This window comes from Pleurodeles waltl, chromosome 1_1, assembly GCF_031143425.1.
Source record: "Pleurodeles waltl isolate 20211129_DDA chromosome 1_1, aPleWal1.hap1.20221129, whole genome shotgun sequence".
In the NCBI taxonomy this organism is placed as follows: domain Eukaryota; kingdom Metazoa; phylum Chordata; class Amphibia; order Caudata; family Salamandridae; genus Pleurodeles; species Pleurodeles waltl.
Genome location: NC_090436.1, coordinates 531,411,876 through 531,556,054, shown reverse-complemented (window position 1 = coordinate 531,556,054; position 144,179 = coordinate 531,411,876). Strand labels below are relative to the sequence as shown.

At 44.2% G+C, this 144,179-nt stretch overlaps 1 protein-coding gene across 2 annotated transcripts; it reads left to right on the top strand.

Moving 5' to 3' along the window:
• The first annotated feature begins 77,184 nt into the window (after nt 1-77,184).
• GLRX (glutaredoxin) lies at nt 77,185-136,335 on the top strand. Of its 2 annotated transcripts, XM_069225670.1 has the most exons (3): nt 77,187-77,518; nt 125,698-125,817; nt 136,086-136,335. In XM_069225670.1, the coding sequence occupies exons 1-2, from the start codon at nt 77,312-77,314 to the stop codon at nt 125,809-125,811; spliced, it is 321 nt and encodes a 106-aa protein (XP_069081771.1). In that variant the 5' UTR covers nt 77,187-77,311; the 3' UTR covers nt 125,812-125,817; nt 136,086-136,335. The 2 variants fall into 2 exon arrangements, with proteins under 2 accessions (XP_069081782.1, XP_069081771.1); XM_069225681.1 differs by lacking the exon at nt 136,086-136,335 and having other exon boundaries at nt 77,185-77,518; nt 125,698-125,818.
• The last annotated feature ends 7,844 nt before the right edge of the window (nt 136,336-144,179 follow it).

The window sequence follows — 144,179 nt, the reverse complement described above, 5'->3', positions numbered from 1 at the left end:
TGCTGCACATGGTACGGATCCACTTTTATTAAATCACGCCCTAAGTTTTTTTGGGCAAGGAATCATTGGTTGGCTCCAGTCTGGGGCACACTAAAAGCTTACATTTAGGGACAGTTGATAGCTAGAGATGTGGCTAATACTAGAAATGGTAAAGAGCGAAAGCTGGTCCTGGAGAAGCATGTACAAGTGAACAACAAATGTTTGTGCCATCCCTTGGAGGGGAACAGAAGGGAGTATGAGAAGGCTAAATGAGCATTGAGTGACTACTACTATGTTAAGTGCTATGCATCAAATCAGGCTGTATGCATTAGATTTACAAGGAGAGTTACTATTCTGGGAGGTTTCTCGCATGGCATGCTTGGGAACAAGTCTCCAGAAATACTATTCATGTTTTGAAGTGTCCAGTCTATGGAGTATGTGTAAGGAACAGGGTGAACTGATAAAAATTTGCATGAGCACCATAAGCGAATCTACAGCCACAAGCAAGTGATTGACAAGGGAGCTTTGGGGGTATTTTTGAAGGGGCTCGATATTCCCACGCTTTCATACGAAGATGTGCAAAATATAGCCTGCCCCTTTTGGAAAGAAGAGAGAGCTGAGGTAGATAGCAGTTTGCTAAACTGAAAAGTCTGCAACCCAAGGGTTTTCTTTCAGAATTTTACAAGACATTCTTGGACATTTAATTGGAGTATTTGTTGTTGATTGCTAACTCTATGCTGGCGAGCAGCCCTATACCCTCTTCTTTCAGTTTAGGGAATGTGGCCAGCTTTTTAAAAAAAAGGTAAATATGGGGAAGATCCCAACTCCTATCACCCGATAACATTATTAAATTCAGATTACAAGACTATTATGAAACTGTTGGCAAACAAATTTAACAGACAAGTTGCGAAATTGATACCTCAGGACCAGAACAGCTTTATTGCTGGGCATCAGTTAGGGACAAATATGCATTATTTAATAGAGGTGCTGGATGACCTTTCTGTTAACAATATACCTGCTGCAGTTTTTCTATTAGATGCAGAGAAGGTCTACGACCTCATGTTTTGTGAGACTCTTATTGGTATTTTGGAGGAGTTTAATATACCCTCCCAGATCATAAGTTTGATGTATAAGATGTATGAGGGTGTTGAAGCAAAGATTATTATTAATGCAGCAGAGCCCGATAAAGTGCAAGTTCGACGTGGCACCCGGCAGGGTTGCCCCCTGTCCCCAGAATTATTTGCTTTCTTTATTGAGCCATTGGCCAATGCAATATGAAAAGATAAGGAAATTTTCCCTCATATACCGCAGATCGGTAAAATAAAACTCTATGCAGATAACATAATGATGCTGCTTGACACAAGTAGAAGTTCACAAAAAAACATATTTGAGTTTTTTTTCTCTGTATCAGGAGCTAGGGGGTTACCGAATTAATAAGAAGTAAACTGAAGTTATTCGATGTAATTGTGAGGCTGATAGTTTGCTGCAAAATATTGCTACTTGCATAAATGAGCAACTGAACCAGTACCTGGGTATTAGATATACATCAAAGATTGAAGAGTTGTACAACCTTTATTTTGTCCCATTACTTTTAAAAGTGAAAGCAATGCTTGCACAATAGTATTTGCTTCTCCTCACCATTTTTGGGAGGGTGGCACTGATAAAAATGGTGATCCTTCCCCTAATTAATTTTCTTTTTTATGCTATACAGTGTGTGCTAGCAACAGGTGGCTTACCTCTCCCCAATTTGCGGAAATATTACCTTGCCTACTGTGCATAATATATGTTCAAATTTAATGTGAAACACAAGTTAGTTGGAATTTTAAGGAATTACCTAATGTGTTTGATTTTAAAGGAATATATCAGGGATGTTTTAAAAGTGGCAAAAACTCCCAAAAATGTGTGATTTAAGATTTTTCAGTGGTTCTTTGAAAAATGCAGGGTTCTCTATAGGTATTATGCAACCTCTACATTATTGTTGCTACATCGCTGATGGAACTGAATTGAGATTCCAGGGATAGGTGGAAGAATGGGGGCAATGGGTTTTACAAGGTGGCCGATTTCATGGTAGGGGATAGGTGGAAGAATTGGTCGGAAATTAAAGAATTGGTCTTTGGTCATTTTTGGTAGTTGGGCACAGTTCTGGCCTCTAAGCTCAAGACTTTGGACATTAGTCAAATTTGTGGCAGTCAAAATATGGTTATGAGCTTGATTGAGCCCCCAGGTTTAAAACAATCAGGTGAATGGAAAAAATTGCTTGCATCATACAGTGGCTTGGATATGTGTCAAATGGCTATTAGTAAGTGGGGGACTTATGAAGGGCTTACATTAACAAGGAAGAAATGTGGGGAAAAATTAAAAACAATCACAATGTTGAGAGGGGCCAATTGTCATAGAATGCGATTCTACACGAAATGATTGCTGCACAGAACCCCCCACAATTCTTGAGTAAAATGAACTCTGCATGGTCAAGTTGCTGCTTTAGATGTGAATCAAGTGCAGTTGCGAATTGGTCCAATGTCATTGGGCAGGGGGCCGCAATTCAAGAATTTTGGAAAGTGATATTTTGGTGTCTGGAATCAGCTTGGCAGATACAACTGGTACCTAGTCTCCGGTTGTTGATCATAGGCTATGTTCCTGCCGTACGATTTAGTTCCAGATATAAAAAACGATTTTATGTTATGATGATGGTGGCCAGATCTTTGCTGCTTCAAAGGTGGAAAACCAAGTTGATTCCCTTCGTCCGTGAATGAGTGGTGGAAATGAAGCAAGTAAACTAGTTGATGTATGTTCTTTGATGTGGAGATGTTATGAGATTTAATAAAATATGGGGTCACCTTATGGTGGAAATCCCTGGTTATAGTGAAAATGATTGAATCATTCTTTCTGTATTTCATAAGCAAAGAATTGGGTTGAGTATTTCTGCTGGTCATTTTATAGTAATAAGACATTATATGATTTGTATTGAAATTGAATTTGAATGGTATGAACTTTTCTTCTGACCTGTCCTTAGGTGCTGGCGTATGGTAAATATCTACTTTTGTATTCTTCTTTATTCTGTATCTCAAATATTAAAAGAAAAAAGAAAAGAAAACAACGTATATTGTGAGCCCCTCTAAGTGTTGGGTTGGCCAATTACACCCCATGCATCTATTTTGTGTTTTTTGAGTTCCTGGGAGTGATGCGTAGTGGGTCTTTAAACGCTCCTTAGTGGCCCTCCTTGTGTGTGTAGTAAATATATTAGCTTCCCATCAAGGATCCGGGCAATGCTCTCCAGTCCACTAGGTCCTCTGTCAAGAGGGGCACTCTGGATAGATTTTGTGTTCTATGGATATAATTAAATTGATTTAGCCTTAAACTACCATTGCTTGATACTGCTTTAAACCTGCCGGCAGGTTGCATCCCTCTCCTTATCATTAGGGCTTTCAGACAATCTCTGTTCTTTTTTTCTTGTCAGGTAACTTCTTAATTTTGTCCACTTGTAGATCCTAATATAGATCTGAGACTAGTTTTCCTCTGGATACTAGACCCAGTATTCACGCCAGAGTGGCTGCTTCCTTTGGTGCGTCTGGGAATGTAGTTCATATTTGCCTGGCAGTTTTTTCTAATTTTGCATACTGTAAGAACTGATCTGGGTGTCCTCCAAAGTGACTCTGTGACTCTCTGCCTCCCATATGTTAATGTGCCATTGCCGTGCAAGTACTCTCTAGTCATCTACTTCTACCCAGCTATTAATAGTCATGTCTTGTTAAATGCGTTTGAAGATTCTGAGGCACTATAGCGACAGCTTTTTGGTGAAGGCTTTTTTGTAGTTATTGTTTTGATTACGCGCTCCCAGATTTTACCAAATTGCTTAATCAAATATAGGTGTTTTTCTATTATATACCTGCACACCATGGATAGGTTTGTCAGGGTTATCCCGGCTTCTGTCCCTTGGAGTAAATTTGGTTCCTAATTTGAGTCCAGTTCTTGCAGTTTAACTGTATACTGTAAGTATATTGTCAAATAGTATAATTCTGCATCATGTTTGCTCATGCCATCTACTTCATTGGGTCTTTTCATAATCACTAGTTTCATTGTGCTTCATTTCGTTGACCATATCAGTGACAGAAGGAGCTGATCAATATCTTTGAAAATGTTAGGTGGTGCTAGACACATCATGTCACACAGAAGGTAGAGGCATCTCTGTAATAGCACCATTTTTGAAGGAGCAACCCTTCTCATCACCAACAGAGGCACTAGAATCCAAAATGCTATGGACTTCGGAATTGTCACTACTATGCCCACAGTATATTCCATATGCTGACTTTCATCGCAAGCCACCTGATGCTTTGGTACCAGGTTTTCTCCAATTCCCACCTGATCACTATTTGGAGGAATGTGGAATTCTCTGTGTCAGCTAGTCATCACATTGGGAAAAGATTTTCCCAAGTTATATGTAATCAAAAGATTTCTCAAATGTAACCAGTTCTTGGAGAAGAATTGGTACATATATTTCTGGGTTCTTTAAATAAACTACTATGTCGTTGGCATACATCGACACCACATTGACTGTATCTACTCTTTTGGTTTTCTGAACAATGGGGGAAAAGGGGAAGCCCCTGTTACAAAGGCGGCTGGTGGAATTTAAAAGTGGTGGGGAGCAAGACGATTTAATCAATTTTGGCGCGTAAGTTAAGTGGTTGAGCCCGAGGTTCGTCAAGGGGTGGGATGGTCACCTGAGAAAAGTACTAAAAATTTGTGTAATTAGCTCCAATATTCAGTACTATTTCTGTGATAAATGTACCAAAATACACTTCTTATAGGCATTTGTGAAGGAAAGCTCATAAAATATTTCATAGAATTTCTGGTATGCTAAGCAAGCTGGCCTGCGAAGTAAGATATGGTAAGAGGCAAAACTGCTTGGGATCTCCACTTTTCAACATAAAACACATAACACAGGATCATAAATGTCCTCAAATAGAAATACTTGCAATTATTTTACTCGGTTTTTACAGAACAGAGCTGGGTGAAGCCTGATGTCTTTCTCAGGCTCAGCTTGTTGTCCTCTTGGACCCTCAAACCTAAAGTAAGCCATGTGGCTTCTCATTACCACCCACGCTGTAATGTCATGCTCCAAGCATGAAAAATAATTCATTAATCTTTTTTGTAATACAGTAAAACATGGTAAACATCCAATGACTACCCCGTGTGACACTAGAAAAGCTTGAATCAACCCTGGCTTCCCTGCATCACCATTGTGCGACTGTAAATAAATATATTATTTCACCAAACTTCCTTTTTTGCATTATTACATAAAAAACCTTTTAAATATGCGCGTTAAGAATCTGCGGTGAAGAAAAACTCTTGTGTTTGACTTAACAGACTCTAATGTTGCAATTCGGCCACCTAAAAATATGAGTCCAGGCCAGATATGGGGGTGCATGTGACAGCAAGTTTGCTTTTTAGGTCACTAATGGCATTTTTGGCAGGGCAGGTGGTGGCATTAACATTTGTAGGTTCATGTTTAAAAAAGATCATATCATCACTTTCAGTATAGATTCATAGTAATTTAGTATACATTCTCAGTTTTAGTATAAATACTCTCTAAGCAGTGATATTATCTTATGTGCTACAGGAGAATGCTTGGCATATTAAAGAAACACACTTCTTTGACTATTGAAGACAGTTCGCCTTTTGTGTATATCCTGAGTTCAGGTATTTCTAGGTGATACCATATTTGCTAAAGAAGCCTATGACACATATGAGAATGACTTGAAATACAAAGTCATTAGTAAACTAAAAAACGGTTGCGACCTACAAGGTCTGTAATTGTGTCAGAAGCAAGCACACACTTTTTACTCCCGGAGACCCGGCATTTACTTCCAGAGACCCAGCATTCTTAATGTTCCTAGACTCCTGTGTTTTAAGATAAAAGTACTCCCAAGGGACCCAGAGCTTTACTTAAGCTTAGTAGCATTAACTCCTGGGGATGTAGTTTCGTGCTCTGGCCCATTCGCGTCTCCCTTTTCCCCTAGCCAGGTACTTCCACCAATTGCACAATCGGTGGTGAGCATACTCGGTGAGGGGATTGGTCAGATCCGCATCGCTCCTGCAACTCCAGAGGTTCTTTGTATGAGAAACAAGTTTAGTGCTTTTTACGAAAGTACGTTTTTCCAGAGTGGGGGGTGCTGCCATCGATGTTATATCATTGAAGTCGTAGGGGAGTGTAGCAAACGTATTCAGCAGGCAATCACTAAGGGCAGATTTATGGAAAGCTGCGCTGCACCGAGTGCAGTGCTACTTTCCCTGCGCCCCTTAGCACCCCCTTACCTCCACCATGTGTGCACCAAATTTAAAATATGGCGCACCATGGTGCAGGGTAAGGGACAATAGCATCATTTTTCATGATGCTTTTGATGTACTCTGATCAATGATCTTGATCAATGTTATCTGCGCTACTCCTGCAGAGTACATAGGGCCCCATTCTAAAGAATGGAAGCCCCCTTTTAATGCCTGCTCTCAAGCAGGCGTTAAAAGTGACATAATAAATGGTGCAAAGAAATCTCATAGATTTCCTTATGCTATTTTTCTGGCTCCCCTAACGGGGGAACGCTCCCTTTGGATACATTATGCCTGGCGCAGGCATAATGTAGAGCAAAGGGTTACAGAGTGGCGCAATGCATGCATTGCGCCACCCTGTAAATAAGGTGTGGGGATTTGGGCATTGTTGGGCCACATTAATGTCAAAAACAATTACGTTAATGTGGCACAAGGTGGGGCTAGGGCACTATAAATATGTCCCTTTGAGTGTAGTATGTAGCTGGTTGTGTATTTCAGAGAACACTGTCACAAGCATATTTCTAAAGCATCATGTGGTGCATGGGAGCTCCCAACCCTTCAGTGGCCCCTGATCCTTCAAGGGCCCCATTCAGTCCAACATCAATAAATATCTGTCTGATATGCGAGGCTCAGGGGCCCCTATTCACAATCTGCAGGGGGGAATGTTAGACCTGACAGCCTTAGGGTGGTCTTCCCCAGACTTTTTACGTTTTACCTCTTTTTGTGCTGTATCTTTTTGTTGGTCTCTGGACTCTGAATGCTTTACCACTGCTGATCATTGCTAAAGTACACGTGCTTCTCCCCTAGAACATGGTAACATTGGTGTATCCACAATTGCCATATTTAATTTACTTGTAAGTCCCTTGTAAAGTGATATACCATAAGCCCAGGGCCTGTACATTGAATGCTAATAGAGGGCCTGCAGCACTGATTGTGCCTCCCACACAAGTAGCCTTCAAACCTATCTCAGACCTGCCATTGCAGGGCCTGTGAGTGCAGTTTCACTGCCAATTTGACTTGGCATTTAAAACCTTTCACCAAGCCGTAAACTCCCCTTTTATTACAAATAAGTCACCACTTAGGTAGGATCTAGATAGCCTGTAGGGCAGGGTACCATGTAAGTAAAAGGCAGGACTTGTACTTTTACGTTTTACATGTCCTGGTAATGAAAAACTCCCAGTCATTTTTCACTACTGTGAGGCCTACTCCTTTCATAGGCCAGCATTGGCAAATCCTTAACCTCAATGGGTGCCCTGGACGTAACAGTTACGTCCTCGGCAACACCGCTCAGGTGCCGAGAATGTAACCATTATGTCCAGCACCCTGCCCCCATCAGCCGCGCACCCCCCTCCCCTAGGCAGAGATGGAAAGGGAATAGCTTCCCTTTCCACACCGACCCCCGTGACATCTAATGACAGCAAGCGATCGTGCGCTGACCTCATCAGAGGTTGTCTCCATCGCGCTGGACTGAGGAGAAACTGATTAGTTTCTCCTCGGTACGGGTGCAGGGGAGGTCAGGGAGACATGAAAAGGAAAGGAAAGGCTTTTCTTTTCCTTTTCATGTCTCTCTTAACATTCCTGCAGCCCCATCGCATAGCGATGGGGCTGCAGGAATGCCCACTAGACACCAGGGTTTTATTTTTGGGGGAAATGGACATAAGGAGAGCGGCCCTTTGGACAAGGGTCACTCCCCAAGGGGCAATTATGTTTTAGGCCATTTCGGCTCCCCTTGGGGGCAGATTGGCCTATTTTTATTAGGCTAATCTACCCCCAAGGGGGACAGAAACAACTAGACACCAGGGATTTTTTTTGTGTGACAATTTCACAAAAGGGTAGCGACCCCTTAGGCAAATGTCGCTCCCCTGTGGGGCAAATTTATTTTAGGCCATTTCTGCTCCCCTTGGGGGCAGATTGGCCTATTTTTATTAGGCCGATCTGCCCCTAAGGATGGCTGAAACCACTAGGCACCATGGATATATATGTTTTTAAAGATGGGGAGCGGCCCCATAGGTTTTTCTGCCCACTGGTGGGCAGATGGGACAATTATCCCCGATCCACTCCTGGGGGGGGTAGAAAACCTACTAGATGCCGGGGAATAAAAAAAAAAGAGGGGGTGGTGGCTACCAAGCTGTATGGGCATGGTTATGCTCCCACCCCAACTGAAGGGGGTAACAGTCTTTCAGCTCTCTCCCGCACACTAAAAGATCTTATCCCAATGGCAAGCAAGAAGACATTTGATTACTTTGGATCTTGGTTTTACATTTGGGCCATGAGAGTTTGTCTAACTCTCAAAATCATCCCAATTGGAATGGTGAGGGCTGCACTTTTTGGACTTTGGGACGCTGCCATGTAGAAAAATTGATGAGACATAGACGCATCTGAAAACTAACCATCTGGGTGAGTCCAGGGTGGTGTGCTTCACATGAACCTTACACCATTTTCTTACCCACCATGCCCTGCAAACCTCCAACTTTGCTTGAAATCACACATTTTTCCCATATTTTTGTGATGGAACCTTCCTGAGTCTGCAGGAATCCACAAAATTCCTACCACCCAGCAGTGTCGCATCTATACCAATGAAAATTCTTCCCCACTTGTCAGCCTAAAAACTTTTTTTTTCAAACTGCCCTTTTGGACCCGCTTTGGTTCCCCCTCAATTTAGACATGTTTTTGGCTCTTCCCTGTCACAGTCACTTGGCCCACCTACTCCAAGTGAGGTATCATCATCATCATCATCATATATACTTTATTCGACCATGGGTCATAAAAGTTACATATTAAATTGTACAAAAAAGGTACGTTTGCTTCATTATGCTTTTACACTGGCTAAGAATAATAAGGTTTAGAATAAGAAAAGCTTCTATAGGAAATGGCCTACTATAATCCACCATTATTCCCGATACATAGCTTAACATTTAGATACCAGGGTTTCTGAAACGTTTACTTCATAACGTTAAAATAGTACAAATATTTAAAAGCTCTTAAAACAATATGAGGTGGTTTCAAATACAAATTTCCCAGGTGGTATCATCATCAAGATAAATACAAACTATCCAACCCAAGATATAAAGATTTAAAGTGCTAATTTGATGTTACATAGTAATACAATTCCTTAATAATTTAGATGGCATACTTTAACAAAGAGAGCCTACTACCGGCACAATCATTTGGCAAGTTTAAGCACTGTCAAGTCATTAAGACACAAGCACAGTGTGATAAAAAGCTTATATAATAACTTAAAATGGTTATCGGATTCATGTTAAAATGGCACGAGTACCAGACAGGTGCATAAAAAATAGCTCTTTGTGGCTAATACTAGTGTTAAAATGGCAGAAACACATGATGATTACCTACATAATGTCTAAAAGATCTATTCCAAGCCCTGTCCAAACCACATGGTCAATAGTTCGTCATCATCTTCATCATCAACTTAGTTCATCAATGACCATAAAAGCACATAAAACAAAATATAATAATTCTTAAGTGAATAAATAAATACATGTCTGTAAATAGGTGTAAAAACATTAAAACAATAACTTGAATTGCACATATGACTCTAAATCTTACCTATATAGGGATAAGACCTTAAATAACTTTTTGAAGATGGCAACATATGCGCCAAGCTGTTGCTAAATACTTGCTTACTGAAAGGATTACGTCAGCTGAATTATGGCTTTTTAGAACCCGTAGAGCCAAAGAGCAATTCTTAAATCCCATGTCCCTGCAAATCTTGCGGATCCATTTTGTTCGCGGAATCGCATAGGCTGGGCAGAAGAACATGAAATGCTCAATGGTTTCAAAAATACTGCCACAGGCAGGGCATATATCGGGAAGATAAATCGACCCCCACCTATGAATCAATGACATCAGGGGCAGAGAGCCAAAACGAAACCTTGCATATAAGCTCTTGCCTTGCAAATCCGGTATAACATCCAAATAGAGTTCAAACTTTGGGGACCATTTAATATCAGTAAAGGAATTAGTTAAGCGACCATGGGATTTATGGATTATGTAGTTGTCCTTAACGTAAGACCAATAGGTTAACTTTAAAACATTTTTGTGGCGTCTCTCTAATTTATGGGGATTTTCCCAATAGTCACCCAGACCCAAAAGCCGGAGCCAATGGGCCACATGGCGAATCCAGGGAAGAGTATTAGCATTTTGGCATTTCAATAAATCGAGTAATGCGGTCTTATATATATCTAGTTCGGGGGTTATCCATAACCTGATCCAATAAAGGAGAGGTCTTAGAGTAGCTAGATCTGCTACTCGGCTTAACCCCAGATCTAGAAATAATGGAAGCAAGGGTGTGGTGCGTGGACATGCAATTAAAGCCCTTGCAAAGTTGTTTTCCCCCACACTGATCTTATTGCAGTTAGCATAACCCCATACCTCCGCTCCGTACAGGGCTGCACTTTGAGCCTTAGCTGTGTAAATTTTTATTGCTGGGGAAACAACCTTTGTAAAGGAGCTTTGATTGAAACGCAATATGGATGAGGCTCTATGTTGAAGGAGCCCTGCACTTTTTGTAATCTGCTCTTCCCATAGTAGTTTATTGGTTAACCTAACTCCCAAGTAATCTATAGAGCTTACTTCCTTCAACGGTACTCCCTCAATATGAATGAAACATCTTTTCCTAGGTCCCTTGGATAACACCATCAATTTGGTTTTGTTAATGTTAACCTCCAACCCATGATCGCTACAGAATTGGTTAAACCGGTCAACAAGGGTTTGCAACCCCATTGGTGTCTTAGAAATGAGGAGTGAATCATCGGCAAAGAGCAAGATAGGGATTTTTTGTGTATTCAGGGAAGGGGCATCATTCTGGCCTATGGACACAGCCTTTACTACTTCGTTGATAAATATGGTAAACAGTAGGGGGGCTAACACGCCACCTTGGCGAACTCCTCTTCTGATTGGGATCCGTTCTGTCAGTTCGCCTTGTTCACCCCACCTCACTTGGGCATAAGTGTTCTCATGTAGTCGTTTTAACAGGAGTAATAGATCCTCTGGGATTCCCAATCTACCCAGCACTTCCCACAGTTTGGCTCTTGGGACCAAATCAAAAGCCGATCGCAGGTCTATAAATACCACATACAGGCATTGTTCGGCCACAAGTACATATTTCCAATGCAATATGGCCAATCGAAAGACCTGGTCTATCGTGCTTGTTTTTGCACGAAACCCTGCCTGTAAATGGGAAAGGATTTGGTACTCCTCAACCCAATTGATTAGCCTCTGCAAAATTTGTTTAGCAAAGATCTTTTGTAGGTTGTCTATAAGGCTAATTGGCCTATAGTTAGCTGGGAGATTAGCATTCCCTTTTTTATAAATGGGTATGATCTCTGCCCCCTTCCATGTACCTGGAATTTGCCCCCCTGCCGCTATACTATTTGAGATGGCATTTATATACCAGGACCAGATATGTGGTTCCGATCTATAAAGGTCTCCAGGAAGCTTATCTGGTCCAGGTGCTTTGCCAGGTTTTAGGCTATTTATAGCCTCAAGGGTCTCTTCTATTTTAAAGATGAGGCAACGCTCAGGGACACACTGAGACTCCACTTGGGGGGCCATGCGGGAATTTGATTTCAACAATTCTGTTGGAGAGTGGACCACATTGGTGTCCATTGGGCCCTCTGGTAGGGCATAGAGAGTAGTAAAATGCTCTACCCAGCTTTCTGGTTGGATATGGTTGCTGGGACAACTCCTACCTCCATTTTCTCTTTTAGACAGAAGCTCCCAGAAACGCTTGTTATTCTTCTCTCTGGAAGCATCTAATAATTCCTGCCACAGGGAATCCTCCCACTGCTTTTTTGCATTAGACAAAGTTACTTTGTATAGGGACCTGGCTTGTTTAATTTCCCCCTGGGAACCAGACATTACTGCAACTCTTAACCCAGACTTAGCCTTTGAGCACCTCTCATCAAACCATCCCTTGCGTGCCCCTTTCCCTTCATGTGGCTTTAACCGCCTTGTTTTATAAAAAAAAAACCGTAGTTGAGTATTCATGTTGTCATGTATTTTGAGAATCGGAATGTTCCCCACAGCCTGGTCTTCATACTCAGCCAAACTATTTAAAAAAATCTGATATATTGCTCTAATATGGTGAGGGTTGGACACCACTTTTGGCCATGTAATCTTGGTGAATTTATTATTCCAACAAGGTGGCGGAATGATTGTGACATGGTTATTAAGTGTTCTCCTGAACATATCTCCAGAAAGAGTAAGGAGCAAGGGGAAATGGTCACTATCACAACTTACTTCTACTTTCATATCTACCAATTGGGGCCACAACCTAACATCGACCAAGAAGTAATCAATAGTGCTTGTCGACATGCCCCTTTTAAAAGTAGGTGCGCTGTTCATATCGGATGGAGTTCTGCCATTACAGGCCCTAAGGCCATGATTTAAACATAATGTGGCTAATTGCATGGCCACCCGAGATTTTTTGCAAGGCTGGGTAATAGATAGTTGTGGGATCCCCCACTGCTCATCTTCTTCATCAGTTAAACCACTTATGAGAATAGAAGGCTCGAAGGTACAGTTAAAATCTCCAGCTATGATTAGAATAGTTGAGGGGTGGAGGCTGCCTACAAATTCGGACAGAATAGCCAGGGTATGGGACTCGGAGCCATTTGGGACCGATCGTATATAAGCATTAACAATAACAATTGATAATCTTCTGTTAAACGTAATACACATGGCTTTTAGATCTACAGAATCAATTCCCAAAAGCTTATAGTCACACTGCAAATTCTTGTTAACAAGTAATAAGAGCCCACCTTTTGCCCGGCCCCTCCCCTTCTCTGGAGGTATAGCAGGTGCACTAAATGAGAGAAATCCATCTATATTGGTGGCATCCTCCGCCCAAGTTTCCTGAAACAAACATATGTCTATTTTTTTAATAAAAGAGGCCCATTCACCATCATCTAATTTCTTTGCCAGGCCGGCAACATTCCATGACATAAGTTCTAACGTACATTTATCTTGGTTTGTCACCACGATTGTGCATCCAGCGTCTACCGCGCTCGGGTCATTACTACAAGTGTTTGATGATGATGCTTTGTCATCCCCCGTAAAATGTAAGGCCTTGGAGCAGGCCGTCGCATTAGTTACTAGTTCAGTAGTCAGTCATACAGGATTAGGCAACGGCCTGGGATTAACTTCCTTTCGTGCAGCACCTCCGCGGGAATTAATTAAACCATCAGATCCTGCCAGTCCTATGGCTGGTCCAGTATTTTGTGGGTGTAACATGAGTCTAATTCCCTCCCTGGTTGTTGCATTGTCCAAGTGGGTACGACAATCAAAGTGCATTAATTGTGTCACCATATACTTGTCTTCAAAATAGATAGTTATTATGTCAAGATTGGTCCCTGTGATACTGCTTCTCTTGGCCGATATTATGTCAGAACGAATAACAGAGAGACAACTTCGTCGGGAACGTATCCAATGTATGACTTTGTTGATCAAGGAAGCTTGATTCTCAGCTAACCCTGGCGATAGTTTTGGAACATTAGTCAAATAGATTTTATTTGTTCCCTGACTTATAGGCAGGTCCTGTTCTTTATTAACTATACTCTCAATATTGTATCGGGAGAGAGTGATGTTGTTAGAGGGAGTCTTATGTGACTTGTTAGGGGTTTGTGTAAAGCTGGAATCTTGGACAGTTTCCGGTGGGTCGGATTTACTAGTCCTACCTCTGGCCCTGTCACTAGTAAGATTACTTGACCAACTACCTTGACGGTCTCTGCGCATAGGTACATTTGTAGACCTCCTTCTGGGCCTCATATTGTCAATATTGGGATCACAGCGGTAGTCTTCCCTCCCTTGAAGAGCTGTCCCCCTTCTAATGGGGGGACAACAATTGTCCCTTAACTCCGTCCCCATTGATGGGGCAGATAATGGGAAGGCTTCTTCCCCCCTGACCTCCCCACAGACTTTACAAAACCCGGCACAAGCACGGTTGCTCTTCATAAGATCTATTAGTACTAAAACCAGTCCCTTAACTTCATCAACTCTCTGAAGAACTGTAGCCAGGTTGTCTCTACTAGCTGCTGGTTCTTTGCCTTCCGACTCGAGCTGGGGGATCGGTGAAATAACACTAGGGTTGGGTTTTCCAACTACTGGCTTGCACTTGGGCACACTCGTGGGCACGGGCGAATCCTCTATTACCAATAGAGGTTCAAAGCGATTAGTACAGAATAAGCTAGGGACCACCTTGATCACCGGAGTCAGTGGTAGAAGGGTTGGTGTATGTGGTACATGGGTGAGACCCAGCTGGGATACTGGAGGACTCGCTATGCTATAAGTGGGTATCGGGAAGGGGCCCCTACAATTATGCGGGCCCCTGTCTCCATCAACCCCTATTATAGTATCTGTTGGATCCCTTGACCCCTTCTTTTTAAATAACTCTGGGATTTTCCTATCCTTAGGGGGGCCTCTCTTTAAATTAGTTGCCCCTAGAGTTGTTTGTGTACCTAACATAGACTCAACTTCTTTAACTAGGAGATCTATTTCATCCAATGGGTTAGACCCATTGGGTATAACTGGATTCAAAGGTCTACTTGGGCGTTTTTTTGCGATTTTAGTACCCTTGGATTGCGCTGGTAAATCTATAGCCTTCCTTTTCCCCATATTGGGAAGATGCCCGCAATGGGATAGCTTAGAGGAGGAACTAATGAGGGAAGGGCTGAGTAAAGAATAGGCTTCTCAATTTAGGAATAGTAGGATGGTGCTATAATCTGTACACTCTTGAACAACTCTTAGATAACAAGTAATTCTCTTACTGCAGGTGAAAGAGATGGGACCCAGTGAGGTATCATTTTTATTGGGAGACTGAGGGGAACGTTGGGTGGTAGGAAGTTTGTGCCAGTGTGGTGATCCCACACAGAAATGAGGGGAAAATGGCATTTTGTAGCTAAATTGGAGGTTTGCTGAAGATTCTGGGTAAGAAAACACTGGGGAATCCACACAAGTCACACCTCCCTGGACTCCCTCGGGTGTCTAGTTTTCAGGTATGTCTGGGTTTGGTAAGTTTCCCTAGATGGCTGCTGAGCACAGGACCGAAAACACAGGTGCCCCCGGCAAAAACAGGTAGTTTTGAATTTGATTATTTTGATGTGTCCACGTAGTGTTTTGGGGAATTTCCTGTCAGTGCACTAGGCCTACCCAAACAAGTGAGGTACCATTTGTATCGGGAGATGTGGAGGATTGCAGGGTAGATGGAGGTTTGTGGCTCCTCTCAGATTCCAGAACTTTGCAGCACTGAAATGTGATGAAAAAGTTTTTTTTTTGCCAAATTTTGAGGTTTGCTAAGGATTCTGGGTAACAGAACCTGGTGAGAGCACCACAAGTTACCTCATCCTAAATTCCCCTAGGTGTCTAGATTTAAAAAACGCACAGGTTTGCTAGGTTTTCCTAGGTGCCCGCTGAGCTAGAGACCAAAATCCACAGTTAGGCACTTTCCAAAAAACGTCAGTTGTCAATGTAAAAATGTGATGTGTCCATGTTGTTTTTCCAGTCGTGGGCATTAGGCCTACCCACACAGGTTAGGTACTATTTTTATCGGGAGACTTGGAGGAACACAGAGTCCAGCAGGTGTAATGGTATATTGCTTTCAAGATTTGGCCATAGCTGGAAAATGTTATAGAAGAAAACCAGGACAGAAATGGCTCGTTTTTTTCACCTCAATTTCAATATCTTTTTATTTTAGCTAATACTTTCTGTAGGAAAACCTTAAAGGATCTACACAAATGACCCCTTACTGTATTCAAAATGTTGTCTACTTTTCAGAAATGTTTAGCTGTCCGGGATCCAGCATTGGTTTTGCACCCATTTCTGGCACTAAATGGAAAGAGGCTGAAAGCACAAAAAATAGTAAAATGGTGAATGTCCCAGTAAAATGACAAAATTGTGTTGCAAAGTGTGGTTTTCTGATTCAAGCCTACCTGTTCCTGAAAGCTGGGAAGATGGTTATTTAAGCACTGCAACCCCTTTGTTGATGCCATTTTCAGGGAAAAAACACAAGCTTTCTTTTGCAGCCCTTTTCCCCATTTTCTTTTTAATAACAAATTTCTAGCTGTATTTTGGCTAATTTCTTGGTCTCCTCCAGGGGACCCCACAAACTCTGGGTACCTCTAGACTCCCTACGATGTTGGAAAAAAAGGATGCAAATTTTGCATGGATAGCTTATGTGGACAAAAATTATGAGGGCCTAAGCGCAAACTACCTCAAATAGCCAAAAAAAGGCATGGCACCAGAGGGGGAAAAGGCCTGGCAGCGAAGGGGTTAATATACTTTTAAGCTGTAATTCCTGATCAGAAAAGAGTAGTTACATCATGTTTTGTATCATTGGAATGGCAATGATAAATTCTCTTTACTGGTAAAGTCAGATGTACCATTACTATTTTAGAAATGCCACTTTTAGAATGTGGGCATTTCTCTGCCCTTACTGCGCTGTGTACCTTGCAGACTGTCTCTAAAACATGTCTGGGCTAGGTGATAGCTACACTTTTTGCATTCCCTCTAGACAGCCACAAACACAAGAAGGGTAGGCATGACAAAGGGTTCATCTGCATTCATCTGCATTCTGATGGGCCTTCCTGGGCTGGAAGGGGCTGGAAGAGTGGAGGGGAGCTAATACTTACACTTAAATTGGGAAGTGCCTGTCCCCACACAAACGGCTGATTATCCTCTACCAGTAGTCTGGAGCCAGGGATAGGAAGACAGGATCTCTGTGCACTTCAAGGAGCTGCTTTGAAGTCACCCCCACATCTGTGTATATGTACTGAGTCTCTGACCCTACCAAATCAGTACACTTCTGGACTTGGGAAGAACTTTGCTGGTGTAAAGACTTCTGTGCTGTAAGGATTGCCACTTTGCCTGGTCTGACTGTTCCAAGGAACTGGTTCTCTGCTTTGCTGAGTTGTCCTGCTGCCTGCTGATATCTACCCTGATGAGTACAAGGACTGGACCCATCCTGCTGAACCGAGAGTGACTCCAAGGGCTTGGTGGCTTGCTCCTGCTCTTCTGAGGTCTCAGGGACATCAAAGACTGCCTGCAACTGTCCTGGTCCTGTTGCACTCTACCATCTGTGAGTCCTATGTTGTGAAGTGCTCCCTCCAGTCCTGGGCCTCGGAAGGGGGTTCTGCACTGGTTTCTGCCAAAAACTGAAGCACTGGTTCGATTTCGTTAGAAATTCCGCAACATCACTCTTTCAACACTGACAGAGGCTGTTCGATGACAGCAGATTCACAGCATGTGCAGCCCGACAATGACTGTCGCCTTGATGATAATGCATCACACTCACTTCAGTGGAGCCCAACAACGATGCAGTGACCGGACTGCATGGAAAATACCGAGGCATCGTGCCCTCGACGTCAAAGCTTTTCTCCATCAAAGGTACTGTTTCAGTGGACCCTGAGGGTTCTGTAGCCAGTCCACCGTCCATCGTGATCAGACTGAACTTTGGATTTCTCTCACGACCTAAAGTAACCTTTTGACCACTAGTGACATCTAAGCACTATTTTTAGTTTAATCTTTAAAAATGTATATCTCAACTTCTACTGATTGAACGTTTAATCAGATAAATATTCTCTATTTTCCCAAACTGTTGTGGAGTCCTTTTGTGGTGTTTTTATTGTGTTCTGTGTGTGTGTGTTTCTGCAAGGATTTTAGGCTTCTTGTAAAGAGCAGCACCAAGAAGATGGAGCTGCAAAAGGCACTGAGAGCCTATTCAGATGTCCATGCTGCATTAAATGAGACCTCAGAGGAGAATGAGGTTGAGGAAGAGCTGGATGTGGAAATTGAAATGGACCAGGGTCTAAGAGAAGGCCTTGGACTGCTGTCTGTGTAGAAGGAGAGCAACTTACTTCCAGCAATGAAGGCCCCTTCCAGTGCAGGGAGCAGCATGTCATCCAAAGGCCTGTCCCCAGAGGATCTGGAGGAAAGGGGGGAGGAGAGGAAATTAAAATGTTTGGAGGCTAGGCTCAAATTGGAGAAGGAACTAGCCTTGGAGGAGAAAAGGCTAGCCATGGAGATGGAGGAGAGAAAATTGGCTACGGAGGAAAAGAAAATGATGTTGGCTCAGGATCTGAGCCTGAGAGAGCTGGACATCAGAGCCAGGAGGGCTGAGTCCAGCAGTGATGGTGGTAGCATATCTACAGTGACCTCACCGGAGTCCATATTTCATATCCCAAATTATATGGTGCCCAGTCATGGAGTGGGGATGACATAGATAAATAGTTGGCAGCCTAAGAAGTGGCTTTAAAATTTCTGAGAGTCCCACAGTAGTTCTGGTAGGGGATAGTCTTTGTTGGTACATGCCCTCAGTGGGGAGGGACACACTTCTTACATTAGAGGTGGGAGACCAGACCAACTACACTGCCATGAAGACCATTTTAGTCAGTAGTTTTGGGTTGACATCTAAGAAGCATAGGGAACGGTTCAGGGCTAGTCACAAACTCTCTACACAAACATGAGTGGATTTCTTGGACTATGCTGGCAAGGCACTGAAGGGCTGGGTGAGGGGCAGCAAGGTTGATGATTTTTAAGGGTTATACAACTTATTTTAAATCAGCACATTCTTGATAATTGTTTTCCAGAGCTGCGCCAATACCTGGTGGATAGCAAGCTGACTCTAGGTAGCTTGCTAAAGAGGCGGGCATCTGGGTCAGTACCAGAGTATACAGGAAGGTATATGGGGAAACTCACAAAAGGGTGGTCAGGGTTCCCAACAGAAGAAAGAGGGGAGAGATAAAAAGGAGAATTTCTCCAAAGGCCTTCAAAACAACTCACAGCAGAAAGGGCCTGGTTTTCATTCCCAATCTGGTCACCAGAAGCAAAACTAGCCTGACAAAAGTCAGCAGCCCAAAAACCCCAGAAAGAGCACACTCTCCCACTGGAGGTAAGAACCCAGGGGTGGCTAGCATAGTGCTGGAGTTTAGTGGGATTACCGTGGGTGACAGTGAAATGGTTCTTAAGATCAGTGTGCCATCAAATACTGCAAAGTACAGGCAATGGGTCATTGTAGGAAGTTGGCTCTGTATGTGCTATTTCAAAGTAAGGAATAGCATGCACAGAGTCCAAGGGTTCCCCTTAGAGGTAAAATAGTGGTAAAAATAGATAATACTAATGCTCTATTTTGTGGTAGTGTGGTCGAGCAGTAGGCTTATCCAAGGAGTAGTGTTAAGCATTTGTTGTACATACACATAGACAATAAATGAGGTACACACACTCAGAGACAAATCCAGCCAATAGGTTTTGTTATAGAAAAATATCTTTTCTTAGTTTATTTTAAGAACCACAGGTTCAAATTCTACATGTAATATCTCATTCGAAAGGTATTGCAGGTAAGTACTTTAGGAACTTTAAATCATAAAAATTGCATGTATACTTTACAAGTTATTGACAAATAGCTGTTTTTAAAAGTGGACACAGTGCAATTTTCACAGTTCCTAGGGGAGGTAAGTATTGGTTAGGTTAACCAGGTAAGTAAGACACTTACAGGGCTTAGTTCTTGGTCCAAGGTAGCCCACCGTTGGGGGTTCAGAGCCACCCCAAAGTCACCACACCAGCAGCTCAGGGCCGGTCAGGTGCAGAGTTCAAAGTGGTGCCCAAAACACATAGGCTAGAATGGAGAGAAGGGGGTGCCCCGGTTCCGGTCTGCTTGCAGGTAAGTACCCGCGTCTTCGGAGGGCAGACCAGGGGGGTTTTGTAGGGCACCGGGGGGGACACAAGTCCACACAGAAATTTCACCCTCAGCGGCGCGGGGGCGGCCGGGTGCAGTGTAGAAACAAGCGTCGGGTTCGCAATGTTAGTCTATGAGGGATCTCGGGATCTCTTCAGCGCTGCAGGCAGGCAAGGGGGGGATTCCTCGGGGAAACCTCCACTTGGGCAAGGGAGAGGGACTCCTGGGGGTCACTTCTCCAGTGAAAGTCCGGTCCTTCAGGTCCTGGGGGCTGCGGGTGCAGGGTCTCTCCCGGGCGTCGGGACTTTAGGTTCAAAGAGTCGTGGTCAGGGGAAGCCTCGGGTTTCCCTCTGCAGGCGGCCCTGTGGGGGCTCAGGGGGGACAGGTTTTGGTACTCACAGTATCAGAGTAGTCCTGGGGTCCCTCCTGAGGTGTTGGATCGCCACCAGCCGAGTCGGGGTCGCCGGGTGCAGTGTTGCAAGTCTCACGCTTCTTGCGGGGAGCTTGCAGGGTTCTTTAAAGCTGCTGGAAACAAAGTTGCAGCTTTTCTTGGAGCAGGTCCGCTGTCCTCGGGAGTTTCTTGTCTTTTCGAAGCAGGGGCAGTCCTCAGAGGATGTCGAGGTCGCTGGTCCCTTTGGAAGGCGTCGCTGGAGCAGGATCTTTGGAAGGCAGGAGAAAGGCCGGTGAGTTTCTGGAGCCAAGGCAGTTGTCGTCTTCTGGTCTTCCGCTGCAGGGGTTTTCAGCTGGGCAGTCCTTCTTCTTGTAGTTGCAGGAATCTAATTTTCTAGGGTTCAGGGTAGCCCTTAAATACTAAATTTAAGGGCGTGTTTAGGTCTGGGGGGTTAGTAGCCAATGGCTACTAGCCCTGAGGGTGGGTACACCCTCTTTGTGCCTCCTCCCAAGGGGAGGGGGTCACAATCCTAACCCTATTGGGGGAATCCTCCATCTGCAAGATGGAGGATTTCTAAAAGTTAGAGTCACCTCAGCTCAGGACACCTTAGGGGCTGTCCTGACTGGCCAGTGACTCCTCCTTGTTATTCTCATTATTTTCTCCGGCCTTGCCGCCAAAAGTGGGGGCCGGGCCGGAGGGGGCGGGCAACTCCACTAGCTGGAGTGTCCTGCGGTTCTGTGACAAAGGGGTGAGCCTTTGAGGCTCACCGCCAGGTGTTACAGCTCCTGCCTGGGGGAGGTGTTAGCATCTCCACCCAGTGCAGGCTTTGTTACTGGCCTCAGAGTGACAAAGGCACTCTCCCCATGGGGCCAGCAACATGTCTCTAGTGTGGCAGGCTGCTGGAACTAGTCAGCCTACACAGATAGTCGGTTAAGTTTCAGGGGGCACCTCTAAGGTGCCCTCTGGGGTGTATTTTGCAATAAAATGTACACTGGCATCAGTGTGCATTTATTGTGCTGAGAAGTTTGATACCAAACTTCCCAGTTTTCAGTGTAGCCATTATGGTGCTGTGGAGTTCGTGTAAAACAGACTCCCAGACCATATACTCTTATGGCTACCCTGCACTTACAATGTCTAAGGTTTTGCTTAGACACTGTAGGGGCACAGTGCTCATGCACTGGTACCCTCACCTATGGTATAGTGCACCCTGCCTTAGGGCTGTAAGGCCTGCTAGAGGGGTGTCTTATCTATACTGCATAGGCAGTGAGAGGCTGGCATGGCACCCTGAGGGGAGTGCCATGTCGACTTACTCATTTTGTCCTCACTAGCACACACAAGCTGGCAAGCAGTGTGTCTGTGCTGAGTGAGAGGTCTCCAGGGTGGCATAAGACATGCTGCAGCCCTTAGAGATCTTCCTTGGCATCAGGGCCCTTGGTACTAGAAGTACCAGTTACAAGGGACTTATCTGGATGCCAGGGTGTGCCAATTGTGGATACAATGGTACATTTTAGGTGAAGGAACACTGGTGCTGGGGCCTGGTTAGCAGGGTCCCAGCACTCTTCTCAGTCAAGTCAGCATCAGTATCAGGCAAAAAGTGGGGGGTAACTGCAACAGGGAGCCATTTCTTTACAGTCATCAACTGTGGGCAAGGCTCTGAGTGAAACATGTGCTAGTATAACTATGGTAAGGAGTTAGCTGGTGTCTCCAGAGCAGGTGATTCCCAATGCATTCCACCAATGGTGGCTGACAACAGGGAGGGTCACTATGTGGTGGCCAGCGTTCCATTTGAGTGTGGAGGGGGGTTCAGGACTTCTGAAGGTTACTGTGAGCCCTGCCATGCCTGTGGACTGTTAGTTGGGTAATGATCCGGAGTCCACAATCTGGAAAGAAGTGGAACTCAAGACTCAGGTGGAGATGTTGGGGTTACCTGATTGGATCTGTGCTACGACACAGTCTATGGCTGCCAGAGAGAGGAGTTAGAAAGGGCTGGAGCCTGGAATAATGGCCCAGCCAGCTGCTAAGAAGGGGAAAGGCAGAGGGGGTGAAAAACCAGCCCCTGTGTGTATCCCCAGTGAGATGGATGGCCTCCTGTGCTGGCTGCCCCGGAGTCTACTGCAGAGGGCACTGCCTGTACTTTCTGGATGGCATGTAGAAGAAGGCCCCTCCAAGGAGGAGTGCTGTAGGGCCAAAGTGAGTGCCCAACCCTTGAGGGCATGAGGAAACAGGTTGAAGACCACAACAGGTGATGTCTCTGGGAGCTATTATTTTTACTGGGAGGACAACTTCCTTTATAGTGAGCCTAAGGTTCCTGTACATGGGACAACAAGGGGCCTGGTGGTTCCTCAATGCTACTAAGCCTCCCTACTGGAGCTGGCTCACGAGATTCCCCTGGCAGGACACTTGGATCAAGACAAGACCTTTGCAAGGCTTTCCCCTCACATTTATTGGCCTAAGATCAAGACTTTCTCAGATTCGTTCTGTAGGACCTGTGTGCCCTGCCAGACAAGTGGGAAGACAGGGAAGAAGCTGAAAGCCCCCTTACTCCTTTACCTGTGGTTAGCACCCCCTTTGAGAGGGTGGGAATCAACCTGGGCCTATGGATCCCCGACTCCTTCTAGTGGATCTGAGCAGGCATTAAAAGTGCCAGAAAAAAATGACGCAAAGAAATCTGGGGGATAAGAATAATGGGGGAATGCCATCTTTGCATACGTTATGCCTGGCACAGGCATAATGTAGCTCAAGGGATACAAAGTGGTGCAATGCATTCATTGTGCCACTTTGTAAATACGGCACGGGCTTTTGACCTTGTAACGTCCCATTAGCGTAAAAAAATGACACTAATGTAGAATTAAAATGGCGCTAGGGGCTGTTAAATATGCCCTTATATTTTATGTGGCTAGCTGAGTGCATTAGTAAAGCCAGTCTTTACAAGTGCTTTAAAACACATGAATGTATGTAAAAGGGGAGTGATGGAGAGATGAGGGGCACATTTGCAGGTGGTAGTGAGTAAAACCAAGGAGGAGGTCATGAGGTGGGGGGGTGCCACAATAAACTGTCGCACAGGGCGCCACCAGTCCTAAAGCCGGCCCTGCTTAAAAATATGATGCTGCTGGGTTTCACGGATGGGAAGTCTCTTCAGTACCCTGAAAAGTGCAGGCCAAGCTGGAGCTAGGAGCTTAGGGATTAAAAACAAAAGAAAATGTTATGGAGCACATGCTCACTAGAGCATGTGTGCCTCTGGGTAGTGCCTGGATGCCTGATTCTCATCTCAGCAAGGACGAGAGGCAGCCAGACACGGAGGGCGGCACCTGGCATGGACTTAAAACCCTTATTTAATTAAAAAACTACTTATGGTAATTGCTCTTGAGAATTACCATCCACATAAGCTGGAAATGTAGGTGTGCGGCACAATGGCATCCTCCACTTGCAGCTGCCTCTTCCCTATTACATCCTTTTTAGTTCCTCTCACCATTCAGAAAATATTCTGCTTGATCTTACTCTCCCTATGGATCCAGTTTATAGCAACTGTCTCGATTTTAAGAAATTGAGGGCCTCATTTACGAGGCGTGAGGCACATGGTGGCGCAAGTGCCTTGGTTTGCCACCATGTGCCACCAGAATACGTCAGATTCCTTCGGGTTCCATGAGTGTTGTGTGGGAACACCCTAAGCAAAACCCATGTAACGCCCTTTTCACGCAGTGTTATGCTTGAAAACGGTCCATGTTTACAAGGCCATGAAAAGCCATGCAAGGTGGCTTTGTTTGGCCTTGTAAATATAAATATGGTCTGGCACACTGCACCACAGCAGCTTAAAAAAATGGACACCCTGGGGTTGCAGTGTTCCGCTAGGCCCTCGTAAATGAGGCTCTGAGTTTAAAGCCTATCCTCACTAGTATGATGCATATGTGTTGCAATTCTGTGGTATCAAAGCCTTTTTCTACATTGAGCACTGTCAAGGTGACCTGGTCCTCCAAAACTTGATTTGATACATAATATGGACCAAGCAGTTTACGATATGGGTGGTGTTGCTTCACGGGATGCACCCACTTTGATTTGGGTACATCAGGTCCTTTACCATCCTACTCAATTATTTTGCAAGAATCATACTTGAGATTTTTACATTCATATTTGTCACCGATATTGGTTCATATGACTGTTACTTAGTGGGCCTTAAATTTGTGTTGGTATCATATAAACCATCGTATTGTGTATGAAATAGTAGTTAATGTCACTGCTTTTTGATGGACTTCGAGTACTTTTGTCTACTAGACTTTCTTCATATGGTTGCTAAAATTCTGAGGAAAGACAGTCACTTCCTGGGGCTCTACCGTTTCTGAGTCCTTTAATTGCCTCTAGTATCTCCTGTCTTTCTAATGGGCCCTCCAGGTGTTCTCTTTGCTTGTCATTAAGACTAGGCATCATTGTGTTAGCAAGCTTGTGTTCAATCTGTGCTGTTTCGGGTGGCACAGACAGCGACTATAGATCTGCAAGATATATCTGAAAAATTCGATTATGCCTAACTGTGTGTATAAGTGCGTGACATTATCTTCTGTGAAGGTATCTGTGTGCATGAGTGTTCTCTCTGGAGTAAGCAGGTGAGCAGTCGACCTGACCTATCTCCTTCTCTGTAAAATGAATGCCTGTATTGTGTATGGGTAAATTTATCTAACATGGCAAGTTTCTCATCTAGCTCCAATTCGCTTCTAGTAAGCCTTGCATTTTCTCTTGGTTGGGTATAGTTCCTTCTCTAACATTTTTAGCACATTCCCACGCTACAGACAAAGCTTTGTGATATATATTCTGTGCAATACTCTGAATTAGTGGGGCACTGGGTGTGTCTCTCTATTCAACACTAGTGAACCCTTATGACACTGTTTTGCCCAGATTTGTAAAGTTGTAACACAGCAAAGCGCAGCACTCAAAGTTGCTGTGCTGCATTTCGTGAGAGGGGAGAGTGCAGGAAAGCGCCATATTTACTAAGAAATGGCAGTTTCCTTCTCTGTCCCTAGTGCGGGCGCACAACGTGCTTCCTAGCACCACACACACCTTTGCATCATAGTGCAAAGGTGTCTGTGTCATGACTAGCATGGGGGTTGTAATGGAAGTGTATTCTTACAGTTCAAAATACTACTCTTAGGCAAACTTTAACATTTTCTGACTTTACACAGCTGTATAGTGCAGCGCTCATGCAAAGTTTGGAGAAACAAAAGCATCACTTCTTTTATGCCTACCTCAAAGAGTTGTTTTAGTGCAAAACCCTGTTTGCTATTGATAGTAGATAGGGTTTTGCATCACTAACAATGGGTGGTTGTATGAGAACACGCATGTACCACTCATGGAAAGCTTTCTTGCACAAAGTAATGCAAAGCAGTGCAAAACACGCCTTTCCATTACTTTTAGGCAACTTTCCAGCGCAAAACACTTTTTGTGCTGGAAAGAAAATGAAAACAAATGTATTTAATGCAACCTGGCGAAACATTTTGTAATTCTGCTCCTTCAATTCCCCAGCCTATACCTACGGTGTATCCAAACAAGGGAGCATTACATTCAGAATAGTTGTGAAAAAATATTGGCATAGATTTACAAAGGCTTTGCGCCTGTGCAAAGTCACACAAAGTCTTGGAAGTGTATTTACTTTCCAGCACAAAAGGTGTTTGCACTGGAAAGGTACAATTTTCTCAGTGCAAATAACTCTTTTCACTGCTTTGCACCACTGTGTAGCAAGAGAGATTTACTTGCAGATCTATACAAGCCCCCATGGTTTTTGATGCAAATCACAATCTACTAAGATAGCTAGACTGGGCTTTGTGTCAGCAACTAATGTCTCTTTGAAGGAGGTGCTAACAAGATGAAATGTTTTAATTTCTCCAAACATTCCACACATTGCTTGTGTGCTGCACTGTGCAGTACACATACAATGTGTTGAATGTTTCAGAACTTTTCTAGGCATAACATTTTGTACTGGAAGGATCCTATGCTAGAAGGCAATCAGATACCTCCGCACCATAGTGAAAATGCATGTGCTAGACAGCCTTTATAGAGTGTCAGTGCAGGTTATGTGGCAGGCCATTTTTAATAAATATGGTTCTGCGCTGCTTTCTCCCACTTGTATAATGCAAAGCAGCACAGCAACTCTGGGTGCTGCATTGCGTTGTGCTAAAAACAATAAATCTGCTCATGTGTGTCATATGTGCTAGGCGGGGTGTATAAGTAGAAAGCAAACATATTTTGCTGCCATCTAAGAGCCCATATATCACAAAATACCTATCCCCTACATCTTTGATCATCTTCTTATGCTGGAACATATGAGGTTGTCCATATTGTGACACACTTGGGTTAGGATGAATAGGTCACAGAGTAAGTATGACTTCACCATTTGTAAGTAATTTAGGCCCCCCAGTTCTAACAGGTGTGTCTTCTAGAGGAACGTTACACCTATAGGATGTTGTCTTGAATATGATTAGATTCTATAGCACTTAGGATAGTTGTTTAATCAATCAATCAATCAAAAAATTTATAGAGCGCGCTACTCACCCGTGAGGGTCTCAAGGCGCTGGGGGGGGGGGGAGAGTTACTGTTCGAACAGCCATATCTTGAGGTTTTTTCTGAAAAGCAGGAGGTCCTGGGTCTTGCGGAGGTTGGTGGGGAGAGAGTTCCAGGCCTTGGGGGTGAGGTAGGAGAAGGATCTGCCTCCGATGGTGGCACGTTGGATGCGGGGGACTGTTGCGAGTGCGAGGTCGGCGGAGTGTAGGTGGCGAGTGGGAGTGTGGAAGTTCACTCTCTCGTTGAGGTAGGTTGGTCCGGTGTTGTGGAGGGATTTGTGTGCGTGGATGAGGATTTTGAAGGTGATCCTCTTGTCAATAGGAAGCCAGTGAAGGGATCTGAGGTGTGACGAGATGTGTTCATGGCGAGGGAGGTCCAGGATGAGGCGGGCGGCTGCTTTCCGTATTCTCTGGAGTTTGCATTTGAGTTTGAGTGTGGTGCCGGCATAGAGGGCGTTCCCGTAGTCCAGCCTGCTGCTGATGAGTGCGTGGGTGACAGTCTTTCTGGTCTGTATGGGAATCCATTTGAAGGTTTTACGCAGCATGCGGAGTGTGTTGAAACAGGAGGAGGTGACAGCGTTGATTTGCTGGGTCATGGAGAGAGAGGGGTCCACGATGATGCCGAGGTTGCGTGCGTTGTTTGCGGGGGTAGGTGCGGGGCCTAAGGCGGTGGGCCACCAGGAGTCGTCCCATATGGTTTTGTTGGGGCCAAAAATGATGATTTTGGTTTTGTTGGAGTTGAGCTTGAGGTGGTTTGCTGCCATCCATTTGGTGGTGTCAAGGAGTGCAGCGTGGAGGTTGGTTTTGGCGGTGGTAGGGTTACAGGTGAGGGAGATGATGAGCTGGGTGTCGTCTGCGTAGGATATGATGGTGATGCCACGTGGTCGGAGGATGTTGGCGAGCGGGGTCATGTAAATGTTGAAAAGGGTAGGGCTGAGGGAGGTCCTTTGGGGGACTCTGCAGATGATTTTGGTGGCTGTGGAGTGGAAGGGATGGAGGCAGACTTTTTGGGTTCTTTCGGTGAGGAAGGAGGTGAGCCAGTCTATGGCTTTGTGTCGAATCCCTGTGTTGTGGAGGCGTGTGCGGAGTGTATGATGGCAGACAGTGTCAAAGGCAGCGGAGAGGTCCAGGAGGATGAGTGCGACGGTCTCGCCCTTGTCGACTCTGGTTCTGATGTTGTCAGTACATGCGATGAGGGCGGTCTCAGTACTGTGGTTCCTGTGGAACCCAGACTGGGAGGGGTCGAGTGTGTTGTTTTCCTCAAGGAAGTGGGACAGGCGGGTATTCACTAGTTTCTCAGCGACCTTGGTGGGGAAGGGGAGGAGAGAGATAGGGCAGTAGTTGGTGAGGTCGTCAGGGTCATCTTTGGCTTTTTCAAGAGTGCAGTGACTTCTGCGTGCTTCCAGGGGTCTGGGAAGGTGGCGGTGTCGAAAGAGCTGTTGATTATGTCGCGAAGCTTGGGGGCGATGGTTGGGCTGGCTTTGTTGTAAATGCGATGGGGCAGGGGTCAGGGGGAGCCTGATTGGATGGAATTCATTGTTTTTTCAGTTTCTTCGTCGGTGGTAGGGGCCCAGGTGATTAGTATGTTGGGGGTGTGTGTGGAGGGTCTATGTTGGTCGAGTCGGAGGTGTGTGTGGCGGGTGTGTGTGGTCTGAAACTATTGTGTATGTGTAAGATTTTGCGGTGGAAATGGTTTGAGAGGGAGTCGCAGAGGAGTTGTGTGTGCGTGGGGTTTATGTTGCTGGCTTTGGGTTTGGAGAGCTCTTTGATGATGGTAAAGAGTTCCTTGCTGTTGTGAGAGTTGCTGTCTATGCGTTCCTTGTAGTATGCTCTTTTGGTGGTGTGTATGAGTTGGTGGTGATTGCGAATGGAGGTTTTGAGGGTGGAGAAGTTGGTGGTTGAGGGTTCCTGTCACCAAGCATTCTCTGCTTTGCCGCATTTACGCTTGGAGTCTTGGAGTGGTATACCAGGGGGTGTTCTTGATGTTGCGGGTGGTGATGTTTCTTCTGAGGGGGGCGAGTGAGTCTGCGCAGGTTGTGATCCATTGTGCGAAGTTGTGAGCAGCAATGTTGGGGTCATTGGTGTGGGGGGGGTTCTGCGCAAGCTGGGAGTTCAGGTGTTCAGTGGGGATCTTGTCCCACATGCGGTAGGGTGTGGTGTGTTGGTGGTGGTGTGTAGGAGGTTTGGAGAAGGAGAAGTGGACGCAGTGGTGGTCAGTCCAATGGAGTTCGGTGGTGTGAGTGTAGGTTATGTGGTTGCTCGAGGTGAAGATTGCGTCTAGTGTGGGTCCTGCTGAGTGGGTGGGTGCTGTGACCAGTTGTTTGAGTCTGAGGTTCGTGAGGTTATCTAGAAGGGATGAGGAGTTGTGGTCGTGCGGGTTCTCCAGGTGAAAGTTAAAGTCACCGAGGAGGATGTAGTCTGTGGAGGTTAGGGCGTGAGGGCTGATGGTGTCAGCAATGGTGTCACAGAAGGGGGGGCGAGGCACTGGTGGTCTGTATATGAGTGTTCCTCTGAGGGTGGTGTTGTTGTTTATGTGAATTAGGAAGTGCATGCGTTCTGCGCTGTCAATGGTGTTGTGTGTGTTGGTGGTGACCTTAATGGTGTCTTTGTTCAACTTTTTTATATTACAGGTTATTAAGTTAGTGGCTCTACCCATCATGTTATAGGTCTACCCATAATCTTATAGGTCTCAACAGTGTGACTCTCTTATTAACAATGCAACTCGGGAATTGGGGCCTTGTGGTTTGTTCCTGCCTGCCACGTATGTGTCCTGTGCACTCCAAGACCACTGCTATTCTTCACAACTGAATCTACCATTATATCTGCATTACCACAATCTCTGATTTTGCTAAACATTGGAACCATTATTTTATATCCACAGCGTCTAATTGACCAACCTGGGAAGTGAACTGTCTTTATGGCACTTGCTGTTGTCAATATTGTGACCCATTGCTGGAGTTTGGCAGTGGTGAGTATTGTGGCTTTTTACTGCACAAGTTGGGCTCCTAAGCTGAAGCGAAGGGTTGAGTCCCCCTGACATCACATTTGTGTTGGAATTCTGATGCAAATGGACTCTCAGTGGGACTCAGCCCTTTGCAATTTTTGGGTTCCTTCATTTATCACAATATATGTCAGTTGCTTATTCATTTAGTGTTGATATATTACACACTGCTCTAAATTCAGGGCTAGTAATGTGCCTCATTCTGGAGTGCTCCCATAATTCAAATTGGATCTACCCTTTAACACTGCATAAGTGTGTTTTTTGTCCTGATGATAACTCCTTCATCATTCCATGAGTCAAAATGTCATCAACAGCAATTGGCATAAATGCAGTTCAATTCACAAGTTGGTTAATTAGGAGCTGTGGCTATACCATAATGGATCCAACCAATAACAAAATCAGACATTCTATCAGTCCTTTAATTGACCTGCTCATTGCCCTATCTACAATCACCTTATTGTTTCTATCACTGCACGCACGTGCACTGTGTGATTACTTTATTTCAGAGACCTCCACTGTTTGTATGGTAGGTCCTTGTATGAAATTTATAAATAAAGGAATACTACTCAGAATTTAGGTCTCCAGTTGCTGACATCCAAGAGTTTACTTGATTGGTTTTGTCAATAATGTACAATTGATTCTTGAACATCTTATTAAATTACACCGAGAGGGTCACTTGTTGTTTTTAATTTGACTTATTTGCAGAGCCACTGGTGTGGCGATTTTCACATAACTGTAGATTTGCCACCTAATCCGTCATCTGCTGCATAATTGTCAGATTTTAGCCCAAAAATGTTTACTTCCAACTCAAATGGTTCAAAAGTTACTAAAAATGCAGTGACATGTTTCTGGGCAGTGAAAGGCTTTTTGTAAAGGTTGTCTGTTCACCTTTCTGTAAATTATTGCTATGCTTAGATGATAAACTGGTACTAGTGAAGTGCAAGCAATGCTTAGACTGTGTTAACAAGTTTCAAAATGACAAAATAATGAGGTCATACTTACCCAAAATGTGCCACATAATGCTGCATAATTTCCCTTTTCTTGCTGCATAATTTATTTAACTCTGCTGCATAATTTGGCCCTCCCATGCTGCATAATTCCAGTAGCCTTGCTTATATGTAAAGCTGTACCCCAGGCTTTTGCTGTAGCACCGGCTCACTGAAGGGTGGTACCACAGGGACTAACTCCCTCTGAGGAACTGGGTAGTTGGTTGAGGGGGATGTGAGCCTTTCTCAAGCAACAGCCACAATCCTTGTCAGAGTGAACCACAAAAGTGACTAAATTAACATGTGCCTAACCCTTCGGTAGCTTGGAGCAAAAGCAGTCAGAATTAACTTAGAGGCACTGTGTCAGTTTTATGCAGCACACAAACAGTAATAAAGTGAAAACACAGCACAAGAAATATTCAATACCAATTTAGAAAAACAGAGTAATATTTTATTAATAAAATGAAAATAACAAAATTCTAATCAGTAGAATCAGAGGTATGTAATTTTAAAGTGTTAAATAACAATACCTCTAGAAGTAGAAAGCACTAACTGAGGTTAGCTGGTCGCACTACACCAGGACAAAGTCCCAAGTTCAAATTCACACGGTGAAGTGCGAGCCGGATACAGAGAGCAGGTTAGTCTAGCTGAGAAAGTTACCTTCTCAAAGTCTGGCATGCATGTTTCATAACTTCTGGATCTCACAGGAGGAGCCAAACTGATGCCAGACAAGGATCGACAACCTAACGAGGCACCTCTTAGGGACCAATAAAGCACTCCAGCAGAGGCCAGCAGGGTTCAGGCAGGGTCAGTTGCTGGGCCAGTCAGGGCCAGTTACAACAGGTCAGCTGGGCAGTTGCAGGGAGGCCTCCAGAGCATGTTGTGTCCCTGAAGCTCTGAACAGGAGGTAAGCCAACTAACCATTGGAGTCACTGGGGTAGTCCTGGGTTTGAGAAGATGATTCTCTCTCCTTCAAACAGCAAAGTATGCCTCTTGCAGCAGGGCAGTCCTCTGAAGAACGAGGCAGACCTCAAACAGCAGGGCAGTCCTCTGGTAGCAGCAGGACAGTCCTCTGAGAAGCAAGGCAAGCCTCAAGCAGCAGGGTAATCCTCTGAGAAACAAGGCAAGCCTCAGACAGCAGGGCAGTCTTCTTAAAACAAGGCAGACCTCAAGTAGCAGGGCCGTCCTCTGGTAGGTGAAGATGAAGCAAGTAACATAGTGGTATGTTCTTCGATATGGAGGGATTATGAGATTTAATGAAATATGCGGTCAACCTATGGTGGAAATTTCTGGGTAAGGTGAAAATGAGTAGATCATTCTTTCTGTATTTCATAAGCAATGAATTGTGTTGAGTTTTTTTGCTGGTCGTTTTATACTAATAAGAAATTATATGATTTGTTTAGAAATTGAAGATGAATAGTATGAAATTTGCTTCGAACCTGTCCTTAGGTGCATACATGTGGTACATGTCTACTTTTGTATTCTTCTTTATTCTGGATCTCAAATATCAATTGTTTATAAAACAAAGAAAACAACACATATTGTGAGCCCCTCTAAGTGCTGGGTTCACCAATTAGACCCCATGCATCTATTTTGTGTTTTTTGAGTTACTGGGAGTTTTGCATAATGGGTCTCTAAATGGTCCCTAATGGCCCTCTTGTGTGTGTAGTAAATATATTAGCTTCCCGTCGGAGATCCGGGCAGCGCCCTCCAGTCCACTAAGTCCTCTGTCAAGAGGGGCACTCCGGATAGATTTTGTGCTGTAGGGATATTATTAAATTGATTTAGCCTTAATCTAGCAGTGGTCGATACTGCTTTAAATCTGACGGCAGGTCGCATCCCACTCCTTATTGTTAGGGCTTCCAGGCAATCTCTATTCTACTTTTCTTTGAGGTAAGGTAACTTAATTTTGTCCACTTGCAGATCTTATGTAGACCTGAGACCAGTTTTCCTCTGGATACTAGACCCAGCATTCATGTCAGAGTGGCCATTTGCTTTCATGCATCTGGGAATGTAGTTCATATTTGCCTGGCATTTTGTTCTAATTTTGCATACTGTAAGGACTGATCTTAGTGGCCTCCAAAGTGACCCTGTGACCCTATACCTCCCATATGTTAATGTGCCATTGCCGTACACATTCTCTATAGTCATCTACTTCTACCCAGCCATTGATTGTCATGTCTTGCTAAATGCATTTGAAGATTCTGAGGCACTATAGCGACAGCTTTTTGGAGATGGATTTTTCAGAATTATTCTTTTTATGACGCTCTCCCAGATTTTACTAATTTGCGTAATCACATATAGGCATGTTTCTGTTATATACCTGCACATCATGGGTAGGTTTGGTAGGGGAATCCCTGCTTGTGTCCCTTGGAGTAAATTTGGTTCCTAATTTGAGTCCCATTCTTGCAATTTAACTGTGTGCTGTAAGTATATTGTCAAATGGTATAATTCTGCCTCATGCTGCTCATGCCATCTAGTTCACTGGGGCTTTTCATAATCTTTAGTTTCATTCTGTTTCATTTCACTGGCCAAATCAATGACACAAGGAGCTGATAAATATCTTTGAAAATGTTAAGTGGGGCTAGCCACATCATTTCTTACAGAAGGTAGAAGATCTCTGTAGTAGCACCATTTTTACAGGAGCAACCATTCTCGTCAGCAACAGAGGCAGTAGAATCCAAAATGCTAAGGACTTCGCAATTGTCACTGCTATGCCTACAGTATATTCTATATGCTGTCTTTCATCGCAAGCCAGCTGATCCTTTGGTACCAGGTTTTCTTCAATTCCCACCTGGTCCCCAGTTGGAGGAATGTGGAACTCTCCACCTCAGCTACTCGTCACATTGGGAAGTTTTGTTTTTTGCCAAATTTTATATTGTCTCTAGATTTCTCAAATGTAATCATTTTTCTTGGAGGAGAATTGGTACAGATATCTCTGGGTTCATTAAACAAACTACTATGTCGTTGGTCTACATTAACACCATATAGACGGTATCTCCTATTTTGATTCCCAGTGGCACAAAGTTTTTTGAACATGGGGGAAACGGGGAAGTCCCTGTTACAGTGGCAGCTGGTAGAATTTGAAAGTAGTGGGGAGTAAGACAAATTAATTCATTTTGGCACGTGAGGGGAGTGAGCGAGTCTGAGGTTTGTCAGGGAGGTGGGGGGGGGTCCCTGAAAAAAGTACTAAAAATGTGTGTATTTAGCTGCAATATTCAGCACTATTTCGTTGATAACTGTACCAAAGTGCAGTTCTTATAGGCATTTGTAAAGGCAAGCTCATAAAATATTTCACAGAATTTCTGGTATGCCAAGCAAGCTGACCTGATAGGGTGCATCACCACTATGTGGCTGTAGGCAAATATATTAATTCACCAAACCTCCTTTTTTTGCATTATTACATAAAAAACATTTCAAAGGTGTGAGTTAAGAATCTGCACTGAAGAAAAACTTGTGTTTGATTTAACAGACTATAAGATTGCCTTTTGGTACACCAATGCCATTTTTGGCAGGGCGGGTGGTGGCATTAAAGTTTTTAAGTTCGTGTTTAAAAAAGATCACAACATCACTTTCAGTATAGATTCTTAGGGGCATATTTATACTCTGTTTGCGCCGAATGTGCACCAAACATTTTGACGCACAATCGGCGCAAACCCTGCCCCATATTTATACTTTGACGTCCGACCCCGCGGGCGTCAAAATTCCACCATGTGCGTCATTTTTTGGAAGGGAGAACCAGCCTTGCGTTAATTATATGCAAGGTAGGCGTTCCCTTCCAAAAAATGACTTTAAGGCCTGTGCCCCATATTTATACTCTGACGTCATTTTGACGCACAGGAGGGGGTGGGCCTTAAAAAACGGCGCACAGCCTGATGGGCGCCGTTTTTTAACGCCTGGGTCAGGGCAGGCGTTAAGGGACCTGTGTGCTCGGAAGGAGCCCAGAGGTGCCCTCCCCTGCCCCCAGGGACACCCCCTGCCACCCTTGCCCACCCCAGGAGGACACCCAAGGATGGAGGGACCCATCCCAGGGAAGTTGAGGTAAGTTGGGGTAAGTATTTTTTTTCGTTTTTTTTAAGTGTCATAGGGGGGCCAGATTTGGGCCCCCCTACATGCCACTATGCCCAATGACCATGCCCAGGGGGCATAAGTCCCCTGGGCATGGCCATTGGGCAAGGGGGCGTAGCGTCTCCCGCTTCCCCTACTCAGGTACTTCCACCAATTGCACAATCGGTGGTGAGCATACTCGGTGAGGGGATTGGTCAGATCCACATCGCTCCTGCAACTCCAGAGGTTCTTTGTATGGGAAACAGGTTTAGTGCTAGTTACAAAAGTACGAGTGGGTGGTGCTGCCATCAATGTTACATCTTTGAAGTCGTAGGGGAGTGTAGCAAACGCATTCAGCAGGCAAGCACTGAGTGTAGTGTGTAGTTGGGTGTGTATTTCAGGGAAGACTGTCACTAACATATTTCTAAATCATCATGTGGTAGCGCACTGTTTTTTACAGACATTATATTTCCAGTGAAATGGCCTCTAAATTTGCAGAGCAATAACGTTTTTTTTTAAATAAAACTATATACCACCCAATTGATAATGCCGGAAAGTAGGGTTTCAGCTTATATTTAACATTTCCACATCTCCAAGTAAAGTGTCTTGATTAGTTTTAATCCTATAAAAAATCTTTGTTTCCATCACATATCAGATTTTCACCAAAATGTGTGTCATTTATGCTGTTTTTACAGCTGAAATATTCTGAAATGTTCGTTCAGTTTATCCAGCATTTAGGATGAAATAAAACTTCAAGGAGCTTGAAGCTTAATTCCTTTCAGCAGGCAGTTGAGCACATTATCAGCTCATGTATTTTAAAACACTCGCATATGTCCTTATGAGGTCATTAGCACATATGAGAACTCACTGAAATATGTTAGCTCGTGATGTGCGCTGTATGACTGTTGTAGGCTGTGCCACAATTGTGCTGTTTTGGAAAGGAATAGCGACTGTGACACATTTTCTTCTGTATATTGTTTGTTCAATTTGCCTTTAAATGAAGTTGCTACTATTAAAATAGCAGAGAATGCCTCATGTGGCACATAGTACTGGCGTAACACATGGTCCTGCAGCCACTGTGCTGCAGGGGAGCTTCCAACCCTTCAGGGCCACCCTGATCCTTTAAGGGGCCCCACTCAGCCCAACACCAATAAATAGCGGTCCGATATGCGAGGCTCAGCGGCCCCTATTCACAATCTCCAGGGGGGTCTGTTAGACCTGACAGCCTTAGGGTGGCCTTCCCCAGACTTTTTACCTTTACCTCCTGTTTTTGCTCTATTTTTGTGTTGGCCTTAGGACTCTGAGCACTTTACTGCTGCTGACCAGTGCTAAAGTGCATGTGCTTCTCCCCTAAAACATGGTAACATTGGTGTATCCACAATTGGCATATTTAATTTACTTGAAGTCCAATGTAAAGTGGTATACTTTATATACCCTGGGCCTGTAAATTAAATGCTACCAGTGGGCCTGCAGCACTGATTGTGCTGCCCACACAAGTAGCCTTCAAACCTATCTAAGACCTGCCATCGCAGGGCCTGTGAGTGCAGTTTTACTGCCAATTTGACATGGCATTTCAAAAGACTTGCCAAGCCATAAACCCCCATTGTATTACATATAGGTCACCCCAAGGTAGGCCCTAGAAAGCCCGTAGGGCAGGGTGCCATGTAAGTAACTAAAAGGCAGGACTTGAACTTTTAAGGTTTGCATGTCATAGTAATGAAAAACTCACAGAGTCATTTTCCACTAATGTGAGGTCTACTCCTCTTATAGGCCAACCCTGGGAATTTCTTAATATACTTTTAAGCTGTAATTCCTGATCAGAAAAGAAAAGTTACATCATGTTTTGTAGCATTTGAATTGTAATGGTAAATCCTCTTTACTGGTAAAGTCAGATTCAACATTACTGTTTTAGAAATGGCACTTTTAGAAAGTGGGCATTTCTGTGCTCTTACTGCTTTGTGTGCATTGCAGTCTGTCTCTAATACATGTCTGGGCTATGTGACAGCTACACTTTGTGCATTCCCTCTAGACAGCCACAAACACAAGAAGGGTGAGTGTGACAAAGGACTCATCTGCATTCATCTGCTTTCTGATGGGCCTTATTGGGCTGGAAGGGTGGAGGTGAGCCAACACTTACACTTCAATTGGGAAGTGCCTGTTCCCACACAAAGGGCTGATTACCCTCTACTGGTAGTCTGGAGCCAGGGATAGGAAAAAGAGATCTCTGTGTACTTTAAGGAGCTGCTTTGATGTCACCCCCACTTCAAACGCACATTTGTGTACACGTACTGGGTCTCTGACCCTACCAAATCAGTACACTTTTGGATTTGGTTAGGACTCTGCTGGAGTACGACTTCTGTGCTGTAAGGATTGCCACTTTGCCTGGACTGACTGTTTCAAGGAACAGCTTTTCTGCGCTGCTGAGCTGTTCTGCTGTGTGCTGATCTTTACCCTGATGAGGACAAGGACTTGACCCATCCTGCTGAACCCAGAGTGACTCCAAGGGCTTGCTGGCTTGCCCCTGCTCTTCTGCTGTGTCAGGGACATAAAAAACTGCGTGCACTTCTCCTGGTTCTACTGCACTCTACCATCTGTGAGTCCTGTGTTTACATGAGGAGCCCCTCCTGTCCTGGGCCTCAGAAGTAGGTTCTGCAGCTGATATCTGCCAAAAACTGATGCACTGCCTTAAGTGCGTGAGAAATTCCGCCACATCCCTCCTTCAACACCGACAGAGGCTGTTTGGCGACAGCGGATTTACAGTCTGCGCCGCCAGACAACGACGCTCTGCGTGGCTTGATGACGACGCATCGCACTCACTTCAGTGAAGCCTGACGACAATGCAGTGACCCGACTGTGTGGAAGATACTGACACATCGTGGCCTTGACGTCAAAGATTTGCTCCATCAAAGGTACTGTTTCAGTGGATCCTGTGTGCCTTCCGTAGCCAGTCCACCCTCCATCATGGTAAGTCTGAACTTTGGATTTGCACCGGTCCCTCACAACCTCAAGTAACCTTTTGACTGCTAGTGACTTCTAAGAACTATTTTTAGTTTAATTATTAAAACTTCACATCTCAGCTTCTACTGATTGTATTTTTGTCATTTTGGTCTTGTTTTACTCAGATACATTTTCCTTATTTTCCTAAGCTGTTGTGGGGTCCTTTTTGTGGTGTTTTCATTCTGTTACTGCGTGTGTGTGTTTCTGCAGGTATTTTAAGTTTCCTGTAAAGAGCAACACCAAGAAGGTGGGACTGCAAAAGGCAGTGAGAGCCTATTGAGACGTCCATGTTCAATTAAATGAGACCTCAGAGGAGAATGAGGCTGATGAAGAGCTGAATGTGGAAGATGATTTGGACCAGGGTCTAAGAGGAGGCCTTGGGCTGGTGTCTGTGGAGAAGGAGAGCAACTTACTTCCAGGTATGAGGACCCCTTCCATGGTGAACAGCAGCATGTCATGCAAAGGCCTGTCCCCAGAGGAACTGGAGGACAGGAGGGGGGAGAGGAAGTTGCAATTTGAGCTGGTTAAGCTCAAATTGGAGAAGGAACAAGCCTTGGAGGAGAAAAGGCTAGCCAGGGAGATAGAGGAGAGAAAACTGGATACAGGGAAAATAAAATGCTGTTATCTCAGGAGTTGAGCCTGAGAGAGATGGACATCAGGAGGGGTGAGTCCAGCAGTGATGGTGGTGGCATATCTACACTGGCCTCACAGGAGTCCAGATTTCATATCCCAAATGATATGGTGCCCAGTTATGGAGTGGGGGATGACATAGATAAATGGCTGGCAGCCTATGAAGTGGCTTTAAAAGTTCAGAGAGTCCAACAGGAGTTCTGGTGGGGGTAATCTTTGGTGGTATATGCCCTCAGTGGGGAGGGACATACTCCTTACATTAGAGGTGGGAGACCAGACCAACTACACTGCCATGAAGACCATTTTAGTCAGTAATTTTGGGTTGTCATATAAGAAATATAGGGAATGGTTCTGGGCTAGTCACAAACTCTCTACACAAACGTGAGTGGATTCCTTGGACTATGCTGGTAAGGCACTGAAAGGCTGGATGAGGGGCAGCAAGGCTGATGATTTTGAAGGGTTGTACAACTTATTTTAACAAAACACATTCTTGATAATTGTTTTCCAGAGCTGCGCCAACACCTGGTGGATTGCAAGCTGACACTAGGAAGCTTGCTGAAGAGGGGGACATCTGGGTCAGCACCAGAGTGTCCAAGAAGGTATCTGGGGAAACTCACAAAAGGATGGTCAGTGTTGCCAACAGAAGAAAGAGGGGAGAGATAAAAAGAAGAATTTCTCGAAAGGCCCCCAAAACAACTCACAGTGGAAAGGGCCTGGTTCTCATTCCCAATTTGGCCACCAGAAGCAAAACTAGCCTGACAAAAGTCAACAGCCCAAAACGGCCAAGTGCTATCAGTGCGGCGAGTATGGACACTACAATGGGGATCCCAAGTGTCCAAAAAGAACACACCCTCCCACTGGAGGTAAGAACCCAGGGGTGGCTAGGATAGTGCTGGAGGAGGAGTTTGTCCCAGTTAATGGGGGGGTTAGCTGGCTTACCCTAGTGTCACTAGGTGACGGTGAGATGGTTCTTAAGATCCATGTGCCTTGAAATACTGTAAAGCATAGGCAATGGGTCACCAACTGTGGGCAAGGTGTTGAGGCTTTGAGTGACACATGTGCTAGTATGACTATGGTAAGGAGTCAGCTGGTGTCCCCAGAGCTGGTGATTCTCAATACATTCCACCAAGTTATGTGGCTGACAACAGGGAGAGTCACTATAATGTGGCCAGCATTCCATGTGAGTGAGGGGGTGGGGTTCAGTACTTCTGAAGGTTGCTGTGCGCCCTGCCATGCCTGTGGCCTGTGGACTGTTTGTTGGGTAATGACATGGAGTCCACTATCTGGAAAGAAGTGGAACTCAAAGCTCAAGTGGAGATGTTGGGGTTACCTGATTAGATCTCTGCTCCGACAAGGTCTATGGCTGCCCCGGAGAGGAGTCAGAAATGGCTGGTATAATGGCCCAGCCAGCTGCTAAAAAGGGGAAAGGCAGAGGGTGTGGAAAACACGCCCCTGAGTGTATCCCCAGTGAGAGGGATCGGCCTCAGGGCCGGCTTTAGGACTGATGGCACCCTTTGCAACAGTTTATTTTGGCACGGCTCCCCATGACCTCCTCCTCAGTTTCACTCACTACCACCTGGAAAATGTGCCCCTCATCTCTCCATCGCTCCCCTTTCACAAACATTCATGTGTTTTAAAGCACTTGTAAAGCCTTGCTTTACTAATCCACTCAGCTATCCACATAAAATATAAGGGCATATTTACGAGCCCCTAGCGCCATTCTAACGCCACATTAGCGTCATTTTTTTTACGCTAATGTGGTGTTAGAAGGCCAAAAACGTTGTGCCATATTTACAAAGTGGCACAATGCATGCATTGGGCTACTTTGTAACCCTTTGCGCTACATTATGCCTGTGCCAAGCATAATGTATGCAAAGGTGGCATTTCCCCATTAGGGGTGCCAAAACAATGGCGCAAAAATATTTAACAGATTTCTTAGCATCATTTTTTTCCAACCCTTTTAATGCTTGCTCAGAGCAGGCATTAAAAGGAGGCTTCCATTGTTACAATGGGTCGCTGGATGCTTTGCAGGATTAGCGTCAACATTTGTGATGCTAATCCTCCTAAGAGCTGGGCTAGCATTAAAAATTCTGACACTAGTCCCCTAACTACTGCCATGGTGCGCTGTATTTTAAATACAGTGCACACATGGTGGCATTGGGGGGGCGCTAATGGGTGCAAGAAAAGTGGCACATCACTGTGTGCAGCGCCACCTTTTTCAAATATGCCCCAGAGGGACATATTTAAGAGCTCCTAGTGCCATTCTAATGTCACATTAGTATCTTTTTTGTTTTACGCTAATGTGACATTAGATCTTAGTAGGAGTCCTCCTCTATCTATCCACACCTTGATAGCAACTAGAGAGTTGACAGGTTGAATGAAGTGGTCCTGGTGATCTTGTGTTGACTGCACATGACTGGAAAGTCAGGTTAATATCCCTGAGGAGGTGTGTTATATGAAGCTTATAAACAGGGTGGGTTTACTGGAACTCTGCAAGGGGGTCTCAGGTGACCAGTGCAGGTTTCTAGATTAAATAATTCAATGCCAGGTTACCAAACTCTTATTTTGGCTAGAGAGGATGGCTTATATGAGATGGTGGAATGGGAACAAGGTGCAAACCAGCAATAAAGCTATGATGGTCTTTTTCAGGCCGCCTTCATTTGTGGAGTGCCTCCTTGTTTGTTGCCCTTATTTTGAAATAGGTTGATACTAGGGCCCCACATACCAAAAAGCCAAGGCATATGCACTACACTTTTATTTTGTTTTTCCCCTTTGCTTCAGCAGCAGTGTGTAATCATATTGGGCAGTAATGTTTGAAATGTCTGGTAGTGAGACTGCAGTTGCACCAAGTCCACATACCACAGCTCAATCACAGGTGCACATTATGCACTGGCAAGTGTCCTGCAATAAACTCCTTATATGGGTGTTCCCTCCTCCCCAACACCCCGTGTACCTGTTTGTTTAGTGCACTCTTCCGGGACTCCTATTTTCCCAGAGAAGAGTGGTTTTGTGGGATGACTGAAAAGGAGCCCCCTAAAAACCATATATAAAGCTGTAAATGGCTTCTTCACACTGCCTCCATGTTTTTGCCTGTGTTGTGACACGGGGAAACCCTGATGGATGCCCCCATCTGGGTAGTGCCCTATCTGCATATCTCCTCCACTTTTATTCTGTATTCCCTACAAGCAGCAGCAGTAGTGTGTTATCCTATAGAGCAGTGCTGGTGGAAATGTCCGGTGGTGGCTGTCAGAGTCAACAGTTAGTTCACATGACAGTTTTGAGCAAACATTTCTGTCTGTTGGATGATTCTAAGCTCTGTTGACAGCTTCCCGACACTGCACCACACTGCACTGCAGGGTTACAGCAAATCCTTGTAGTCTTATCAAGGTTAATTGACTTTCAAGGCACCAACTTATGTAGCAGGGTCAGATCAATTATGTGGCAAGAAAAGGCAAATTATGCAGCATTATGTGATGCATTTGGAGGTAGCTTTATTTCACTATTTTGTTTGTTGAATACAGATTAATGTTGTCTGAGGAACTGTTTCACCTCAATAGTGCCAGTTTAAATCTTGACAACAGCAAGCAGAATCTGAAAGGAGGCCAATTAAACTTTGAAAATGGTTTGACACTGTTTGCAACTAGGTGTAATGCCTTATAGCAACCTTTGCCCTGTTTCAGGGAGACATTATTTTTGTGACAAACCTGCCAATTATGCGCCAGGTGATGGATTAGGTGGCAAAGGAGAAAGGCAGAAAACACCACAGCCATAAAAGTTCCTCTTTGGAATGTCCTTAGAAATGAAAAATATGATGAAAGAAACAGCATGTGAAATACGTTTATTAGGTGTTGCTCTAACCCTAATGATGTCCCCTTAGTTGTTTTAGTTTAACATGGATGTAAAGCAACTTCATATCTATTCAGCTGATCGCTGCGCACAGCTCAGTCCATACACTGATGGGTTCGCTGTACATGACCTCACGGAGGCACAAACTGCCTTGTACAGTCATAGGCACGAAGGAATTAAAATACTGAAGGTGTCTTACACGTTTTAAAATTAAACGTGTGGTTGGAAGAAATATTACACCAATAGGTTAAAATGCCTATATGTATAAAGAATCCTCAAGACAAAGTGAAGGAAAAAGTAAAAACTGTGTGGGGTGTGTGCAGCTTCTGGGGCATGCATGACCACGAGTTATATATTACCGACCGAAGCGTATTTGCAGGACGCTACAAATACGTTGTTTATGGACTCACAAGAGTACCTTGTGCAGTGTTAGGAAAACGTATAATTCTGTGTTTTGATCTAGTTTCTTTGTACTTTCTTTTTCCGTCGCTGTAAATAGTATTTCGCTGCATGTAGCCTTTTCCAGGGAACAAATTGGAAAAATTACACTTTCCCGCGCTGCACTTACACCTGCGCCTTTCAGGAGTATGAAAGATGCTCTTTTTTTAGCCCGTGACGGATACATTGTATCAGCCTATGCATAGAATACAATGTCTTAGATAATTACATAACTATGAAGAAGGAGACGGAGACGGGGCTTTTGTTCGCGTGAGGCAAGTTACTTAATACATTTTGAGTTGAGCTTGTTGATTTAACTTTAGAGGATACAATGAATCCCCTAGAAGTATAGACATGTGGCTAGCGGCTGGTGACGGAGATCTTTGTTTTTACAAGAACAAAAGATAGAGCATTTGTAAAATGGGATGTATTTGCTTTACTTCAATGTGATACGATTTATTGGCTATGTGCAGGGCCACTGGGATTATGCGGCAGAGGAGGGACAAACTATGAGGCATCGTTGAGTAAATTATGCGGCGAGAAAAAGCAAATTATGCTATTTGATGCAGCACATCTTATGATGGTATTATTTCATTTTTTTGTCATTCTTAACCTTGTTAACAGTGTCTGGCCATTGGTTGCACTTCATTAGTACCAGATTACCACCCAAATATAGCAATAGACAACAGAAAGGTGACCAGTTAAACTTTGCAAACGACCTTCTGCTAGGCGGCAACACATGTTGCTGCGTTTTTAGTAACGTGTGAACCTTTTGAGCTAGAAACACAATTTTTGCAGTGGATGGTGCATTTAATGGCAAATGGGGCAAATCTATAATTATTTGAAAAACACAGCAGCCACACAATTGCATAATTGCAGTGTCCCTGGCTATGAGAGTAGCTGTGAGCCCCATATGACAGAGGATCTTGATACCATGAGGACGGCCTAGTTTGACCTTTGTCCCTGGAACTCAGTCCACAATATGTTAACTATTCATGTGACACCAGTAGGTAGAGGGTCGCTGGGACTGTAAGAAAACAGTCAGGGTGTCCAAGATACCCCACCCCAAGACTCTGAAAAGTAGGAGTAAAGTACACCTACTACCCTAAAAGAGCACAATAGTTATGATAGGGGGGATTCTGCAAGAACCACAAACACCAGCGGTGCACTGAAAATGGATTCCTGGACCTGAGGACCTGCAAAGCCAACACGCAACAGTGTCCGGGGGGGCAGGAGCCCAAGAAACCCCGGATGAAGGTGCAAAAAAGCTGCCTCCGGATGGAAGAAGCTTGGAATTCTGCAAGAATGAAGAGGACTAGGAACTTCTCCTTTGGAAGGAAGATGTCCCACGTCGCGATAAAGGTTGCAGAAGTATTCCCATGCAGAAATACTGCAAACAAGCCTTGCTAGCTGCAAGGGTCGCAGTAGAGGTTTTTGGGTGCTGCTGAGGACCAGGAAGGACCAGGAGGTCGCCCCTTGGAGGAGGAGATAGAGGGGGCGATCAGCAACTCAGAGAGCCCTCACAAAAGCAGGCAGCACCCGCAAAAGTACGTGAACAGGCACTTGGAAGAATTGTGAACTAGATGTCCTACTGAGCAAAACACAGACACAACATTTGACAAATGCTAGGTTGACAGGCTACAAACTCACTTTGTTTTCTCCGCATATCACAATACGGAGATGTAATGTTTTGAACCCGGCAACTATGTTACCTTTACCTAATGAAGAAGTGTTCCCAGAAGAAATACATGACTGTATTATCAGAACAGAACAAGAGACCAAAGGTAGAGTGGACCTCACTGACATGCCATTGGAAGAGTGGGATGGCGAATCGGATGTTGATGGTTCCTGCTCAAAATTATCTAATGGGACCACAGTTGCAGATTATGCAATTACTATGTATGACTATAGTGGAAAGCAACAAGATACCCTACAACTCTGCACAAGCTGCAGAATTGATAGCCTTGACTCAGGCATGTGAATTGAGTGAAGACTTGCAAGTTAATGTGTATACTGACAGCCAATATGCTTTGGGTGTAGCACATTCCTTTGGTAAATTATGGAGAGAAAGGGGCTTTATGACCACTCATGGAACACAAATACGTCATGGTGAACTTATTGGAAAATTACTAAATGTTTTAATGTTGCCTAAGAAATTGGCTGTGGTTAAATGTTCAGCTCACAAGAAAATTGAGAATGATGTTGAAAAGGAAATGCACTTGCAGACAGGACAGCAAAAAATACTGCACAAGCTGAGTACAATACTATGTATGTGACAGGGACAGCTAGATGGTTACCAGAAGTTGGCATGATGAACCAGACAATAGATTGTGTAAAGGATATTCAGGACGCAGCTACTCCGGAGGAACTTGTTGAGTGGTACATTTGTGCCACCTTAGATAGTGAAGGATGTTGGGTAGACAAGATGAAGAAAAGGAGATGAATGTTACCTAATGCTTATGTGAATGCCATAGTTTCCTCAGCACATGTATCTGCACATATTAGAGCTCAAGGAATAGTTGATACATTGGATCATGTATGGCATAACAAGAACATACCAATATATGCAAGTTCTCATGTAAAAAGGTGCATCACATGCCAGACATACAATGTAGGAAAAGGCACTCTTGTCCCTAAAGGAAATTTTGCACCACCAGACTTGCCATTTGAAGTCCGGCAAATGGATTTTGTAGAAATGGAACCGGTGAACAAGAAAAGGTATATGCTGGTGGTAATATGTACCTTCAGTCGATGGGTGGAGGCCTATCCACTGACAGACTGTTCTGCTGCCAGTGCTGCTAAGGTCTTGATGAAAGAATACTTCCCCGGGTATGGCCAGCCTCGAACAATATGGAGTGACAATGGCAGTCATTTCACTGGGAAAGTTATGGATCTGGTCTGTAAAGGGTTGCAGATAAAACAGAAATTTCATTGTGCCTATCATCCTCAATCAGCAGGTTTAGTGGAACGCTGTAACGGTACTTTAAAGAACAAACTAGCTAAGATTGTGCTGAGACAAAACTAAAATGGCCAGATGCACTGCCAATAGCTTTACTGTCCATGAGAAATGCACCACATTCTAAAAACAAAGTCTCTCCTTATGAGGTAATAATGGGGCGACCTGCTAATGTTTGGGGTGTACATAGGACAAAGAAATTTGCTGATATAGACTACCCACTGTTTTTAGACTATTGTGTGCAGTTAACTGAACAATTGCGTTGTATCTATGAACAGGTCAAAGAGGCACTGCCCAGGAGACTTGAGGGCTCTGGACACTCCATCAAGCCAGGAGATTGGATCTTTGTAAAGAATTCCCCCCAAAAAAGGAGCCTTTAACCCAAATGGAAGGCGCCCCTGCAAGTTCTCCTGGCCACCCAGACTGCTGTAAAATGTGATGGAAAGAAAATTGGATTCATGCATCACATGTAAAAAAGTGCCCTTTACCTTTACCTTATTACCAGTGGGTATCAGACAATTGCCCGGATACCGAGACTGAGCACATTCCGTACCAAATTCCTTTTGGGAATGGGGAAGTGATTTTTTTAAATGGTGAAATCGGGACACCAGAATAACACACTGATAAATCTTCTTCTCCTGAACTTTTTGATTCTGAGATATATGGACATAGATCCCATTTGAGGAATAGGGTACGGTTGAACTATAAAGAGACTTAAAGGAAGAAACAGTCCCAGGACGGACTGCCCCCCATGCCAGTGGTCAAGACCGCCAACGTCGGACCAGTACATAAGCTTGCCAGTGAGGCTTGGAAGTACAGGACACTGGGGAATTATATCTTTTGTCTGTTAGAGTAGATAGGGAAAATGGCTAGGTATGACAATATCTCTGAGGAGAAAAAGGTGATGAACAAAGAAAGCAAGGTATCGTAATATTTTTTGCACGGATTCTTATTTGTTTACTCATATTGGTGATGTTTCTATTATTTGAATGGTATAAAATGTTCGCCTCATGGCAAAAAGGGCGGTTTGTGAAAAATGGATTTCTTAACTTGCCGTGAATGCTCCATTTTGTCCATTTGTTCTTATCTACGAACAAAAATTGTATGCCTTCATCACCTGCTTAATTTAATTTATTGCAGATGTGAAACTTTGTAGATGTGTTAAACTGCCCTATGTTCTAGAAATGTTATCTCTGTGTTTTAACATCCTGTCCTTGTTGTGGTTTAAAGATGCTTCAATAAATGTTTGCTTGAAGGCACCTGGAAATTGTGACGCATGTATAGGGTGGTAAAGTGGGGAGGGTTTTTTTTGTAATAAAAGACATCAGAGGCTAAGGGAAAGGTCAGTTGCTTTGGCCAAAGAGTTTCATTTAGATACTCTTTGGAGGTGACCGCCAATAAAATGCTATCTTGAAGCATAATCCGAATCCTTGTATTCTATCTTGTAGAAATTCAGCCTCTTACTAGAAGAGACTTGTAAATTTAATTCACATTAGACCAATCTCTGTTGGTATAACCTATGCCTATCCCTGCTTTCTATAAACATATAGATTTTTGTTGAATCAGGATTTAAAGTTGTGTTTTAAAGTTTAGATCCCTGTGCAAATAGATGTTTGAACAGAGTTGGAATGTTGAATTGTGTGCCAATTACCATGATGAGCTATGACAGATTTCACTGAAAAAAACAGAGGAAATGTATCAGGATAAAATATTAAGACGTACATGTAGAACATGTAATAATCAGTACTTGTGTAAAAACACAAATTGTTGTTAATCAGACCAGCACCATCCTTAGGGCATTTATTGCACTTTATAAGCAACAACTAAACTCAAATCATATCTTGCATGCATATGTTTTCAATATATTTAGCAGATGCCCTCAGGTACTAAATGCATAGCTAGCATGAAGGTTGGGAAAGTTTTAGGAAAAAATGAAAGGCTGTGGCTCTTGCCCTTTGGTGATGGGGCATTGTCACCTGAGGGATAGCTCAGATATCTCGCACATGACATATAGATGGAGAGAAAGCTTAACTATGTGAAGCCTGAACATATGATTTATGTCTAACCAGAGCCATACCTCTGCAACATTGCTATTTTAGTGAATTTGTCAATTTATGTGACAGGGGGCTTCAAAACAGAATTGAAAACATGTTTTTTGTTATTATAATATATGCTATTAAGAGGAACACTGTATATTTCCTTTGGAGTGACCTCTGTGCAGGACATTTCCATCAGCCACATACTCAGTATTTTCTGGAGCTTGAATGATACTTGTACTCTTTGCAAACTAGAAGAAAAATTGTTGCACATGTATTTCAAGGCAACAACTTATTTGCCAGTTGTTTAGACCTGCTGGCTTCATACGTTGCTGTAGCTCATTCATCTCATATGAGAACTGCTCAATTTGAGTGTTAACAACAATTTGATTTTGATTTAGGATAGCACAGATTCCTGGTAGAATAATTAACAGGCAGTACTATTGCTAGGTGATTAGCACATATTTATTCAATCACAGGAGAAATGGGAGCAGTATTAAGAACCAAACCTGTCACTTGCCAGTAGCACATCTCAGAATCATGTGAATAAACCCTCTAAGCTCAATATTCTGAGGCCTGTGCATGTGTGTGGCCTCAGACAAGCATATGTTGCAAAGCCTCACTGAGCAGACTGAAGCCCTACTTTTTGTCAACTAATGGTAGGAGCTTCTTTCTGAAGATTAAATTGTAAAGATTTATTTAATGAGCTGTCATTTTACAGAAGGAATTGGAGAAATGGTGTCATCTTTAAATAGTTTTGTGAAACATTTTATATCTTTGTACTGAAATTTGTAGAAGCTGCTTTTCAGGTGCCAAATCTCTCAATCCCCTTTTTAAAGATCTCTATCGGTGACCTGAAAACATTGTTAAATCTCTTAAAACATGTTTATTGTAATTGTATTGTGTTTCACCAGTATGTTTTACATGGAAAATTAATCACTCCACTTTTTTTCACCGGCTCTAAGGATAGCTCCTTTCTAATATTTTATGCTTTTGCCTCGCCTACATGGGTTGACATGTTAGCCCCAAACCAAAGTTTGGTTCTAGATGCGCCCCCCTGTGTCTTGCTAGGAAAACCACTGCTTTTTATAGAAAATGCAGATGTAAGTTCAAATATGTCACAGAAGTATTTGGTTTGTAAGTAGACTAGTGCTGTGATATCACAATGGGAGCTTTCCTTTACTCCTATGATTTCACACTGTTTACTGCTCTTACTGCAGTGAAGACTTACTGAGGTTGCACTTACTGCAATGAAAGGTATTCTTTACTACGGAGGCACCAACTTTACTGGACTTCACACTGAGGACTGTACTTACTGCAGTGACTTCACACTGGAAGCTGCCATTTTTATGCTGTTACATCATAATGGAATCAGGCTTTACTGCAGCAATTGTTTATCAGGGTGCACTTACTGCATTGATGGCACAGTGCAATCTATCATTTGGTAAATAGCATATTCACAATATAGGGAATATGGAGCAATGTAAATTGAAGTGTTAACATTAGAAGTATAGGATAGTTAGGTTGATCAACAGTTGAGGTGGAAATATGAACATGAGCACAAAATGCACAATGCCTTAATGATGGGTACAGTGTTAAAGAGATTTGATGCTAAATATGGTGGCTAAGCCTTTGTCGCCCATTAGAAACAGGTAAAGCAAAGGTGATGCCATTAGTAACATATAGGGAAGCTGTCTGACACAGTAGACCTCCTATGGCTGCTTTTGAAACAAAATCCCTTCATAGGTATTTTCATCTTCATGATGTGACTACAGAGTTGTCAACGGTGTTTGTTCAAACACAAGTGCTTGTGCTGATTTAAAAAAAATGTGAGCATATCATACTAAAGAAAGAATATGCTGAAACCTGTTCTCAAGCTGAATATCATTAAGACATATTTGTCTTATTCTCCACAGAGTGGCTCAGGATATTAAAATTGACTACCTATGTTAAACAGTTTAACAACAGAATAAACAAGCAGTAAAAATTTGGCAAGCATGGCTGATCAGGAGGTGTTAAAGGGAAACCAACAGTATTCAGTGTACATGTCTGAATGTATCTCAGTGGAATGACCTATTTATGTACCTATGGCTCTTTAACACGAAATAAGGCGTGACTTTCTGAGGATTTGTTGTGGCCGTATAAATGTTTTGGAGTTTATGGTGCTTCAGCTAGTATAAAGTGGGGAAAACGTTTCTGGCAATATTATTGTGCTGGTACAAGTGAAAACATTTTTAATGTATTATTATCTCAGGGCCCACAAAAACTATGCATGTGCACAAGAGGCCTTTTTAGTAACACAGATTGAGTTTGGCTTTGAGTTCTGGAGTCGTTTACCATGTACACCCTAATTTTTACCAAATGTGACCACCTTCACGTCATTGGGCTACAGTGATAATGATTATACTGGTAAGGCAGGCCTTCTTATCTGTTCCTGGCAGGAAGGCTCACCTACTAGCCATTACCTACTTTTTAAATGTGATCTACCAGTTGCCTACAACCAGGTCCTTTGCCCATCCATGTGGATCCATGGATTTCGCATGTATAACTAACTGAACCTTATTGTTGTATGAAGAGAGTGTGTGTGCAAAAAGTGTGTTCCACAACTTCCCAGAGCCAATCTTAGAGCTGAATGCTGAAATACACAAGTGTCTACAAACTTGGTATTAGGATGCTACAGAAACTTCCAGCTACTGCACCAAGATTTATCTACCAGAACCTGTGGTCTATAATCCATTGGTGACCAAGAAACTCTGTGTGCTCCAGGGTGGGTGTAACTACCTCCAAACCTGGGAACGTACCAGGAGGAGCTCCTGGTCTTTGCTTTAAGGGAGAGAGTTGACTGACTGCTCAGATAAGGCATGGGAGGTGTCCTTTCATAATGAAGATGCTGTTAAGAGGAAGAGAGACAGCAAGGGTGTCTAGGAAAGATAAGCCAAAGAAATGCACTGCAGCACCGCAGAATGACCTGCACTGCCCTCCAAGTGTTAGGCTCAATGTCCAGCAGCAACTACTTCAGTTGCAGGATGCAATGGAATTTGATTCCACTGGAGTTTTACGGTGAAGCCATGTGACAAGAAGTACCGAGGAGTGTTAGATCACCTTACGGTGACCTTCTCCCCAACTTTTTGACTGCCTCCCCTCATTTTCTGACCTCGCTTTTGCTGGTTATAGGACTCTGTGTACGTTACCACTGCTAACCAGTGAAAAAGGGCTTGTGCTCTCTCCCCTAAATCATGGTAACATTGGCTTAACCCCAATTGGCATATTTAATTTATTTCTAAGTCCAAAGTAAAGTGCACTAAATGTGCCCAGGGCCTGTAAATTAAATGCTGCTAGTGGCCTTGCAGCACTGATTGTGCCACCCACTTAAGTAGCCCCATATCCATGTTTCAGGCCTGCCATTGCAGAGCCTTTCTGTGTGGTGTTACACTGCCATTTCAACCTAAACCTTCCCTTTTTATACATAAAGGTCACCTCTAAGGTAGGCCCTATGTGACCCTCAGGGCAGGGTGCAATGTATTTAAAAGCAGGACATGTACTTTAAGTTTTACAAGTCCTGGTGTGAAAAAACTCCCAAATCTATTCTTCACTAATGCAAGGCCTACCTCTCCTATAGGATAACATTGGCACAACCGTATTACATCTTATATGTGTAATTCCCAATATGGATGAGATAAGTTTGTCAAGTTTGGTGTCTCTGAAGTCACAATTTAAAATCACAACTCATGGTGAAGTCATATTTTAAATTGCAGTTCTGAATATGCCATTTTAAGACAGTTGACATTTCCTTACATTAGTCATTAGGTGCCTACAGCCTGTCTCCAATGCATGTCTGAGGTGGAGTGACAGCTGGGCTTGTGCATTCCCTCTAGAAAGCCACATACATAGGGAGCATAGTTGTGACTGATAGGCCATCAATATCCGGATGGGCCATCCTGGGGAGGATAGGTGGGAGGGGCTGACACACCTGAAAGGGCAGTGTCGTGCCACACACAAAGAGCGGCATACCCCCTGTAGTGAGGCTGGAGCCAAGGCAGGAAGGTAAGGCCTCTGTGCAATTCAAAGATCCTTCTCTGAAGTGTCCCCCATTACAAAGGCACAAATGGGTATAAGTACTGGACCTTTGACACCACCAACTCAGTACACCTCTGGATCTGTGGGTACCCTGCCAGGGGGAAGGACTGCTGTGCTGCTACAAGGACTGACTCTGATGAGCAGATACTGCTGCTTTGCTGAACAGTCCTGCTGCCTGCTGCCCTCCTGCCAGGGAATGAGAAGGATTGGACCTGTACCTCTCCATCCCAGAACTAACGTGTCTCCAAGTGCTAACAGGTTTGCCTCCTTTTTTCTGAAGTCTCAGGGGCACAAAAGACTTCCAACACTCCTGCTACAACTCCTGGACCTGTCTTCATCCAGCTCCTGACCCTCAAGACATGCCTCTCAAGTCCTGGGCCCTTTAAATGGTTTTGTGGCTTGTGAAATCCAGCTTTTGGGCTCTTTGCAGTTGTGAACGGGCCTGCAGGCACCTGAACTGCGCCGCTCAGTGCAAGCTACAGCAAGTTCATCTCTTTGCACAGCAAGTATTGCCGCTCACAACCTCAAGGCTGCAGCCCACCCGTCCATGACACCTGGCCAACTCTTCCCACCCCCGAACCACCATCAGCGACACTCTCCTTGCTCCCGGCGAACCTCTCCCCGCGAGCGTGAGTCTTGGCTTAATTCTGAGAAGGTAAAACTTCAGCTGGAGTTACCTGGGACTGTAGCTAAACCGCGCTGCATTGCGGTTGACTTGAACTTTTGTATTTTACCCGGTCTAGCACGACCAGATAATCCCAGTAGGCACTTATTGCTTCTAAGCGCTACTTGCATATTTGTTCTTTAAAAAATCATATCTTGACTTCTTTTTTTTTATTGGATTTTTGTTGTTTTGCTTATAAAAATATACCCCATTTTTCAAACTTGATGTGGAGTCTTTTTGTGTTCCTGTGTTATTGTTTGAAGTATTGCACAAATACTTTATACATTGCCTCTTAAGTTAAATCTGACTGCTCTGTGTCAAGCTACCAGAGGGTGAGCTAGCTAGCTTTTAGTATGTATCTGACTTACCCTGACTTTGGGTTGTGGGTCCTGCTTGGACAGGGTGCGTATCTCTGCCAACCAGAAATCCATTTATTAACAAGGAGCTAGATAATATGGATTGCAATTCACAGTTCTCCTGAAGGAAGAACCAGAATGTTTGAGGAAACCTGCCATCAATGGAGGGGCCTGTGCTAAGACCTAAGTGCTCACTGTTATGGTCAGGAGTGGGTATCTAGATTGTTTGGATAGTGGTTTTGTGATTGCACCTGAGGAAGAACCCAAGGTGCATGGTTTACCAATCCACATGCACAGTTACTTCAATTGTATTGTATTGCAATACGTATATAGTACTTACAATGCCGATTTGGAGCACTGACATGCTTGCCTGCATGGGTATCATGCTACATTAAGTAGTGTGTGTGGTTGGAAAGATGTTGTCTTGTTTTGATCCTTTGTGGGAATTGTTCATATGTGGTGGTGAAAACCACCAATATTGTGGAATGGGACACAGCGCTAGATAGGCACACAGTTTATGGGTTTTAGTAAGTGGGCAGCTTTGAGCAGCTCATCCTTTTATGGTGATGTTGTTTTGTTATATTTCATTTAACTGGCTACTACACTAGGCTGACCATTCTGATATATTTTGTTTAAAGTTAATGGCCCTGAGCAGGCAATGTTAAAAGGAAAAATGATGGACAGATCTGCTGGGATGTGCTTTGTTAATATCATTCCATATCTGATTTTCATTGTGAGATGTTAACAAGTGTCATAGTATGTAGCATGTAGGGACCTACAGTGATGGACTAAATTGAAATCACCTGTTGCCCAGCTACATGTGCCAGATCTCTTTAGTTATTATATGTCTGTTCTGCTGGTGATGGGTGTTTTTGTTTGCCGTGGACTGGTACAGTACTTAGCTCTTTTGTCTTACGGAATGCAGTAAAGGAAAATTATTATGCAGCCTGTATGAATTACAAGCTGCTGTCCAACCACTGAGTGTTATGATATTGCTACTAGTGTGAGTTATACATTGTATGTGTATAGTAATGACATTATTATAGTGCTTACTATCTCATATGAGGTGCTGTAGTGCTTTAAGCACCCTGCTCTGAATCCCAGGGTTAATCGTTTTTTGCCTATTTCTGGTTATTGAATCTAGTCTTGTGCTCTTAAAGAAACATGCCATGCATTCACTCCAATTTGTATGTGCAGAATAAATTCAATAATAGGAGTTAGGTTTGATATTTAGTGAGGGGGCGGTATGTGAATTCATGCATTGGTTGGTGGTTTTACTAGATACGCCCAGAAAATTAGGTTTTGTTAGAATGCAGGGGTACGACTTTTAAAGCAGAGGTTGTGATCTTTGAACTGACATTGACTATGCACGTGTCAGGTGGCCAGCCCAAGATACAGCTGACTGCACTTTGTAGCTTGTTTTGCACACACACCTTGGCAAGGTGACACCCCATCAAAGAGGGCCGGTGTTGCATTCACTAGAAGGTGAAACACAATTTAATAAGTTACTTTCCAATCTAGGAGATCACTGAATTAGAAAGGAAGAAATGCTATACAAGCACAGAGGGAATAAACACAAGAGCTGGGTTCAACCAAGTTAATCACCTTCCCCAGCAACACAGTGTTCTGGCCTTCCCCCAGTCTCAAGAAGAATCACAGAGACTTTTCAGGACTGGTCGCTCTAGGGGTACTGTTAGAAATGTTCCCCGGGGCACAGCCATGTAGTGTTTAACAGCGCCATTGCGCAGAGTAATTCCCACTATCTAGTGCTGCCTTTGGATATATGGTGTGCAGCATTAGGTTGTATGTGATGAATTAAAATATATCTTTTTCAAAGACTGAAAAGAACACTGATTTAGATTTCAGCGGACTGGTTACTCCGTCATAACGGTGATGGATATCCTGTCCGACGAAATATAAATCCTCTAGGAAACAATGGGATTTATATTTTGGTAGACGGGATATCCATCACCGCTGTGACGGAGTAACCTGTCTGTCGAAATATGAATTAGGCCTAAGTTATTAACACATTAATTGATTTGTTGAGCACTAAGTCTCGAACCTGCATCACCTCCATCATTAAGCCCTCGTCTGCGTGATTTCACTTCCCTGATGATCAAGTGGTAAAGGGTTATACTTGGTGCTCAGTTTTGGACCATGTAGTAAGGTTAGGTCCCAGGACTGTGATGGTAAACAGCTATGATTGATACTCGTTGAACCCAGTAACCCCTCTCTACCTTGGGGCTTCTGAAACAGCTTCTGCACTTTTGGTAAGATGGTTATAAATGAAATGTGTAGAATCTGGGAGAGCGTTAATTGTATAAAATGTATTGCTATAGTTCTATTGACATTTTTCTTATTACACAATAATGTTCTATAGTTTTATTCATGAAAAATGTACTGTTAATTTACAATAATACAGGGGTGTGCTTACTGCATTGACCTCAGACTAGAAGCTGTCCTTTACGACTGTGACCTCACACTGGGACATGTCCTTAATGCAGTTATATTACCCTGTACTGGGGGTGCACTTACTGTGTTGATTTTACATGGAAACCACCCTTTCCTACAGTGATATCACAGTGGGAGGTATATTTTATTGCTGTGATTTCACACTGGTATCTGTCCCTAGTAGTGTGAACACATGCAGGGGTGCACCTACTGCACTGACCTCACACTGAAAGCTTTCCTTTACTGCAGTGATATCACACTTGGATCTATTATTAGGCTTTGCCTGGACAGCACTTGTACTGTGCTTGCAAAATCTTTTGTAGTAAAAAAAAAGAAATCTTAAAAGTGGCTTAGAACCCGCCCATTACTTACCCTTACTTACCGTTCATTGGAATCAACGTTGCTCTAAGTTCCATGCTTCTGATTGGTCAGGACATTGTCTGTTTTTACTTTGCAAGTCTTCTTGCTTTGCCTGTCCCTGCTTTGGAGCATGGCCCAAGTACAACTTCAACTGACTACGCATTTCAGGGGGTACTTTTAAGAAGATGTGGTATCTAGCACTCCATACGAGGGCACCTACAGGCTTTTTCCTCTTCTCCTCAGTGCTCTTCCCACATCGTTCCTAGCACCTTCCCCCATCCGCTAATGTCCTCATTATTGCTTTCTCCTCCCTCATTGCTTGTCCATCACCCACCCCTCCTGCCTTGCTGCTTAAGCCATCTCCCCACTACTTTTTCCCATCACTGCTTATTTTTGATTTGTGCATAATGAGTTCATTTTATTAGGCACAGTATGACTGTTGTTTAAATCTTGAAAATGCAGATACCAAATAACTTGCTGTACTTTAGGTGTTTAATACATGTTGTTTTGGCTACAAGGAGCCACCATCTCTTTGCAGAGATTTTTTTCTGGGCACAAGGCGTCTTGCAAAGATGGAGGTGGGGGCTATGCGTCAAGCACCATGGAGCAAATTATGAGATTCCAATAATGACTATGTTTTACAAATATGTAATTGTGGCAGAACAACCACCATATTCACATACACTTATGACAATCTGAGACACACTGATTTTGCGAGAATCACAAGATATCTTGGTGAAGTGCCAGTGCTGGGATTGGAAGCGCTCGGATCTTCAGGTTTCAAATTGAAGAGTTTACCCACTATACTTTAGGACTAGATGACACTGGTCTCTTGCTGACACAGAAGGTTGGTGGTGAAAAGCAAGGGGTCATCAATGCATGCTGTTGTCAAGTACCACCTCCTTCGTTTGTGGCTGTGATCTTTTGAGCAAGTGCTGGTAAAATAGCACCACCAAAGAACAGCAAAACAAAATGTCAATGAGTGATTCAGTTTTTTTAAAGACAGTCTGTGGGTTTACAATGTGAAAAAACATATTTTTGTAATATCTAACTGTTACACAAAGTTGCAAGCACACTGGCCTTGTTGTATTGTTTCTTTTCAGCCATGTTGGCAGTGCCTCTTTACCTGTGCAACATGTAAAAAAAACATTGGCAAAGCCAATAGATTTTGCAAACGCAAAACCTATTAGTTTTTCCATTGCTTGTTTGCAATAATTACATCCCACTTGGAGCTGCCTTTACAGTGTGTCACTAAGGCTGTCCTTGTTTCAGTGACATCATGCTAGGTTCCTTTTATTGCATCACCACTGGCTTCTACTTCATAAATATTACATTAATAGCTTTCGTGGGCTGCAGCAACACCATATTGGGAGCAGTGTTCCCTACACTGAAGGTAATTCCTGGTTTGATGTCAAAGGCTGTGGATTTCCAGTGGACAAACAGTGACCTCCAACGTGATTTTATAGAATGCAGATCTCTCCTGCAAAACGCACACCACCACCAACACACACATCTCCCCCCTGCAGTTATTTCTTCAATGCTGCCTCTGTCACTTTTCGCACTTTTTATTGAATGCATAATGCAATCACAGGGCACATCGCACCACCTCCAGACCTTGCTACTGAGACACATATCATCACATTCAGCTCTCTGTCCCAGGTCACAAACTTGGGCAGAACTTTCTCATGGCATATTTTACCCCATTGGTATCTATCCTAGAGCACAGACTGTCCGATCAGGTACTTCTCTTGCAGCATGTCACTCCCTGCAGTTCTCTATTTGTGGACACATCACCACCCCTAAATCGCTGTTTATCCCAGTGAACATCCATTTGTACATCTTTCGCACAGATCCCACTTCACACTAGGAAGGTCCTCCTTCCACACGTGTCTGCTTCTTCGGCTAAATTCACGCCTCAGTATCTCTCTAGTGGCACCTGCAGGGGTCCTACCCTCCTGCCTACTTTCCCCTATCCCTGCTATAAGTGTGGCACTCCACTCCAATGTGTGACAGGGATATCCATTATATTGGTTTCCATGTCGTGCCTCAGTGTTTGTCTCCTCCTATTCCTGCTTCCTATCACTCCTTCTACACCCATCTTCTCTCTTCTCCTCATGTTTATTCCACCCTCTCCTATGCCCTTGCCTGTAATGTGCTACAGTACTTCTGTTTAACATCTTTAACACCCTTTCACCTATCCCCTCTGTACCTTTGTAATCTCTATTGGCTTTGACTATGTTTTTTGCTGTGAGCTTTAGCCAATCTGCTTCCAGCACTGTATTTATCAATTTTGTCTACTCGCGAAAATGAGTGTTTTTTCCTTTCTGTGCACAGTGAGTTGGTATTACAATCTAAAGTAGAGGCTCTTCATGTTCAATGCAAATAACGGGAATACTTCACAAGGGTTCACCCTTCAACAAAATGCCTACATTTTTTAAGTGGAATTGCAGCTTCAAAGTGGATCAGTGTAACTTCTTGAGTACAGTTATCAGATAACATCATGTCACGAGGGCCACCTACTGCAATTTAGTTTTGCCTTTAGCTACCAGATGTAACCTAGAACTTTAGTTTCATTGGCGCAGTTGAAGTTTACCAGGACTACAACTTCCATAATGCATGGGATTGACAATGGAAGATCGAGTTATCTGGTTACCTTAATGTTGAGACAAGCCTGGCTTGTCGGCCAACAGAAACTTTCAAAAGGTTGTCAATCAGGGAGAGCGAGGAGTGGCCACACCTTAATTGACATTTGATACCCCTAGAAATGTCCTTGCTTCCTCTGGTCCCAGAGGTCATGAAGGTAGAATCAGATAGTGAACAGGGTTCTAGAGTCATATGCATTTGATGTAGTTTCCACTTGCTTCCTTTCCCCTCGCTCCAAAGAAGGAGACCGAGGGGGTCATTCTGACCCCCGCGGGCGGCGGTCGCCGCCCGCGTGGAGGGAGCTGCCATATGGCCGCTCCGCGGTCGAAAGACCGCGGAGGCCATTCTGGCTTTCCCGCTGGCCTGGCGGGCGACCGCCAGAAGGCCGCCCGCCAGCCCAGCGGGAAACCCCTCCCCACGAGGAAGCCGGCTCCGAATGGAGCCGGCGGAGTGGGTATGTGCGACGGGTGCAGTGGCACCCGTCGCGTATTTCAGTGTCTGCATAACAAAGTTGGGCCCTCTTACGGGGGCCCCTGCAGTGCCCATGCCATTGGCATGGGCACTGCAGGGGCCCCCAGGGGCCCCGCGGCACCCCCTACCGCCATCCTGTTCCTGGCGGGAGACCCGCCAGGAACAGGATGGCAGTAGGGGGTGTCAGAATCCCCATGGCGGCGGAGCGCGCTCCGCCGCCATGGGGGATTCACAAGGGCAGCGGAAAACCGGCGGGAGACCGCCGGTTTTCCTTGTCTGACCGCGGCCAAACCGCCGCGGTCAGAATGCCCTGCGGGGCACCGCCAGCCTGTTGGCGGTGCTCCCGCATCCCCGGCCCCAGCGGTAAGGAACCGCCGGGGTCAGAATCAGGGCCCGAGTTCTCTTGAGCAACTGAGGGTGGACCATGTGGTCAACATTGCAATAGCATCAAAGGTCAGAGAGTGCGTCATGCCACTTTCACTAATCCTGGTATTTTGATTTTGGTTTCAAGAGCTTCACGTTCTATAATTTGAAGATTGATACTTGCTTATGTTCAATCAATCAGGATTTATAAAGCGCAGTTAATCGACTGATAGGGTATCCAGGTGCTTACAGGTCCTGGAAGCTTATTTGAACGGCCAGGTCTAGAGGGCCATTTGTAATTCCGGAAGTGAGGTGATGTTCCAGAGGTGCATGGGGAGGCTGTTCCAGGTTTTTGCTGCAATGTTAGAGAATGAGCCTCCTCCACTTCTGCTTCTGTAGATGTGGGGAGTATGGGCAAGTGAAAGGGAGGCAGAGCATAGCCTTCTCAATCGTTGATGGAATTTCAGGCGATGGTTAATGTGCGTGGGTCCTTGGTTGTGTGGAGCCTTGAATTGGCATTTCTTCTGTACAGGGAGCCAGTGGAATTGCCTGAGGTGGGGTGTGATGTGGTTTTTTTGGGCAATGCCAAGGATGAGTCTGGCTGTGGCATTCTGTATGGTCTCAAGTCTCTGTAGGAGGTGTGTGGCATTTGCTATGTAGAGGATGTTGCCATAGACCAGTCGTCTGGTGATGAAGGCCTGTGTCATGGTGCGTCTCATGTGTAGGGGTAGCCACTTGAAGATTATTCGTAGCATGTGCAAAATGAGGAAGCAGACGGAGGATACAGCATTGATTTGTGATTTCATGGTGAGCTTGTTGTCAATGATGATTCTGAGGTTTCTGGCGTGGTCAGAGGGAGTGGGTATGGGTCCTAGGTCTGACTGCCACCAGGAGTCATTACATTTGTTGCTGCTGTTGCCAAAGATCAGTACTTCCGTCTTGTCTGTGTTCAGCTGCAGGCAGTTGTTCTTCATCCACTCAACGATGCTTGTCATGCATTTGTGGAAGTTAGTTCTCGTGGTGGAGGGATTGTTGGCGAGTGTGAGGAGGAGTTGGGTGTCATCTGCAAAGGAAATTATGTTGAGATCATGGGATCTGACGATGTTGTCCAGCCGGGTCATATATATTTGTTGAAGAGCGTGGGTCTGAGGAATGAGCCCTGGATGACACGACAGGTGATCTTCTTGGGTTCAGAGGTGAAAGGCGGGAGTAGGATCCTCTGAGTTCTTCAGGTGAGGAAGGAGGAGATCAATCTGAGCACGTTCACTTGTAGGCGGATGTGGTTAAGTCTTTTGTTCAGCATGTGGTGGGCTACAATGTTAAAGGCTGTCAATAGGTCGAGGAGGATCAAAGCTGCTGGTTTTCCTCTGTCAAGAAGGGTTCAGATGTTGTTGGGTGCTGTAAGTAGAGCAGTTTTGGTGCTGGTATTGCTGCGGAAGCCAGATTGGGAGGTATTGAGTAGCTGGTTCCACTTCAGGTATGTCAGGAGTTGCCTACCTTGGGAATGGGAGCATGGATATTTTCCGGTAGTGTTTAGATTTCATGGGGTTGGCGGAGGGTTTTTTGAGTAGTGGTCTGACTTTGGCATGTTTCCAGGCATCGGGAAAGGTGTTGAGAAGCGTGGTGAGTTCTTGCCGATCCTTTGGTTTCCAACGTTGAGGATGTGGTGTGGGCATGGGTTTGTGGGAGCCCCCAAATGGATGGATTTCATAGTGCAGGTGATGTCCTAGGTGGGGAGGATGTTCCAGATGATCAATGTGTGGTTTCTGTTGGCTACGTTGGTGGTGTATATGTTGAGGAAGTCTGTAGGTGTGGGTTGGAGTTCAAAGTTTCTCTATATGTTTGCGATCTTGTCATGGAAGCAGTGGGCGAGGTTGTTGCACAGCTCCTGTTAGGGTGTGATGTTGTTTTCACTGGCAGCCGGGTTGGAGAATTCCTTAATGATGTTGAAAAAGTCCCTGGTGTTGTTGGTGCTAGCTTGGATGTGTGAGGCAAGGGCTGTCTTCTTTGTGCCCTCAGCTGGTGGTGGTTGAGGAAGGTCTTGAAGACTGCTCTGTCAGAGGTGCCCTTGCTGGAGCACCATCTCCTCACCAGCTGTTTGCTGTCTAGTTTCGCTGTTCTGCATTTTTGGGTGTACCATCTGGCCTTATTAAAGAATTTTCTATGGATGGTAATCTTGATGGGGACAATACTGTCAGGGCAATTGGGGATCCAGGCGTTGAGGTTTTTCACTCCCTGTTCAAGACTGGTGGCAGTAGTGGTGTTGGAGGTGTTGAGGGCGTCCACCCAGATGGTCTCTGAAATTTTGTTCCACCTCAGGTGGGCGGCGCTGGTCATCTTGGGGGTGAAGGTGCTGAAGTGGACGTTGAGTAATCAGTCCATGTGAGTTCTGTGACATGGCTGTATTTGACGCAGTTGCTGGAGGTCAAAATAGGGTCCTGCGTGTGTCCTACAGTGTGAATAGGGTCATGGATGATCTGAGTCAATCTGAGGCTGCTCATACTGTCGAGGAGGTGTGCAGTGTTGTTATCCTTGGAGTCATTGATGTGGCAATTTAGGTCACCAAGGACAATGTAGTCCTTGGAGTCTATGGCTAGGGGCGCAATGAAGTCTGTAATGGTGTTGAAGCTGGAGTGACGGCCTGGGGGTTGGTTTGTGATGGTGCCTCTGATGGTTGCTTTATCCTGTGTGTTGAGCTTGAAGATTAAATGTTGGACGGGGGGTTGTCTGGGTGGTGGTGCACTGCATGCTAGAAAGTGAAACTACAAGTGCCAAAAATGAAAAGCCAGGACTGGCTGATTAAAAATAGTAGCATCAGAGTTAGGAAGTTGCAATTTTCCCCAAAACATGGCGGGTATGCTTTCAGGAGCTTACACTTTGTTAATCTGGAAATTAATTTTTGCCTGCTGCCCCTGCAGTGCTGATGGCGGCCCGAATATCTCTAAGATACCAGAGACTTGAGACCCTCATCGCATTCTGAGGGGGGTAGGGTGGCCATGTTGTTTTATGCTAATGCTCGTATATACATGCACCTCATAACCAGGGACATCTGAAGGATTTTAGGGGCCCTGAGCATACCTCTTTTGGGAGCCCCTGTTCCAAACAGCTTTGCATTTCCGATCCATTTTAAGTTAAATCACACCCGTTGATCATTCCTTGAAAGTTCATCAATAGTTAGAGAAAGAAGACAAATTATACATGTTGGAAAATGGCCCTCTCTGAAGGGTCACTCCAATCTTTTTGCGTTCCTCCTCCTCTTTTTCTGACCTCATTTGTGTTGGCTTTAAGACTCTGGACACTTTACCATTGCTAACCAGTGCTAACGTGCATGTGCTCTCTCCCAAAAATCATGATAACATTGGTTCCTACCCAACTAGCATATTTAATTTACCTATATGTCCCTACTAAAGTGGACTACCTGTGCCCAGGTGCTGTAAATCAAATGCTACTAGTGGGCCTGCAGCACTGATTGTGCCACCCACATCAGTAGCCCCTTAACCATGTCTCAGGCCTGCCATTGCAAGGCTCGTGTGTGCAGTTTCAGTGCCACATCAACTTTAAAACTACTTGCTAAGCCTTAAACTTTTTCTACATATATGTCACCCCTAAGGTAGGTCCTAGGTAACCCATAGGGTTGGGTGCTATGTAAGTAAAAGGCAGGACATGTACTTATGTGTTTCACATGTCCTGGTAGTGAAAAACTCACCAACTTGTTTTCCAGTACTGTGAGGCCTGCTCCATTCATAGATTAGTATTATAACTGCCCTCATATACTTTTAAGTGGTAGATTCTGATCTGGAAGGAGGATCCCTGTCATGTTTAGTATTGCCAGAATGGTAATAGAAAATCCTGCTTACTGGTGAAGTTGGATTTAATATTACTATTTTAGAAATTACACTTTTAGAAAGTGGGCATTTCTCTGCACTTACTGCCTTCTGTGCCTTACAGCCTTGCCTCCAATACACATCTGGTCTCTGCTGATTGACAGATCCCTTGTGCATTCCAACCAGACAGTCATAAATACAGGACACCCATTCACATCTGCATTCATCTGCATACTGAATGGCTCTCCCTGGGCAGGAAGGGTGGAGGGGCTCCCTTTTACATTTTAAAGGTCAGTGGCCTGCTCCAATGTTCCCTCTAATTCTTTTCCACTGTGTGCGGCAGTTTAAGGTCTCTGTGCGCTGCAGCCAAGAATACGTGTGCCAAGAAATGCCAAGAAATTGACCATTGACGCGAGCGCAGCACATAACTACCAAGGTCTTTGGTATTTGCATCTCCATAGCTTTGTTTTACCAATAAAGCAAAAAACGGAAATTTTTATAAACATTGCTCCATGTAATAGGGCATTAAGGTAGTTTTGTGACCTGGTGGCACACCCCAAGGACATGACCTGTACATACTACCTACACCCCAGTTAGAGAAAACAGAAATCAGGAGGTTGAACCATTATGAAACTTTAATGAATACTCTCGGAGTGCTGCAGAGGGCCATGCTCATCAAACTGTTGTGCAATTAGTTAGCGTTTACAGTTTGATTAACACACTACTGATAAATGCAATGATGCCCCTGCCAAGAGACAGGCTGAGAAATGTTCTTACTCAACGCACACATAGACTGTAGGAGGAACCGTATCAGAGTTTAGACAAGTCAGGTGCCAACATTAGATGTGTGACATGTTTGTTTCTCTCGCCGGTCCTTGCTATTCTTCCAGTGCTGATAAACTCAGTCTAAGTCAACTTTCCCATTTGAGAGGTAGGACTTTGTCCTCATCAGCATATCTAGGTAACTCTCCTTGAGTCTGTTTCTTAATTTCGACTTGATTGAGTTCATGAGGCTGAATCCTCATTCGCAGTCTGCACTTGAAGCCTGAAAAGCTGCAGAGACATCAACAAGCTGACATGCAACATTATACTGTGCAGCATTCTGCAGAGTGACTTTCACCATATCGTGAAAGGTCCTAAACAATCTTTTTATATGTTCTGCCACCACATATTTATAATCTCTGTATTGCTAAACAACATCATCAGGGGTGTCACAATCACCCAGGACCAAGACCTTCTTATGATTTTCAATAAGTCTTTGTACATTCTCAGTCCCAAAATCAAACTGTGATTGTGTTGTTACTGCATGGAATTCCTTCAATTCATCTTCTGGGAACCTTCTTTCCATGTGCTCACAAAGAAGTTTAATGAAAGATAAAATCGTCTCACTGTTATACGCTTGGTCTTCTCTGCACAAATCCATCAGATTTCTTACTGAGTTGATCCAAAAGACAGTGCCGCCCAAGTACTGTTCCTTGATTTGGCCAATTTTCACTCTTACATACTGTACAGCTTCTACACTGGTCAAAGAGCTTTTCCGAAACAACTTGCATAAAGATGCAAGATGACTAAGAATGTCATACAGTGCTGCAAGTGAAATATGGCAGTTTGAGTCAGATAGTTTCTTATAGCAATACTTAGCAATTGGGTCATTCTCCTCAACCTTTTAATGCTCAAAGTATTTAAGTGCAATCTCATAATTACGCAAGAGCACCAACTGCAAAATGCCTGGAAAGCAACCACACTTCATTCAGTGGCCGAAAGGAGACCACTTCACATTTGGTAACCAAAGCAATTTTGTCTAGCTAGGACTTCCCTACAGGAGACCGGGAGAACACAGTGTAGACAATCCTCAGTAACATCTCCATTTCCTGGATCATCAGCACTTTTTTCCAGGCATCATCAACTCCCAAATCTTCTCGGTGAGTAACACAGTGCTGAACAACTAGATGGGGAATGGATTGTTTAAGGTGGGCAGCATCACTGATGCACCATCTGACGTAAACATGACCATTCTCATAAGGTCCAGTTTATTGGCACTGTACAAGTCTCTTACAGCTGTAGTGATAGCTTCCTCATTACATGTACTCAGAGTTACTAGTCCCCCAAGGCACCGTTTTGTGCTCTGTTGATGTTACAGATTGGAACTTAAAGTAGATGATGAGCATTTTTGTAACTGAAATATCTGTGCTCTCATCAATTATCAATGTATGATATTGATCGCTGCAAAGTTATACCATGGTGTCAGAGCGTATCACGCTGTTAATGGCCTCCAAAAACTCAAAGGCATAGTTCTTGCTCCTAATCTTCAAAAAAGGTACACTGTTCCAAGAGGAGGCAAAAAATAGTTCCAAAAATACTTTAATTTGGAATATAAGTAAATCAGAAGTAAGAGCCTTCTCAGAAGCAAGGGCCCTCAGGTATCATCATTAGGCTTGCTCCACGCCAGACTTGCACTGCAATGTCTGACGTGACCCTCAAAGGGGTCACTAGGCCAACTTCTGAATTGTGTTGGACAGACCAGTGGAGAGAAAAGGAAAAGGTGCAAAGTAAAAACAAATTGACTCAACTATCCTCTAGAAACACCTTTTTACTTGTTGATAGGGGATGTTGGTCAAGATTAAAAAAACAACACTGAGAGTTTAGGGGAATAATGTCCCTTTACTCTTGCATGTTGCATTAATACCTCAAGCACACCGACTAACTTTCTATGGCTGAAAAGTGGGAACATCAATGTATGTGCCCCCATAAATGAGTACGAGCAAAGAAAAAACTGGGACATCATTACAGTTGGAGCAACTACCACATCCCTGTCTAGAAAAGAAACTTAAATTAGTTCACACTTTCTTAGAGCCAGACACGTGTGAGGAATCTATTTTAGTGCGTAAACATAAACGTAATAAGTGCCATTGCAAAAGACTACAAGTATTCGTCACATTGAGGCCATGCAGCTGTATTCTAGCACTAAAAATTGGTCTGGGATTAATGGACAATTCCCCGATCTCTTGTGTAGATCCCATATATTGAGTACTAATGTCAGACGCTAACAGTGCAAGCGATTTGTTTGGTTCCTAAAGGCGTCTCTGTATTACCGCTGATCATAAATAAGAGCAGTCACCAGTTAATAATCGGATCAACAAAGTTAAGAAAACGCACGCGCAGCGTCTTAACTCCGAGAGAATTCCTTGGATATCTTAGACCCGGTAAGGACGCCGTCGCCACGGTGATGAAGGCCGAGCTCAAATACGCCGTCCAATCACTGTCCCACTATGGGGGGTAAACACAGAAAAGGGACTAAAATAACTGAAACAGGACTGAAAAAAGGACTAAAAACACTGCGTCTTTCTCATGGCACCGTGGATATAGATACTAAGGACAGACTATCCACTGAAATCAGTGGGAAATGTATCTTAGGTAGAAAATACAGGATACTTCTAATAAAATATTCCTAATAGCCAATCTCAAAAAAGGGCAACAAAAAAAAAAACTGAGAAAAAAGAGAAAGAAGGGGGGGGGGCATGTCAACTTTGGTGTTGAGTAATTCTGCATAGTGGAACCCAAATTGCATGAATACTGATCCAAGTCTTCCAACAATAAGTCAGGCTCAAAAATAGTAGTTAGGGCCACCGACAACAACTCCAAATCTTAAATTAATTTTTAGTTATTGCTAGTTCTTCAGTCACAAGTTAACAGAAAAAATTCAAAAATGTATAATGGTAATAATATTTATTTAGAGATGTTTCGTAGTCCTATGGATTGTCAAAATCTCCTGTAAATGAACACAACTCTCCAGTGGTCAAAAAATTGTTTTAGAAAAAAATATTTCAGAGGAAAAAAAAAAAGAAACATTTTTTAGAAAAAGTTTTTTCTTGGTGTTAGGAGAGCAAGGATCCATCTCACTTTCTATAACCCCCTGCAACACTTAACCAGGGTATCTCGTCGCTCAGCCCCACAATGTGCGTGCCCAATCTGAACACCCAACATTGTTCAACTTGTAACCGTGTTCTTGTTGGTGGCTGCACAACTTCTAAGACGATCCACCACAGGTCGTCTGGAGTATGTTTTGCATTGAGGTAATGAATGCTAAGTTTTGTTGTCAATCGACCACATTGAATATTGCTCCTGTGTTCATTGATCCTGATCTTCACTGGTCTTGACGTCATTCCTAAATAGCGTAGTCCACATGGACAGCGGACCATATAGATACAGTTTGTTGTATTACAGTTTGTGTGTCTATTAAGATACCAAAAGCCTATGGATTCTAGTGTGACCACTTTAATACATTCTGTCAAAGAACACACATTACAGTTCCCACATGAAAAATGTCCTTTTACCAGTGGTAAAGACCACAGTCGACTCAGATCGCTGGTCTTGTTAATGGAAACTGGTCTAGTCTGTACCATTGAGTCCTTGATGTTAGATGTTCTCTTAAAAGCAAACAGTGGTTTGCGTATATCTGTAACATCGCTAGTAAGAATGGTCCAATGTTTTTTGATCACCTTCTTCAAAGAATTGGTAATCGGAGAGAAGGTTGACACACAGGTTAGACGAGACAAAGTTGTTTTTGGATTTGTCACCAGTAAAGTTTCTCTATTATTATTGCAAGCTCGTTTCCTTGCTGCACTAATAATTCTAGAAGGATAGTGTCTCTGCAATAGTTTCCGTGATATATCGTTGGCTTGTGGTTCAAAAATGGACACACTGCTACAATTCCGACGTAGTCTCAGGAACTGGCCAAAGGGCAGATTATCTCGTAGGGCCTTCGGGTGGTAGCTATCAATAAGAGTAGACTGTTTCGATCTGTCTCTTTATGATAAGTGCTTGTTCGTTGTTTGCCACTGACTATAGAGATTGTTAGGTCTAGAAATGAAATACTCTCTGTAGAGACAGTCGATGTAAACCTCAAGAATGGATCAAGGTTATTGACCCAGTCGTCCAGAGAGGGGCCTAGTCGAATGTCTCCCTGCCAGATAATTAAAATGTCGTCAATGTATCTCCTCCATACTCTGATGTTCTCATGAAAAGGATTAGTAGTGTTGAGGATAAATTGTTGTTCGAAATTATAAACATATAAACAGGCCAAAATCGGAGCAAAAGTACTTCTCATTGATGTACCATGGATTTGATGGTATATTTGTTCTTCAAATTGAAAGAAGTTCTCTGTTAATGCAAAAGTGGCACATTGCATGATAAATTGGACCGGTGTCCTGCTATTCAGAGTGGTATTTAGAAGGGCTGCCTCAACAACTCATAAAGTATCTTGTTGTGGAATATTAGTATAAAGGGATTCAACATCAAGAGTGATCAAAGCCTGTAACGTTTCTGTTTCATTTATGGACTCGATCGAATTTAGTACCTCCTTGGTGAAAAGAAAGTGGATGATTTTCTGACAATAGGCTGCAAAAAAGTATTGCAAAAGATGGACAGAGGTTCTAGTAGTGACCCTATGCCTGACACAATGGGGCGGCCCGGAGGTGGTTGAACGTTCTTATGAATTTTAGGTAGACAATAGAAGTATGAAATACGTGGATTTTTGATATCTAAAAACTCTGCCTCTCTTTGTGTTATCCATGAGTTAGCAACAGCCTCATGAATCTGAGATCGAATATGGCGTCGCAATCTTTCAGTTGGATTATGTGGAATAGGGGTGTAGTGGGTAGAGTCACTCAGTAAGTGCAAGCATTCCGTTCTGTAGGCTAATGCATCTTGGACCACTATGGCTCCTCCCTTATCTGCTGGTTTTATGATGATTGAATGGTCTTCTCAAAGAGTTTTTAGAGCTAATCTCTCTTTTGTAGTTATATTACAGAAAGGTCGTTTAGTTCTTGCTCCTCCAGATGTCTGGTATCTTCACATACAATGTGAGGTGGCCATGGATGTCTTGAACAGACAATACTGAAGTGTTCATCTTGAGTGCTAGCAACACATTGATGAGAATCTTGAGGGATCTTTGTTGTTCAACCACTTTGAGTCTGTTTGCTCTGTCAGTGGCAGTTTCTGTCAGCATGGTGCACACTCCAAAACCCAGCCTGATAGCAGCACTTTTGTTTCTTTGGGTCACCAATGCAGATTCATGAACTTTGCTAGATAGATGGTGCTTCAAGTAGTCCACCTTCCAGCCATCGCTCCATTTCTTCCCGGTAGAAAAGTCTCCTGCAACCTTTGCTTCAACACATACTTTACAAATCAGGCCTACATCTTGGTTGTATTGAAATAACTCTCCCAGTTGCACGCAATTCTTGCTCCGTGACTTCGAGTCTGAGTCTCCACAATTTCTTTCATCCATTCTTCTTTGAACACAAGACAGCATTTCTTTCTTTGTGGTGAAGCGTTGATCCCTGTAGAAATGACAACTTTGTGTTTGAATATTTCAGTGGCAATCAGCCTGAGCCCACTATGCCGCAAAGCCTGAAAAAAAGGAAGATTTTTTTTAAGTTGGTTCTTATGCTTATGAATGCAGTCTGTCAGACAGTCCTGAACTACCTCGTGGAAAATGTAGCAAGTAATTAATTGCCTGGACTTTTCTATTTGTTCTCACACCTGCTCGTCCAACTCTGTATGAGTACTGTCTGTAATGCCTGCAATGGAAGAAAAGATGGTTAAAACAGGTTGATAGTTTGTATTCTACCAGATGCACTGGAAGTGAAGTCTGCCAGATAATTACCTGGTCTGTCTGCTTCACGCCTCCTCTTTCAAACGTAGGTGTAACACTGTCTACGATGTCTGCAATAGAAGAAAAAACTTTGTTAAAACACATGGTTATGTTCCAATTTCATAGATGCACCTCAAAAAAAAAATACCAAATAGTTACCTTGTCTTTCTGTGTGTAGTCACGTCTGCCCTTTCTAATCTACTATGAGTAGCACTGTCTAAGAAGCCTGCAAAAGAAGAAAAAATGATTGGAGTATGGTGTCATATTATAGTACACAAAGTGCACCACAAGGGAAATCTACCAAATAATTACCTTGTCTTTCTGCTTCTACTCATGTGTGCCTGTTCAAATTTATGTGTAGCACTGTTTGAGATGCCTGCAAAGAAGAAAAAATGGTTCTCAGATGCATCACAAGGAAGAACTAGCAACTAATAACCAGCGCTTTCTGCTACTACTCCAGTCTGACTCCCTCTGGTCTATGAGCTGTACTATCTGAGATGCCTGCAAGAGAAGAAAAAGTGGCTAAATCTTGGTTAAAGGATGTTGTCATATTATGATGTACCAGGTGACCCAAAAGGGGATCTACCAAATATTTACCTGGTCCTTCTTCTACGCATGCCAGCTCATTCAAATCTATACCTTGCACTGTCCGACCAACCTATAAGAGAAGAAAAGGTGGGGATCATGAACTTGATTTATCAGGAGTCCCCTAATCCCACCTGGAATGTTTACAGAATGACATGGTCTTCATGAGTACTCATGCCTGCCCATTCAAATCCGAATGTTTACCCTCTGCAATTGGAAGCAAGATATTTAGCATAATGTATAGGAGTTACAAACCCAATGTGCATGCCAGTTCCAGAGGCTCCACTAGAAAAAGCAACTGAAGAGTTACCTGGATTTTCAGTTTAGGTGAACTCAGGTGAGTGCTCACATGGTTCCATATTACCATCTGTTTAAAAACTGGCATCATGCATTAGACCTTCTGTGATGCAGCCTTCACAGGCCTCGAGAGATCTGCTCGCCCACTCGCTAGTACTAATCAGATTTCATCTGGGTAAGCTATTTTTGTGGTCCTACTGACCCTTTCTGGTGAGCTTACAAATAACAGGTATTCAGTTAATTCAGAAAGTGAATGAGCAAGAAAAGTGCCTTTAAATCTTGTTTTTAATTTGTCACATTTGCTGTGGGTTCAAAGACAGAAGTCCAATGCTTATTTCTTCTTACAATTTGCTGCTTTTTTTATCCTGGAGTTTAGTGGTTACTTTTCTGTCTCTCACTGCAAGGTTAGAGTATTTTGTAAAGTGACCAGTCTGACAAACTTGCTGTTCAGGGAGTGTGAAATGAAAAGCTGCAGGATGTCATTTTTTTCTAGCACACTGGATGTAATAGCTTGTACATCAACTGTACAGATATTTTGAAAAATATTTCAGTAGTTTCTAAAGCACATTTTTTGTAATTCTGTGTGATGGAAACAATCACTTTAATAAGATCAAAACAAGCCAGAACACTTTACTTGGTGATGTGCAAATGATAGACCTGAAATTTGCACTACATGAGTGGTTGAGGTAAGCAAACTAGAAATGTCATGGGGATGGGTGAGCCACATAAGAGCTTTCATCTCTAATATCCAGCATATTTAACGTGAAACCCTATTTCCTAACAATGATACACAGGGCTTTGTGCTCAAAATATACCAACTCCTTCAGGCAGACATTGACAGGGAGATATGTTTTTAATTCTCCTAGCTTTTTATGTTATTATGCTAGAATGGTAATAAAAGAAGTAAATATACAACAAGGACTCTTTAAATTGGAACTCTATAAGGTGTGATATTGTGAACAGTTATGAATGTTTCACAAGTGTAATACATGCTTTGTTGCTGCCATTTAACCTGAAACAGTGGCTGGGGTGGGGGACACTGGGGTGAGGCAGCCTGGAGTGGATTGGATTGAGGTGAGGTGCAGTGGATTGGCGTGGGGTGAATTGGACTGAGTGGGATGGACTGGATCGGAGTGGGGAGGGTCGGATTGAGTGAGGTAGATTAGGGTGGAGTGGATGGATTGGAGTGATTGGGATGGGTTTGGAGGATTGGAGTAGGGTGGACTGAAGTGGATTGGGTTAGGGTGAGTGGTTTGGATTGGAGTAGGGTGGGTTTGAGTGGATTGGATTAGGTGAGTAGTTTGGATTGGAGTGGGGTGGATTGGGATGTACTGCACAATTATGTGTTAAAGCACCATTTCAGAAATTATACATAATAACGAAACAATGTTGCTTTGCAATACTGAGAAGAAGATAATCATCATCTTTTGAGAAAAGTGCCCATGACCAAAAACAAAAGAAAACATATGTGCAAAGCGAGAAAAGATATCTTGGCAAAAATAAAAGAAAGTTAGCTTTAAGAAATAAACCTTTACAATTTTGTCAGTCACAAGCCGCCTTTTTGCAGGGCATTAGAAAATAAAAATAACAAAATAGTATCTCAATCATGTCAGGAGCGGCAGAGGGGCACAGATTAAGTTGAATCAATCAATGCTTGGTACCTGCTCCACACAGAGGAACGGAAATGATGCTTAGCTTCCAATGATGAATTACAAGACTGTAGAGAAGAGTGCCATGCAAGCCAACAAATAGTAAGGGACAGGCTGGCTCCAAGCTCTCTACTGTACCCAACAGAGTCTCCCAAGCAAGACGCAGGCACGTGCACTCACAGGCTCGACCCTAAAATGTAATCAACAAAAAAAAGGAATTGAAGTTCTCCCCCATTTCATCTACACACCTTGCCAGAATATAGTGAGGTAGGCCCACCGGAATTATATGCCAGAGTTGAGTAAATTATGCAGCAAGAAAAGGCAAATTATGCAGCATAATGCAGCACATTTTGTGACAGCATTATAAGCAACAGAAAGGTGATAAGAACGGCCTTCCAAAGTGCGTCTTCATGTGTTGGTGTGTTTTAATAACATTTGAATCATTTGAGCTATAAACAATGTATGTTGGTTGCAGATTTTCAGTTATGTGGCAAATCTATAACTATGTAAAAATGCTGCGGCCACACAATTGCATAATTTTAGTGGCCCTGAATATAGTGCATCTTACAAACTGAACTCATGTTGGGGGCTCAACAAACAGACAAATATAAGGCGTACTTTGCTTAGTCCCAGGATCGCTAATTCGGACAGTGACTTTAGCCCATCCATAACCCTGGGCATTCCTCACAATAACCAGCTACCTAATCCGTGACCTCCAGTAGAGAGTACAGCATTTGGCACTTATCCTTCTTGTGTTCCCCAGTTTTGCAGCATGTTATTAAGGTTAGGCATTCTGATTATCCATAGTACGGTTCCAAATCAGTCAATTAGAAGGACAGTATGCAAAAAAATATAACCCAGTTCAGAAAGCACTGTAGTTATATAAGTGCAAACTTTTCTAAGAAAATATCTAAAAATGTAATAGCCAAAAGCATCTTTCCATCCCAAACTGTAAGCCCCTTATATTTACTGCCCTTTATTTATAGAATTTAAATCGTACGGTCCAAGCCTTGAGGGTGCCAGAGTCTTTAAGAAAGAAAACAATTGCAGTGCCATCTGCAACAGATAGCTGTGGGACAGTTACATTTGCTATTCTTTGACAAGATAAAACAAACACTAGAAAAGAAGAACGCGACTATATTCCAGTGTAGCATGTGATTTCTCTAGAGCCTCCCACCTGTAGTACTTCCACATTATCTAAACTCTAGCATGGCTCCATCATACATGCCAACATTTTAGAAGAGGAAAGTGGTAGATTTAAAAGAATTATAATCATGAGAATGTATTTCTCCCACTCATTTCTATGAAAGCAGAGGCTTTTTCCGGCATGAGACAGTCAATATAAAGCCATTTTATGCTTTGAAAACATGGAGCCTTCCGCCTGAATCATGGTCTATTGGCATGTATGCTCCATTCAGCAGTAACTAAGATGCAGGGTTGAAGTTTCAATGTTAATCCTGCTGTGCAAAGCCTCAAGACTGGGAAAGCTTAAATGGGGCAGAACAGCAGATGGTACTAACTGCCACATCTGCATAAGAGCACACCAGTTGACGTATAGTCCAGCAAAGGTTAAAACGTCACTCGTTTTGTGTTTCAAACATGTCCTTCAATAAGTTGCCTTGGTTTCCATAGTACACGTGTCTTGTGCTGAAAACAACTGTTGACAGTTTACCAAGGAACCCAAAAATAAAAATGTGTTTTTCAAATCTCTTAAATGCAGGACACAAGTCCTAAAAAAATAAAATAAGTGGGGGGACTAACCAAGTGGGGCAGTATACAAGTGACATCATGGTGAATTACATCACAGCTTGTTGTTCCTGGTGTGGAGCACCAGCACTTATTTTTGAGGGCCAGCACTTATTTGCCTTACTCAAGCATTTACTGTGAATAAAAGACACATATGGGAAAGACGGAGGAAGAGAAAAACAAAAAAGCGTCACAATGGGAGAAAACAGAAAGCTGAAAGAGTGAGCTGAAGAGGCAGGGAGTGGCTTTAAATGGCTTGAAGAGGGCCGAAATGGCTTTAGGACTATGCTGCGTTAGTATTCAGCTTCGTACATTTATTTGCAGCAGCCGCATGTTTATGAGGAGGGCTTTGGGCAATGGCATGTTTTTTATTTACAAATTAAGCACTGGAGAGAACACAATGCCCTCAGCACTGTAGTCAAAATAAACATTTTATCTAGCAAGCAATCACCCTGAGCTGTATACGCTAGGCAGCATGGTGATAAGCATGATTTATTGCCCTGAATGCTGCCTGGTGCCCTCAAGCCAGAAGAAGCTAAACTCCATGACCTGCTGTAACTCTGATGCCCTGAAAAACCACAAACATTATTCACAGTAATTTATCCGCTAGATGGACTGCCACTGGTTGTCCTGCAATGCTGCAAAGAGAGCATATTTTCGCGCTGCTTGCTTTTTTAATGCAGCACTGACGAACAGTTTCACTCACTCCCGTGATGCAGGTAGTGGCGTAGTGGGAAAGTGCACGCTTTGAAAACATGTCTGCGTGGTGGGGACAGGCATGGTGCCCACGCATGTGCACCTTAAAGGGAACATTGGCCTCCTCTCACACCAGGGTCTGCTCTTTCGCTATGGTCGAAGGAGTGTTTCCCCACTGGCTATGCCAGAAGCAGACAAATAAAAACAATAGATCGTTTTATTTGTCTGCTTCTGGCACAGCCAGCAGGGCAGGGCAGGGCTAAGCTATGGGAGGTGGAAGGGGGGATTAGGGGAGAGTGCACCTAAGTGCGCATGTGTGTTTGGCTGTCTATCTGAGGCCAGCCAAACACACATGCGCACTTAGGTTTCTCCAACCTGACTGTGTACACAGCAGGCCTAGAGAAACTGCACAGACCCCAGGTCTGAGCAGCAGCCACTGCTGCTCAGACCAATTCTGGCACTGCTTTCATGCAAGGTTTTGCATGAAAGCAGCACCAGGGTTGCTGGAGAGCCTGTACTGCTGTCCCAGTATTAAATTCTGGCACTCCAGAAGAAGAGGAATGCTAGGCAGCAGGAGGTGGCAAGGATAGAGGTGAGGTAAGTTCTTTAGATTTTTTTTTTAATTTGTACCTCGTCTTCATTCCCCCCGACCCCTTGCCTTGCATTATGTGGCAGCCACTGCTGCCTCACACAAAGGACTGATAACCACCCACAGGAATCCAGGCAGACAGGACTGGGCTTAAAGGGGAACTTGTGCACTTCAAAGCTACTCTTTGAAGTTTCCCCCACTTCAAAAGCATTTTGGGTATATAAACTGGGGCTCTGACCCCCACCAAACCAGACACTTCTGGATCTACATCTGAACTCTGTCAGAGGAGCTGCCTGGCTGCCCAAATGACTCATCTGGACTGCTTTGCTGAGAAGGACTGCTGTCCTGCAGTTGCCCAGCTGCCTGCTGGCCTCTGACTGTGCTGGAAGGACTCTGCTTTTCCCAAAGGTGCACTCCAAGGGCTTGGATTGAGCTTGCCTCCTGTTCTGAAGTCTCAGGGACAGCAAAAAATTAATCTACTAGCTTTTAGCTAGTTTTCCGACTTCAGCGATTCCAGGAACAGCTTCAGCGATGCCAGCACCGACGCCACAACCTGCTCCCATTCCGTGGACATTGCTGCATGCAACAATCGTAGCCTGCAGTGCAAGTCTGACATTGACGCGACCCTGCTGATGTCACACAGTATCATCCCGATAAGGTGAAGTCAACACATCATGTCTTGACTGACTAGATCCATCGACCCCGCCTGGTCACAAGGAACTGATGCCTCGCCACCTACGCTGCACCAGTTCCCCCCTGCAACCAGATGGAACCAACACCTTGCCTCCCCTGCCTCACAGTACGGAACCGACGCATCATCTTTCCGGATGCCGTAAGGGACTGACACCACACAGGCCCCAGCAACACCTTATCTCCACGACTCAGTGAGACATGTTTGTTTCTTTGTTTTCAAAGGTACTGCACCTGGGGTCCATGCAACTCTGTGACCGCCACCAGTGGCATCAAACTATTGCGAACGACTCCGTCAACGATGCCGTGATAGCTCCAGTTGGAGCTATTGAGTTTCTAAGTGCTTTAGTGGGATTTAAGCTTTAAAAATTAATAACTTTGCTTGTGTACATTGGATTTTCATTGTTCCAATCTTATTTTATTCATATAAATATTATCTACTTTACTAAAATGTGTGCTGTATTTTTGTGGTGTTTTCACTGTGTTACTGTATGAGTTATTGCACACATACTTTACACATTGCCTTCAAAGTCAAGCCTGACTGCTCAGTGCCAAGCAAGCAGGTGGTGGGCACAGGATAATTTGGATTGTGTTGTGACTTACCCTGACTAGGATTGTGATCCCTACTTGGACAAGGGAGTATAACTATGTCAACTAGAGACCCCAATTTCTAACAATACACAATTGCTTATTAAAATCAGCATCTGTTCCATTTAAGATTCCTTCTTTTCTCGAGTTGGCCCTGAACTGCCTTGGTCCATGTACAGCATTTAAGATTGGCATGGAAGCGGACACGGGAGTAGTCCTAAATGAGGATGGGGGATACTTGCCAATATTCTATGACCAAAAGAGGTTGAGGTAGTTATTACAGCGACTATTTGGATAAATTAATGAGGGTCTCTGTTCTAACCAAATAACCCCGGATCAGAACCCACTTTGCCCATGGCTTAAAACGTCTCTGCCCATAACCGTGCCCACTGTAATAGTGGTGGGGGGTTTCTGTCCTACACAAAAGTGACGTTGTCACTATTTTACACGCGACCTTACTGCTTCCCGAAACAAAGTATTTATTTATATTTTGCTTTATAACATTCGTAAGCCTCTGTGCACTTCGGATCAGAAGATAGAAGCAGGAAGTCCGAACTGAAAACTGATGCACGGTCCCTTTAAATGTCTTGACCGACAGGATGGGGTGTTCGTTTCTTCCTTCCCTCCCACCCTCCCTCAGTCAGTCTTAAGTCACTCTCCCGTTAGTATCCGCGAACAGTGCGCGCCACGCTCCTTCGAGGAAGTCGCCTTCGTTCTGTGCCTAGACGCGGGAGCCCAAGACAGGTCAGCAAGATGGCCAAGAGCTTTGTAGACAGCAAGATCCAGGTGGGGAAAGTCACCGTGTTTTTGAAGCCGTCCTGCCCGTTCTGCGTCCGCGCCGAGGGTCTCCTGAAAAAATACAATTTCCTGCCGGGCCACCTGCAGATCATCGACATCAGCCGGCACGAGCTGATGAGCGACATCCAGGACTACCTTCTGCAGCTCACCGGCGAGCGCACCGTGAGTGACAGCTTCTTTCATAATCCTACCAGGCGGGTTAGTGTAAACCCAAACCCCGAACTCACACTTTACTTTTCACTGCTTTTTCTCGATTGTGTGTGACATCCTGTCTATGGCAGAACTCCCTCTGTAGGGCTGGGTGGTTGGAGTTGGGGGAGGGCCGAATGATTATTTCTGTTTCTCTTGGTGCTTGCCGCTTTATCGTCTTTCTTCAGTCACGCCGCGATACCTGCGGCGGTAGTTAAGGCGGTAAATGCGATGCTTTATTGTAACGGGCATACATTATCTGTCTGTATATGTATGTGAAGGTTGAGTAAGGACGCCGCATGCTGCCAGTATCGGAGTTATGCATGACTTGCAGAAAGCGTCCACCTCACACAGACCTTAATGTATGACATTTAACAAGAGCGTTACCCCTTTTTCAATGAAAGAAGAATGTATTTAACTTTGGGAACTGGACTGTGTCAAGCCGCTCTGATGTTCAAGAAAAAGTACGGTGATTTCCAAGGTGTCACTTATTAAAGATATAACCCTTGCTGAGCAACCCAAGAGTATATTTGGCCTGGCCTATCACGTTACCTAGTCCTAGTCCGGTTAAAACAAACTAGTTTGTTCATTCCAAAAGTTTCACAGGACTGGCCATCTACCTGGAGAAACCTCACTTCAAACATGATAACTATATCACTAGTAGAAAGCAGATACTGCATTGCCAATATGGCCCACTGGACTCCGGCCAAACTTTATAAACTAGGCCCCCGATTCCCCAACACATGCTAGAGCTGTAAGAAAAAAAACGGAGACTTCAAACACATGCTAATGGAGTGCACCTCCACCAAAAAGTTCTGGCAGGACATCAGTAATATAAAATATCAAATACATCATACAAAATGGACTCCTACTTCAGCCTCTATTATACTGGGAATCCTCCCCACTGCTATTAAACGGTCATCTAGTCACAACTGGCCTTAAAGTTATTTGGAACGAATGGAAAGACACATCCAAACTATCCCCCCCTCCACACACATGGTGGGAATGGGTTTAATTCACCAGAACTGCCTGTAACTCACTAAAATTGTACTTCAAGACAAAACCAATGAAGAATGGTAAACTCTGGTGCAAACTAAACAACTTTATGTCTCACTGTCTATGTAGCCACAATCATCTGATAACTCGAGCATTCACTCACCCATTCTCCCACACCCCTTCCCCCATGTACTCCCCTTTCACCCCATCACATTCTTCTCTTCTCTCATCTGCATTATTTTACTCTCTCATTCATCTACAACTGAGGTACCTTTTATCATTCATCTACAACATCAAAAACTGCTCTGTCATAGTACATACACTGATTACCCTCACCTCACCTTTGCAAACAACTACACTTATCGCTAGCCTCTACTTTTATAAATGTGGACCAACGACTCATGCCATATTCTAAACTACTATTCCTACCTGAAGATTGGATGGTACCATGTAATGTATTGTTTCTTTTCATTTATGTTATTTCATTTTCCTATTTTATAAAATCCCAATAAAACACTCTTGTAATAAAAAAGAAAAAACAGGTTTGTTAACCTCCTTGTTGGTTTTGTTAAACGCTCGGTTCCTTTTTTCGAGGCGATTTGTTTAGTTTGCACACTTGTGTACCGAATTTACCAGTTTATCTCTGTTCACAACAATCTTTGTAGTCAGGTAGCACTGTGCAAGTTGTAGCTTGCTGTCTATCGTTTTCTATTACATGTGGTCTTCGGATCCCAACAATGCACAGTGCTTGCCCACTTTGTGATTAGAACATTTTTTATAACATATAATCACATATAACATATGCGATTATAACATATTTTTTTTTATTTTGACTCGTAGCGCTTTAGGACAAAACTTGTTCCAAGACAGATGCTCTATGACGGATGCTTAAGGACACGCTCTGGCCTTGTGTAAGCCCTCCCCTTGCACATCGGGTATGTTCAGGGGGTCGTGGGGTTGACCTAGCAGCTTATAGCTCAAGCCAGTGAAAATATGATGTGTTGGAGTGTTCTCTTAGGGGTGTATTGAAGTTGCAACTTCTGACAAACCAGAGTCTGCTCTGGAGCTGTGTTCTGCTGCTTAGGGGTCTTACCATCAGTGGAGTGGTCTTTTTACATTAGATGTGTGATTAGGTGGTTTGTCCACATTGATTAGTGGATTATAATCCCGTCTGGTTTCTGAAGTATATTACCTGGCCCGTTTTCAAGCAGACTGCATTCAGCAAATAGCCTCTCCACTATGGATCTCCCTTACCAGCAGTGCCTAACTTGGGAAAGAAAGAGTGCCGGTGCCTGACACTGCTGTGCCAGGTGCTTAGATCAAACATCAGTGCATGGAATACAAAGGCTGGAAAATATAAACCCACCTCGTAACTCTTTAATTTACTACAGGACACTTTCATCACACTCCTGCTGCCTTCTACTTTTGTGATGGTTTTACCATCTTTCTCTTCCTCTGTGGAAATTCCCTCTCTTGTGCTCGGTAAATATAATGTGGGAAACTAAGTGTTGGTGCTCCCCACCAGCTGAAATGCAGCACTGCTACCAGCATCTAGAGAAGATTGCCATAGCACCCACTCCTGCTATACCCAGTTTGCACCCAAAAACTCAAACAGTGCCATACCCTCCAAAAACCGGACCTCCAATTCTTTGCCAGAGGTCCTCAATTACTCAGGTGAAGTGAGAGCAATACACTTGAATGCTGGTGAGAGGAATGATCAGGACCGAGAAGAAGGATGGGTCTGGGCTGTGGGTGCAAGAGAGCAGTTGGAGTGCCCTAGAGAAAATGAGGAAGTAGTAAAGGGGAGAAGGAAAAAAAGGAAGAAACAGCAGACTTCATCAGTGCCCAGCCATGAGTGGCCAATAAGTAAATTATCGTGTTGTAGGAGCGGAAGCAACACCAGCTTGGTACGTTGTGCACATAGTACTATCAACAGTTATAAAGAGGGGTTGGATGACGCAGAAGAAGATATTTTATGGATTAGTTAAAGCTTTATGACTTCAACTAATTTTTGGCCGTTACTCATTCAGTGAAGATCCACTGATGGCGATATAAGACTGCCATACAAACAGACCGAAAAGACATAGGTAGTGAAATTGAACTATTTGTAGGGATAAACAAAATCACACTTTGTTCTGCAAAATATGTGTACATTTTAATAAAATTGTGTTTTACACATCTATTTCATCGGTCATCTGAGTGAACGTTATACATAAGCACATTCCCCATATGCAAATTATATCACAGATACCTTCTTCAGAAATAATGATTCCTGACATCTATCCCGGAAGCCCCAAAGACACAAGCCTGGCTCTAAAGAGAGTCATTCATATGAAATGTCAGGATTTTCAGTGGTGCAAACTCAAATAGGTCTCACTGGCTCTAATAACCCTCAGCTGCCGTCCAAGAGCACACCCTGTGAGATCCCAGAAAGAAGGCCATAGTGCAACTTTGTTCCACCACCCACTTTACCGCTCATTAGGAAATTATGACATCCTCAATCGAGGAAACACCGTAACATTGCTGAAACAGATTCCAGACTTAGCCAGGGCTATCTCTGCTGACCTAGAATATGTTAAAGTCATTAACATAAACAATGGGCAACAGGGAGATCCAAAGGTCATCTGGAGCTCACTGGACTTGGCAGACCAGGGTACCCGCACCAACTCGCAAAGAAAGAAGGCAGAGAGCCAGTATATGTCAGCCTGCCAACACCATTCTCAATGCTGAAAAATGCCCTAGGGGCAAGTCCTCTGAGTAAGGAAAAAGCAAAACAAACTTATTGCACCAAGACTTGGGCCAGCTATCAGTGAGTGGGAGTGGATTGCAAGACCACTAAACAAGCCACAACTAGCAAGGTGACCTGTGGCAGCTGAAGGAGATTCCTCAGAATGAGGAACACAGACATTTCGGATGGCTTAGCCAGCAAGCTGAAAACAGACTTTGTCTCCTACCTTCAAATTGTTTTGGTAGCTGCTTTACAGGAGACCTGTGCTCAAGAACCGATGGCCATCCAAGGCAACCCCACCTTGGTATCCAGAGGCAAAAATAGACAACCCAATGCTCTATTTCTGTGGTAGTGTGGGTGAGCAGTTAGGCTTTTCTAGGAGTTGTGCTAAGCATCCATTGTACTCACAGTATCAATAAATGAAGACACACACTCAAAAGAATAACTCGAGTCCAATTTAAAAAAAAAAATAACTTGGGTTTTTATATAATTTTTAAGACCACGAACTTCGTTAGAAGGTAAGCAGTTTTTTTAATTAAAAATGTTTTTTAGTTTTCAAAAATTGACACACAGCAATTGTCAGACTCTTCGATGTTAACCTATGGGAGAAAAATAAGAGTACACTTTTGCAGGTAAGTACACGACTTACAGTTCCAATCTTCGGGGTTTTAGGTAAACACCAGGTGAGGTTTGAATCAGCAAGAGTGCATTCACAGGAGCAACTGGGTGCAGAGGTCGAATTCGGAGTCAGGCGCCCAACGTTAACCAATGAAATCTGGGGGTGATTGAAGATGCATTGCTTACATCTGAGTAAAAGCAGCGTCGGAGGTTGGTCTCCGGGGGTTGAGGTAAGCATCGGAGGAGGCACAAGGCATCACCACATTTACACCCTTAGCCACACAGGGGCAGCTGGGTGCATAGTACCAGCACAGGGCCTGGCACCCAATGTTATCCTATAGAGACAGGGGGTAACTGAAGATGTGCTGCTACCAGGTGAATAGAGCAGGGTCATGGGTTGATCTCCTTGAGTTAAGTACAAGTGGGGGGCACAAGGCAGCACCAAACTTACACCATCAGCAGCACAGGAGCAGCCGGATGAACAGTGCCAACATAGCGTTGGGCACCCAATGTTATCCTACGGAGGAGATTGGTTTCAGAAACCGACTGTAGGCTCCGGCCAGGAGGCCGGGTGAAGACAACCCACAGCTGCCCTGGTAAGTAGAAATGCCAGGGATCATAGGGACACTGATGGTCCAGCTCCCCAAGATGCAGGGACTCTGGGTGTGGGTGTGTCTTTTGGCATCAGAAACAGCTTACCAGGCAGGTCGCGGTCAGGGGGAGTCTTTGGATTGAGGCTGCTATGCAGTCTGGCAGGGGTCAAACCATGGTGGAATATTGTTCGGAAGTGCTGGGGAACCTTCACAGGACTGGTGGGCCACTTGGACTCGAGCTGTGGGCATCAGATGCAGAGGTGGTTCCAGAGGCAGTTTTGCAGTTCCTCAGGCAGACTTCTTCATCTTTAAAGTTGGTTTCTTTTAGACAAGTCCTCTGTCCATGAGAGATCTTTGTCTTTATCGAAGGCAGTCCTCCTCCCAAGGCTTTGGAAGTCATGGGGCTGCAGGACAAGTCGTCTTTTGGTGCAGGTTCTTCGAGGGCTGCAGACAGGCCGGTAGGGCTGGAGCCAAGTCAGTTTGTGTCTGCTGGTGCAACTTCTGTGGTGTCCAGCTCTTCTTAGGCCATCAGGAATCTAAAGTTCTGGTCCAGGGATGCTACCTAAATTCTGTATTTAGGAGGTTTTAAGGGTGTACCTAGTAGTAGCCAATGGGCTACCTACCTTAGGATGGCTGCACCCACTATGTGACTACCTCCTTTGGGATAGGGACACAACCCTGACCCTAATTGACTATTTTTCCTTCCATCCAAGAAGAAGGAAAATGAATTGGAGGGGTCACCTCACCTTTTACACCTGAAGGGTAGTGCTGGCTGAGGTGTCCACACCCGCTATTCTTTCTAGTTTTCCCATCTAAAGTTGGGGCTGCAGCAAGGGGTTGCCTTCTACTGGTAGCAGCAGAGGCTGGGGTCGCATTTCAAAGGCGGTATAGCTTTTGAAGCTTCCTGCCTGGGTAGGGTGCCTGCCAGGGGAGGAGGTGTGCCAACTCCGCCCAGAAAAGGCTTTTTCTTCTGGCCCCAGAGAGCACAAGCTCTCACTCCAGGGGTTCAGAATCCTGTCTCATGGTGGCAGGCTGGCTAAGACCTGTCAGCAACCATGCAAGGGCTGTTAAGTTTTCAGGGGGCACCTCTGAGGTGCCCTCCGGGTACATTTTATAATAAATCCAACACTGGCACCAGCAAGGATTTATTATGCTGAGTTGTTTGATACCAAACAACACAGGGTTCAGAGAGGCCGTCATATAGCTGGTGGAACTCATAGTTGCCCGTAGCCAGCACATGCTTTTAAAATGGCTTCCCTGTACACTTACTATGTCTGAGAATCAACAAAGACATAGCAGGGGCACCCTGCTTTGGGGCTCTAAGGCTGGCTAGAGGGGTGTGTTACATATACTGCATACAGTGTTAGGGGACATGGCACGCCATGTTGTGTTTGTAATTTTGGGGGCACCTTGTCATGCATCCTGCAGTAGCAGTCTGCATAAGGCAGGTGTAGGGCCTCTCAGAGTGGCACAATTGATGCTGCAGCTCCGGGGAGGGGTCCTCTTCAGTACCCATGCCCTAGGTACCAGGGGTACTATTTTACTATTTACTAGGGGCTTACAAGGGTGGCTGAAGTTGTCAATCACAGTACAGTTTTGGGAAAAGAGATCTGGCCCTGGGAACCTGTTTAGCAGGGGCCCAGGGAACTTACAGTTAGAAACCACATCATGTTTCAGGCAAAAAGTGGGGGGGGCTAACCATTTAAAAAAGAGGCACTTTTTTCACAGGACAAAGTAAAGGGGGACTTGCAATCTACTTGTCTACATCCGTCAATAGTAGCGCAAAGGAGCAATAAATAGACTCGGATAACATCCAAATATTGTGCCTAGCCATGCAGAAAATGCAGGCAGTAACCAACGGTATTTCTGTAACATTAGTAAATCTGTATACACTGCCAAACTGAAAAGAACATGCAGACATGTTGAAGAAACTGAGACAGCCTCCTCCGACTAGGGGCATTCCATCTGCTTTCCCTGACCATAGTAACAGGTGTTTTCAATACCCACTTGTTAGGCTCCTCATGAACAAGCAAAATTATGGAGGTACAAGTCAGTGGGACATTCCAGTTTAGGAATACATGGAAATTGGGAGGAGGGAATCAAAGGGGCCCAATCAACATCCGCTTCCAAGATTATTTCCTGCCTGCAATGTCATTCCACTCTGCCAGCAGCAATTCCCTGCTTGAATGCACATTTGGTTCCCATGCTCTATTACAAGTAAGCTAATTTAAGATGGGGGGGAAAGGAATGGAGAGTGACCACCTACAGCAGGAGCTGAAACTTGCTCTTGTGGTGCCTATGAACCTACCAACTGCAGATCCTTTGGGATCAATCTACCTACCTGACCTAAGAAGGGTAAAGTGGTCCGCAACCAATATACTTTCCATGGAACAGGCAGCTGAAAATCACTTTAAGCAGGCTCATAGCGACAGGAGTTCCACAACAAGCATCTGGGAACCATTCACAATTTCCTTCTCCCAACAACATGCCTCAAAAAAATAAACTCCCATACAGCTCAAACATCAACTGGCTTTTCAATATAAAGACCGAACAAGTGCGCAAGCAGAGAAATAACACTGAAAAGAGAGGTCAATAGAGCTCTGAGAGCAGTACGACTGCTACCTCAAAAAGAAGATTCCATATCTGACCTCAGGTATCACAAAGAAAAAAAGAGTTAAAAAGGGCCACCTGGCCTAAAAAGAGGGAAATGGCAGTCCACGTCTGGGCAAAACTCATCTGGGACATAAAGCATCACAATGCAAATGCCTTCTGGTGATCTGTCAACTCCCTAAAAGACAAAGCGCCAACACACCCTGGATCAAATCTCTCTGAAGAAGCCTGGGCCTTCTTCCTCCTTACTGCTCACTTTAATAACAATCCCACAAAAGAAGCATACTCAATGGGCAGCCCAGGGGTGAGCTCGTCAGGTGAGCAATTCCACCCAGATCCATTGCCCATCGTTCTAAAGGAGGAGTGAATTCTAGACAAGGAAATAATAAAGCAGCAGATAACTAAAGGTAGACTCACAGGTGCTCCTTGTCTGAATGAAATTCCCCAAGCCATCTATAAGATCAACCCAGCAAAATGGGCAGGGTACAAAGCCCCTTTATTCATTAATGCTCTGTTAGGTGCCACAATCCCAGCCTCCTAGAAAGGGTCTGTGATTTCACCAGTCTTCGAGGGTACAGTCCGGTCAGAACCCGAAAATTACAGGCTGATATCCCTCATTGACAATGAGGCAAAGTACTATGCGGGTGTCCTATTGGAATGGCTCTTTGATTGGCCTGACACTGTATCAATCAGATGGTGTTCACAAAAAAAACAGGGACTTTGACAAACATCATGGCACTGACCTTGCTGCTAGAAGCCTCAAAATCAACCAAACAACCACTGTATATATGATGCATAGAATACAAGGCGGCTTTTGCCAGTGTCCCATGAAAACTGTTATGGAATAAGCTAAAAGACTGGGATGTACCGCCATTGTTTATAGGAGTAATTGAAAATGTATACATGGACACTTGGGTCGGGATAAAGCTGGGCAACGGGGCCAGCCTTTCCATGGTCGTCTCAACATCTGTAGGGCTAAAGCAGGGGTGCATTCTGGCCCCAACGCTCTTTAATCCATTTCTGGCAGACCTCTCTTCACCTTTGGCTGTGGTAATTTCTCATGCTCAGAAGCTTAGCACCACCTCTTTCAAATTCGTTGCATGCTGATGATCTAGTGATGATCAACCGTACCAACATGGGGATGCAGCTCCTTCTGAAGGCCACTTACAATTACTCGTTAAGAAGCGCCCTGACAATTGACACCAAGAAAACTAAAATTATGAATTTCTGCAGAAGAACGAGTGGCGAAATCAGCTGGCTCCTAGACTCCAGAAAGGTTGGAGAAGTCACCGACTATAAATATCCCGCAGTCACATTTGACAAAAAAGCCACACAGGAAATGAAGACAAAAGGGGCTTGCCTTGGCTGCAGTCCTCTGGGTGCTTTTCAGGAACCTGAACAGACAATCTTACATGCCCATTTTGGAAATAGCTACGTCAAAGATAGTCTTAACTTTGGCGTACAGAAGGGAGGCTATTCTAGGAAGGGCTTCAACCACTCTGGACAACACTGCCATCAAAATCTACAGGGAAATATTTAATCTACTAAATTACACCTCAGCAGCCCAGATTAGGCTAGAATTTGGTCTTGCCAAGCAAACGATTGCCAGACGTGCAGAATTTGTCATCATGTGCTACAGTTCCGGTCTGCTGAAAGGAATATCTTAAATCATAGTGGCTGGAAATCAATAAACCCCATTCAGCAGCTGGAAAACCCCTCAAAGACTCCATCGACCAGCTCGGACTGGCTCAGCTATGGTCTGCAATGCCCACCCTTTAGTCGTTTAGAAAGGCAACTGGCGAAATGTTGAGACTAATCTCATCATTAAAGGATAAGGCTTCCTTTGAGAATCACGCCCATGCATGGATGGTACTAAATAGTTGCACTCAGCTAAAACCACAACCATATTTGGGTGAAGCCTTCAGTAGCAGGACCAAGGGAACCTTTTTAAAATATCACCTTCGAGTCCTCCCCACAAATGCACATGCAACACCCTGGCTAATGGTAGCAGGAGAAACCCCCCTGTAGGTTGTGTAACCACTCTAGAGAAGACACAACCCACACTTTCTGCATATGCAGATATGTTAGAAATGGGGTCTCTTGTTGGCAGTGGTTTGCACCATGTCCAATTAGGGACCCCCACTCTAGTCGGGGTAAGGGAGTTACAGAGCTAAGATAACCCCTGCTCACACCCTTGGTAGCTTGCCACAAGCAGTCAGGCTTATCTCAGAGGCAATGTATAAAGTATTTGTACACACAACAGTAACACAGTGAAAACACCACAAAGTACTCCACACCAGTTTGGAAAAATAGCCAATATTTATCTAAATAAAACAATCACCAAAATCATTTAGCGAGAAAGCACTTGCACTTTAGCACTGGTCAGCGGTAGTAAAGTGCACAGAGCCCTGAAGCCAGCAAAAATGAAACTGAGGACAGGATCAAAACAGGAGGTCAGATGCCAAAGAGAGGCTAAACCAACCCAAGAGCAGACAGGTTTAACACATCCCCCACTACCCTAGCTGAAAGTGAGGAGAACTACCCAACCTCATGGGAATTCTCATCATTAAGGCAGAAGAACCTAGACAGAACATCAGCATTGGCGTGTTCTGTGTCAGGGTGGTGTTGCACCATAAAGTCCATTCCGTGTAGGAAGATGGACCACCTCAACAGTTTAGGACAGTGGTTCCCAACCTTTTGACTTCTGTGGACCACCACTTTAGAAGTACTGGAACCCAGGGACCACCGCTGAATCATTATTGTAATGCGGGGACCCCCCCTCACGGAGTCATTAACTAAAGCTGGGGGCCTAATTTGTTAAAATTATTATATTTTCTAAGGAGTTGCGGACCCCCTGAGCTGGCTTTGTGGATCCCCACGGGTCCCAGGAACATAAGTTGTGAACCACTGGTTTAGGAAATTCACCCCTGTAGGAAGCTGGCTCTGTATATACTATATCAAAATGAGATGTAGTGTGCACAGAGTCCAAGGGTTCCCCAGAGGCTTAACAGAGGCTAAAGTAGAAAATACTAATGCTCTCTTTTGAGGTAGTGTGGTCGAGTAGTTGGGCTTATCAGAGGGTAGTGCAAAGCATTTGTTGTACACACACAGACAATAGAAGAAGCACACACTCAATGCCTTAACTCCTGTTTTTATATAGTAAAAATATATTTTCTTAATTTATTTCTAGAACCACAAGATTCAAGTTGCAGTTAAGTACTTCAATAGATTTGTATTTCACACACCCAGTAGTATTACTTTGTTTAAAATCGATAATTTATACAGTTTTTGAAATATTGGCAATTATCTGTTTTAAAAGTTGACACAAAACTTAGAACGTTTTACAGGTAAGTACTTGACTTCCAGTTCCAGGGGCTAGGAAGTCCACAGTTCAGGGTTCAAGTTAACCTCCAAACACCTATCACCAGCAACACAGGGCTGGCCGGATGCAGAGGTCAAAGCTGAAGCAAATTTAACATGGGCTGCTATGGAGACTGGGAGCACTCTGAATCAGGCCTGCCTGCAGATAAGTACCCGTGTCTTTGGAGGGCAGACCTGGGGGGAGTTTAGAGGAGCACTGGGGGGGGGGCACAAGTAGGCACTGAACACACACCATCAGCAGCACTAGGGTGGCCAGGCGCAGTGTGCAAACAAGGCGTTTAGTTTCCAATGCTGGTCCAATGCTGCAGGTGAGGTCCAGGGGGTCGACTTACGCAAACCACAGGCTGGACAGGGAGGAGGGCTGCCTGCTGAACGTAGCTGCATTAGAGGTTCTCCAAGGCCTAGGGGCTGCGGGTGCAGTTATTTTTTAGGCATCTGATATCTTCGTCTGGAGCTTTCGAGGTTAGGGGCATCCTCGAGATTACCTCTGTAGTCTTCGTCATGGAGAGGTCAACCCAGGGTGAGCACTTGCTCACAATCGCCTGGGGACTCTCTCTCGCTGGTTGGGCCACCTGGTCACCGGCCTACAGCAACGCTTGCAGGGTGGTCAGGACTCTCGGATCTGGGGAGGCTCTGGTGTCCTTAGTTGTAGTTTCTTTTGGGACAGGGCCGCTGTCCACAGGAGTTCTTGCTCCTTGGTGATGCAGGGCAGTCTTCTGGAGCTTGTCAGAGGTTGCTGGTCCTGCAGGATGCATCGCTTTCTTGTTGCAGGTTCTTTGAAGCAGGAGACAGGCCAGTAGGGCTGGGGCAGAGTCAGTTTGCATCTTCCTTCTTCTCTGCTGGGAGTTCAGCTTAGCAATCCTTCTTCTTTCTTGTCAGATCACCAGGAATCTGGTGAGCTGGATTCAGGGAGGCCCTTAAATCCTGGATGTAGGGGTGTTTCTTGGGTCAGCAGGCAGTAGCCAATGGCTAGTGTCCCTGAGTGTGATTACATTCTTCTTGTGTCCACTCCCTTGGGGAGGGGGACACCAACCTAACCCTATTGGTCCCTGTCCTCCAAATCAAGATGGAGGATTCTGCAGGGAGGGAGTCATCTCAGCTCTAGACACCTTAGGGGTGGTCCTAGCTGGGATAGTAACTCCTCCCTGTTTTCCCTAATTTTCCCATCTGACTTGCTGCCTAAAGTGGGGCTTTTGTCCAGGGGGTGGGAAACTCCACTAGCTGGAGTGTCCAGGGGCACTGTAACCCGAGGCTTCAGCCTTTGAGGCTGACCACCAGGTGTTAGTTCCTGCCGGGGGGGGGGGTATAAAGCACCTCCACCCAGGACAGGCTTTGTTTCTGGCCACAGAGAGCACAAAAGCTCTCACCCCATGTGGTTGTAAACTTGTCTGAAAGTGGCAGCACAGACTGGTCAGTCCTGCACTAGCAGTTTGGCTAACATGCAGGGGGCATCTTTCAGATGCCCCCTGTGTGCATTTCTCAATAAATCCCACACTGGCATCAGTGTGGGTTTATTGTGCTAAGAAGTTTGATACCAAACTTCCCAGTATTCAATGAAGCCATTATGTAGCTGTGGAGTTCATAATGACAAACTCCCAGACCATATACTCAATATGGCTACACTGCACTTACAATGTCTAATAAGGGACTTAAACACTGTAGGAGCATATTGCACATGCAGCTCTGTCTTCACCTGTGGTATAGTGCACCCTACATTAGGGCTGTAAGGCCTGCTAGAGGGGTGACTTAACTATGTCACAGGTAGTGGTTTGTGGGCATGGCACCCTGAGAGGGGTGCCATGTCAACTTTGTCTTTTTCTCCCCACCAGCACACTCAAGCTGCAAAGGCAGTGTGCATGTGCTTGGTGAGGGGTTCCCCAGGGTGGCATAAAACATGCTGCAGCCCTTGGGGATCTTCCCTGGCCACAGGCCCTTGGTACCATGATTACCTTTTACAAGGGACTTAAATGTGTGCCAATTGTGAAGACAAAGGTACAGATTTTGGGAAAGAACACTGGTGCTGGGGCCTGGGTAGCAGGATCCCAGCACACTTTCAGTCAAAGTTGGCATCAATATCAGGCAAAAAAGTGGGGGTAACCATGCCACCAGTGGCACTTTCCTACACAGCCGCCATCCCACAAACTAAAGAGGATGAGACTAACCTTTCCCAAGAGAGTCTTTATTATCCAAGTGGAAGAACCTGGAAAGTACATCTGCATTGGCATGGATAGTCCCAGGTCTATGTTCCACTGAAAAGTCCATTCCCTGTAGGGATGTGGACCACCTCAAAAGTTTAGGGTTTTCACCTTTCATTTGCATGAGCCATTCGAGAGGTCTGTGGTCAGTTTGAACAGTAAAGTGAGTACCAAACAAGTATGGTCTCAGCTTTTTCAGGGACCAAACCACAACAAAGGCCTTCCTCTCAATGGCAGTCCAGCGCTGCTCCCTGGGGGAGTAACCTCCTGCTAATGAAAGCAACAGGCTGGTCAAGGCCATCATCATTGGTTTGGGACAGGACTGCTCTCTCCCATGTTCAGAGGCATCTGTCTTCACACTGAACTGCCTGGAATAATCTGGAGCTTTAAGAACTGGTGCTGAGCACATTGCCTCCTCCAGGGTGTCAAAGGCCTTTTGACAGTCAAGAGTCCAGTTTACCTTTTTGGGCATCAGTTTGGAGTCGCAATGGATCCATATACCTTTACAAACCTCCTGTAATAACCAGTCAAGCCAAGGAATGCCCTGACTTGAGTCTGGGTTTTTGGAGCTTCCCAGTTCAGAATTGTCTATTCTTGGGCTGTAAGGGTTTCACCTGGCCACCACCTACAAGGTAGCCAAAGTATATAACTATGCCCTGCCCTGCCATTTTTGGCACTTTGATGCATTAATAGTGAGGCCTATTGATTGCAAGGCCTGCAAAACCTTCCCTAGGTGGATCAGTTGATCCTGCCAGGTGGAGCTAAAGAGAGAAATATCATCCAGATGTGCTGCATTAAAGGAGTCCAACCCAGCAAGGACTTGATTCACCAACCTTTGGAAGGTGGCAGGGGCATTCTTTAAACAAAAGGGCATAACAGTAAACTGAGAATGTCCATCAGGTGTAGAGAATGCTGTCGTTTCTTCTGCTCCAGGTGCCATCCTAATTTGCCAGTACCCTGCAGTTAAGTCAAAGGTACTTAAGACTTTGGCTGCACCCAATTAATTCATCTGCTCTGGGTATAGGGTGTGCATCTGTCTTGGTGACAGAGTTGAGACCTCTATAGTCCACGCAGAACCTCATTTCTCTCTTGCCATCTTTGGTATGAGGTTTGGGGACTAAGACCACTGGGCTAGCCCAGGGACTGCCGTAGTGCTCAATTACCCCTAACTGCAGCATTTTGTGGACTTCCACTTTGATGCTCTCTTTGACTTTGTCAGACTGCCTGTATATTTTTGTTGTGACAACGTAAACTGTCTCCTGTGTCCACATCATGAGTACACAGGTGTGTCTGTCCAGAGGTCAAAGAGAAGAGCCCAGGATACAACTGTAGGACTTGCCTGCAGTCAGTTTGCTGTTGGGCAGAGAGGGTGTCTGACTAGACAACTCCACCCACTGACCCATCCTTCGGGTCAGTTCAGGGAGAGGTTCAATCTTTGCTTCCTCATCCTCCTCAGTAACCATCAGCATGGTTAAATCTGCCCTATCATTATTGAGTTTCAGGTGGTTAACATGGATCACCCACTTGGGTGGCCTGCTAGTGCCAGGTCCACAAAGTAGCTGATCCGACTCTTCTTCTCCAGGATTGGGTAAGGACCACTTCATCTATCCTGAAGTGCTCTGGGAGCCACAGACTCCAGAACCCATACCTTCTGCCCTGGCTGGAACTCTACCAGTGCAGCCGTTTGGTCATACCACAACTTCTGGAGCTGTTGGCTGGCGTCAAGGTTTTTGGATGCCTTTTCCATTTATTCAGCCATCCTAGAGCGGAGGCCAAGCACATAGTCCACCACATCTTGTTTAGCCTCATGGAGAGGTCTCTCCCAGCCTTCTTTTACAAGTGCTAGTGGTTCCCTTACAGGGTGGCCAAACAGATGTTCAAAAGGGGGAAAACCCAACACCCTTCTGAGGCACCTCTCTGTAAGTGAAATGCAGGCATGGTAGGTGGTCATCCCATCTCCTTTTGAGTTTTTCAGGAAGCCCCATGATCATTCTCTTCAATGTGTTGCTTAATCTCTCAACAAGTCCATTGATTTGTGGATGGTGTGGTGAACTTATACGTCACCCCACACTCATTCCACAAGTGTTTCAGGTAAGCTGACATGAAGTTTAAACCCTCTGTCAGAAACCACCTCCTTAGGAAAATCCACTCTGGTAAAAAGAAAAATACCAATCAGGGCCTTGGCTACTGCAGGAGCTGTAGTAGACCTAAGGGGAATTGCTGCAGGTTATCTGGTAGCATGATCCACTACTACCAGTATGTACTGGTTCCCTGAGGCTGTGGGTGGCTCAAGTGGATCCACAATGTCCACACAACCCTTTCAAAGGGATCCCACACCACAGGAAGTGGAATAAGGGGAGCCTTTGGGTGACTGTCTTGCCACTGGCTTGACAGGTGACACAGGAGCCACAAAACTCCTTTCCTTTCTGGGCCATATTGGGCCAATAGAAGTGGTTGACAATCCTACTCCATGTTTGTTTGTCCCAAATGCCCAGCTAGAGGGATGTCATGGGCCAGAGTTAGGATAAACTGCTTAGGCACTACCATTCTCCTGGTGGCACCAGGTTTGGGATCTCTAGCTCAGTGTAAAAGAGTCAATCTTCTCTTCCCAATAGCTCGTGTGGGAGCCACTGATATCTCCCTTCTCCTGTGCAGCAGCTTGCTGCCTCAGGCCTTCAACAGTGGGACGAGTCTGTTGTCCCTGGCACAGCTGTTCCCTTGAGGGTCACTCTGAGCCCAAGAGCTGTACCTGGTAAGGCTCCAGCTCCATGGACTTAGTTCCCTCAGGGGATAATATATCTTCCTGAGAAGAGAGGCCCTGTTTCTGGTGCTGATCAGAGGCTGGTCCCCCAGTCTTCTTGCCTTTTCTCTTGGAAGGTTGGGCCATTATTCCAGACTCCAACACTTCTTTTTCACCCTGTGCCCTGCTTTGTGCTCTTGATTTCACACATACTAGCTCAGGGATTCCCAGCCTGGCTGCATGGGTCTTGAGCTCTACCTCAGCCCAAGCTGAGGACTCCAGATCATTCCCTAGCAAGCATTCCATTGGGATTGCAGAAGAGACCACTACCTGCTTCAGGCCAGTAACCCCTCCCCATTCTAAGGTCACCATAGCTATATGGTGGACTTTGGTTACATTGTCAGCATTGGTGACAGGATAAGTTTGTCCAGCCAAATACTGTCCTGGGGAAACAAGTGTCTCTGTCATCAGGGTGACACTGGCACCTGTATCCCTCAGGGCTTCTGCTTTTGCCCCATTGATTAAGAGCTGCTGCTTGTATTTTTGCATGTTTGGCTGCCAAGCAGCAAGTGTGGCTATATACACCCCACCCTCAGAGACTAGAGTAGCTTCAGTGTGGACTGTGATTTGTTCTGGGCACACTGTTGATCCCACCTGGAGACTGGCTATATTGGTACTAACTGGAGCAGTGCTAGGGGGATTCTTCATGGGACAGGCCATGTCTCCAGTTTGGTGTCCATGCTGTTTACTGGTATGACACCAGGCCTTCTTGGATCAGCGTTTTTACCCTTGTAACCACTTGTGGACTGTGAAGAGGCTCGGGCCCACCCTCCTGTACAGGTTTTTGGGGCCTTGTGAAGACTTTGTTTTTGTCCTTGGGTGTCTCACCACCCTTCCCCCTGGGGAGGCTTTGTGACCCCTTTCTTTTGGTCACCGCTGTAGAAGTCTTGGTCACCCTTGTCTTGACCCAATGGTCCACCTCCTTTCCCAATTCTTTGGGAGAAATTGACATATCTGGTAGACCTAGATCCAATGTCATGAGTATACCATTGAGTGACTCTCGGGTGAGTGAGAACATAGAGGCAAACTGTCCTAGCAACTGGCGACAATCCCTCTGCTGTTCTAGGGTCAGAGTAGGGTAGAGGTTCATGCCCTCTACTGATCCATCCTGCTCTTTGGCAGACAGGAGGATGGGGAGAGGCTCCCTCTCTTCTTCCACCCAGTCATCTGTGACCCAGGGCATGGTCAACTCAGACTTCTAAAAATGTGGCTTGAGGTGGTTCATTGCAGGACCCTCAAAGGGTTCCTAGGACTATGCATGTCCACCAGGTAGGTGACATTACTCTTGCGCTCCTTTGCTTCAAAAGGCGAAGACCAACGGTCTTGGAGAGCACAAGGCCATCACCCCCACCTTCTGGCCAAGCTGAAATTCAACTAGAGCGGTATTCTGGTCATACAAATGTTTCATGTCCACCTGGCTAGCCTCCAGATTCTGTTGAGTGAGTTTCCAGAAGCGGGCTGTCTGGTTCCTGAAAGCCAGCATGTAAATAAATACACCCTGGGGTGGCTTCTTAGAAACTTCCTCCCAGCCCTCCCTCACCAAACTGAGAGGCCCTCTCACAGGGTGCCTGTGCAGAAGTTCAAAAATGCTGAAGTCAACCTCCTTCTACAGTACCTCCCTGTAGGCAAACAGGCATGGTAACGTGACATCCAACTTGCGCCTCATGGGTTCTGAGAGACCCATAATCGTGCCTTTCAGGGTACGGTTGAACCTTTTAACCAACCCATTACTTTGGGGGTGGTAAGGCATTGTGAACTTGTTGGTAACACCACACACCCTCCATATGGCCTTCATGTACAATGACACGAAATTGGTACCTCGGACAGATACCACCTCATTGGGGAAACCCACATGGGTAAAGCTCCCCATAAGTGCCCTGGCCAATGTGGGTGCAGTCACTGTCCTCGGAGGGGTAGCTTCCAGATTCTGGGTGGCATGGTCCACCAAGACCATGATAAACCTGTTGCCCATGGCTGTCTTGGGATCTGGAGCCCCCACAATGTAAATGCACATCTACTCAAAAGGGGTGCTCACGATGTGGAACAGTTGAAGAAGAGCCTTGCACCTCTTCCTAGATTTGCTACTTACCTGACAGGTTTGAGAGGTCCTGAAGAACGCATCTGAGGCCAAGTGCGATCTGAGCTCCACCTCCTTCCAGGCAGTATGCTCCACGTCATTCCCTAGAAGACAGCCAACAGACATGGATGGACTCGTAGCTACCCTCAAGGAACCTGAGACCTCCCCTCCCCCTCAAAGGGAACCTGAGCTACCCAGCATTGGCACTCACTGTTGTCCACTGCTACAACCCGGTGGACCACTTTAGGGACTACCTGCTCTTGAGACTCCAGATGACAGCGGACAGTTGGCGTACTGGCTCCTGTGTCTCTCAGAGCCTCCACCCGCCTCCCATTGATGGTCACCCACTGCCTGTACTTCTTAGTGTTATGAGTTATGAGGGTTCTCTGTACCACCTCACCCTCACCCAGAGAGACTAGGGTTAACTTAGCTGGCTTCCCACCACTAACTGGGGCCAACTCCTCCCCAAGTGCTACACTCACCACCCCTAGCATCTGCCTACTGGTGGTGGGCTGTACTCACTTGCGACTCCCCCCTGAAATGCCCTTCCAGGCCACAGGTGAAACACTTCAGGTGTCCCTTCCCCTGCAGGCTTTTCTGAAGGGAAAGAACTTTTCTTCTCAACTGGGGGTTGGGAATCCTTACCCTGGGAACTGGTTTGGGGCCTTTTTGAGAACTCCTCACTTCTATCCTTACCCCCCCCCCCCTTCTGTTGGGGACCCTGCCCACCCTTGGCTGAGTCTCCCACATACAACTTCTTTTGGAACCTGGTGCTGAGCCAATGGTCTGCCTCCTTGGCAAGCTTCCTGGGGTCAGCAACCTTGCTGTCAATCAAGTGCTGATGGAGCTCTGGATTAGACAAGTGCTCCCATGCAATCAAATTGTACAGCCCCTGATAGTCTCTTACTTCACTGCCCATCACCCAACCATCCAGTGCTATGCAGAAAGAATCAATCTACTCCACCCAAGTTTGAGACCCAAGTTTAGCACTCTCCCTAAACTTGACCTGGTAACTCTCTGGGGTGAGACCATACCTCCCCGGTCAGGGTTTCCTTCATGGCAGGGTACATCCTATGATCCTCTACTTCTAAAGCCAACAAGGTGCCCCTCCCCTCCCCTCCCCTCCACTGAGAAATACTTCCACAGGCCTGCCCCCCAATCTCTATTAGGGACCCTGTGCATCCTCTGTGCCACCTCATAACCCCTGAACCACTGTCATCCTGCTCAACAATCTTTTACCACATCCTTGGGTATATGCACCTTTCCCTCAGACTGCACTGTGGTACTGCTTTCACCATCTGTGCTGGACGTGCTTTTTAGATCCAGCTCCTTCAAGCTCAGCTCTTGAGCTAAAATAATTTTTCTCTTCTATGGCGTTTTTTCTTTTTTTAATTATTATTATTATATTTTTTTTTTCTTTTTTTTTTTTTCTCTAGAACATTTTTCTCCCTCTCATGTTCCAGCTTGAGCTTCTACATCTTCTTTCAGAGCCACCTATCTTCACTTCTGTCTTCCAGCTCCTCTGGGGTCAGACCTCTTGAGGAAACACTGCTGCTTGCCCTGGAAGATGGCATATCCTGGTTATCCACCAAATTCTCATGCAGGTTCTCTCCTTTTTCCTCCACAACAACATTCTCCTCCTCTGTGTGCTTATCAGCCTCCTTTGCTAACAGCCAGGCCCCCAGCACCTTTTACAGCTCTTCCTTCCTAGTGATGCCTTTTAATAGGACACTTGAGCTCCTTACAGAACTTTTTGAGCTGAGGCACAACATAGATTTCCAACCACTCCGGCTCAAACACTAAATCTGCAGCAACTACTGATGGCTCCCCAGACTGAGACATGATTGTGGATAATCAAAAAGTTGCAAAGTTCCAAGAAAAGAAGGCCAAAAAAAAGAAAAAACACTACGTGGTTGAGTAATGGTCTGCGATATGGAAGTAGTGTACACCAATCACTGCATGTCAAGTACAAATAGAAGTCCTATCCCACCACTGCCACTAATATTAGAAATGGGGTCTCTAGTTGGCAGTGGTTTGGACCTTGTCCAAGTAGGGACCCTCACTCTAGTCAGGGTAAGGGAGTCACACAGCTAAGATAACCCCTGCTCTCACCCCTTTGGTAGCTTGGCACAAGCAGTCAGGCTTATCTCACAGGTAGTGTGTAAAGTATTTGTGTATGTACACACACACACACACACACCAAAAAATTACTCCTTACCAATTTAGAAAAATAACCAATATTTGTATAAATAAAACGATCATCAATATCATTTAGACAGAAAGCACTTGCACTTTAGCACTGTTCGGCAGTGGTAAAGTGCCCAGAGTCCTAAAGCCAGCAAAAAAGCAAAAACGAAATTCAGCATAGGATCACAATAGGAGGTCAGATGCCAAAAAGATTGGGGAAACCACACCAAGAGCTGACAAGTCTAACACCGATCCACCTTAAATCTGCGGCGTTGCTAGCTCAAGACATTCTGGATCCAGGCAGGGGTGCATTTCTGCAGACAAGCAATAACCGCATGTTTAAACTCTGAGGACCTGCAAGCTATCTCCTGAATGGTAAAATACCTACAGGGGGTTGAGAAGGCTCTAAAGAAAGCTCATTGCCAGTCAGCCCAACTCCCCCCGCTGTGATCTCCAGTTTTTAGCCAGGACAGGGGGTAAAGTACATCTATCACTATTTGCAGCAGTGGTCCTGAACTCCCGGCTCGCATTAATGTATTTTAGGTAGTTTTTGCACGTTTCCTTTCCACACAAAGCACTTTCCTCATACATGTAATGCACTTCCTGCACTATTTCATAAAATAGGGTGTCACTTTTTGGCTGGGGCACTGACCGACGCGCAATGAGACTCTCTTGCTGCTATCTGCCAAGATGTTTTAATACATGTTATTTACACTGCATTTTGTATTGAAATTATTTTAATCAGTCAAAGTTTACTTGCTTCACTTCAGATATTGTCAGAAGACTGATTTGAGCAGCAAATGTCCTGGGTATATGGCCCACGCCAGTTTCACTGTTCAGATGAGACGTGTTTTTGGAGCTACACTATAGCATCAAACTATGCACTCAGTATATTTTCCTTGGGACAGAACACCCCAAAACATGAGTAACGTCTTTGTGGGATGGCACTTTATACTCTTTTGAAAACTGTCTGACCTAGTTTGCTGTAGGAAAGGTTCACAGATAATATCTGCATTTTATACTGGATGAAACGAATGTATTGAACTTCCTAGATGATGTCATGGTCGTTTTCCCATAGCGCTCAGATTTCCCAGATCCATATGAGTAGCTAATCCAGCCAAGGCTGTTACTTGTAGCATTGTTTATTCCATTAGTAATTCGAGACTACAACAATCGGATTTCAAGAAAAAGGCCAGGCGCTTTAAAGCTCTGCCGTCCCTGATGGCTGCCAGATTAGAAAAACAAGCAAACATTTAAAATCCGTGTGTTATCTGTGACCCTTTTACCAAAATGGCTAAACTAGAACATACTAGAAAGGAAAACTAACGTTAAGAGATCGATATGGCTATGAACTGGAGTCCTCAGCTTGACCTGACCTTTGCCCAGTCCTAATTTGTAAGCCAAAAACTATGGTTTACTATTTCGCCATTATCCGTATAACTATAGGCCTACAAACCCCAGCATTTAAATGGTATTCATTGGCTGACTAACGACGGGCTAAAAGCCCCCCTCGTGACCTGGGTCTGCTGTAGCTATGCGCAGTGAGAGTGGCGTGGCTTTCGAGATCCCGCCACTCTACTGGTTTATTGCCGCAAGAAAAACGTGTTTTTCAAAAGGAGTGTCAAAAGAGCACCGAAATACATTTAACAAACTGGTCATTATGTGTTATTTTTTTTAAACACCATTTTTGTTGTGGAAATCTGGGTTAAGCTGGAGTCTTGGCAACCTGCGGGTTTCACAAACAAGTCATATGACAAAAGGGCCAGCAGTTGCGGAGCTATCAGCCGACTAGGCCATTAGGCTGACACTTGAATAGTCAATGGTCGCTTTTCGTGCTGAAGCTGGTAGAGCTACTGTTTCCGTTATAAATAGCGGCCTAAGAATCCCTGCACACTTAGTGCAGTTGTCTACAAATCTGGACTGCTGGAAGTCGGCCTCTTGATAAGCGGCTCATTTGACGGCTCCGTAATTTTTGATAGACTTTTCATACGAAAAAAATCATCATAAACTTACATGCCGGTGTCCCACAGCGCATGGCAAAAGCAACAATAACACGATCCCACATTTTCTGTTTACATGTAACAGTGTTGGTTTGTGGCTTTTTTCTGAGCCAGCAGGAGTTGGTGTTGGGCAGGCGTGTGGTGTTGGTGGGGATTTGAAAAAGCTAGCACTAATGACAATTGAGTGTGAGTACACTAAAACACCGCTGAACAGGTGGTGATTGATTGTGATCAGTATAGTAGATGTTGTGAACTGTAGAGTATTTCAAAAACTAGACAGCAGGGATAGAAAAACTGAGGATTCATTGATGAAATTACACTTGGCCATTTACACGTGGTTTCTACTGGTAAAGTTGCTGCCATGTGGCTGTTCGGTCACAAGCAGAACTGCTGCAGAGAGACTCTGAGAAGGAAATGGAATGATAAAGAACATTTTAGGAGCAGGACACAATCGAGTGCAAGGGTTGCATCGGACCGATACTGAGTTCTGTTCCAAGTTATGCATAGAGCAGGAGGCCATCCAGGATCGGAAGGTGGAAAGGCTGAGATGCCAGAGTGCATTTAGTTAGTAAAAGAGAAGCACTAGTTGCAGACCAGAGGTGTAGAATTGCAGAACTATTCAAGAGGAGGAAATGACACCAGCAGGTGGGGTCCTGTGGTGGTGTGAACACATCAGAGTATCTAGGCCTTCAATCACTGGACTGCAGAATGGGAGGGGCGAAAATAGTAGCCCATGATTTAGAGTAGGAGTGATTAACAAGGTATGCGGTAAACCTCTATTGAACAGAGTTGAAGCTACCATGAGAAGACAGAACTGGTTATAGTTGTCTTATTATAGCTTTTGTTCTCAGTCATTGTTTTAAGTAACAAATATTCATCCTTATCCCTTTCTGTGGCACATTAGGCCATGTGCAAAGATTGTGCTGGATACAGCAGCAACATTATGCAGCCTTGAATTTCAACAGTGAAGGGCATTAGAGGACACTTGCTGTATCCGGGGGGGGGGGGGGGGGCTTCTGACATGCATGAACAAGGGTTTACCATAGAATCTGGAGAACGTTCCAATTCCCAACCAGGATGGTTGACAGCAAGGGATTAGCCATTACGTGAGCAGAAAGAGGAAAGCTTTCAGACCTTTTCAAATCTTCATCAAGATCAGGGGAGCGAGATCCAGAGTGGAAAAAGACATCTAAATCACACAGTAAGGTGGAACAATCTTCCTTCTGAACCAATATTTGGCATCTAGTCTGTTGGTATAAGCAAAATGAGCATAGGATGCACAATATAATTCATTTAACACAGGGCACTAGATAAAACAAATGATTTTACTTCCTGCACGCGCCTTCCTTAAAAGGCTGCCTATCATGTAATGGTACTTCTGGGATGTCGCCATTTTTCATGTTACCTCTAATGTAAAAGATTGTGCCTGAACGGCACCTTCTCCTGCACTTCTAAGAAATTTGGAAGTTGGCAACTCTAAGTTCCGGGTACGTATTCAGGCTTCTGATGATGCACACACTGATCCTATTTGTGCACGTGAGCCTAAATGTCTTGCCACCTACCTGCTAGTGCTAATTGCATCTGCTTGTTTCCTGCCCCTTAGCTGTTCCTTGTGTTAGGGACGTTAACTCTGCTACTACACATGATCAGTAGCTGTTCATGAGACATTCAGTGCTGTTAAAGACTGGAATATGGTTAAATTTGAGATCCAGCAGCTATTCTTGAGCCAGATCTGGAATCTCTTCCAGTGGCATAGCGTGGGTTGTCAGCACCCGGGGCAAGGCAAGTAATTTGCGCCCCCTAACCCGTGGATTTTAGCACTCGAGTCTCTCCCCCCCCCCCCCCCCCCCAGATGTTGCGCCCAGTGCGGCCGGCCCCCCCTGCACTCCCCACGCTACGCCACTGATCTCTTCTATTTCTAGCGAACACTCCCGTCCCTGTGTCTGTGCCAATGCACATTCACTGTGTGCTTAGCTGACCTGCCCAAGGGAAGGGGATGCCCTGCTTAACAGATGATCAACTCCCTTTGTCTGAGTTTTGTCCTAGCTATCAGAAGTTGGGCCTCATACCGAGTACAGCTGGAGCCTAACTCATTCTCCAGCAGTGGAAACAAGATGCGCTCATCATGTCACTTCACAAGTTGCCAAGAGATAAGATATCACAGATGCTGTAGCATTTTTACATTCGGTATGTAAGAAGCCTGCATATAGGACTGCCACATATGTCTGTGAACATTCATCAAAACCATTTACATAATGCACAACATGAACTGCATTCTCTGGTGCTTATTAAGTGATTAGTATTGGGCAATTGGCCCCATTGTATAAAAATTGAATAAGACAAGATTTAAGCCTTCAATGTTTCAAACAAAAAACGTACAGGGTCCATGGATCTAGTTTAAAGCAGCTGCGTGTCTAAGTGATATATTTTTTTTTTTTTTCCTCCTTTTCCCAGGATTCTCAAATGACCTGCAGATACTAGGATGTCTGCAGCAAGATCATTATTTCGTTCCACTATCTTACATTAACCACAAATCTGTGACCTAAATGTTACACACTATGTTCTGAAGCAGGCACACTAACCCTCCATGCTGTTTTATGATTCTCAGTACCTACAACCACAAATTACACACTTAAATCTGTCTAGCAAATTCATAGCTACTACAATTCGGGTACAACCTGTTATATCCTGAAACTTGGTGGATTCATATGTATATCTGTGCAGCATGTACCTGAATCACAATGTTTTCAGTGAGGAGGTCCTGTCAAAGCATAGCACTGCTGAGCTCTTTTTCTGTCGCTCCAGAAATGTTAAAGATAATAAAGAAAAAACAGACTGAGGTGATAGGCTAAGAGGCGATACAGAATTTACCTGGTGGGACAAGAGGTTTAGGACCACTACGGGTACTAGAATGACCAAGAAGATCAGGAAGACAAGCAAGACCAGGGTGATCAAGAAGATCAGGGACTGAAGGACCAGAATGAAGGATACCACGAGGGCAAGATTCAGGGACCGTGACCAGAAGCACCAAGTGTACCAGGAGCAGATCCAAGGGCACCAGCTCTAGGAAAGCCAGGTGGACTAGGACCAGGGGGACTTGGTTCAGGAGGATTAGGGCCAAGAGGGCCAAATAGAGCGGAAACAGAAGCAGTTTAGAAGGGTTAGGGATAGTACGAGGGCCAGGAGGCTTTAAAAGAAGACTCTAAAATAAGACTGCAGGAGATCACAACCAAGAGGGCCAGGGTGATGAGGAGAAACAGTAAATAGAGGGCCAAGGCTGAGAGCGGCGCAGGAATACTGTGCCAAGACAACCAGAAGGACGAGGTCTAAGAAGACCAGAGCTAGGAGGACAGGGAGTAGGAGCCAAAGACCAAGAGCAGCACTTGAATCTGGAGGATGACCAAGATGAGAAATCTGGTGAATATCTAGGGATAGGCCCTTAGGCTATCCGGTTTATAGTACCATGTGCTGCAGTATAACATTTTTTTGAAGGGAGCACTGCATGGTGTCTGTAACAAGGCTGTGTAAATTGCCTCCATTCTGTAAGTCACCCTCTGAGTCCTCGTCTCTTCTAACATATTCTAGTCTAATTATGTCTACTTAGACCCACACTATTAGATTCCCTAGCTTTTCCAGTATTGTCGGAGGTTCCTGAGCACAGACCCTTAGTTAGAAAGGGCACACTGCTTATCTTAGTTACTTCTCTCTGGCCACACCTGTTTAGGGATCCCCATTTTTCAGCCCACTTAAAGTACGGCTACATATTCAAGAAAGCTGCATCACCTTTATTAGAACGTGGTTTATTCTTTCCGATGTCTTCCGGGCCAGACCTTGGCAAAAATAATGCATAGGCTAATTGGCATTGACTGTGCCCTTCGTAACTTCACCCCTTTGTCTGTAGGTATTTGCTGTGGAAGGTTAAGTTCCGTTGCTACTATTGCACGTCCTGTCCCCTTCCGTTTGGGAAAGGCCACACGTCAGCTGTCCATGCTGTTCTTGTGGTGTTATTTTTTGTTTGTTTTGATCATTATTTTTTGTTTTGTTATGCTTTGCCATTACAGAAGTCAAGATGATTAATGTTGCCAATGTTTGTTTGTTATGGAGTCCCCAGGGACAAACTAAGATAGGCTGGCATGTTCATTACCCCTTGCTCCCCATCGGTGAGGCTTACGCATACGGGTGGGAATTCGCGAGCTTGCTGTTTGAAACAGTCTTATGTTGTGAGCGGGTCATTCCCTCGATACTTTGTGAAAAGATTTGAGGACGTTGAACTGCAGTCGCCTGCTGACATGTTTGCACGTATGCAGAGGTCTCATTGTGAAAGCGATGTCTGCACTTTGCTCCTGTAAACTGCGGCGGGTTCGCGCCTCTGTTGACTTGAAGACCAAAACTAACAAATTGAAAGGAGAGACATGGGCGTTTGTTCTGCTAACCCTTATCATTGCAAATGTTTGTTTCGTAAATTTTGAGACACCTGCTAAGAGCAAAGCGAGGAACGCCGTAAAATGTGTTTTGTGTGTTTTTTTTTTTTTTTTTTTTTTTTTGTTTTGCGGTCAACGAAAATTAAAAAGCCGTGCATTTCTTCAGCTCTGGTATTGTTAATCGATCCGGAGTATTTTCTGCTCCTAAAAGTCATTTCGGCTTCACTGCATGGATAGTTTTTATTTATAATTTCCAGCATACACTTTTGGGTTGTCATCTAAAATGTTTGACTTGAATACCAGTTTTTCCATTGGGCAAAAAAACGTCAGTTCTTGCTCATGTTTTAGGCTACCAACTTGTGAACCACAGGGTGTGATTGTGCAGTAATGTTGGTCATAATCTTTGACAAATTTGTTGGCCATGCCTGAAGCCACCTTTTGTGGTAGAAGTGGGACGCCGAAGCATCAGAAGGCGTGGAAGCAGACTTCACATTATGTGATGCAGGGCCATGTGCTGATTGCAACACAAGTTCATGCACGTTTTCTGGCATTTGAGCTGTTTCTTGGCACCTAATCACAGCTGTAAGTGGTCAAACTTTGGCTCAACAGTGCTTGTGCCTATCTGCTCGGGATCAGGAGTTACATTATGACCTACCCCAGCTATCATCCGTGTAAGGGAGTTTTGGCCCAAAAATGGTGATTTATGTCAATGGGGATAAAACGTATTGCATGCTGGTTACTTCTAGCTCTCAAATGGGATCTGTATCCATCAAGAGGTACATTTAGGGCAATGAGAGGAATGTGGTGCTATGCAAGTGGAACTTAAGGGCATAAATCACATTTAGAAGCCATGGGGGCAGGGACACTTAAACCCTCTAAATAGGTACCATTAAGATTAAACATAGGACGAGAATCTTGTCAGTGAAGTGTTGGGTAAAGTAGCGATATTTCAGCAGAACAAGCAGGAAAAAGGCGTGAAATAACAGCTGTTGCTCTGCACACCATGTTCAAGGCCTTCTTTTGCTAGGAGAATGAGCCAAGCACCCAGAGAGGCCTGCTAGTCCCAGTGAGAACCTCTGGGGTTGCACTCTGCCTCTGACAAAAGGAGTGTGTCTCAAATTCTAGTGAGTATAGAGGCCGAGCATTTCTGATACTGGAGAAACCAAGAACTGCTTATATTTACTTATTACAATCTGTAATTTATGTAGTACGCCATCTGCCATTCTTATGGTTCTGCAATGTGTTCAGTAAACTGGGAATGGCTTTAGAAATAGTCTGAGCTTTCCATCACAAACCGGAAGATTGAGTTTGTGCAGATTTGTGGTCAGTAGAGTGATCCTCGGTTCCATGAGTGTGCCAGCATTAGCGAGTTTTGGGTGTGAAGGGTGAGGTCCGAGGACTGTACCAGGTTGTCCCATGGCTTCTCATTCGGTGCGTTTACTCATTGCCTGTTGGGTAGCTGGTGAAGGCTGGTCCTAGTGGGTGCCCTATCTGGATATTTTGGAACTGGCAAGTGTATGTTCCAGGTTCTGCATGCATTCTGATGTAGGAGGATGTATGGTGTGCATTGGAAAACAGTATTGTCCACATGGTTATGCTTTTGTGAACATGCTGAAATCCACCTGATGATAACCCCCCCCCTTCAGTTATGGGGCTTTGTGAGAATAACATCTTTGCAGGTCTGAATTGCATGAGAAGTTTTTACTTACAGCAAGAACAGCGTAATGCCTCCCAGTTAGGACAGAGGCTAAATAATCCTTCTGCACTCCTCCTCGAGAGCCAAATTGACCGTGTGGAGACAGGGTTGGCACTTCATGATTTGCCTCTTTCCACAGTACACAAACAACCTCCTGCCATGAGGATGCAATTGTTAAAACTTTTTCATTTCTCTTCTCTAAACTGATATTAATGCCACATTCCACTGAACCGGAGGGAGTTTATTTAAGTGGTAATAAAATGCCTTTCTTGGTAAATAAATACAAAATAAAATACAAAAAAAACAATGTTCTTGTCATTTTTTTTGTAATAGTTTTTACTTACCAACAAATGCATTTATCACTACTACTGCTTATCAAAGTGGTTGAAAGTGCTGATTAAAAAAAGCATACCAGGAAAATTGCTAGCAAACTGCACAGGAACTGGAAAAACGAGTGTTGGCAAAGCTAATAGGTCTGCTGTTGGCTCGTGATCTTTTGGCTTTGCCAATGCTTATTTTGTTTGTGAATGGTTTCTTCTCGGAGGAGAGAAGACTTAATAATACCATTAAAGAGGGAGAAAAGAAGGTCAAACATGAAAGATAATGAAAAGTCAAAAAAGGCGATGCCTTCTACAGACCTCAACTCCTACTGGTGCTGCCTGTCCAGTCATTCTTGCTTGGCAAGCATGTTTTTATTTATTATTTTTTTTTAACATTACATTTCTTCTTAAATATTAGTGTTGCAACTATAGAATGCTGTCCTTCACTCTGCTCTTATAGCAGACAACGGCTGAGTATCCTTCCATTTTGTGCTAGTGCCACCCAGAGGCCTTCAAATGGACCCCACTCTGCTTTGTAATTAACACTGTCAGCCAAACCTGAGGATGAACACCAGGCCACGTCCATTGTAGCATTCGCAGAATCTTCAATGTGTACATTATTTGCCTATGTATTTCCTCACACTATGATATTGAAGTTACTGCTTCCTCGGAGTGCAGCCTAATGCTGTTGATATTTCGCAACCTATGCATTCAGCCATTACTTTTCATTTCAACCCTTGAGGTGATCACCGGCCTGGCTGGATTGGTGGTCTAGTAATAGGTGAGCAGTGGAGAGATGGTTTACCTGATCCTACTGCCTATCAAAATACCTAACCTAGCACAATCTTCACAAGTAAATACTGTTGCTTGTCTACATTCTGGTGTTCTCAAACTACATGCGGTCTTGAACATATTCTATACATTCCTTAAATCGGGCATGAAAGACTGACACTTAATCCAAACTTCTGATTGTCAACTCTCCTTTTTTAATTTTCTTTTAAAAAAATTCCCTCTCCTTCCCTTCCATCCTCTGCATGCCTCTTGTCTCTGAGCACAATCTGCTCTGATACCTGCAAGTTTGCCTTATTGTATTTCTACAAATTGCCCACAATTCGTTTACAAAATATCAATCTATCTTCCTTCCTCTAAAAATAATTCCTATGCAACCTAACAATACCTAATCTACTCTAGCTCATCCATTAATCCCGCCAACCATGTTCATGGGCTGACATACCCCCTACTAAAGATCACAACTAAGCCCTATTAACTTAGTCCACCATAAAGAAACGGGTCTGACTGCAGGGAATGGTTTACTTGAGTAGACAAGACTAATCCCAATGACTAACAGTAACCAATAGTCTTGGGCTAAGCACTAAGCTTGGGTTCCTGACCAGCGTGCTGCACTGCATAAAGCTCTTCAACACCTCATCAAAGGTAGTAAGACCTATATAAAAGCAATCACAATTGCAATATAACATTTCTTCCCACAATACAGACCCAGGCCTGTGCTAAAGTCTTTTCTCTAATGTATTTTATTACACCCATAGGCCTATTGGCTGCATCGTAGCACTGAAAATCATTTTCAGTACCACTCTGACTGCTTTAAACTTTACATTGATGAGTTAGTTTTTCTTCCGTCCACTCCCAACCCTAATATTCCCTCTCATGCCTTTCAGCAATATAGTGTTGCACCCTAGCGTTTTGCGTGCTTATTTCCTTGAGAATGCAGTAACAACTGATCTGTCTGTCCGCGCTTCGAAGGAACATGCAAACTTAGTGACCGTGAGCTGCTACCACACCTTGCAACAAAGTAAACAGTCTCTTTAGTAACAACTGGCGCACCATACCTGGCTGAGCTGGAGGCTTCACCTTGCAGGTAGTGACTTGGTTGACTGGGGCAGTAGGCCTAGGAGGGAGGAGGGTAGCACACAAGGAAATGGAAGAAATAACAGTTTTTCAAAAAATAACTCACTGGTGCTACTCTTGGAAAGATAAAGCAATAATGCCTCAAAGCCCGATTCACAACATAAGAGACCTTCTGCCTCCCTTACTGAAAAATCCACTATAAGTGGGCAGAAGCAATTTACAATTGAACCCTGAAAATAAAGTTTATTCTAGTGAGCCATTGAAGCAAAAATGCAGCAGCCAGATACCTGCCTTAAGTCCTTAGTTGGACATTTCTGGGAATAAGTCTTGTGGGGAAAACGAAAACAAAAGGTCTGAGATTGGCTAGGAGAATATTCTAGACCCACCAGTACAGCTGCTGCCTACCTGGATCATTTGAAGGAGAAAGGCCTTCCATGCTGGATAAAAGGGTTGTGGTATCTGAAGAGGTCACTCACTGTCTGTAGAGAGCATAGAAGTTTTCTAAGAAGGTAATGGTGGTGAAGACGTGTGCAGTAGCTGTAGATACGATTGGTTTACCTGAGTATGTGAGCTTATAAAGTGCCAGTCTCCTTGGGTAATGGTTTTAAAAATTGTTTTTTGTGGTTTAGTTGATCTGAGCAGTCTCATCAAAGGGTGTGTCATGATTTGTATCATATGGAAGGTGAAAACTGTTCCTGAGGTGAGGTTGAGGGCTTCACACAATCTAGGGCTCTGTAGGTGTACAGTTGCTGGAGAGGGAGGTTCATGAAGATTTATTAGGGAGTTCCTGTATATCGCTACACTGATGCTTTTCTGTTATCCCTGTGCACTAAGTAAACAAAGAACATTGAAAAACCTGTCCAAGGGTGCAAGAGGTGACCTGGATGTGAAGAAGTGTCCCTTATACAGCATTCCTATTTTTTTCTATCAACAATAATGTGTTAGATTTCCAGGGCTCGAGCTTCATTCACCCTGTGCTGAACTAAAGATGTCGGAGCATTTTCCAAATCATGCAAGATTGAAGGTTGACTTCCATAATCATCAACTTGGTCTTGAGTGCTGTATCAAAAATGGGTACTGTATCAAAAATCATCACCATATGTTATGTATATTAAAGGGTAAAGCAGAACGAATTAATCCGTACGACATCACCCTCCGCACTAAACTCTCTCCTTTTGTTCCATATTATTAGAGGAACTTTTCCTTCACATATAGACATTGTCATGGCATTTTGCGATGTTTTGAGTGATCTTTCCCAGGATATACTACAGAGGAAAAATAATCTGGGTGTTGTCTGCATACATCTGGGAGTGCACCTGTCATTGCTCCAACAGCTGGGTCGGTGGAAGAGGTGGTGGTGAGAACGAAGAGCCCGGGATACCTGCTGTCATATGAATGGAAGATGCCAGTAACACTGCTCCTGTTGACCACAATCCCTAAGGATCCATTCACTCCTGCCCATTCTTAGGATACATGAATCAAGGTTCCTGACATTGCAGGCTGCCGGAAGTTCAAGTGGAACAAGTGCAGCCTCCATATCTGCATTTGCAGTGCACAGTAGTTACTCTCCAGTGTCTGCCCAAGTGGTTTTGGTACCTGTTCATTGTCTAAACTCCAACTGATGGGCATGGAGTATGAAGCAGTATCTGCAATAGCCCCAGTTTAGTGTACTACTAAGTAGACTGAATAGAGCATTTTACAGGATTTCTCCCTTTGTTTTGCCTTACAACTGCACTGTCGTACCTGTGTTTCTTTATTTTGCTATAACATGTCACAGTAAAATAAATTATTTTGGGTTCTTGGAAAAAGAAATAAAATAAAATGTAAAAATATAGTGAGAAAAAGGAGATACGGTTTTTATAGAAACATTATCGATAGCACAACGATACAAGTGTAGCACTTCCCAGACAGAGTTTTAGAACATTAGAAGTTCACTGCTGCAGCTTCCTCACTAGTAAAATGTATCTTCATAATTGGCAATTCTGTTCACTGATTTTATTTTGTTCTTTTATACACAGGGGTCAGGGGTGAGAGGAAATGACGCCCCTGAACAGCATTCTTCGACAACTCTGACCCAATTTACATTCCCCGTTCTGATCTGTATTTGCTCCTAGTCCTACAGCAGTCCCCAGGCACTTCTCCCTATAGCCTTTTAATTTCTGTGCTTCACTGTTTCCTGTAACCTTCTCTTTCTATTATTTCATTTTTAGTTGCTTGTGGTCTGCAGTATGTCCTTGCTCCCCTATGCTGAATGAACACATGGTTCTAAGCCAGCAAGGAACTTCCCCAGCAGTGAGGTGTCAACAGTGAGGTCATCTAATGCGCCCCAACAGTAATTCAGCTCAAAGAGCCTACAAGTAGCTAGATAGGTTGCACCGACCTAGACCATGCACCATGCACGTTACATCAGATCAAAGGTAATAAAACAAATAATTCTAATACTCCTTGTTGGTGCAAGGTTGCTGGTTCTCTGTCAGGACTCTTTGAAGAGATGTTAGATTTAATCTTTGTGAAGATTGAAAAACTACAGGTATTGTTGACTAGTCTCCTCTACACAGGTCTAAATGTTGTTTCTTTTTACTCTCTTCCAACCCTTTAATTCTTTACTTCATGAACACCAGAGATCAGGTATCCCAAACTGAGATCTAATACCCCTGGCTGTCTTCTCAACCGTCCTCCCAGAGTTGTCAAGGTTGCAGTTCACATCATTGCCCTCTCTCTCACTGAAATGTGCAGTATTGTGCCTCATACTGTCCCAGTCTCTCGTTCTTGGAGCAATTCAACAGTCACAGCCCCTTTTCTGAAAGCCTAAAATGAATCCAACTCTTCAGCCTGTTAACCCATATCGCTCAAAGTTTCCCACTGAGATTCTTAAATCGGCCATAAAGCCACAAATCTCACCCTCTGTCAACAGCGCAGTGTCTGGGACCTGGAATAGGTTGGCTTCTGCCTTGCTCATTGGATGGAATCTGTGCTGGTGGCTGCCTTGGACGACCTGTGCATGGTATTTGAAGCAGAAAAAACTCCACTGTAGTTCTTCACCACCTCTCTGCAGCATTTCTGTTTCCTCTCTGTTTATCTTTGAAAAATCTTCCTTGTAAGGTATATTTATGTGACGAGCCCTTTGGCCATTCTGATTAGGTCGTTTAAATGTGAGTGAGTTGTTTGTTTTTAAGTTTTACTGCTGCGCTAACACCCCTCAGCCTACCTTGAGGCTCATTGAAAACACCTCAACATCGCAACCAAGCTTTGCAATAGTATGCAGTCACCCTGCTAACTTGGATGAAATCCAGTAATCTGGCACTTAACAGAAAAAAACAAAATTCTTGCCTTATGGGGAGCCAAAACCCCTGGGCTACAAATCGCGTGGCCCACCCATTTGGTAATATCCCTAATCCTGCAAACTGTCAGAAATATGTGTCATTCTTGACAAGGATCGTGTGGATCTTAATGATCATAAGCAACAAACTGGCATCTCTTCTGCAACTTGGTTCTGGTGCCAAAAACTCTTCTCAAGATTTTCTCTCTTCTTCCAAAAGAACACATGAAAACAACTACTCAGTCAACGATCTCATTCTGCGTTGATTCTAGGTATTTGGATGATCTCGGTCTCCTCAAATACCTGATTAACCAGCTGCAAGTAACCCAGAATAGAACATGGACAAAAGAGTAGTACTACTCCTTTCAGGACTGTATTTCGGGACGTCTTTTCAATCTTCTTTGGCACCTTATTCATAACAAAACACTCTTCAAGCGTATGTGCATCTTTTTTTACAAAGCCATCCATATTATTAACCCGCCCTTTTTCAATGTTTTTTTAAAGTTATATTTCAGCTAGAAACCTTTGCTCACGAACAGGACATTTCTATATATGTGTTGAACCAGGCACGGATGAAGAGTCTTCTATCATCTGGCTGCAAAAATCTAAAGCTTTCTTCTGAATCGCGTCCTCACTCTGGCAAACCATCCTGTTTTCGCGAGCTTTTTAAGACCGGTCTCTTCACTTCTCCTATCAATTCCCTTTTCTAATTTTCCAGACACTCAGTCCGCTCGCTGCCACACGTCCCCCTAAGTGTGAGTGTGCCTTTCAAGGTCTGTGCAGCACTAAACAAATTACTTTTCATTAATTTAATAGGTCAGAACATGAAAACAGCTAAAAAAACGAGTATTGGACAAGCAAATACCTTTTGGCTTTTTATGTACTAACACAGGTATCCCAAAATGCTATTTGCTTGCATTGTATGCACACGTTTATCAATTTAAAACCTTCTCTATTCTCGTTGCCAATTCTGGGGGGAAAAAGGTAGGAAAATATCAAGGAAAAATCGTTCTAGGGATGCTAAGTCAAATCTTTTTCTTTTGGTGACATTGTGGGTACTGCTTACAGAACCACTTTAAGAGGTGTTAGGGGTGATCATGGAGCACCTGTCAGCAGAATAATCCTTAACTAGGGCTTGAGTGGCCATCTTCTGTGGGAGGAATGGCTCAAAATTACAGAGTAGGTCTCTTTGCACAGGTTAAGGTATAGTTTGAACCCAAGGCATTTTGCTCAGTTGACAGTTTTAGCTGAAAGGCCGTGGCTTTCAGTTTTGTCCAATTTGTGGGCATATTTTCGGGATTCAGCGACTGTGTGGCTTTAAGGGGGAGTGAGGTTTTTTTTTTAGGTTTCAGTTAAAGGGAAGTATGCGGTTTTAGGGTTCAGTGATGTGTGGTGTTAAGGGATCGTAACGAGTTTATAGGGTTCAGGGAAGGCTAGCCTTAAGAGGTAGTAAGGCATTTTTAGGGTTCAGGAATAGTGGCATGAATTTAGAGATGCTGAAGCAAACTGGAGCAGAGGAGCTTGAAGTCTCTACACGCACATCGCTCTAGCCCATAAATCTTTAAACCGGGAATTAAAAAAAATAAAAAAAAATCTCCAAGGAGTGCCACATTAAGGTATCTCTGAAGTTGGTGATGGGGAAGGATGGTACTGGCGCTCCAATGGTGCAACAAAAAATCCTCCTCGCTGCACTCCTACAATCTGCGATGCTGCCAGAGAAGAACAAGCACTATAATCATCTAGGAGGTGTGGTGTGATAGCATTGCAGTGGCATGTGTGATCTAAAGGGCATGCTCCATCCCAATGTAACACAACAAATTAACTTAATAAAGAGCCACACACATTACCGCTGGCTTGTACAGCTTGATAAGCACAGTATCAAAAAATGGTTGAAGGAGGAAAAAACACTTTCAGTGGATGCACAAAGGTTTTGCCAAACCATCATATGTACTGAAGTGAAACAACATACAGGCAGAGTCAGTCACGCTCTGCAGTATTCCTGAAAACCCTTTTTATCACATTATGTCAGCCGACAGCTGTGCTGTTGAGCAAGGCCTAACCAGGTCTTCAAAAGTTTTCTGAAGTGGTTATTTCTCATTAAATCTGCAAAGTAGTTTGCTATAGGCCATAGTGTTGGTCACTATTCTTATCATATTCATTTTCTTTCTACATTAAGTTGTGCATAACACATCCACATGTTTAAAAAGAGAAACTGTGAAAGGTAATCGGTAAAAAGAAGAATCCTAAAACTCTAAAAGGCCATTTAGAGAGTAAGTCATAGACTATACGTCATCTAGAGAATGTGTGCTTCAACACCCAGCAAGAGGGTATTTCAAATTCCAGGCACTATATAGAAGATTCATCCAGTCTTGTGTTGTGCAATCAGCAGGCACTGCTGTGTGAATCTGGAGTGAATATGGAGTCAGTAGTGTGTATGTGTATATGTATGTGTATATATATATATATATATATATATATATATATATATATATATATATATAATATATATATTGTGGGAGTAATGTTCTCCGCATAAGTGTGTTTCATTAGCCTTGTGCTGATCAAAGATTTAGCTTAATAAAATGAGGGATAGAGTGCATCTTCCACGAAGTGTAAATACACCTAAGTATTTCTCACTTGTCGAAAGTGATTAAGGAGGTGCTAGGGGCTAGAGGGATACGGGGAGCAGAGCAACCAATGGAAGTAAGAAGTTCATCTGAGAGTCTTACCTACTTCGAAGCAAGGAATCCCAGAACAAGGTCCCTACCCATCATTCTAGTGTGCCTTCTCCCTGCTAGTCCAGAGGTAAGTTCCTGCAATGGCCTCTCCTCTTTAGTAAGTCCAAGTGTGTCTTGCTATAACCAACAAGGGTCCATATCATTGATTCTCTTCAAATTATCATTACCAACTTATATCACATTCAAACCTGGGAGACAACCTTCATCACACAGTCCAACAAATTCTGAGCAAGTCTGGTTCTCCCCGGAAAATTGGATTACTCTGCATCTGAGCAGTTCTCCCATCACTGCTGTACGGTGGAGAAGGGGAGCCATCAGGAAGGTTCTGCTTCCAAAACACATCTACAGACCAACATAGTAGCACCATCTGTAGTTTTCTGTTGGCTTTTTTAGGTGTAGGCCTGATGATTTAGGCATCTTAAATGTAGGCAACTAAAAACCCAGGATTGCCTAAGGGTGTCACACTTAAAGCTGTGCTGCCATGCATAAATGTTTGTATGTGTCTTTTTTGTGCCTCTGAATGTAGTCTGTGATCTTTCTTGTGGGCTCCACAAAACATGCCCTCTGAAATAAGGTGTCTACTCACAAATAGGTTGGTGTCTGTCTAAAAAATTTGCTCAAATTTGTTAGTGAAAATGCCATTCTTTGAGTAAGCCACAGCCAAAGTTTTGGAAGACGACCAAACGATTTCCTTCTTCCATCCTGATATAGTACTGCTTTTATAATAAACTATAATATAGTAAAAGCAACACAACAAATAATGCTCATACCTGCCATGGGCCAACTTGATACCTCATTAACATTACCATTTGCCCATCTACTGCACATAAATGTGGCCTTTCCTACTATACATCACGGTTGGTCCACATTTTATAGTCACAGGTGCTTCTTGCTGCACAAAGTCCCTTTCCCCTGAACTGCATATCAGCCTGTGCCCGAGTGGTGCACATGGATCAAGGCTTGAGTGAAAAGCATCACTCAGTGCCCAAAAGGGGCCTGTCATCCACTGCTCAACGGGGTGTTCCACCATGATCTTCCCCAAGGTGGTCATTAAACTGTGCTCCCCCATTGTAAGCCCTGTCCTGCCATTCTTTATTTGAAAATATGTCTGTTTGGTTATGAATTAAAGATTATATTTTCTGTTTATCTTCCAAATTGACTAAATTATAATCCGTGTATTTAGTTGTTGATACATTTGATGTCTAGGTACCTAGTGACAATTGAAATAATTTGATGATTCATTGTTTTTTGGCTGATTACTTACGGTATAGAGTTTCTGTTTTTTGATTTGTTAGATGAATATTCTATTACCACTTTAGTGTTTTATCTATTTATTTTTTTCCAAAAGGTGTAGCTGAATCAACAGACCAGTGTGTAAGTAGTTTACTGCACCGATTAAGGGCTAAAAAAGACAGATATGGGGTGTTTGTTGTGTTGTGAAATGAGGCAGAAAATGTAGTTATCTGACAATTGAAGTAATTGAGCCCTTTATAGTATTTTTCTCCTGAGCAGTTATTGATGGAGTCTTGTAGAGGGATACAGCAATACAGTATAATAACGTATTTCTTCCCAGTCACTTATGATTGTGTTCGTTACCCACCTCTGTATGTTTACACACTTGAGGGCCTTGTCACAAACTGCATTTTGTACTCCGTAAAATAGAACTGCAGTAGCACTGCTATTTATTACAATGTGCTATTCACAAACCTGTCATGTGACCTTCACCACTTCCTTTCCCACCTTTTCTGTGCATATATTTCTGCTCACAAGTATACATTTTAGTTGGAAATGTGGGAGGAACAAGGGGAGTAGATGGAAAATGGGCACCACTTACTATTAAATTGGAGGTGTTTAGGGAGGAATATGTTAATGCCCACACTCGCAAATGTGGAAGATCTTTGCTAATTACAGACAACATTTCTAAAGTTGCTCCATCCCCAAAGATGATGAAACAGGTGCACCTGTACTCCAGAGGAGCTAATGTTGAACCAATGTTAAATAAGTTAGAAAGTGACAGGGTATTGTTTATTATGGTCCAATATTGCCATTGAGGAGTTCTGGTGACCTGTTTTGCAAATGTCACCAGAACCCCAAGATGACAATATTGGACAATAAGAAATATGGTACATGTTATGTATTTTATATTACATGTTTGTTTGGGGGCAGCTAACTTGAAAAAGCTGTATTCTTCAAAGTGCAGCTAGAAATGGGCACTGATTGGAATTAGAATGTTTAGGGTTTGTTTCCACTCTTTAATAAATTCTTAATAAAACAATGGGCACTGGTGAGTGTGTACATATTCACATTTATGTTACAAAAATACATAAATGTATTTTGAAAGTTAATACTAAACATAACTAAACAAACGTTTATTAACTTTGAAATTAAATATAATTTTGACAAACTTCAGCTAATATTAAATGAAAATATTAGTGAGGGTGAGCTTTTTAAAATGTTTTAAAATTATTTAAATATTTAATACACAATTAATTCGAAGTGTTAATGTGCCTTAACTATTGTTTTATTCGTGCTGGGTTAAAATGAACGTTTAAAATTGTATTTACATCTATTTATTGGCAACTGTTACTATAACAAATTAACACAAGATAAAACAACATTCTATTTGACATACACAGCAAGTGTTCAATCTCATTTGAGCCTACCACGCAGTATGTTAAAACTCAGAATGAATTTTAAAAAACAGCTTTCTCATTAAAATGTTTCTTTGATTGAAATTAGTTTCAGTAATCGCGCACACCCGATGCTCGGTTTCTTTATAAGCCGTTATCCTGTAGGGTGGGCTTTGCCCCTTGCTCATGATTAGATGGCTGTATAGTTTCTCAGTTGTCTGCTCTTGATTCGGTGGCTTTCTTCCATGTTCTGGTGTTTTTATCACCCAGGAATATTTCAGTTTCACAGTGGTCTGATTGGATACGTTGTCTCCTTCCGCTACATTCTTGAGGAGTCTCTCTTTTTTTTTTATTTTATATTCAGGTATTGAGCACTCCATTGGTTTCCTTGCTCTCTCCTCCTGCTTTTTCTTCTTCTCACAAATTCCATTCATTTCTCCCTCCCACGCTTTTCGACGCTTCCCAACTCAGCTCCATGTGATGTATTTATTTTTTAACAAGGGCCTGCCAGCTGTAAAGCATTGCTGCACTGCTAGATCCAATGTTTATGCTTTAGGCACCCTTTTTCTTTATCTTTTATCTTTTTTTTATTTTTTTTTTATTTTTTACATTGTTATTTATAGTTCTAAATTTACCATATTCCATGTATGTGGATAGGACACAATGCGTGCGTATCAGTGGCCATCTTGGAATGGGTGTTCTTTAAAAGAAAGCCCAATGTAAGATTTCCAGGCACGCATGCAGCTTATCCTTTTAGAGCCGATACCTGGTGGCTTTGCCAAATCTTGTTGTAGTTAGCTGGTTGAGTGTAGGTTTGTAGTGTGGCCTGGGTGGAAATCTTGGGTGTTGTCCATGAGGATTAGAGTGGTGCACCTATCTAGTCGCTGTCACCTTGTGTCTGTGCTTACTCTTGGAAAGAGACCGAGAAGTGCACAATGGTAGTGGCAAGCTTCCAGATGCATATCACGGTCTTCCTATGTGACCTGTATATCATCGAGTGAGTTACATCAAGTAACTAAGTGCTGACCACTCTCGGCCATAACTCGTTTTCACACCATTTGATTTATTGACCTCGAGAGGATCAGTAGCTGAGTTGGCTCAGAATGGATTCGAAGTTGTGACCTGCAGTTCACTACAGATGTCAGCAGTGAGTACTTAATTTGCTGAGCTACCTTGTCAGCATTAGTATTGCTTTAGAAGACTTAACATGGAACTCCGTTATAAATGAATGAAGAGTTTGATAGTGACGAGATTATTAGTTCATCAAATGTTCCATTAATGGTATATCGGTGATTTCAGAAAACTCCTCAACTTCTGCTCTCTCTCGATCTCGGTACTGCCTGTTATTTGAGTCGCAGCATAAACGAGAAACTTTAACACTAGCAGCCCCCCATTTTGAACACAATTTATTAATTAGCAAAACATTTCTTTGAATAATATAAAGTTTCCAATAGTTGCCTCTGTTTTTCGGTAAGAAGATTATTTAAACGTTTATCATGCTTAATAATCAAAAGTTCATCCACTTAATTCTAACACTAACCTTAGCCAGGGCATGTTTCGTGACCGTACATAGTTTCCTTGCCACCCACATTCACGAACAAATAAACTTAATTTACATTTTATTTACGAAATGGTAACCGTTGAAAAGTTAATATTCAGAGAAACTTTTTGTTAAGAAATACATTGAGTTTAACATTGGTTCCTCCTAGTGTCTAAGGGCGCCATTGAGTCGGCCTAAGGCTGCACGAGGAGAGCGCTGCGCGGGTCACTAGTGCCTGCGGAACACGGAGCCCTGGCCACAAAGCAGCCTTCGGTGTTAAAGTCACCGCAGCGCGTGGAATGGAATGTGGAATATGTGGCTGTGCAGGTCCGGCGAGGGTAGTCTCCCAACCTCCGGAGGCTGCTGCCTCGTGATGTTTCTTGCGTTAATCTCCCTCTGCTCTGCTATGCAGAGTCTGTTTGTGTGTTTGTTTGTCATGGAAATGGCAATGGCTTTGTTAAATGCGTGTCCATTTTTTAAAATCTAATATTCGTTTTGGGGATGTTTTGATAGTTATTAATTTGCAGTGATACTCTCCCGCCACTTACCTCACGCCTTATATGGATGGCTAGATATAGCCACGCTTAGTTTGCAGGTTTCCTACTGCCCACCTAGCAGCTGCACTTTGTCAGCTGGGAAGTATTATGAGTACTGATACTACAAGGGGAGGCATTTAAAATGTCCGACTCCGCTGCATTGCACTCACCACAGCTCAGCGTATCAAATCGATCTTTTGTAGGTCTGGGTTGAGGGTGCAGAATCAAATAGACCTATTGTTCACAATAAACCTAAGGTCAGCTTTGGGTCCTTCCCCATTAACCATTGACTCTTTGGACCTGCCTCCTCCAACCATTGAATGAGACTGTGTCAATCACATCTTGCCTCAGCTCACAAGTAGTTCTATTTCATCTAATGATATTGACCGTTTGGGTGCAAGTTTTTGCCTCAAATTGAACAGCATGAGAGGCTGTTTTACACCTATCTGCCTCGCCTCTGTTGGTTCCTTGTTGACACACCTTCCTCTTGCTACTACTTCCCACGCCTCACTCTTTCCCTTGTGTTTCGGCTTCTTATTCCTTTTGACAGACCCTTCTTCTCGTTGTTCTTTCCCCCGTCCTCACTGTTGTGGGGGAGACCTATTTCTTATGTATCCATTTATTTTTTTAACTGCATTACTTTGTTCCTTCCAGCTCTCCCTCTGGTTGCTCCCTTACTCTTTTCCTCCTACCAACCACCCCTCCTTGTTGCCCCTTCTTACACCTCCCACTGTTAAATCTTTGTGGCTTCTCATCCCTGCAGTTGAAGTGTGAGGGGGAGGAGCAGGTGATTTCCCCCCCACCCCCCATTTTTTAAACAGCATCTACATTTTCTTTGTATGTCACATGATGCAATAATACAATGAAGGTTCCCTCATCATCCTAACTTTGTTTCGCATAGAAAAAAGAAAGGACTACATTGAATGCTCCTTAGCATTCATTGCAGTCCTGGTTTTGTTTCTCTGCAAAATGAAGGTTGGTTGGCAAAAGAGCGTCCAACATTGCTCTGCATTCCTTAATCAGACATGCCAGCACACAGGATACCACAGTATCTCACACAATATCCGCATTTTCCACACAGTAAAGATCTCTACTACAAAGTGGATACGAGAAGCCTTTACAAAGAGACATTTTCCAACTCATGCGTGGAACCTCTGAACCAGTGAAATCCATTAGAGTTTTTGCATTAGGATGTTTGGGACAGCTAGAGAAATTTGTGTTTCTGGGGAAGGTAGGAGTGACTGCTGGGAACAAAGCTTCTGGCTCCTTGCTAGACTGCATCCATCTACTGACTAGCCATGGTTGTTCATATTATGACTGCTCAAGCTCTGAGCCCCATTTTCAGTCGAGTACTGCCAAGTCCAGCCACACAAAGATCTCACACATTCTGAAAAAGGGTTTGCAGCTCGAAGGTATGCGTCCTACATCAATAAAATTAAAGAAGAACTACAATAAAGTCTCCCTTGCCATGCGGCCCTCATTTCACAAAAAAACAAAAGCAGGTCTAAAATGGAGCCTTCAATATACTTCTGCTTATTTCACTGCACCTGGTCTTGGTTTAATGTGCTAGCATATACATACAAGTGCTTACATTATCACATTGGCGTTGCCTATACTTGTTTTTTTGAAGTTTGGGTGTAGGAAAGCGTATTATTATTAATTGGGGTGGAAGGTAGCCCATCCGGAGTAACAAAGTAATTAACCTGTTAGGTCCATGCAACAGTTTCAGTAATTTAAACCTGAACTCAATCCCTAGTAGCTATGGCATGGAAAAGACCAGGCTAACTGTGAAAAATGTGTAAAGCATTTAGAAAAACTAAAACAGTTGAAATGAAACAGAACACAATAAAACCCCCCACACCAATTTATTAAAATAGAACATAGCTTAATAAACAAAATTACGTCAAAAAAACATTAAGGAGAGCTGAAGATATGAATTTTATAAAATATATCCGAGAAAGCATCAATAGAAAGTACTGTTTGCGTGTGACCTGACTTAGGCATAATTTTAGGCTGACCGTGATGGAGTGAGAGTCTGATACACTGAGCAGGTTCTTTCCGGTCAAAGATGTTACCTCCGACTTAGTCTCTGAAATGGAAGTGGAAACCCTCCATCAGGCAAGATTGCAGATGCTAACTGAGGAAGTCCTCTCAAAGGCCTGTAGTTTTGTTTGGAGGGGCAGCCCCTTGGGCAAGCGTCGCTCCCCATGGGGGCACATTACTGTTGGCCATATCTGACCCCCCTCCCCCCCAGCCCAGGGGCAGATCGGCCTATTTTTTGAAGGCCCATCTGCCCCCAAGGGCGAGGGGGGGGGGGGGGGGCAGAAAGCCCACCAGAGAAGATTTATTTTTTTCAAAATAAGAAGGTGGGGATATGGCCATACTCCCACCCCAAATAAATGAAGCCAACGTTTTTCGGCCCACCAGTGGGCAGATGGGGCAATTACCCCCGATCCACACCCCAGGGGGGCAGAAAGTCTACTAGATGCCAGGGAATAAAAAAAACAATTTAAAAAATAGTGGGATGGTGGCTACCAACCAGTATGGGCCTGGTTATGCCCCCACCCCAATTGAAGGGGGTAACAGTCTTTCAGCTCTCCCCTGCACACTAAAACATCTTATCCCACGGCAAGCAAGAGGACATTTGATTATTTTGGGTTTTAGTTTTACATGTGGGCCATCAGAGCTTGGTAACTCTCAAAATCGTCCCACTTGGAATGGGGAGGGCTGCACTTTTTAGACTTTGGGACACTGCCATGTACAAAAATTTACAAGAACTAGAAACATCTGAAAACTAAATATCTGGTTGATTCCAAGGTGGTGTGCTTCACATGCACCCCACACCATTCTCTTACCCACAATGCCCCGCAAACCTCCAACTCTGCTGGAAATCAGACATTTTCCCCACATTTTTGTGATAGAACCTTCCGGAATCTGCAGGAATCCACAAATTACGTACCACCCAACATTGTCTCATCTATACTGATAAAAATTCTGCTGCACTTGTCAGCCTAAAAATGTTTTTTTCAAACTGCCCTTTTGGACCCGCTTTGGTTACCCCTCAATTTCGGCATGTTTTTGGCTCTTCCCTGTCACAGGCACTTGGCCCACCTACACAAGTGAGGTATCATTTTTACCGGGAGACAGAGGGGAATGTTGGGTGGTAGGAAATGTGTCCCGGTGCGGTGATCCCACACAGAAATGTGGGAAAAATGTTTTTTTTTTTTAGCTAAAAGTGAGGTTTGCTGTGGATTCTGAGTAAGAAAACATTGAGGGATCCACGCAAGTCAAACCTCCCTGGACTCCCTCGGGTGTCTAGTTTTCAGAAAGGTCTGGGTTTGGTAGGTTTCCCTAGATGGGTGCTGACCCAGGACCAAAAACGCACGTGCAATCCTGCGCTAAACAGGTAGTTTTGTATTTGATAATTTTGATGTGTCCAGATAGAGTTTTGGGGTATTTCCTGTCACAAGCACTAGGCCTAACCACACAAGTGAGGTACCATTTTTATCCGGAGATTTGGGGGAACGCTGGGTGGAAGGAAATGTCTGGCTCCTCTCAGATTCCAGTACTTTGTCACCGAAATGTGAGGGGAAAAATGTTTTTTGGCAACATTGTGAGGTTTGCAAAGAATTCTGAGTAACAGAACCTGGTGAGAGCCCCACAAGTCACCCCATCTTGGATGCCCCTAGGTGTCTAGTTTTAAAAAATGTGCAGGTTTGGTAGGTTTCCCTAGGTGCTGGCTGAGCTAGAGGCCAAAATCTATAGCTAGGCACTTTGCAAAAAACATGTCAGTTTTCAATGTAAAAATGTGATGTGTCCATGTTGCGTTTCCTGTCGCGAGCATTAGGCCTACCCAAGCAAGTGAGGTGCCATTTTTTAACCGGAGATTTGGGGGAACACAGAATATTAAAACAAGTGTTATTGTCCCTTGTCTTTCTCTACATTTTTTCCTTTCAAATGTAAGACAGTGTGTAAGAAAGACGTCTATTTGAGAAATGCCCTGTAATTCACATGCTAGTATGGGCACCCCGGAATTTATTGGTGAGCAAATAACCACTGCTTCTCAACACCTTATTTTGTGCCCATTTTGGAAATACAAAGGTTTTCTTTATACCTATTTTTCACTCTTTATATTTCAGCAAATGAATTGCTGTATACCGGGCATAGAATGAAAACCCATTGCAAGGTGGAGCTCATTTATTGGCTCTGGGTACCCAGGGTTCTTGATGAACCTACAAGCCCTATATATCCCGCAATCAGAAGAGTCCAGCAGACATAACGGTATATTGCTTTTAAAAATCTGACATTGCAGGACAAAGCTACAGAGTAAAACGTGGAGTAAAATGGCTGTTTTTTCACCTCAATTTCCATATTTATTTATTTCATCTGTTATTGTCTGTAGGAAACCCTTTTAGGATCTTCACAAATAACCCCTTGCTGAATTCAGACTTTTGTCTACTTTTCAGAAATGTTTAGCTTTCTGGGATCCAGCATTGGTTTCACATCCATTTCTGTCACTAACTGGAAGGAATCTGAAAGCACAATTTTTTTTTAAAAATGGGGTATGTCCCAGTAAAAGCCAAAATTTTGTTTTGAAAAATTGGCTTTTCTAATTCAACTCTGCCTGTTCCTGAAAGCTTGGAAGATGTTGATTTCAGCACAGCAAACCCTTTGTTGATGCCATTTTCAGGGAAAATAACACAAGCCTTCCTCTGCAGCCCTTTACCCCCATTTTATTTTTATTTTATTTTTTGAAAAAAAAAAAAAAAATCACGAATTTTGGCTAATTTCTTGGTCTCCTTCAGGGGAACCCATAAACTCTGGGTACCTCTAGAATCGCTAGGATGTTGGGGAAAAAAGGACTCGCATTTGGTGTGGGTAGCTTATGTGGACAAAAAGTAATGAGGGCCTAAGCGCGAACTGCCCCAAATAGCCAAAAAAAAAAGGCCGGGCAGAGGAGGGTTAAAGGCCTGGCGGAGAAGGGGTTAAAGGGCTATCCCGGATACATTTACTTAAGAATATTCATCATGTGCTATTTTCGTAGACCAAGTTAGTGTTTGTCATGCATATGATTTGGAAGCATTGCTCGGGCTTGGTAAACAGAACTGAAGACACAGATTGTAAGTCAAAATCTTCTGACACCTCTCTCGCCGGACGGATTAAATCCAGATCAGTGTGACAAGACTGATTCCGAGGGTCTGAAATACTTCAAGAAGTAATCCATCTGTGGAGAAGTTGTGTCTGTGGTCCTGCAGGGGGCGCTCCTGTACTTAAAATACCTAGTTGGCTCTTGGTGGAAGATGAGATATGCTTGCTGTAAATCAGACTAGAGTGTGATTTGATTAAGCTGATATTGCTCTGAGTAAAAAGGTAGCACTCCTCCAACAACACGTCGATATCTGATATTTAGTCGTGTGGGGTCTTCTATTGTATAGTAAAATAAATCTATGCTGCTGATCTGTAAGTGCAGGATGGTGTAAAAGTCTGCAAGCACACGGCTAGAGAACGCTAATGTATGGAAGTAAGTGTAATGTGTTATATTGCACAGCAGGACTAGGCCTATCAGTGCACTTAGATTTTCAGATGCTCCAGTTTAAACTTAAAGTACCATATCGGGATGTTGTGCTGGTGCCGAATTGAGTCTGGGCTCTCGTTTTTCAAGAAGAGAAAAGTCCCCGTCTGCCGCGCGTGCATTAACTATAGCGCAGTCGGTCTGTGCACGCATGGCCTTGAACAGCAGAGCAGTAGCTTCTCTCCGTGCCAGTGTCTGGGGATTATATAATAACCTGCCTGTTATAGTACCTAGCTGGTGCTTTTGTTGTAGAAAGCGCCATTTCTTGAAAAAAACGAGGGCAGCGACCAGATCTGGGCTGGCAAAGAACAAGCCCCTGAAACGGCCCTTACATGTCAGCAATCTGACCCACCATAGGCCTCATTCACAATGGTAAACTCACATTAATGTGACTCGGCCAGAAGTATTTCGCGGGTGACAAAACGGATGGGATTGAACGTCATACTGAAGATTACAATAACATCTACACATCTAATTTTCCAGAAATGCTTCGCAACTGCAGTACGTTTACACATGGGCTGTTTTTTTTTTTTTTTTTTTTTTTTTTTTTTACCCAGCGTAGAGATTTTGTATTTTTTAGATACACTTTGATATGATAATTTGCGTTGTTGGATGAATAATTAACCGCCCTGGGATGTGAAAATAGGAGTGTTCAGGAGACTCGAGCCTTCATTGAAGGCAGCGGTAGTGGGTCGGTGGGTGTGTAGTAAGACATTAATGTATGAATGTATTTCTGTTCCCGTGCGCTCCTAGAACTGGAGATGAGAACCAGACGACGGAGTGAGCACACAAAAAGCTAACACTAGTACCCAAGTGATAATAATGAGGACGCTTTTGAGAGCAATTCATTATTTTCGGTTTTGAACAAGAAGTATGGCGGGGATATTGGAGTACAAGTGTGTCTCTTGGGTCGCTAGTAACAGGAAACAGAGCTTCAGCGCAATATCTTATCCATGCAGAAATCTATTTGTTGAGAGAAAAAAAACGGAAGATCTAAAATAGCAAATTAGGACTCCTTTTTTAGGTCTGGGGAAAAGCGGGACATTAATTAGGCATTGGTCTGTTCACTAAAACCTGACACTGATGTGCTTTCTTCTGTGTTTATCCATTGGTGGATCTATGATGGCGAAGATTTGGGGCCGCGACAACTTGGAGAGAATCGTGTACCAAGTCCCTGACCCAGTCTCTCCATAATAACGTCTCCAATTCTGATGTATTATTTCTAGCATCATACCGCGGTTTAATGTGAATACTCCAAACGTTTTTTCCTCCCCCTGTTTAAAAATCTAATAATAATGCATCCATTTCTCGCCTTTTGTTTTGGTTTAGGTTCCTCGCATTTTCATTGGCGAAAAGTGCGTTGGTGGATGTTCCAATGTGACCGAGCTTGAGAAGAGCGGGCAGCTTCAGCCAATGATCCAAGAAATAGGAGCCTTGCAGTAAGAAGTGGTAGGTGGAAAGGCATTAGTGGGAACCAAACTCAAAGCATCTTGAGCATCAGGGCCAGCTTTTGAGCGGTGCGGCCGCACCGGGCGCTGACCTCAGGGGGGGGGGGCTGTGTTTAGCAATAACTTCCGAAACTTCTGATTTAAAAGCACCTGCTGAAAAGTTCCTTGTGTCCAGACTTCAGGAAACAATTAAAATGTCAAGATACCTCTTGATTAATGTTCCTGCTAGGTAGAGAGATGGGAGTTTTGCCTACTGGCAGCTTTGGCTCAACATAAAGTAGCATAGAGGGTTAAAAAAAACAGGGCATATTTAAGAAAAGTGGTGCTGCACACAGAAGACTAGGGTCAACATTTTTTATGCTAGTCTTGCTTTGCAGGATTAGCATAAAACAATGTTGACGCTAATCTTGCAAAGCACCCAGAGGCCCATTTTTAACCAATGGAAGCCTCATATTAATGCCTGATCTGAGCAGGCATTAAAAGTGCTGGAAAAAAATGATGCAAAGAAATCTGTCAGATTCTTTGTGCCATTTTTGTTGGCCTCCCTAACTGGGGAAATGCCACCTTTGCATACATTCTGCCTGGCGCAGGTATAATGTAGCGCAAAGGATTACAAAGTGGCTCAATGTATGCATTGCGCCACTTTGTAAATATGGCACAGTGTTTTTGGCCTTCTAACACCATATTAGAATTAAAAAAATTGACACTAATGTTGGGTTATAATGGCACTAGGGGCTCTTAAATATGCGCTTATATTTTAGGTGGATAGCTGAGTGGATTAGTAAAGCCAGCCTTTACAAGCGCTTTAAAACACATGAATGTATGTGAAAGGGGAGAGATGAGGGGCACATTTGCCGGGTGGTAGTGAGTGAAACCGAGGCGGACGTCGTTCGGGGGGGGGGAGGGGAGGCAAAATAAACTGTCGCACAGGGCGCCACCAGTCCTAAAGCCGGCCCTGTTGCGCATATACTATCACTACAGGTTATGGCTGTCCCTAAAAAGCCTGCAGCGCTCTTACCAGCAAATCGTTTCCTCAATATAGCTGATTTCAACAACATTCTCATTCTTTAGTTTCAATTGTAATAAACACTGATTTCTTTACAAGACAAAAAAGAAGCTACGCAAACAGACTTTTGCAACATTAGCAGGATGCGTGTGCAAACATAAGAGCATGGTGTGGTGGTGCAGATGCTTCAGCACAGAGTAGTATTATAATAGACGGTTTTGTGTAATATATTTTATGTGCTTCTTGTGATCAGCCTGCGTGAGGAAATATTGGCACCTTGAGGAATGAGAGCCAGTATGTATCTCTGACAAAACACAAGAGGTCCACCTAGTTTTAATCATTAACACCAGGCATTCCTCTGAGACACAGTAAAAAAGTGCCAAAGGAAACTCGGCTGACAATGGCATCAAATATTAAACAAGTATATTTACAAAATGAAAACAATGTGCATTTGGGCATGCTCTGATTAGAAGAAGGCTTGTTATGTTTACTATGGTATTGCCTTCCATCACCTTGGGTGCCGCAAAGCTCATCTGCAGATTACCCCAAGGATTTTCCCTTATCCCTACCTTGTTCAAGGCCCACATTGCATCCTCTTGTTAATATCATTCTGACCCACGGAGTCAACATCATCTCCTATGCCTGACATCCCGCTCGTCTTTCCCCCAGCCCCCTTCAGTGTGACATTCAGCATTTGGACCAACTTCACCAGCTGCTTGTCCAAAGTCTCCAGCTGTATGAACACAAATTGTGTGAAACAACAGAAAACACCTGAAGTGGTACTATTAGGCAAGGTCACCTCATTATTGGATGCTGATGACCAGCAGATATTTGACCCTCACCCTGCCCTCCAACCAAGGCGAGAAGCAAGGAATAGTGGTGGACAACCAACTCTCAGTGATCTGCCAAATCAATTTAGTTGCCTCCTTCTGTTATTACACCCTCAAGATTGTCAGCAACATTTTCAAATGGCTCATGATCAGCACCTACAGAACTGTCACCCAGGCCATCAGCAGCAGCAGTGTGGACTACAGCAACACACTTTGTTGGCATCACCACCCAACGGACCAGAAAAATATAAAAATCTATCTATCTGTCTCTCCCCCCACATATGTGAAACCAGAGGTTGTGCTTTCTCCAACCTCTTTCCAACAACCTCATTCAACACTTCAGAGCCGCTCACGTGGGAGGGAAGGAAAATGAAAAATACTTACCTCTGCTGGCTTGCCTCTTCCAGTCCCTCACCACTCTTAGTGCAGCAGTTGAAGTCTCCACACCAAACAAGATGCTGCTCCTCTCATGTTGCTGATAATGTTAGCAGCATGAGAGCTGTGCAAGGATTGGCTAGAGTGGGCTGCCTCGACTCTCCAGTAGACACTGGGGACATGTGCCTGCTCTCCCCATTCAGCTGCCTCAGACAGCTGAGTGGAGAGGTTTGCACTGCTCATGTCAGGCTGGCCTCTGCAATACGGCTAAAATATATTTTATTACCATTTTATTTTTCACCTTTCTGGCGGCACTGGCAGCAGGGGGGGATGATGCTACTTTGCCCTAAGGGAGTGGCCGCTGCAGCTCCTGTGTCCTTGACTGCCACAAGAAACTGAAGACATGGCTCTTTACATAAGCCAAAATCATGACCATGTGCAACCCCCATCTTATTAGCGCCAGGACATCCTCCCGGGTGAATAGTGCTCTCCACAAGTACCCATAACAAACAAAATATTTTGTGCTGGGCAGGGCACAAGCAAAATAAAAACAAATGTATTTCCAGCTTATGTCAATATTTTGTATTTGTTGAGCATGAAGCTATCACCTAAAGGTATCTGGATGCTGCCAAGATGTACGCTGTGAAAATCTGCAAAAAAGCAAGAGTGGGAAAGTTTTTTTTTTTAAAAAAGAAAGAAAAACAAAGAACTGGCATGCAGCCAGGTCTTCAACAGTTTTCTAAAATTCATCAGAGAAGACTTGTTACAGTTTCAACACCATGCTGGTTGTCTACCGTCTGCAACAGAAAAGCTGTGCCTCCAAAGTAACACGTGAAAAGGCTCTACAGTGAGGCAATGCAGCTTAGTCACAACTGGTGATGTAGGCTTGCATTTCTTAATATCCTTACAGTAATACATTTCTTAAATGTCCGTGTCTTTCACCACAATGCAAGTAGTTTTGACTGCAGAATGAGGTAGAGCAAGAGAAACTATAAAGACCCTTTCACATAAACATACCCCCTGAGCTTACTTGGTGGTTGCTTGTGTTGGTGTAGGCAGAATAGCATGCTACTTACTGCACCCAGAGTTTGTTTCTGCACCAAAACTGCCTACCATTCTCGTATAGAGAAGAGGTAGTCTAAGGCCTGATGTACAAAGTTATTTTGTGGATGTAAATCTCAAACTTTGTTTGGGAAGGCATAACAAATTGGTACTTGGATGTGGCATGTTTAGGACATTCCTTTCAAATATCATTTTTTTTGTTATGTATTCATTTTTTGTTGAAGTAATCTGATCACAGAACATTGAAAAGTTAAGAGTTAGTCATAACACATTTGCAAGAGGAACCCTTCCCTTTTCTGAATGTAAAAAAAAGTTGTTTGGGGAATGGTCCTGCCAACTCTTAAAAAAACCTAAAAAAGAAAATATTTTTTTCGTTTTAAATGCAGCCCTGTTTCCTTTAAGAAAAAAAGGGTCTTTTTAAACAAATGTTTCCTTTATTTAAATTCAGTCACTGACTTGGGTGTAAGAAATTGAGTTCCTGGTTGAGGGGGGGTGAACCCCTACTCAAGCAGACAGCTGTCTGAGTGGGCAAATCCCAAATTAACCTGTGCTTAACACTCTGGTAGCTAGGCACTAAACAGCCAGGCTTAACTTTGAGGCAACGCGTAAAGTATTTATTTAGCACCTCTAACAGTCATAAAGTGAAAATACAACAAATTAAAAATCTCAAGTCAGTTTATAAAACTAGAGTAAAATGTAATAAATTATGTGAGACCAATGCCACAGAAATCCAATCAGTAGAACCAGAGAAATGCAACATTTAAGTAACGACAATGCTTAGAAGCACAAAGCACCATTTGTTGTTATCTGTTTGTGCCAAATGGGGACAAAGTCACAAATTCAGGTCAACAGCGATGTTGGGAGGGCTGGGTACAGGAACAAAGTTAGGCCCACTGAACAAAGTACCTTATATCTTGGTTTGAGGAGCACTGTGATATCCCATGTTGGGTGCAGCGGCAGTTCTGAGGAAACTGCGCACTGTGATGTGAGGTCCTGCGCTGGGGATTCGGCACGCTGTGGCAGTTCAAATGTGGCTGTGAGGACATGCGTCGGTTCTGCTCACAGGACCACAGCTGGGCAGGAAGAGCACCTTCAGACCCACTTCTAAGGGTCCAGAAAGGGGTGGCACCACTTGGAGGGGAGGACTCGCAGCCGACAGAGTCCAGGTGCTGCGTTCAAGGTGCTTGGAGCCTTTTCTATCCCTGAGGCCAGCAGCTAGCACTTGGAGTCAGTCTGGTGGTCCTGGGTTCAAGATGCAAGTTGTCTACAGGTCTAGCTGTGTACTGAAGAGATGGGATCTGAGCATACAACATTTATACCTGGTGGCCACTTCGAAGCGGGAGAAGGTTCTGGAGGTTTTCACCCCCAGAGGTGTCTGGAATTTTCTGCCTCTTTGACCTGGCCCCAGCTGGTCTAGGAGTCATGAAAGAATAGTGTCAAACCCTATTAGTTTATAAGTTGGATCCCAAAGTTTTTTTTAAATATTTTCTGCACAATTTTGTGACCACTTTTTGCAAATGGAAATTCCCTACATCAGACTCTTAGATGTCTAGCTTTTGGTCTAGCCAGTTTTGCTTGAAATTTCATATTCTGCTACTTTTTTGGACAAATTCTGGCTCATCGCTCACTTTATAGCTTTTTTAAAATCCCTTAGTCCCTATCTATAGTCAAATTTAACTTGCCTCACTCCTATTCCCACCATTCAGACCAGTCTCTTTAAGAGGCCTGTCCCTTTATCCACTTTTTCTTAGTCTCTCACTCCCTGATACCACCCCTCAGCCATTTGCTTCCCTACTCTAGATTCTACTTACCAATGATTCTGTTTGTCTTAATGTGGGCAGGCTCTGTGGCAGCCCATGCCCCTCTCTCCTGGTTCTAACCTGTACTGTACTTAGTCACTACACTGGTGCATTCAGTGCCAGTATCTCGGGGTTAAGGAGCTGCAGTCAGGCCAATTCAGCACTGAGGTAGACAAAACTGATCAATGAAGCAGGTAGGTGCGGGGAGGCATCTGGAAGCTTGTTGTATCCCTATAGCTCGCAGGAGGTCAATCAACTGACCCTTGGAATTACCCTGGGTAGCTTGGGATCAAGACTAGCATGCCCTGTCCTAAAGTTGTTTTTACATTGTTGTAAGGCCTATCCCATAGACTAACTCTGAGGTATCTTATTTTAATTAATAAGTGCCAACTTCAGATTGGGAGCAGATGGAGAAATACTGTTTATACTCAAATGAAACATAATTTAAAAGTTGATGGGAGGACACACTCCTGTGGATTTCCCCCTCCCGGTCTCCTAGCTCTTGGGTTCTCCTCTCTTTCTAGATCTGGAGTTGTTGCCAAGTTATTTTATTTTTCCTCCTCCATTTTAACCTCTCCCTCCTCATCATCATGCTTCAGATTGCATTCTGTGGACCTCCTCCCAGACGTGGAGGGCTGTTTTGTACTCAAACTTTGGACAGCCTTCAGATGGCTTCAGCTACCTGTTCCCGCACAACATTTTTTGCAGCTCTGGTCCACTGTAGCATTTAAGGTTGCTGAGCTCCAACTCTATCATTGCAGGCATGGTGCATACATATGAGGCAGGAATAACATTTGGAAAAAGGAAAAAATAGCCAATCAAGGAAAGTTTAAAAAAAAAAAAAGTAAATTCTGAGAATCTGAAATCACCGAATGGCACTGCACAAACACACACGTATTGAATCCCACCACTGAACACCCATGTAAAAAATTGGATTATTGGTTGAGAGGGGTTGAAGCTCCACTCGGGCTACAACCACAATCCTTGTCAGGGTAAAACCACAAAAGTCACTAAATTAACCTGTGCTTAACCCTCTGGTAGCTTGGCACAAAGCAGTTGGGCTTAACTTTGAGGCAGTACGTAAATTATTTATGCAGTAATAAAGTAAAAATTCAACACAAGGAAAAATCCCAAAACAATTTAGAAAAATAGAGTACATTGTAATTAATAAAATGATACCCAAATGATAAAATTCCAGTTAGTACAACCGGATATATTGAATTTCAGTGGAATAATTTTTTGGTGGCAATAAGAGAGAAGCAGAATGTGCCACGTTTAATTGGGGGAAGCCATAAAGTCAGGCTGAACGCAATGGAGCGCAGGTCAGATGGACAGCGTTACTCTTGCTGAACAGTTACACTCTCAAGTCCAGAGGCTTCTGGCGCAAAGAATAGGTCGAGCGTAGTGGACAGTCATGGGGGAGCATGAAGAGCCGGTCATTGATGGAGCTTTGCATTGGCAGTCGCTGTGGGGTTGTCATTACTGTAGCGCAAATTGCAGGTATCGCTTTGCCCATTGTCCTAGACAGTTGCTGCTGAGGTGAAGAGCAGGTATCATCAGAGCTTCGTGCTGGTAGTTTTCATGGGCAGTGAAGCCTTGCTGAAAACCGGTCAGTTTGCAGCCATGAAAAGCAAATCTTTAGGATTTTTACATTTTCTTATGTAGTAACTCTCTAATGCCAGTCAATATCCTGGGGACTGTTGGGGGTGCGGGGCCACCTTTTGGGGATTTGGACTCACTTGACTGGAGGCCAGCGGCAGGGCTCAGGTAGGTCCAGTCGGAGTTGAGAAGTTGCAGGGATGCCTCTGTAAGCTTGTTGCACCCCTGTAGCTCACACAGGAGGTCAGCCAACTGACCAATGGAGTCACTCTGGGTAGCCTAGGAGCAAATCAAACAGGTCCAGCTTTTTTAGAGCAGACAGCAAGGCAGTTCTTTAAGCAGCAGAGCAGTCCACCTCCTCAATCTTCCACAGCTCCAGGAGTGTTCTGATGAGAGGTTCTGAAGGTTCCCTTACCCTAGGGGTGGTTCGCAGCTGTCTAGTGTGACAAATGCAAGAGCAGGCCTTGTGTTGTGTTCCTTTGTGTGTGGTGTGGGCAAGGTCCTAAGAAATGTAATCCAGGAAGCGTATAACTCCTCCCCAGCCATTGTGCCAGGAAGATCCTTTCCCCAGCCACATCTAGGTCCCATTGTTCACTCTCTGGGCCCAATACACATTCTTGAAGTGGGGGGGGGGGGGTGGCATGAACAGGCAAAGGCAGCTGGAAACTTCTAGAAAGGCCTCAAACTCTGGGCAGGAAAATGGCAAGTTTCTAAAAGTGGCATTTTCAGAATTGCAATCTAAAATAAAAATGTTACGATTAAAGAGGGTTTCAAATTACAGTTCATTTGAGTGTAATCAGTATTTCTCTACCTGCTCCCAATCTGAAGTTAGCACTTAGTAATTAAAATAAGGTAACCCTGTGTTAGTCTGAGGAAGAGACAGGCCTAACAATAGTGGAAAAAGGCTTCAAGTGTTTTTCACTGCCAAGACCTGTAAAGCTTAAACACACACACACCTTTAACTGCCTACCCTAGAGGTGACTTATAAATATTAAAAACAGAGATTTAGGCCTGGCATAAGGTATATTTTGCCAGGTCAAAATGGCAGTTTAAAATGTCCTTGAAGGCTGCAGTGGCAGGCCTGGCATGTTTTAAAGGGCTACCTTAGCGGATGGAACAATGAGTGCTACAGCACACTAGTAGAATTTAATTTGAAGGCCCTGGCTGCATGTAGTACTATATACTAGGGGCTTTAAAGTAAATTAAATGTACCAATCAGATGTAGGACAGTTTTACCATGTTTTTGAGAGAGAGCAACAAGCGACTTACAACTATTTAACACAGGAAAAAGTTCACCCAAAAGCCAACAAAAACTTGTTTAGCAAAGAAAGGCAAAAATCAGGGCTGACCCTGTAGAAATGTTCAAGTCCAACAAAGGTTAAAAAATTTAGGAGTCATGGTTTATTCATACTTGTAAAAATTATATATTAAGAGTTCATGGTTGTTAAAATCCACTAATGCAGTCATTTGGATTGTTTGTACTAACGAGACTTTATTTCTACACAAATTAACCCTTCTTTGCAAACTTAGAATGAGAATATAGTGTTAAACAATAGGGCCCATATTTATACTTTTTAAGCGCCGCATTTGCACTGCTTTTTTATGCAAAAATGGCGCAAACTTAAAAAATACAAAGTGCCGCTTTTGCATCATAAAATTACGCAAATGCAGCGCTAAAGTATAAATATGGGCCTAAGGATCTAAACCCATGACTTGTAGTTTGCATGCAACTCTTTGATGCCAGTTCATAGCTCACTGTGATGTATTGGAAGGGTAGCAACTTATGAACTGAAAGTAACAAAAGGATCTCTGTGTCAAAAGCAGTTAACCCACTTATTTACCTACATACAATACAAATCTGTGGTCTGGATGTTACATAGCTTGCACATTAACTCTCTATTATACTACTTTAAGTCAAAAATATGACTGGACAAAACACATAACTCTCCTACAACTGCATTAACCACCAGACTTATCTTAATTATTATAGTTCCCTGCAAAATTCACTAAGATGTCTATAGCAGGTGTTTTAACCCTTTAAGATATTTCAAACTTCAGTTAATTTGGGACCAATTAAGTGAGCTAGAATAGATATACTGTCACTTGTCCTTGTTGCCAAATGTCTTTGTGGCAGCGTTAGAGAAATTTAAATATGTATGTTAGCCTCTGCTTTCCATCATGACTCAACCCTCTTTCCTCTGCCACAGCTTGAACCCCAATTTATGGTTTCCAGGAGTAATATTTTTCCAACTCCAGCTCTTGTTGTTGTTAAACACGGGTTCCTTCATTTAATAAACTATTTTAAAAAAAAAGACAACTTATCTCCCACAAATAATGTGTCCTGCTAATTGAATGACCACTGTTGCTTTGGAAATAATAAAGCACTTTCTATTGGCAACAACTGTCATACCATTGTCACTTCAAGCCACACATTTGCCTATTGGCTACTTACAAAAGAGGTCTGCTGTGATCCTTCTGCCTGCATTGGGAGCAATGCCAGTACAGCAAAAGAGGCATGCAGGTTTAAAGAGCTGAAAAAGAAAGGAGCAGACCCTGCACAGGCAAACATCTCCATCCTGGAGTGGGTATCTGGGGCAGTAGGAGGGATGTGCTTGCTTATGTATTTGTGGGCCAACTCGTTTTCACAGTCCCAGCTGAAGGAATGATTCAGTGCACTAGAATAGTGACCAATGTGAATTAAGCATCCTCAGCAAAACAAGTCAACATCCAAAACTACTTGCTTGGGCTTCTGTGCTGCAGTTCTTAACTTTTGTAGAACATAGTTTTTTTGTTATAGTTCAGTGCACAAATGCAGATTCAGATATGGAGTTTTAGGGGCATATTTACTAAACTTTCACAAAACGCAACCCAGAAAGGCTGTTTGCTCTGCTGCACTGCATGAAAGGGGAAGAGCAGAAATGCACCATATCTACAAATATATGGTGCACTTCTGCTTTCTCATAGTGCTGGTGTACTTTAGACAGCCCAGCACCAATGCAGGAACTCTTGCACCATGGGTGCATGGCTGCCTGCATTACAGGCAGGATTGGTTTGGTGCAAGAAGGGATCATTTCCTGGCTATAAACAATCCTTAAGGTATATTCCTATTTCAATTGCAGCATACATAGAAAGAGGAAGAAACAACTAGAAATGGAGATAGTTCTCCTCCATACAGCAGCCTCTTGAAGGTGCACTATTGTGGCTCAAACCCAGGAGCGGCCTTTAGTAAATATGGGTTTGCATAAAAAATCCGCAGGTTGATAGATAGGAATGCCCCATGCGCCACCCACGGAATCCCTCCCCGACACATAGTAACATAAAGCAGCACTATGCTTTCTTTTCCCTCTTCTCTAAGCCTTGCAAATGTGGCTTTGTGTAGCTTATTAAATCCAGAAATACATGTTGCATCAAGGCTGTGATAAAGTGATGCAACCCCTAAACAAAATGTCAGTAAGCCTGGGTTCTAATTATTATTATTGCTTTATTAAATTGATATGAAATTACCGTGAATTTAATCAACAGGATTCTATTATGGTTGATTACTAAAAATGCAAAATGATTTTTCATGTGTTTTTATATTTATTTTTTGTTCTCTCAGGACAAACGAAGTTCTACGTGATGCTGCGGTGTGATTCCCACGTTGCCGAAATCACGTCGAAATACACTGACCATCTACATACTACGATGTACTTAAAAGGGACTATTATTTCCCATTTTACCTGCTATTTATTTTCTGCTGATGAAATATCGTTTATTGTTGAGTTTGGGAGTTTTTCATTGGACTCAACTTCGTGCTTTTAAATAGCAGAATAAATTCAGCCGTACAAGCAAAATCGTGGAAATGAAAAGTGTGAATCCCTCTTTATTTTCTAAATCTCTTTTGTGTTGAGGCTGGATTTCTGTCCAACAAAACATCATATTCATTTTATTTACGTATTTTGGCAACTGTAACATTTTCAGCAGAAATGCAGCGGTGAGGGTAACTATGAGGGAGGTGTTTGATACTGACTAAGGTAAGCTGAGGTGAATTATACTCGTCACTTTGTGAAAGTTAACTGCAAAGGGAAATGTTAATACACATCATAAAATAGTGTGTCATAAAAAAAAATCGGCTAATTAAATTGTCAGGCTACCTGGTCCCTTTCTTCCCTGTAACGGAGCTGTCACCATTAACAATGCCCCCCAAGACTTTAGGGAGGTCATCTTGTGAAAGTGTCCCTCTTCCTTGAAAGCAAATAACTAAGTTTGCAGACGTACAACCTCTTTCCACCGTTGCAAAATGTAAGAACCACTTACCAGGTTTGTGGAGTTTCCAGTCAAAAATTAGTACCTGTGTTTTTTTTTTTTTCAAACTGTATATAAGTATGTATTGGTATTTATCTACCACAAACCTAGCTAGAAAGCAACCAAGCACTGTATATTACATGGGAGACAATTCACAAAACTGTGTACATCAAGACCCAGTTTTCTCAAGAACTATCACAACACACTACAGCAAGATAAGATGGCCAAGGGCGAATAAGACACCCTTGTGCCAAAGTGCAAGCGTGTCTTTGTTGTGGGAAGCACAGGTGTTATACAGGAAGTGTTCTTCTCCATAGCTAGCTTTGAGGCATTTCTCATTTTGCATATGTGCGGTGGAATAAATCCTCATTTCTTGAGTTCTCACAGTAAAAGTTTGGCATTGTGCTTGACCTCAGTATCAACTGGGGCTGGCTGTAAAGAACTAGCCCTTCGTATATGGAGGATGTAAAATAGAATTTTTCCAAGCACTTGGAATTTTTGGTGAATATAAATAGTGAAGAAAGGGAATATGCAGTGAGATAAATAGCCACGTGATCCTGTAAACAAAGCAGATGGTATGCCAACTTGGGCTCAGGCCACACATGATCAGCAAATAAAAGCAATATGTGTGTGTAATTGTATATTATTTGGGGGAACTCAAACCCTCTTACTTTCTCTCTGTCTCACCACCTTTCTCCCCCGTTTCAATATATATATATATATATATATATATATATATATATATATATATTTTGCTCTCTACTTAAACACTTTTATCTCTACCCTCCCCTAAACCCTAACAAAAAACCTTACCTTCATTTACCGCTATCAGCCCCTGAACTCTAAAATGCCCTTAACCCCTTTCCCTCAACCCATCCCTGATCACTAAATACAACTTACCTCTCTTTATCTCTATCTCTACCCACCCCCTGAACACTAAAAAACCCTTACCGCCCTTTACACCTACATCAGCTGAACCCTAAAAAACCTTACCTCTCTTTACCTCTATTCAGACCCGATCTTTAAAAAAAAATTACCTTCTTTTACCTCTACCTGACTCTAATCCTTAAAATACCTTACTCCCCTTACTTCTACCCAGCCCAGAACCCTTAAAGACCCCTTACCATCTGCTTGCCCTTGAACCCTAAAAACCCTTAATGCCTTCTACCACTACCTGGCCCTGAACCCTAAAAGCATCTTATCCCTTTACCCATCCCCAAGCTCTAAAAAAACAATACTTTATCTCTACCCACTCTAATTGCCAAAACAACTTTACCTCTATGCACTTATGACTCTTTAATACTCCGTCCCTTAACGCTTATACAGTTCCTTTAAGTGACAAACTTCGCCATTTAAAAACAAATACCCTCATTGTAAAGACAAGCGATGTAAAATGTTTAAAAAGAGCCCTTGCTGTACTTGCCTGCGTTGTAGACTTGTGTTGTAATGTTCATCATCTTAAACACCCAGTTGTAAATGTTACATACCAAAATGCACATAATTGCTCTTTCTGTGATGGTGTCAGCTAGACGAAATGGCTCCACTTTCAGAGATGCACTAAATACACGTTCCACACTCTTTTCCGAAATGACATGTTCATACCATGTTTGGCTGCAGATGCACATGCTCTGCATACTCCAGCCAATTAGTGTTGGATGCAAAGATCTACAAGTTGTTTTGCTTAGTTGTGTTCGAGTAACTGAGGCCCTCATTACAACCCCGCCAACAGGCTGGCGGTAACCACTGCCAAATTATGACCATGGAGGTGAGAACTCAGACAGCCACTTTACCACACCGACCGCCAGGGCGGAAACAACAGCCACCACGGCGGTAGCCGCCTACAGCCAGCCAGAAGTCAATGTTCCGCCCACTAAATTATAAGACAGGAAACCGCCACCTTTTCCGGGTCAGTACCAACAACATCAAAAGCCTGGCTGAAACTAAGCTCAGAAGGGAAAGGACTCGCCTCTGGAGAAACGGGGAACAACCACGCCGCCATGGAGCCCGACCTGCAAATATTTCCAATGATTTTCTAAGTCCTGCTACACCACTAACACCAATGACGGCGAAGACGACCACAGTGAGTACAGCCGCCTAGCACACAGGGGGGGGAGGGAGGAAAAAAAGGGTGACACACAAACGCAACACACACACACACACACACACACCCACCCACCTCCAACGCCATGCAAACATACAGCTGCAGTAATAAAACATATATACCCTGTACTCCTGAGGAATAAGGCAAGGACAACCGGAATGTGCTAAAGTGAGTGTAATAATATCATAACAGTAGAAATATGAAAATGCAATGTACTGTTATATACATAAGTACAAAACAAGGGACACTGCCCAGTCCTCATTGTGCGTGGGTCACAGGGCCACAGGCCGAAGTCCAAGGCCCCACCTGTCACCTGCAGTAACATGGAGAGAACACTGCAGGGGCATCAGTTGGAAAATAGGCAAGCATCTCAGGGGTACGGGGGCACGTTAGCCGGCAGATGGAACAAGACCACTGGCCCTGGAGGAGGCAACATGCCCTGTGCACGATCCTGGGGAGTGCAAGGCCACAGTCTCTCAAGTAGGTGACTTGCCCACATGCTCTGGAGGGGGCAACATGCCCTGTGCTTGGTCCTGGGGAGTGCAAGGCCACAGTCTCTCAAGTGGGTGACTTGCCCACATGCTCTGGAGGGGGCATTGTGCTCCTGATCCTGGGGAGGCTGGGGTTGGTGGGTGTCTTACCCACTGGTTCTGTAGGTGGCATCATGCCCTATGCTCTTGATGCTGGGGAGTGCAAGGTGACAGTCTCACAGGTGGGTGTCATACCCACTGGATTTGCAGGGGGCAGGCCGCACAGCAGCCCATGGAGGCAGGTCTACATACCGTCCGCTGGTGGTGACGGCTGCTCAGTGGTGCTAGTGGTGGTGGTGGTGGTGGTGGTGGTGGTGGTGGTGCTGCTGCTGGTGGGGGGGAAGGTCCAGCCCGTCCCCTGCAGCCTTGGATAACTTCCCAGTGGTGGTGGTGGTGGTGGTGGTGGTGCTGCTGCTGCTGCTGTTTGTGGGGGGAAGCTCCAGCCCATCCCCTGCAGCCTCGGATGGCTGCCCACAGGTGGTGGGGGTGCTGCTGGTTGTGGGGGGAAGCTCCAGCCCATCCCCTGCAGCCTCAGATGGCTGCCTACTGGTGGTGGTGGTGCTGCAGCTGGTGGTGGTGGTGGTGGTGGTGGTGGGGGGAAGCTCCAACCTATCCCCTGCAGCCTCAGATGGCTGCCTACTGGTGGTGGTGGCGCTGCTGCTGGTGGTGGTGGGGGGAATCTCCAGCCCATACCCTGCAGCCTCGGACAGCTGCACAGCGATGGTTGGTGGTGGGGGCTCCATCTGAGTCCCTGCACCAGGCCCCTTGCCCTTCCTGGCAGCAGCTGGGGCTGGCTCCTTGGTCTTCCGTCCCGCAGCTGGGGCAGGCACCCTTTCCTTGAGGCTGCCTGGTACAGGCTCCTTCAACCTATGGACAGTGCCCTGGATCCTTTCCCATCATGAGTGGTGTGGAGACTACTGGGCCGTGGACTGGTTGGCTGAGGTGCTTGCCTGGGTTTTTGCCACCCTGGCCAGACGTGAAGGATGGGGGCAGGAAGGAGTAGGGAAGAGGTCAATGGTGGAGAGGAAAAACTTATTAGAGACATTGGGGTGGGGAGAGGGAGAAGGTGTGGGAGTGGAGGAAGAGTGAGTCATTGTAAAAGGTGTCTGTCTGCTGTGTTTTGGTGCAGGTGCATGGGCTGGATGCTGTTGTGAGGTGGAGGGCTGTTGGGTGTCTGAGTGCTTGCGTTTGTGTAACTTGGGAGGGGGTGTGGCAGACAGTGCGAGAGGACACAGGGGCGTGTGCATGGCTGTTGTGGAGGTGTCTGCCAGTGAGGTGTGTGTTCTGCTATGTGTGGTGGTGATGCTGATAGTGAATGAGGATGTAGTGCATGCAGGTGTGACTGTAGACTAAACTGGGAGAGAGGTGGACGAGGAGAGGGACAGTGAACATTGTGGATGTTGGCATGTCTGCCTCTGGATGGTGTTTGTGTGAGTGCCTGTGGGATGAAGTATGGTGCTTGTGTTTGCATGAACCACTCTTGTGTGATGACTTGTGTGCATGCTCGTCTGCCTGTGTGCTTGGGATAGGTTTGGGTTGAGGGCAATGGGGTTGGAAAGAGGAAGTTGGAGGGGGAAGGGTGGAAACTGGGGCAATGGCTGCCATCAGAGAGGAGCCCAGAGCCTGGATTGATCTCCGTTGGGCCGCCAAGTCAGTGTGAATGCTCTCCAGGAATGCATTAGTCTGTTGCATCTGGGCTGCCAGCCCCTGGATGACATTCACAATGGTTAACTGCCCTACAGAGATGGATATCAGGAGGTTAATAGCCTCCTCACTCAGGGCAGCAGGGCTAACTGGGGCAGGGCCTGAGGTGCCTGGGGTGAAGGAGATGCCGACCCTCCTGGGTGAGCGGGCATGGGCAACTCGCTGAGGGGCTGCAGGGAAGGCAGTGCTGGTACGGGGGTGGTGGCTGTATCTGTAGCTGGGGTGGGCACAGAGGTGTCCGCCACCGCCAGGGAGCTTCCATCGGAGGAGGTATCTGTGTACGAACTGTCCCCTCCAGTCTCTGCTGTGGTGCTCCCCTTACCCTCCGTCCCACTGGTGCCCTCACCGTCAGTGGACTCTGCCTCCTGGGTCCTGTGGGATGCAGCTCCCTCCGTCACTGGTGATTCTGCTCCTCCGCCAGATGATGCTAATGCACATAAGGACAGGATGACAAAACAAGAAAGGTGGGGAGAGAGACAAAGGATACACTGGGTCAATGGCTGCACCAACACCACCGTTGCCGTACACACTACCCTCGCACACAGGGAACAGCCCTATGCATTATGCATTGCACAGCCATTTATAGTGCTAGCCAGCAAGGCATGGACACACACCGCCAAATGCAGCACACCTGGGACCAACACAGCCCCCTGACCAGTTGTGGATGCCTACGAGCTAGGTAGCAGGATTATCACTTCAGAACCCTGGCCAACATGGGACCTACTCTGCAATGTCAGGCCTGGCCTAGGGGCACCCACTGACACACATGCTCCACCCAGATACCACCCTACCATGCGTAAGTTGTAATGATGGGCACAGTAGTCATCCCTTGTGGCTGTTGTGATGCCTTCAAGCGCCCATCCAGCTCCAGATAGGCCACCGTCAGTATGCGGGCCTTCAGAGGGGTCGGGGTTCGACGGACACACCTTCCTCCTTAGGAGGCCATCCCCAGCTGGGCCTCCGCTGTCTTCCGTCCCCAGAGTCTTAGGTCCTCCCACCGTTTCCGACAGTGGGTGCTCTGCCTGCCGTAGACCCCCCTGGGTCCACACATCTTTGGTGATGGCACGCCATATACCCTTCTGATGGGTGCTGACCTGCAGAGGAAATACACACAGGAAATGGTATCAGTCAGACCGTCCTGCCTGTTACACTTATAGCACACCATACACTGTCACATCACCATTTGCACACACATGGCCCAGCACACAACCTGTACACCGCCCAGGGGACATTCACCTACCCCCCTTACATGAGGCCTTCACACACACACCACTCCATCCCTTCATGCCACATGCATTGTGCCCACAGTGTACTTACCTGTTGGTCTGGAGGCCCATACAGCAGTCCGTACTGGGGTAGAACCCCATTCACCAGTCACTCCAACTCTGCTGTGGTGAAGGCAGGGGCCCTTTCCCCAGTCACACATGCCATGGTAGGCTCCAGACACAGGTCACAGCAGCACATGCAGTGTAGGTCCTCTCCTGTTGAAGGTCAGGTAGCAAGTGAGTGAACAGATAGAAAATGTCGGTCACGTCCGCGGTGGTGCATACCATCACCACTGGCGTACATCACCATTGGCCACTGTACCCCATAGGGCCCAATGTTAACCAATGAGGAGTTGCACAGCGGTTCCCGACAGCCTACTACAACAGCGCACAACGTCAGTGGAATAACCTCACTTCCACCTGTCCCTCCACACACGACAGGTGGATGCCATTTCAGGGGGTGGGGGGGGGGCAGGCCCTGGATAAAAACTGTGTCACAGTTAAAAATTGGACACACAGGACAAATCCCACTTAACCATTCCTAATTAACATCATGCATTGTAATTTTGTGGCTCCAATGTTCAGTTTGTGGCAGGCTCCTCACTGTTTTGTCCCTTAGACTGCAACCACTGCGGATGAATAGGAGATGGAGACAAACCCCCATGTACAGACCCCTGGTGGACTTGGCAACAATGGAGGACAGACACATTATTCTCACCTATAGACTGGACAGGGCCACAATCACAGAGCTGTGTGCCCAACTGGAGTCTGACCTGTTATCTGCTAACCGTCACCCCACTGTGATCCCCCCTCTTGTGCAAGTCCTATCTGTGCTCCATTTCTTGGCAACTGGTTCTTTCCAAGTGACAGTGGGCTTGGCAGCAGGAATGTCACACCCAATGTTCTCAATAGTGCTGACCAGAGTGTTGTCTGCCCTGATTAAACACATGTGCAGCTACATTGTTTTCCCCCAAGTGGAGGATTTGGCCACATTGAAGGCTGACCTTTATGCAATGGTACATATCCCCAACATAACTGGGGCGATTGATGGAACTCATATTCTATTCCTCTCCACCCCCGCAAAATGAACAGGTGTTCAGAAATCGTAAGAGTTTCCACCCCATGAATGTACAGATGGTGTGCTTGGCAGACCAGTACATCTCTCATGTCAATGCTAAGTATCCTGGGTCTGTGCATGATGCCTTTATCCTGAGGAATAGCAGTATCCCAAATGTGATGGCCCAATTACAGGGGCACCGGGTGTGGCTAATAGGTGAGCCCTGGTTCCCACCCAGTATATGTTGGTGTATGGGTATGGTGTGGGCCATATGGGATAGTGTGTGGCTAAATGTTTTCCCTCGATATTTGCAGGTGTCTCACGTTACCCCAACCTATCATGGCTACTGACCCCTGTGAGGAATGCCAGGACAAGGGCAGAAGAACGTTACAATGAGGCACATGGGTGAACAAGAAGGATAATTGAACGGACCTTTGGCCTCCTGAAGGCCAGGTTCAGGTGCTTCCATTTAACTGGTGGATCCCTGTGCTACTCACCCAAGAAGGTCTGCCAGATAATCGTGGCATGCTTCATGTTGCACCACCTTGCCTTGAGACGCCATGTGCCTTTTCTGTGTGTGGCAGCACTGGACCCTGTGGACAGTGAGGATGAGGTGGCAGAGGATGAGGATGAGGACAACAGAACAGCAGTGAGAAGACAATACTTCCAAAGACACACAGGGGAGACAGCGTTACTTCACATTTCATTGTCATTATTTAGATTATCTTTGGCATTGGCATTATGTTATTTC

Bases quoted from the DNA above. Each gene is read 5' to 3' on its own strand.
- GLRX (XM_069225670.1), top strand. From the start codon at position 77,312: ATGGCCAAGAGCTTTGTAGACAGCAAGATCCAGGTGGGGAAAGTCACC. The intron at 77,519-125,697 runs GTGAGTGACAGC...GTTTTGGTTTAG, and splicing joins AGCTCACCGGCGAGCGCACC to GTTCCTCGCATTTTCATTGG.